This window comes from Calonectris borealis, chromosome 15 (assembly GCF_964195595.1).
Source record: "Calonectris borealis chromosome 15, bCalBor7.hap1.2, whole genome shotgun sequence".
NCBI lineage: Eukaryota > Metazoa > Chordata > Aves > Procellariiformes > Procellariidae > Calonectris > Calonectris borealis.
In genome coordinates this window covers 22,916,473-23,031,108 of record NC_134326.1, presented here as the reverse complement: position 1 = coordinate 23,031,108, position 114,636 = coordinate 22,916,473, and the positions used below count along the sequence as shown (strand labels likewise).

The 114,636-nt window shown below is 46.3% G+C and overlaps 4 protein-coding genes across 12 annotated transcripts; 1 reads left to right on the top strand and 3 right to left on the bottom strand.

Moving 5' to 3' along the window:
• The first annotated feature begins 694 nt into the window (after positions 1-694).
• On the top strand, positions 695-52,795 carry MGAT4B (alpha-1,3-mannosyl-glycoprotein 4-beta-N-acetylglucosaminyltransferase B). Of its 5 annotated transcripts, none has more exons than XM_075164741.1 (15): positions 695-918; positions 36,698-36,877; positions 37,560-37,700; positions 38,723-38,856; positions 41,430-41,476; positions 43,585-43,698; positions 44,134-44,209; positions 44,587-44,701; positions 45,458-45,588; positions 48,375-48,482; positions 49,415-49,608; positions 50,004-50,082; positions 50,537-50,624; positions 51,585-51,697; positions 51,804-52,795. In XM_075164741.1, the coding sequence occupies exons 1-15, from the start codon at positions 822-824 to the stop codon at positions 51,825-51,827; spliced, it is 1,641 nt and encodes a 546-aa protein (XP_075020842.1). In that variant the 5' UTR covers positions 695-821; the 3' UTR covers positions 51,828-52,795. The 5 variants fall into 5 exon arrangements, with proteins under 5 accessions (XP_075020842.1, XP_075020841.1, XP_075020843.1 ...); XM_075164740.1 differs by having other exon boundaries at positions 740-918; positions 51,488-51,697; XM_075164742.1 differs by lacking the exons at positions 51,585-51,697; positions 51,804-52,795 and adding an exon at positions 50,935-51,468 and having other exon boundaries at positions 740-918.
• A 733-nt stretch (positions 52,796-53,528) lies between these two features.
• On the bottom strand, positions 53,529-64,547 carry LTC4S (leukotriene C4 synthase). The gene is made up of 5 exons (XM_075164745.1): positions 61,588-64,547; positions 57,213-57,312; positions 55,305-55,375; positions 54,334-54,415; positions 53,529-54,065 (listed from the first exon to the last, which is right to left on the bottom strand). The coding sequence occupies exons 1-5, from the start codon at positions 61,643-61,645 to the stop codon at positions 53,918-53,920; spliced, it is 459 nt and encodes a 152-aa protein (XP_075020846.1). The 5' UTR covers positions 61,646-64,547; the 3' UTR covers positions 53,529-53,917.
• A 484-nt stretch (positions 64,548-65,031) lies between these two features.
• Positions 65,032-89,458, bottom strand: MAML1 (mastermind like transcriptional coactivator 1). 3 transcript variants are annotated; one of them, XM_075164734.1, is made up of 5 exons: positions 88,929-89,458; positions 77,902-79,314; positions 75,292-75,561; positions 71,306-71,420; positions 65,032-69,164 (listed from the first exon to the last, which is right to left on the bottom strand). In XM_075164734.1, exons 1-5 carry the CDS (start codon positions 89,295-89,297, stop codon positions 68,173-68,175), a joined length of 3,159 nt encoding a protein of 1,052 aa, XP_075020835.1. In that variant the 5' UTR covers positions 89,298-89,458; the 3' UTR covers positions 65,032-68,172. The 3 variants fall into 3 exon arrangements, with proteins under 3 accessions (XP_075020835.1, XP_075020836.1, XP_075020837.1); XM_075164735.1 differs by having other exon boundaries at positions 77,902-79,311; XM_075164736.1 differs by lacking the exon at positions 88,929-89,458 and adding an exon at positions 81,967-83,829.
• An 814-nt stretch (positions 89,459-90,272) lies between these two features.
• On the bottom strand, positions 90,273-111,055 carry CANX (calnexin). Of its 3 annotated transcripts, none has more exons than XM_075164738.1 (15): positions 110,991-111,055; positions 102,842-103,027; positions 102,301-102,374; positions 101,732-101,790; positions 101,334-101,475; positions 99,943-100,024; positions 98,357-98,549; positions 97,248-97,437; positions 96,396-96,509; positions 95,739-95,895; positions 95,191-95,406; positions 94,671-94,790; positions 94,420-94,564; positions 94,189-94,280; positions 90,273-93,599 (listed from the first exon to the last, which is right to left on the bottom strand). In XM_075164738.1, exons 2-15 carry the CDS (start codon positions 103,022-103,024, stop codon positions 93,546-93,548), a joined length of 1,821 nt encoding a protein of 606 aa, XP_075020839.1. In that variant the 5' UTR covers positions 103,025-103,027; positions 110,991-111,055; the 3' UTR covers positions 90,273-93,545. The 3 variants fall into 3 exon arrangements, with proteins under 3 accessions (XP_075020839.1, XP_075020840.1, XP_075020838.1); XM_075164739.1 differs by lacking the exon at positions 110,991-111,055 and adding an exon at positions 110,920-110,988; XM_075164737.1 differs by lacking the exon at positions 110,991-111,055 and adding an exon at positions 105,933-105,997.
• Positions 111,056-114,636: the final 3,581 nt, after the last annotated feature.

Genomic DNA, 114,636 nt, shown 5'->3' with positions numbered 1-114,636 from the left:
CATACGGACCCGGGCGTGTGCGCACGCACACGGGGACGTGGACCCAGACACACACAGACACACACACAGACATATGGACCCGGGCGTGTGCGCACGCACACGGGGACGTGGACCCAGACACACACAGACACACACACAGACATATGGACCCGGGCGTGTGCACGCACACGGGGACGTGGACCCAGACACACACAGACACACACACAGACATACGGACCCGGGCGTGTGCGCACGCACACACACACGTGCATAGACCCATGCAGGCACCCAAGGACATATATGTATCTTTGTATGCACATGTGCATGTGCACAGGTACGCATGTATACATCTACATGAATAAGCCAAGTATATAGGTATGTACATTTATATATGTAACCCATTAACGTGCATCCGTGCACACATGTACACATACACACACGTACATACACACATGTGCAGACACACACATACACACGCACACGCACACGCGCACACACGCGCACACACACGCACACGCACACACGTACGCACGCACGCACGCACGCACGCACCCCCCCCCCCACTCACTCACCCCCCCCGCCCCGCTGCCCGCGGCGGCTCCGCAGTCCCCCGCACGGGGGCGCCCTCCGCCCGCTGCCGCCCCGCCCCTTGGCCCCGCCCCTTAGCGACGCCCCCTTGGCCCCGCCCCGCCCCGCCCCGCCCCGCCCCGCCCGGCGCGGGCGCTGCTTGCGGGCGGGGGGCGCGCCCCGCTCCGCTCCGCTCCGCGCTCGCCGGGGCCCCCGGGGCCGCCGAGGCCGCGCCGCGCCCGGGACATGCGGCCGCCCCCGCCGGCTCGGAGGCGATGAGGCTCCGCAGCGGCACGGCGCTCACGCTGCTGCTCGGCTGCCTCTGCGCCCTGCTTTCGCTCTCCTGGTACGGCGCCTTCGGCGGGCACAAAGGTAAGGGGGCTCGGCCGCCTCCGCCGTGGTAGCCTGGGGCCCGGCAGCCGCCCCGCCGCCGGGGCTGGAGGCGGGGGGGGGCTCCGGGAGCCGGGCCCGGCCGGAGCCCGGGGCCCCGGCGGGATCCGGAGCCAGGGGGGACGCTGCGGGACCCGGGGGATCCTGGCCGGCAGGATCCTGCCGGAGCCTCTGGGATCCGGACCCGGCGGCGTCCCGTGCGCCTCTGGCCCCGCGGTGCCCTTAGCTCCCGCGGGGCCGTGACCCGTGGGACCCCCGGTGCGGGCGAGCCCGCGCCCGGTAGGGCGGGGACTGCCAGGGCCGGGCGTCCCTGCTCGTCCCCGGGGCGCACTGCGGCCTGGGGCGCCCACGGAGGAGCGGGGGGCTGCGGGGCAGCGGGCGGGCTGTCGCCTGGGTCGGGGTGCGTTGGGCTTCACTTCGGTGATGCACGTCTTTGCACCCCCGCGTTTACGGCGACAGCCTTCGTGGGCGGTGGGAACCGGGCAGGGTAGGTCCTCGCGGGGAGGTGACGCCAGCAACTGGGGGAGCCCCGGGGTGGGGGGTCCCCGGGCAAACTGGAGGTGAGGGGAGATCGGAGCAGCTGCCCTCCCCGCGCCACGCTCGGCTCTCGCGGCTCGGTGCTGGGTCCAGTAACTTCGGTGCTCGTGGGACGGGTGCGAGGGCTGCCCGCTTCAGCGCTGGAGCCTCGGTGCTGGTTTTGCACCGGGTAGGCGGCTGCAAAGCAGGGGTGCAGGGCCCCGTCCCCTCGGGGCTGCGGGGGAATCCCGCGCAGGTATTGCAGAGGTGCTCGTTGCTGGTTTTTCCTGACAACACAATAGTTGCTTTTCCCCATCCTCTCGCTCACTGAAGGAGCGCACTGGATTTATCCTGGCCTGGAGGACAATTCCGGTAGTTGCTTCTGAATTGCGTATCTGTCTCGTGTATGGGTGCGCAACCTCTCATGCCCGTGCTAGTCACTCAGCTCTTCCAGTTCCTGCAATTTTAGAGGTCATTAAAGGCAGGCGGTCTGGCTGTCCAGCCCTTGACCCTCTCTTCCCACTCACCGTATAAGCATCTCTCCCTGCTACGGGTGAGAAGCAGCTTTTGCTGAGTGTAATACGTGACTTGACGGCTTTGCAATCCCGTGGCACAATCACAAGGTGCAGCTTGCACGTGGTGCAAGGCCGGCGTCAGGACTGGGGGCTCTGGGGACAGGGCAGGTTATTTTGGATCCGATGGGCAGGATGACACGAGCCCATGTAGGTGCCCGTCCAGCCCAGCCCCTTCCCTGGCAGCAGGGCAGGAGCGCCTGGGATGTGCCGTCTTCTCCTGGCAGCTGCGGGCTCTGACGGGCGGCTGCTTGGGCTCCTCTGCCTCCTTCATCAGCTGAAGGGCTTTCCTGTCGTGCTGCGCCATGGTTTAAATCCCACCAGAGCTGCCTCCCCGCAGAGCTTTGGGTGAGGGGCGTTTGTAACGCAGGGGTACTGCCGGTGGGTCGGTTAGCTTCTGCTGGTGAGAATTTTGAACCGGACAAAATGTTGGCACAACCAGGTGGTGGTGTATGCGCTTTTGGCCAGAAATACTAGATCATGGTAAGTTGTGCAGGGGCAAGGAGGGCTCTGAGAGCTGCTTTCTTGTGGTTACTGCTGAGCAGTTGCTTTGCTCATAGCTCCCTCCTGTAAATGAAGTGAACCCAGCGTGTGGTGCTGCACGGGCTCCGAGCAGTCACTCCTGTTTTCTGAAGCAGGGTGGCCAGCCCCGCTAGGTAGCCTGTGCCGTCCTTTGACTCACTTTTATTTTTTAACAAGTAGCTTTTCCCCATTGCTCATTCAAGTGCCAAAATAATAACCTTGGGTACCACTGTCCCTGTCCTTATCAGTAGGACCCTCCCTGGGACACGCATTTTCCCCTGACAGCAACAGATTGTCACTTGCAAACAGCGATCACTACAAGAAGTCACAAATAACACGGGTCAGGCTCTGTCACCCAGCAGGTTTCCGGCTATTATGGTCATTTACGTATCAGGCTGTTATTTAATACAGAGCTGGAGACGAGAGGTCATTCAGTCCATCTCCTGCCCCTACGCAGGATCAGTGATAACCGACCCCTTCCTGACAGACGTTTATCGTATTCATTCTTAAAAACCTCCGATGACAGAGGTACTTAAGCTACCCGGACAATCTGTTTGACATTTAGCAGCCTTGCCATTAGATTTTTCTTACGATCTGAACAGAAATATCTTTTCCTTCAGTTTGGTTTCATGATTGCTCTTCTTTTTCCATTTATTGGGCACAGGCAGCAAAGTTCCTTCCTTCATTCTTTGCAGGAGCCTGTTAGATATTTGGAAGTTGCTACCGTGTCTCCCCTTAGTCTCTGCTAATATAGATTAAACCACGCTGGTTCCTTTGATCATTCTTTTTAGGTCATGTATTCTTGGTCTGCAGTTGTTCTTGTTACTCTCTTCTGGACCGTCATCCTTCATGAAGAGTGATGCTTAACCTGCGATACAGGACTGAAGTCGCGGCCATATTTTTGCTCAGAAGAATAAGGGATTATTTCAGGTCTTTTACATACAATGGTCCTGTTTATACATCCCAGTGTGTTTGCTTTTCACTTTTGCCACAGATGACTTGTGTTTATTTTTTTTCATCCCATTGACCCTTCCGCCATTCTTCTCCAGAACTTTTCCTGCTTTTCATTCCTCATCGTGTATTTGCCTGGTTAATTTTTCTTAGCAAATCGCATTACCTCACGCTTGTCCTTGTTGAACTGCGTCCTTTTTTTTTTCAGACTGCTTCTTCTAAAGTGTCAGGATTGTTTTGAATTCTGATCTTGCCCTCCCGCATGCTTGCAATCCCTCTCAGCTTGTGTAGCCTTCAAAGGCTATCAGCGTGTTTTATCTGCTATCGGCTGAGTCGTGCATGAAAACACTGAGCACTATCAGGTCTGGAATGGGTTCTCCTGGAACCCGCTTCAGTAAGGTCCTCCCAGTCTGTGCTCAGAGCGCAACGACCAGTTCACCGCTGGTCTTCTCAGCAGTGGTGCACCCACCTTCAGGTGGCTCAGTCCAGCCCCTGCATCCCTAGCTGTGTTATGGGGATGTCCCGTGAGACACTATCAGAGGTCTTTCTGAAATCTTCGTTTCTTCTCCCCTTCCTACAAGTCCTGGCACCCTGTCACAGAAAGAAATATGATAGATTTGATGTGATTTGTTCCTGATAAACAGAGGTTAGCTCTCGCTCAAGTTCTCCTCATCTTCTAAGCTCTTCAACTGAAGTTGAGCTGATTATTCTATAATTTCCTGCATCCTCCTTATCCCCATCCCCTTATTTTTCAAAGACAGGCTTTGCATTTGCAGGTCCTTTGTAACATCAGACATCCCCCATGAGTGACCGGAGACAATTCCCAGTGATCCTGAGCTGCTCATGTCATTGCGTTCTGGGGAAGGCTGACAAGGTGTCCGCATTGCCTCCGATGGGGAATAAAATGATACTAAAACACATGTAAAGCATCGCAGAGCCTGCATGTCTCCCTGCTCTGTGTTGGGAGGACAAAATAATTAGTCAAAAGAAAATAAACCAGGTCAAACCAGCTCTAGAGCTGCTTTTCTGTAACTGATGCAGGGTTTGTTTACCCACTAATGGTGTTTTGGCGTGCTGTGGTTATTAGTAAAGTTTTGACCTCGTGGTCTGCAAAAACAAATGCTGCCTCTTTCCAATTATAAACGAGGTTTGAAATAGTCTGCTGGAGTAGGAAGATAAGGGCAGCCTCAGATAGCACAACCAGTCACACAGGCGGCCAATGTCCAGCATCACGGGGTGGTTCGGAGGTGGACCATGTGCTGTGCATCATGGCGGTGGCTGTCTTGGCCAAAGTTTAATATTCTCTCTTTGCTGATTTTAGGTTTAAGTACGGTTTAACTTTCAAAACCAACAAGAGCTTGGAAGAAGCTCTTCTGTAACCTTCTGTCATGAGGTACACCTGCAGGGTTGAACTGTGGAGGGCGACCTGCAGTCGGAGGATCAAGCCTTTGGGGAGGCACGGGGAGGCTTGGGCATGAGCATGCCCAATGTGGGGAATTCAGGGGGTGTTTTCCTGAGGGCTCAGTAAAAGCGAGAAGCTTTCATGAGTTTAGGTAAGTCACAAGTGCAGATGGGACGAAGGCAAACAATTTAACCTACCTGCAATTAAATTGTTGTGGGTTTTTCTCTCCAATGATGAAAACTGTTCAGTTGTCATCCATAATGTGTGTTCTCATCTTGACTGACCAACCAGCCACGTACCATCTTTCCAGCCCTTCTCTTTGCCCCTTGCAGCATACCCCAGAGCCATAAATGCTGCAGGATATTTGTTTTTTAAGTGTCTGTTTGGTTTTTTTTTTTTTTAATCGAATGGGAAATTCTAAACCTTGTGTGAACCTTTTAGGAGACTCCCGACATGCTGCCCCTTTTGAGCTTGGGACTGCACCTCCTGCGCTGCACCCTGGGCAGCGTAGCTCAGGGTGGGCTCTGTACCCATGCTGCCTGTGCAGGCTTCCCCCAGCAGGTTATTTCCCCCTCAAATTTTAATGAATGATTTATAGTTACCCAGTACCAGCCAGCTCCAGGTTGCCATTGTAAAACCACAAGGGCAGGCACCTCCGTACCTGTAGATTTGCCTGCGAAGTGGGGTTGCTCTTTGCATAGTGGCTTCGCAACCCTTAAGATCAGTTTTGATTGTGCGGCGTTTTGGATGCTCTTCCCATGGGCGTTGTGAAAGTGCTTCAGAAGAGATGTGCACAGCTCCTTGAAGGACTCGCCACTCGCATCCCGGGTGGGTCACTCGGTGCAGGTCTGAGCATGGGGTCTCTCCCTCAACTTGCGAACGTGGTGGGGAGTGGGATGCTGGGGTGTTGGTGGTCGCAGGGCAGCAGCTGCAGCGTGGACGTTGCTCCGGTGCCCATTGCAGCGGGGCAGGCTCAGGCAGCATCTCCGTAAAGAAATACTGTTTGTTCGGTGCCGCACACGGCGGGATGCTCCGCTCGCTCGGGGTGTCCTTTGTGGGAAGCAGACTTTGTCCCGGAGGGACGTTCCTCTGAGCGTGTTTACAAAGCCTTATATAATGCATAAAAGCCATGAACGCTAATCCGCTCTAGAAGCAGCGGAGTCAAAGCTTGTAATTCTGCTAAATATGAGCCGAATCTTGCAGCGTGCAGGGCTCCCCACTGCTTTTTCATTTCTGTTACCTGCACCGGCTTGACTTCAGGTTTTTGTAGTTTCTTTGAGGTCTTGGGCACAGGCTGCAGCCAGACGGGTGCGAGTGAAAGCCCTGGTCTGAGCTGGGGCCATTTCACTGCAACCCTTGGAAGCATTTACCAGGAGGAGAGATGCCGGCAGCAGGCCCAGCGTGTTGAGGAGGTGCTGGCAGGGACCTGGTTGAGGAACCGTAGAGTTTAGAAATCTGTCATTAAAATGCACAGCGAATAAAAAGATGTGTAGGCGCATTTCTGAGAGCCTGTACGTGGCCTGTATGGTGCTCAGCAGACATTGTATGGAATTGGTGGCTGGAATGCAGCAGCTTTTGCAAAATTATCCTGCGTATGATTTGACCAAATTCATCCCAAGAGCGAGGGACACCATGCAATCTGTTGATACGCATTTATCAAAATAAATCTTCCATTATCTGGAGTCACCTGTATTTCTGATTTTATTTCTTTGCAGTTTTTTTAGGTCTTTCAGCGGGGCTCTTGACTTGTACGGCACGTGCGCTTGTCCGTGTCCCGTCGCTGCTCCAACAATAAGAGCAGCGGTTGCGTGGTGGAGCTGAAGTTACTGGAGGTGGACGAGGGCTTCCTCCTAACCGGCACAGTGTTCCCCAGCGTAGGAGACGTGGGTTCGGGTCCTTGCTGTGCCGTATCCCTCCCGGTCTTGGGAAGGTCAGTCGGCTGGTTTCGTGCCTCAGTTCCCGTCTGCTCTCTGGGGACAGCGACATCTCTCGTCACAGGGGTTTGGAGGACACAGCCGCGCTTCTGTGACAGCGGGGCCTGTGTCAGCGCGCGGGAGAGGAGCAGGCAGCGGCGGTTAACACCCCCCCGTTACATCGAGTGCTTCTCTTGCTTTACTTCTGTTACAGAACAAAACCCTCTCTCATTGCGATTCCCTTTGATTCATCTAAAACAAATCGTTGATTTGTGCTTATATCCCGAATGTTCATTGATTATTCACTTAGTGTTTAATGTAAAACACGTCTATAGCTGGCCAGCGAAGTGGGGCTGCCAGTCACCTCTAGGAAGCTTTGAAGCCTGCTGAGCGATGGAGGAACGGCCTTAGCGATAGACTGGGCACGGCATGGCAGGCCGCTGCGGGTGGGCTCGGCTTATCCGCGGTTCTCCCTGTTCGCAACACCCGAACCGGGCACCAACGTACGATTTCTCAGCTCGCGGCGTGAAGGAACAGGCGCAGCGCCCGTCCTGGGGCGCGGGCTCGGCACGGGCACCGCAGGCACCGGCGTGCCGGAGGCCTCGGCAGGGGAGGGCCGAGCCCCCTGCCTGAAAGTGTCTGGGGACGAAGCTGTGTGTTTGGCGAGGTTTTCCATATCATTATCGTGCCAGTTCTGATGCTGACGTTCCGTTTTTCACGAGACAAAGCCCAAGAGATCGGCGGGGCTCGATGGGTGAAGAGGGCTGCCGCGGCGGCAGAAGTCACTGGTCAAATTAAAGGATTATGGAAACTATTAAAATAAACAAAGGGCTTTGGCGGGGGCTGGCGGGTTAACGTTGTTAGGAGGAGCGGCTTTCGGGGAGTGCTGATCAAGCATCTGCTTAACAGCTTCCTGATTCGGGGAGAGGATTGTTGTCTTTGATGAAGGGAAATGCATTTTTTCTGCCTTTTTTACTTGAATTGAAGTGTAGGGGGCTTTTTATTCAGCGATGCCCTTCTTGGGTTTGTTTTTGAGCTCACGTCAGGCTTCTCTTGCAAAGCAAGAAAATCTGGGAGGGGCAGATTTCTGTTTTAAATCATCTCTCTGCGTTAATTGTGGCACTGGCCGCTTCTCCTTCTGTTTTTGTCCCGGTGTCAAGTCACATTCGAGTCTCCAGGATCCATGCATTAGCATGGACGCGTCTCTGACGCACAGAGATGCTCCGTAACTCCATCTTCCCTCCTGCTTGCCCCTGCCTCGACTCCCCTAATATTTAAATGTTCCTGCCATCTTGCGCTACAGGATAAATACTTACCTAAAGGTTAATCTGTATTTTGAGGTGACTAGACACGTTTGTGCGAGATGTTTTCATTTCTGCTTATATTAAAGTGGACAGCAGTAGCATTAAAAAGTAAGTCATTAGACTTCAAAGAAGCTTCTGTGCAAAAATTAATCTCCACCTGCTTTTTATTTTCATTATGAGTTTTGCTGAGTTGCAGTGCCCTTTACTTGTAACTATAATTGTCCCACTGGTGGTTTAGGACTTGTTGGTAGTGGGATGGATGCTGAACTGGGGGAAGAGCACGGCGTTGGCTTGTGTCAGTGCTGCTACCTGGTCCACACCTATTCCTCAGGGGGTTTTTAGACCATCCTGATCACATTTGCAAGACTGCCTTAGAGCACGTAGGTTTTTCTTCTCTCCCTGTGACGGCAAGAGCTTTCTGGAAATACGGTTGAACCTGGAGACCCTTTTTTGTCACTCGCTACTTGTACGTAAGCTGCAATAAATCCGCTGTGTATTGTCACTGCTCCGAGGAGTTTCATGGCTTCAGCAGGAGGCCTGTGGTACCAAAAAAGTTGTGTAGCCTTCAAAAGCCCTTGTAAACAACCAAAGAGAAACTTCCAATACTGAGATACGAGCCACCTAAGGTGTGTGTAATAGCACTGCATGTTTGTGTAGCCTCTTCTAGAGAAAGCAGAGTAGCAACACTAACCCTGCCAGTACCAAGAACTTCATACAGAAGCAGCTGGGGAAGTTTTCTGAGTGAGGACTAAATTGCTGTATTCCTCCCCAAAAGACGGGCGCTTAGGGGAGCGGAGCTGCTGTGCGGTGTCCCCATGGCCTGTCCCCACGCTGGATGTGAAGAGCAAGAGCGATACTTGACCGTATGGGTTGCCTGGTGGGTGGATGGACCTGGACCTCTCTCAGACTCAACCGCTGCCTGTCAAATGAATTACTCATTTAGTGCTGGCGAAAGCGGCGCGGGTCTCCCCTCCCTCCTCTCTGTGCCCAGACTGTGATCTTCTGCTTTAATTTGATCTTCCCTTTCGTGTTTTAACTACTCCTTTTTCGTGCCACCTCTCATTGCGCTCTCTCCGGAGCTGGATTTGGTATCTTTTCTCTTTGTCTTCCATTTCCCTCGGTTTCCTCCCTTCCTTCTTCCTTTGATGTTGCAGCAAATGACCAGGATGGACGTCTGCCCACACGTCTCCCCCTCTCTTAATCTTGCCCAGTTCGAGTTATCCACCGTTTGAGGAACTTAACCAGATGCACACCTAATAGTGTGGCTGCGTTAACTCCGAGCAGTGATTTTGGGTAGAAGCCGGTAAAGGTAGGGCTGCCCGGGAGGAGGAGGTGCTGGCCCTTGCACCGGGTGTCGGGGGCTGCTCCCAGCCCCTGCGGGTCCCAGGAGCGATGGCGAGGCAGGGCGCACCCCCAGCACAAACCCCCCGGGCCGGGGGGGGACGTGCCATGGGGATGCTCGCACGGGCATCGCGCGTGGGCGGCCGGCGCTGCCGGGCGCGAGAGCTCATCCCGCACCTCGCGGGCAGAGCTTAAACTAAATGGAAGGTGAAGCAAGAATCGTGTTTAAAAGCAGATTAATTTGCTGACTTTGGGGAGCGAGAGGCATTTAGAAAAAAAATTGGAAATGCAAATTCCAGCTGAGCACAAACTTCGTCATTTGATGGCTGAAATTCTCTGCTTTATCATGCCAGTGAAGCTGCATAAAACGTGTATTTTCCACGAGCTAAAGAGCTGACCTGGATGGGGGAAGTAAGTACCAAGAATGGTGGATGAGCGTAATTAGGACATGGATTGTGGGTTGGCTCCGTATAGATCAGTTTGTGTTTTGTTAGTGTCTGGTTCCACCCTGTCTGTCTGTTTTATTAGATTAATTTATTACTTTCTGAAAGTGCCTCTCCAGTGAGCTAAAATTTCTATTTACGGGAAGTATTTGGTTACCATGAAAAAGTGTATTTGGCTTGTGTTTGGCAAATATTAACTACTTACTTCTGTTTCTTTTGCAATTTAATTGTCTATTTATCTTGGGTATTGATTGCTGAAGGCCTTGGTAATTATTTGCTGATTCTGGAAATAACGATTTTAAAGGCTTAGATTACTTTTGTAATATTAATCATTACCTTGGTGCGCTTCCCTCAAAGGATGGGATCTCTCTGACGGCTCCAGTTGCAATGTGGACATTTACTGTCTGAAACTATGCCACCGTCTTAAAATAACAAAATCATTACTGGCGTTTTGTTCCCGAAACTAAGCTGATATTTGCAGAGATGCAAACCTGGCAGTCGCAATTAGCTCACAAATTTGCTGTTCCTGTTGGCGGGAGGAGTGGGCGGAGTCAAATAGAAAGATAATTTTATTTACTTTCTGCTTCACTCTTTCCGAATTAATGTCATGCCGAATTGGTCTCCACTCCGGTGCAGGCTGGTGGGGAATGGGCTGCCCCTCTCCAGTGGCGGCGCAGCAGCAATGCAGCTCCGCTCTGCGGCAGACGAGCAATACTCCGAAAGGGCGTTACGCTTGCAAGTAAATGTGCTGCCGTGCAGCGGCACATCTTGCTTTGGGGGAAGGTGAGAAACTGAAAAGTCTCTGTTGGGAGCTGAGTAATTGGCACCTGCTATTATTGTGTCCCTCCTCCCCCTTTTACTAACTTGTTTATAAAGATAACTCTCCTACAGATCTCATTGCGCGGCTGTAAAGCATGATTTTTTAAAAAATACATGCATTCCTATTTGTGTCAGGTCTGAATACCTACCTCCTCCTGTTTCTATGAGGAGGAGGGATAGTTTCTGTGCCGTCCAGGCACCCTTCCTGACTGCGGGCAGACGAGCTGTGTCCTCGCCGTACCTGGAAGGAGATGCAGTTCTCCCACTAACACAAAACCTGGCAGGCGGTTAGAGTGGCTGGGAGGGGAGTTTTGTCGTCTGGTTGTTGTGGGCCTTGAAGCAGGGGGTTGTGTTGGCTGTTTGAATGATGTTAGCTTTACCTCCGTCGGAGCTTGCATAGCGACATATATTACTAGAGAGCATGAAACACGACGGTTAGCATGTGCCCCTGGGATCTCTAGTTGCAGTGAATCCCACTTCCTTCTCTTGCCTCAAGTGATTTGTGTAATTGGTTTGAACAGTTTCATCCTTGTTCTTTTGGTGGTGGATCGTGGTGCAAAAGGAAGCTGGGAGCGTTTTTTGATCCTGCCCTGGGTAATTTGATGATGACTAAGTCTCGTTGAGCTTCATCTCTGTGCAGATGCAGTGGTGCATCTCCTGCAGGAGATGCGGTGGGAAGAGCGTGTCCTCCTCCTCCCAAACGCACGCATGGGGAAGGAAGAGGAGGAGGGGGCAAAATCATGTCTGTGACAATTGTTTTCTGATTCTTTTCATCACCTTATAAAACAAAAGTGATAAAAGGAGCCTCAGAAAAGAGGGCATTGCAGCAAGCCCTGGTAGGGTTGTAATCTCTTTTCTTCGTACAGAGGTATAAAGATAATTCCAGTGGGGATTGAAACAGCTGATGGCAAATAATTCTTGAACAATCCGCTTACGGTGTTCCAGGATGCGAATGAAAACCACTAATGGGATAAAGAAGGATCTAGATAATTATCTCGGCTGCATTAAATCCTGTCCTTTCAGGAGAGTACTCTTGTGTGGACACTAATTTCATGTGTATGAAATGCTAAAGCTGACTAGACATTTTCAGAAGTTAGCCGATTCCAAAATAGCCATCATCGCTTGGTAAGCGTCTATCTTTTATCTACCTGGTTGGCCCTAATAAATCTGATTTCTGGTCTCTGCTGTCCTGTTTCCTTTTTTCCCCCTCCCTGCAGCAGATTAAAGCTGCGACACACATTCTCTCCAGGGCGGATTTGAAACGTCCTTCATTCTTTTCTTTTTTGATTTGGTCTGCTGTTTTGGGAGACTTCCTGGGGTTTTTTTCCCTTTTACAGCTGGTGATGCCGTTGTTTTAAGTCTGACGGAAGAGCTGCTTGCAGTATTAAGGTATGCAAGATACTTTTTAATTTGATCCATTTTTTCCCCCAGCAAGAGCTTTGCCTTGCAGTGCGGGGGACGGCACTGTGCTCCAAAACAAATTCAGTTGCACAGTCAGTTAATGAGGCTCTTGTTGTAGCCTCTTTGCTGCCTTTGTGTTTGAACCTAACGGATGCCCCATGGATGGAGTGGAGGATGGCAGGAAGAGAAAGGAACAGTTCTGTATTGACAGCAACCGTGACATTTGGATGAGGTCGGATCAGTTAACAGCATTGAAAGATCTGTGTTACGGGGTCTCTGTTCTCTACGACCCCGTGGTCAGAGGAAATCTGCTGTTCGGCTGTATGGGCGACAGAAATGCACTTCTAAGAAGCGGCTGGTGCTTCGTTATCCCCCATCAGCTGCAGGCAGCTGCATTCGCCGGCTGTCAGAATCGTTTCTCTCCAGCCTCACACTAAGCGACCGGAGGCACGCCTGAACCGGCTGCAGCATCCTTCGGTGAGCCAGGCTGTGCATCCGACGGCAGGAGCCAGGTCTGGGGACTGCAGCTGAGACAGCTGCCCACGAGCCATCCTCCAGCTGGAAGAGGAGGATGGGCAGTCAGCATCATCCCTTTGCACGCTGGAGGACAGATGCTGGCATGGCTGTCTTGTCGGGGAAGGACTCCATCATTCACCGCGTGGAGAGTGCCCAAATGCCGTTTCTCAGCGGCAGACCTTCTTGAATCACAAGGTTCCCATCTTTTCTTGCTGGCATGGCAGTAGAGTTAAGGTTCAGATGTCTTGTGGAAGTACAGAAGGGCTTCCTTGCTTTTAATGAGAAGTCAAACAAGAAATGCTGTCCTGTCCAAGGTGGACTTGGGTTTCCAGTCTCCTTCATATGGCACAGAGAGGTTACAAGGGCCAGTCTTGCGTTGAATTCCGAGGAGTTGGTATGTCTATTTTTGCTGTGGGATGGAAGTTGCTCTTTACACCAGATTTGCCGTTCACACAACCATGAGCTGTGACTTGCCTGTCCCAACTGGAGGATGTGCTTAGAGGCACATGAAGCTCGGCCCTGCCATACCAGGCATGGATTTGGGACAGGGAGGCTGCAAGAGGGTCTGATATGCCATTAGGCATACCTCGATAAGGCACTTGCTTAGTAGGGCTGTGTGGAGAGAAAAGGGTACGTGGGATCCTTGCTGCCTCTGGAAGGCTCTTTAAGAAATGAATTACATTTAAGAAATGTGGTCACCTTTCATCTTGGTGACATGCTTCTTGAACAGCAGCTCTTAAACTGAATTGCTTACACGGAAGAATCCATATCAAGGTTTCTTCACCTCCTGGTCACAGTTACTAGCCCTGTGGCTGTAGGAGCAGGGGCTGAATTTAACAGAGGTGCCTGATGCAGGCTTTTGCCCTAGAACTGCCGGCATTCTGCAAGAGGATTCTGGTGAGGTCTGGCAGGTGACCCTTAGAAATCAATCGGTTGCTTTGTAAGGCAAGATATCCATTCTATCTCTGAGAACACCAGCCCTCCTACATGCTCTTGACTTCCACAGAAACCTTAATGGGGATTTTTACCTGGTTCTTGATATCACTGCACGCCCTTTGAATGAACCACTCGCTAAGAAATCTCATTACTTGCTCGTCGTTAAAGGTGTCTGGTTAGCTGAGTTGCAGGGGCTAGTTGAAGTCTCCTTTCCTCAACCCTGTGCTGTGATGAAGTGGTACCTGGAGCTGTTGTGCCAAGTGTTACCTCCATAGAGCATAATAAACTATCTCCTGCCATCTCCTGCTCGGGTGAGTTGTACCCAGAGGGAAACGGTGTGTTTTTCTGGACAGCTGCAGAGCTCTCGGTGTGTGCGTCTTGCAAGTCAGTTGAGAAAGGCAGATATTTCACATCTCTTTGGAAATCTGTCAAGACAGTGGCGGATCGCTTAGCCTGAGTGCTGTTGTCTGGGCTGTGGTTCATAACTTCTAAAATGCAGGTCAAGAAGTATTGCTGCGATAGTTAAAGCTCAGGCAAAATGACGACCTATAGCCCTCCACAGCAGCTGTGGGAATGCAAGGAAGCGTTTTACTGCTGGGACTGAAACTTCAAGCAGCCATCTGTTGTTCCAGAGCACTGGTTAATTATTCTTAAAGCCTTCAAACCAAAGGTGGTCATTTCTGGAGCTACCCCTGATGGTGACCCTGTGGTGCCCAGAAGCCCCACCTGAGAGCAGGACCCTCTCTGGTGTGCCCTGAACGTGCTGGGTGCACGGTGAAGCCTTCCACATAGCTTCACCGTGAAAGCCTGGGCTAGGAGAAGTGGGTCCGTGTAGGTGAGGCAGTCACCAATGGCAGAATTGGCCATTTAAAATCCAGGTCTACTCATCAGCACCATTTGCTGACCAAGATTGCTGCAGTGCCGGGGTCGTTTGCACCAGACTTACAGATTTGGCGGAGAGGAGGAAAGGGGAGGATGTTGGCAAGAAAGGGCTCGTGGGTGGGTAAAAGTCGGATTGCCAAACAGCGCAGGAAAGGTCGAGAACTTCTTTTGTCTGCTGGTGTGGTGTAGGGCACAGGTGAGAAGGTGTGGATTTATTTGGACGTGCATTCTTGTTTGGTTTGGCTTCCAGGAGAAGTCCTTATCTCTTCTTCTGCTGCCAGCTGCCTCTGGGTTGCCATCTTTCCCTCTGCTCTGCCTACATTTCTTGCTGTGATTTCGATTATTTACAGTATTTCTTTTCCCCTTAAACTACTCCGCTGCGTGTGCGCTATTTAAGCGGCTGTTGCTTCCCAAGCCCGTTCCACTGGTAGGTGAAGAGACAATCCCTGTGCATACAACTCGTTAAGAGCATTTCAGGGCTCTTCGGTGTGGGCAACTATGTGAATGCAAAATTGCAGTTGGACCTTATCTTACGGAAGGTTTTGATTGCGGCTGGTGAAATAACGATCCGCTAGTTAAGGTAGAGTAAGAGGAGGAAGCTGCCGAGGATAACAAGGGGAGAGGAAGAAGAGTTTTGCAGAGGAGCATGCCCCCTTTTTTTGGGGAAACTTAAGCAGCCTAAAACAAGAGGCATGTTCTCTTCTTGGTTACATCAGTGTGCGTCCGGAAGAACCTCGTTAAAATAATCTAATTTCTTTTTGACACAGGCTGGTGTCACAGAGAGGGGAGTCTTTGGTGGCAGGGAAGCGCAGGCTTACCGGGCTGCTCTGAATTCAGAGCCGAGGCTGGGAGAGGCGGGTTTAGCTGTTCCATTTAGTACTCCCTCATTTTTACCTCTGCAGTATCAAGCTTAGAGAGGAAGCGGAAAATGTTTTTTAAATCCCTTTCCTCATTGCTGCCATGTTCAAACTGAATTAACTGTCTTCCGAAGGAAGCCTGCGCTATAGGAAACATCTGCCATGGTCCAAATTGTGTTTGAGGTCGGAATTAAAATGTATGTAACTGTTCAGCGGTGAGCGATGAATACACAAATCCTGCTCTTTGCCAACAGTTGTTTTGCGAGACATGATTTGTACGCTTCCCGTGTACCTGTGCGGTCACACAAATGTGTTACTGGAATACGAACCAGCACAACGTGTCTCAGAAAATAATGATTATCAGATGAAGCTAGAGTGTCAGATAGTTCCTTATTTTAAGCATACATTTGTTTATTTATTTGTCTTCTACGAACAGTGTTTGTGGAGTGTACTAGTAATTGATGTGAGGATGTAATTGTATTCACGGTGCATCTGTGTCAGGGGCAATATTTATGTGCAACGGCTGCTCTGTGAAATATTTGTTCTCCTCTTGGCTCTGCCATCCAATGAGTTGATGTAAGCTCTCAGGGAAAGTATGAACAATTTTTAGACCTATTCTAGATACAGTCCTTACAGATTTTTTTGATTGAGTAACTGAAAAGAGCGTTTGAAAAGAACAAGTCTCAGGTGTAGACCAACCGGGGGGGGGGGCTTGTGCTTTGCTGTATTTGATGAACTTTCAGTCTGCTGAATTCATAAAAAACGAAAGCTCCTACTTTATGGAGTGTTGTCTGAGGACCGGGACTCTTGCAGTGTATTTGAGTGCCTAGGCTTCCTTCTGGCTTCTTTTGGGTAAAGACTGTTCAAGTTTGGAAAAAATTGTTCAAGTGCTTTAAATTGTGTCCTGTCTTTCAGCGGGAATTGCAGAGATAATTCCAAAATAAACTGAGGAGCGACTAACAAAAGTGAATAAGGCAGAAGTTTGAGCAGGACTCAGTGGTGCATGCTAATGCCATATTTCTGGTGCACGGTGGCAAGTGTTGGTACCACATGTATTTCAGAGGTTAGTTACATGATACTGCCAAATTCCCGATGGATTAATGGACATTTTGGTTCAGACTGACAGCTCCCGAGGCCCCGGAGCAGCAGCTTGAGGGTGGTGGCACAGGACTCCTAGACATGGACGTGGATTGATGAAAAGCAAAGCCCTCCACAAAGTTGGCTGGGTATCGTTCAGCCCATTTCACAGGTGGGAAATCAAGGCACAGGAGGGGTGCCCAACCTGCAAGGTGCATAAATCCCTTTGAAACCCCTCTCTGACCATCCCTCCTGCAGCCCCTCAAAGGCAGCAAACATGTCTACAGAAGGATGCTGGCACATTTGCTGGCAGAGAAATGACATTTATTGGGTTGCTCCAGGAGGTCTATGTTTGTACTGGGATGGAAGGTCTGCGGGGCTCGGGGCAGGGACTTGAGTGCTGCGGTAGCTGCCGGGAGGACAGCCGGAGAAAGCATCCACGTACCTGGGGCTGAGATGCTCCAGCATCTCGCCCCGCTCAGCTCTATGTTCTTCAGCAAGACTCCTGGTGCCAGAAAAATGCATGTGCGGGGAGGCGGAGGGTGCCAGGGCAGCTCCGGGAAAGCAGCAGTTGGCCATTAATTTGCTCTAAGGTTGGGTGGATTGATTCTGCTGCTGTGGAAACCCATGTGGATGAAGGGGCAGGAGGACAGGGGTGGTAGGTCACACCAGAGTCTGCTGTCAGCGCAGAAGAAAGAGGGAGATTTTTATGTTTTGTGGCACCTCTTTTCCTACTTTGGAAAAAGCTTCCTTTTTATGTGCCTGTGTAAATGCTTTATAGCCCGAGTGCTGTGACTTTGAGTAGTTCCTCGGAACTGATGATGAATTTTGACCACGTACAGCCGGTGTCTTCAAGTTGCCGAGGACTCTGCTCTCAGTTTGTGATGTGTTTTTTTACTGCATTTAAATGAGTGATTTTATATAACTTCTGAGTATTGGCAGGCTTACAATCACTTTCTCCCCCCCCCTTTTTTTTTTTGTTTAAGCTTGGTTTTTCTAAGGGCCTGAAGCTATGACCTTCTTCCCAACAGGTTTCAAAATCCTAGAGTCGCTTTAGCCCAGTTGGGCCATGGTATGGAAATCCCAGAGGTGATCTAAAATGCTCCAGGTACTTTTGAAGGTAGCCAGAAGGGCAGAAGAGAGAAGGTCTGTTGGTGGCTCTGCCGGAGGATAGCATGAACTCCTCCGTCAGGCGTGGGTGAATCCGTACAGAAGGCATTATCTTCATAAAGCCCCAGCCACAAGAAATGCTTTAATCGGAGCTTGTGGTTGAGTACGGGACGCCCAGATGTTGGGTTCCTCCCGGGGAGGGATGCGGTGGGGTGGCTGTGGCCAACACCGTTCTCTGTGCCTGGTCAGCAGCTCAGCCGATCCCTCATAAAGTCCTGCCAAGTGCAGAAAATAAATAAGACCAAGGCTGTTTTTTCCTTCTCACACCTCTAGCAAGGATTAGAAGTAACCACAGAAAGAAAATACTAATTTTTTAGATTTTTTTTTTGGCGATGGCTCTGTCCATTTTGGTATTCCTACCTATGGCCAATGCCTCATTCTCTTAATTTCCGTTGCTCCGACTGCTTTGTTTTTCCTTCATTGCAATCAAGATAATGCAGTACAATATTGCACTAAGAATTTCAGCTATTCAATTACCTTTCAGAAGTTGACTTAATTGGCTCTTTAAGTGATAGCTCTCTATTGTGTGCAATCAGCACGACTCAAGGAGGGAGCAGGAAGAGGATAAGGACTTTGTTTCTAATCAATAAATAAAGGTCTTTGAAATAATACTGCTTGCAATTTGTATCACCAGTTAAATTACACAGAAGATGATCGTCTGCGCGTTCCTTGCGGAGCACGGCCATAACTGAGTAATAAGCCTTTGCTATCTGCAGGTATGCGGACTATTTTACTCTATGTTTCCAGCAAATCCAATTCTCCCCTTAGATTCCCCCCCCCCAAATATTAGAGAAAAAAACAAGACAAAACTGCTGCAGAGCCTAGCACAGATGGTTTGGGAGAGTCTAATATGTAATGACTAATCATTTATTTTGCACCTCATAAAGTACGCAAATGAGCATGATACCTGATGATAAATAATTCAAAATGGAGTTGCAAGGCAAGGAGAAATTATAGATGGAATGAATATATGGTAAACCAACTTTAAAAAAAAAGCAATCCCAAAAGCCTACGCTCTTCTTCCAAGCTGTGATCCATAGCAACAGCTGGTTCTTGGTGCAGGTTTGCCTGCAGTGCTTGAATGCAAGGGACTTTGGGCCAGCAGGACTTCTAGAGCTTGCGGTCAGGGTTTGGCCAAAGCTACACATCTCAGGAGCCGCCGCCCTTGCACAGCTCTGTTGCACCTCAGGTCATCACTGAGCTCGTTCCTGCCTTGGTTTAGGCAGCAGGAAAGCTTTGCCAAGCACACCAGGTTTCTTTCAGATTTTTTTCCCCCTCCCTAGTTAGTGGGGTAAAAGAGATTGGCTGCTTCATACTCTCTTTAAAGCTAAAGTTACAAATCATAATTAATGATTTAGTCCTGATTAAAAATATTTTGAATCCAGAAGGGTCTTCTTGAGATTGCAAGACGCACAAGACTGGAATCCACTCTCAGTCCCCTGGTGCCGCCGCTGCCTGGGACAGTTCCAGCTCCTGTCACCACGGTCCCATCCGTGAATCCATCCCCTTCCCAGCCGTGGGGGTAGGTGAGAACTGCAGGTGCAGAACTGAGGAGAGCCACAGGTTTTAACGTTTAAGCATCCAGCACACCCCTCGGTAGGCTGCGTGTCTCTCTGCTCTCCATTTCCAACACCTTCTGCACGCCGAGGGGGTTTCATTTCGTTTGGGGGAGCGACCAAGGGGTGTTCTTTGCAAGGATCGGCTCGCTCAGACCAAGCTGGGATTTAATTGATTAAAGATGCTGCTTCTTCCTTTGCTCCCTACCCCATCCCGGTAAGAGATGGATGACGTCCTTCGGTGCAATGTTCTTGCTGCAGGCAGGAAGACGATGCTGATCTGGATTTATAATCCTGCCCCAAAGGGCAGCGTTAAGACCGTTTTACGTGTCAGCTTGTAGGACTTTTCACGAAACTGTGGAGGTAAATTGAGCTTGCCCTTTTATCAGCTAGAAATGGTGATGCTACAGTCTCCTGGTCCAGCTCAGCGTTAAACATGTCCTTAAATTGCCAGCAATCTTCTCCTGGCAGCCGCCGGCTGGTGTCAGGCGCCTTCGTGCCCAGACACCCCGACAAGGCTGTGTTTGTTAGCGGAGGGTTGGTACGGTCTTGCCTCGGTGGAGAAGTGGAACTGAATGGTCATTTTGTGATGACAGTAATTGCAGCGTCCGTGTAGTTTCACTATCCAAGTGTTTTACTGATGATCCCAAGTGCTGGGTTGATTCCATACTGACTTTGCAGAGCACCGCGGTGCTGGGAAGGTGTGTAGCATCTATTTATAAGATGCAGTAACTGCTGGTTTGCTAGTAATTTTGTCTGTATTGAGTGAGGCAATACAGGGGAAGAAGGGCAAAAGAAACAACTTTTTTGATGTAAATTTACTCTGTGGCTTCTTTTGCTCCTGGGAGGGGCTGTTATGATAAAGCCTGATATATTCTCACATCTGCCTATGAAGAATCTAGGATTTATCTTTCAAATTAAATTTGCTTTGCTGCGCTGCCAGCAGTTTTTTTTTAGTAGCTATTTTTGTGAAATATAACCTGAGAATTTGTATTGGCTTAACACTTAAAATGTAGCCAGGGGAAGACGGAATATTCATCTTTATTGTATTTGTTTCTCCTGTAATGAGACATTACTGTCTGTCGTAAAGGAAGCGGTCCCCGAGCCCAGGGAGCATGCCCAGTTATTTTCTGCTTGCTCCATTAGCTCGTGTGCAGACCTCCCGATTTTTTATGTGCATGTGCTTTTCTACTTGTTTAATCCTGCCAACTGCTCTTCTGGTTGGAAATCCATTTCTATAATGCTGGGTATTACACAAATTTGTTGAGGCTCTTAACGCAGATAACGGGGGGGTGAGGCCGGTTTGCCCAGTCAGGCTGTGCCGACTTTCTGCTTGCCATCAGTCACACAGAGAGCTTTACGCTGCAGCTCACTGAGGGCATAAAATGCATGCAGTAAAGAAAAATAAAGTTTAAGGAACAGCTAGAGTGCTGTAAATATCGCTTGGATTTTGATTTACAAAGTCCAAGCACAGCACAAATCGTATGGTGCTCTGTGCCCTGTGGAAGTCTCTCTTTGTATTCCTTTTCTGAAAAATTTCCATAACTGGTAATCGTGGGATCGTAGCAGAGGGCCCTTCTTAAATAGCTTTTTGGTCACCGCTGCTGTTTACTGTTGCTCTGTACAGCGTGGTAATCGAAGCTCATTCACGGGAATATTCATCACGCACTGCAGCACGGATGCAGGCGTGCTTCGCAGCCCCGGACGTCGGGGTTTGCGCTGTGCGTGGTGCTTTGGGGACCGGAGCTGGGGCGGGTGGGAGGCACCTTCTCTCTCCGGGGCTGCGTGTGATTTGCAGTGTTTGTGTAGCCGTTTCCAGCAGAACTGAGCACATCCCTGCCTGTTGTACTGTTCTGGTTGTTTTAATCTGTTGAATTTATCCATGGCACTTTGCCTGGTGGAGAGCGGTGGGAATGTTGTCAGCGGTGGCAGAGGAGGATGCCAGGCTGCTTTTTTTTCATTATTTGTAGTGAAGCCATACAAAGTCCATCCAGGGCCTTGTGCAAGGGTTTAAGTAGCTCTCAAGCATGCACGTACCCTTTGTTTAAGCAACGGAGTAAGCGACCTGCTCAAAGTTTAGTGTGAGTTTATGTACTTGTGTTAATTTGTGACTTAACTATCCAGTTCTATTAAAAATAAAAGGAACAAAATCATTCTGGCACACTTTGATAGCTACAGCATTTGGAAATTCTTCAGCTTCTCTCTCTTCTCTTTCCTGATTTTTCCCAAGAATAGTTGCAACACTTTTCTTTTTTAGGACTTTGCCCTAATAATTACATCTGTGAAGATCTGCTGGGATGGGTTATCCCACAAGCAGGATTATGCCCTTAAATGGAAAATAAGCTGCTGCAACAGCCAAAGTTTGGGAAAAAATATTATTGTGGGAAAACTAAGTTGCTGGATGTATTATTCCATGTTATGGAGCTGCACAGTCAGGAAACGCTTGTAAGTGCAGAGAGGAAATGCTTGTGTCTTCTAAATGCTTGTTGCATTCTTTTTTTAATTGTTGTTAAAATAGGAAAACATACCTCTAATAAAATAGCAGCTAATACACCCTCTGTAAAATGGACGGGAGGCGTGAGAAAACATTCGAGGGAGATGGGGAGGCCAGTCTTGCTTTATGAACTCTTTAAATTATTTGCTGGCTCATGCTCCCTCCCTTTCCCCCCCCAAGCCGGTGGTGGTGCAGGTCCTCTGCAGGCTGCCCGGACGGTTCCCGGCCGCACTGCTTCTCGGCCAACGATTTGGGCTAAATAATCCAATTAAGCTTTGCAGCTTATATAACTCTCTTGGCTTGAGGCAGCAGCCGGACTGACGGGGATACAAAACACATCTGGAAATAGTGTACTAAACATACTACCGCGGCCGGAGCCAAAACGATTTGGACAAATTTGCTCATACGCACAAGATGTCCTTTGAACAGCAAGACGTGTGCGTACGGTCTCCTTGCTGAAGAAGTCGAAGTTAGAAAATGCTCCTATCCATAAATCGTTGCCCTGGCTGGGAAACTTAACTGGCTTTTCTCCTCTCCCTTCGCCTGCGGAAGATCTTCCTCCAGCTCCGGAGGATCAGCCAGTCCCCGTAGTGCGCTGATCATACATAACACGTATGTTTATGTATTTCAAAGGTGGAAAGGACCTCCAGCATCCTCTAGTCTGACTTCTTATCTGATACCCGTCATAGGAGTTGCTTTTTATTTAGACTGAAATGTAACTTGGTGTGTAACTGGAGCATTGCTCCGAAGAAACAATCAAGGTTTTTTCTGAGAATTCATTATAACCCTGGTAATTTATGCTAATGGTTAATCACACTTACTATTAAATATGGGCATTTTACGTCAGCTTGAGGGTTGGGGAGAAAGAAGAGCTCAGCGATTCTGTATGTCAAGTGGTGTGCCCAGCACAAGCTTAGAAAAAAAACAGTGCACGTTTTAGCACTCTCAGATGTCTGTTCTCCTGTTGATATCCATTACTCTCAGTAGGGAAGTTATGGGCATTAGCAGCAGAATGAATTTCCCTTCATGTGCAGTGACATGCTCTTACAGCTTTATTTTATAGTCTACTGTCTGATGTTAAAGTAAAGAATTTATTTGTCTTTGCAGGTGTGCAAGGCTGGTTTAGCACTCGCGTCCTGCCCGTTCCTGGGGGCTTCCACGGCTGCCTGCCCGACACCTTCCAAATCTGTGCTGGGGAAAAGGGGTGTAGAAATGCAACCCCCCGAAATCTGATAGACCACACTCACACGGAGCTGCTGGGCTTGGCCTTGGGAAAACATGTACAGGGAATTAGCTACAGTCAGCGTGCGCAGGCCGGGTTGTCAGAGGAGTGGTGCCAGAGCTGCAGGGATGCCGAAGGTGGTTTGGCAGAGGGTGCATCTCCGTCCCGAGAGGGGATGTCGCTGGGGCACAGCAATGCCAAAGCAGTGCTCTGTGGCATCCTGACCCCAGTTTGGCTTTTGAAGTGGTTTGGCCACGTCTGGGCAGTGCCTAAGGATGGGCACCCGGGCAAACCCCGCAGCGCTGGGAAGGGGGTGCGGAGTGCCGGGCGGCTCTGCTTGGGGCTGCCCCGGTCTGCGCCAGCATAGGGCTAATGAACACTCAACCCACGCTGGCAGGATCCCTTCGGTATCTTTGCACTAGCAGGGCTTACTCTGGTTTGTAATGGAAACCTTAATATATTTCTTCCAGTGTACTGATTTATAAGGCTGTCAGAATGCCCCTGCTCTCACCAGGCTTTGGACATGGCCATGGGAGTCTTCTGCAAGTATCTTTGTAGTCATAAATACCTATATACGGAGTCGTGATCTTACAGTTTATGCATTTTGGTTTTTTCCCATCATCATAAAACTAAACCATGAGTTCCCCAAACGAGGCTGTGTATCTTGAACCACTCCTCCCGACCCGTGGCAGCGTTGGGGCTCACCTGTCTGTGTTGCTCCTGTTCAGACGTGGGTTTGCTGGAGATGACGACACAGCTCTGCCGCCACTTCTTCCACATTGCTACTGTATTTGACAGGCTGACTGCCCTCTCTTGATGTTTTATCCCTAAAGAAGGAGGAAATTGGATTAGCTTTTTCACAGCAGCGCACAGCGGTGACCCTGGGTAACACAGCTGATCTACGCACGGGAAGCTTTGGAAGCTGGGTACGAGGGTAAGTTATTAACAGGGGACTCGCCCAGGGTGATTTGTTTTATGGACGTCTCATAAAGGCACTCCAAAGGATGAACCGATCATTAAACATTTCTTCATGTGCTCAGATGACAGCTTTTAGTTCTCGAAGAGGTGCTGAGCCGCCCGGGTGGCTGGTGAGAGACCATTTCCAAAGCGGTGTTGGGATGCACGGGTGTACCTGAAGCACCCAAGTACAGAAACAGCCTCCCCAGGCACTGCGCTCCAACAGTAAACCTCTTTGTGCAGAGGGAACAGGGGCTCGAGTTGAGCTCTAAACACTCGTGCTGCGAGTTTTAAGGGCGGTTTCCATCGGGGTGAGTCATGTTGCTTGTTTTCCTCGTGCCGTGCCGAGCCGCGCTCCCTCGCGGTGGGGTTTTCCTGGGTTTTGAGCTCCTGGCACCCCTGGGACAGCCGGACTGCAGCGAGCGGGTCAGGCCCTGCACTCTGTCCCTCCCACTGGTGCAGTCTGCTGTGATTTCGCACGGTTTAACTCCCTCCGTACGAGCTGTGGCTTTGCTCGGCTGTGCTTGGGGTTCATCTTGTGCAAAGCCCCTCTCCCTTCGGTGCCTTTGTGAGCAGCCGTGGCCCCTCCGGAGCAATGTCTTCCCCTCGCACCTCCCCAGGTTTAAAAATGTCTGAGCTCCTGGTTTGAGCATCTCAGCAAATCCTCCGGTTCCGGCGTAAAACCGACCGATGGATTGATTCCATCCCGAGGAGCGGCTGGGGCGGCGGGGCGCTGCCGGGGGAGCCGTGCTGGGTGCTGCAGCGCTGGGCTCTCCGGCAGCCCGATTCAGCGTCGTCCCGCGCATGCTCCTGTGAGGACGTCTGGCTGCGCTGGTGCTTTCTGGGCCGCGTAAGATACAACCGTTTTGTTGTGGAAGACTCTCTCTGTGGGCTCTGACACCGATTGCTGGGCGCAGCTGGTGGGTTCCTGCGGGGAGACGGGGGCTCTTCTCCTTGCAGCGGGCAGCCCGTCCATCTTGCGTTCTCCTTGCAGCACCTCAATATGCCAAATTGAATCTTTCTGTAATGTAGCTTCCCCCTGGGTGGAAAGTCTGGAAAACTGAGCCACAGCAGCCCACATAGCAATTAGCATTACCTTATATATGCCACCAGTAAAGGTAACGGTGTGTGAAATACTGAAAACCCAAATGCATTTAAATAGACATGTTCTAAGGAAATGAGAGGCATGAATGGCGCATCTGCTCGCAGGGAGCATGAAGTGTCCTCTGCCAGGACTAAACAGCACTTTAGGAATAGTTGTGAAATTAAGCATAAATACCATGGTCTTGCTATGGGAAGCATACCTATTTCTGGAGGTGTTAAGCAGCATACAGTAAGATTCAGTGCAGTGTCTTTAAGCCATTAGGTAAACCTGACATTGCAAGAAAGCAAAACCTGTAAGGATGTGGTTTCGCAAGCCATTTAAACTGCTCTCCATTTGGGCTGTTGTCCAAAAGGGCATCCTAGCTCCCATGCGCTTCCTTTTTAGCACCGGCTCGGTCGCAGGATGGTCTGGCTGGAAACCAGGCCCAGCTGGCTTGAGATTGCCGAGAGCCACTCGTGACACCCTGGCGGAGCTCGGCACGGGGCAGCGGGAGATGCCGGTAACGTTTCAGAGCAGCAGCTTGTTGAGAAGCTTTCAGGCATCATTTAATAAGCAACCAAAGGTCTTAGCAGTAGGGCACCTGCATCGTCATCCTCCTCCTCCCCCAGCTGTTTGTCTTCTACCCTTGCAGTGTCCTGCAACCTCCACCTGGTGCTGTGCCGTCGCCAGCATCTGCGTCGCCTCGCAGCGGAGCCGATCTGGAGTAACGCTGCTGCTGCAGCTGCTGCTGCTGCTGCTGCTGGCACGGGGCTGGCAGGCAGCTCCGCAGCTGAACCGTTGTCGGATGTGGCACCGGGGCCCCCCAGCTCTGGGTTAGTTCCTGCGTTTTTGAGTAGGGAAAAGTTAAATTACCACAGGTGTTGCTGGCAAGTCGGGAACTCCATCTTTCTGTACTTCAGTGATGTACTTTCTGCAAGGGGAAGAGAGAAGGGGTTTTTTTACACTCTAAAGCTGGCTGGTGTGGTTTTGTGGGGGGGGTATCGGCATTATTTGATAACCCTTTCTCATGTTTTCTTGGCTGCTGAATGAGAAAAGGGAGAAGCGGGTCTTCCTCCTCTTTTAGCGGTATGTTTTTCTTCCCAGGAATTATCCTAGCATATAAAATGAAACAAGAGCCCTCAGATAGCATCGACGCTCGTAGTTGGTCTAAGTGTGCTATTTAATGGCAATGTCTTGTTTTTTCTCTGGAGAGAAGAAAATGTACCCCATTAAGTGCTCACGTTACAAGCCTGCGCCCTGGGGGATAAATATTTCAAATATTAATGCTGAGTAATTTTTAAAAGGTTCTGTATGCATTTTATTTTAAGCATTCTGCAAATTATTTAAGACTACTGAAACAAAATGCAATTCAGATCAGCTCATCCTGTGATCAGTATGTGGTGATTTAAAAATCTGCTCCTACCCACCAGCCCAGTCGTGCATCTGATCGGGCATTGGTGCAATAGGGAAACTGTAATTTGTTTGCTGCTGCGGATCTGTAGGTAGACAAGATGTACAATTTACATAGACAGTGGAGTGAAGGGAACGCTCTAAATATCCTTTCACTCTAATACAGTCGCATGCAAATGAGTTACTCTTTTGGAAAAAGAAGTCAAACCTGACTTGCATTGAAGTCCCTGGCTATTAACATCAGCGGAGCCAGGGACTCCAGCCAGAACTTCTGTGATTTCCTTGATATCCCTCTGACTTAGTACATCGCTCTAACTTTTCCATATGTGTTCTCTGATTTATAACACAGCAATACTTTCTTTTGCTGTTGTAAAATTCTTTCATACGCTCAGCCATGCCAAAAGCTTCATATGTTATTGATTAAACAAATTCCCCCTGTTCCAGGATTTCGGCTGTTCTGAGTCTGGTGGTAACTTTAGTGGAATGATGACTGCGATGGTCGATCGTACAAGGAGATGGGGAAATACAACATCCCGGCACTTATTGCTGCTAATCAATAAGCTATCCTTCAATTTGCAAAGTGGAACTGCTTTTTCACCTGCCATGTCCCGAGATGGGCTGAGCTCGTCCATCAGCTGCAAAGTGCCGGTGGCTCATGGTCATTTGTGGGGGGGATGATGATGATGATGGATTTTAGTAATGTTGGGAGGAGGATTGACAAGAATTTCATTTCGACTCCTTCACAGGCAATTAGCAGCAGCTACTGCTAGAGAAAGGGCGTGATGATTGACACAATGACCTTTGCAAAGAGCAGCCTCCCTTCTTGGAGGGATTCCTTTCGGATGGAGTTGCGAACCGCTAGCACAGGGTGGGATGCGTGGGTGCTTTGGGGTTTGGTGGAACAAGGTCTCTGTTTCACTATTAGCATAATTAGGTTGTAATAAAAAGGGCTTTCCTGTTAGACTGTGAGGCATTTGCTCTGCTTCGGGATTTTCTGCTTCTTCAAAGCTCCAGCGCTGGGCCTTGCCAGCACCCACGGGAACGCAGTCCTGCGTGCTCCAGACATCAGCTGTTTCTTCGGGGTTGTTTCGGTTCATGAGATTTTACTCACTAGCTTCGGTACTCGTTGTGAGAACAAGGCAACAGGGAGAGAAATCCAGTCTGGAGGTTGGCAAGTGGTGAGAGCCAAGCAAATCCGATTTGGGTTTTTATTGCATGGGACGGTTTGCAATCCAGCGTGAAGCTGATGGCCACAGGTGGCAAGTAAAACAACCCATGGCGTGGCCAGCACCGAGACCCCGGTGCCTGGACCTTGACGATTCGCGGACGAGGCTGCTGCAGGTTCCTGCAAGTGCATTTTCAATACAGGAGAGCAACATGCTTCCCGCTGCGAGTCTGTTCCCGCTGCCCTTAGGCGCATCCCAGAGCATTTTCCCTGCCCATGCCATGGAAGGACAGTGCATTAGGCAAATGCATCTTCTTTTAAACCACGCACAGGTTTGCTCAGTCAGGACTGACCACGTCTATAAATTCCCAGCCTTTCCCGTTCGCCTTTTTCCCCCTTTCTTTCCACTCCTCGCCCAGGTTTGCCTGTGTGATGTCCTTCCTTAAAAATCCTGTAGAGCTGCAATTATTTCAAGGTTTAATGACCCATGATTTCTGTAGTACTTTATTTTGTTCACTTTCAGCATGTTTTTATTCCCCAATCAAATAGGAGTATTTAAAAAAATCACCAAGAACAGGGCCTTCGCTTTCCATTGGAGAAAAAAATGCTTCGAAAGCTGTATTTGTGCTACACAGGTAAATAATTAGATGGCTAATGAATTAGCTTTGCTTTGAAGAAGAAAGCTGCAGTGATCCTAATTAAGTTGTGAGGAGAGACACAGAAATTTGGGGTCTTTCTCCCAAATAACACGAGAAAAAGGGACTGCCAACCCGGACGAGGCCAGGGACCACCGGTGGGGTGGTGATTTTCCCCATCTTGGTCTCAGCCCCATCTCATGGTGCCTCTGTGCTTGCAGCACCATCCAGCTCTTCTGCGTTGTTTAAATTCCTCATTTCAGTGTTTTTCCATGGCAGTGAATTCAGAGAAATAATACACTTTTTCTGTGCAACACATTTCCTTTTATCAGTTTCAAATTAATATTTGAATTGAATGGTTACTTACTTCTATATTTTGAGACAAGGAGAATGGAAGTCTGTAATATATTTTCATTATATCACTCTATTTTATATGCTTTTCATCATAAGCCCTATTATTATGCCTATCCTAAGATGAATAATCTCATATTTTTTTTCTTTCCTCACAGAGCAGGTTTTTTTTTTCCAGTCCTTTGATCGTTTTCATCACCCTCTTCTAAAGCCCCTTTTAAGACTGTAATAATACTCTTTTTCAGATGAGGTGAAAACTATTCTGGGATTAGGCAGCATCATTTTAATAATGTTATAATCTTTGTACTATTATGCCCGATCCCGTTCACTAAGCAGACTAACACCTTGTTTGCATCCCTCTCCATCCCCCTTTTTTCCCTGGATTGCTGCTGCTTGCAGAGCAGCATCAAGACACACTGATGCTCTGGTCTTTTTCCTAGTTAATATTGTTAATTAAGAACCATGTGAAAAATACCTTGATTCCCCCCCAATTAATTTGCATCTATCAGCTTTGGCATTAATTTGCCATTTTGTTGCCTTTTCTCCGGTCATTTGCTTCTTTTCTGGCTTTGACGAACTTGTCTCTGTGTCAGCTCTGTATTTGGCTACTTCACAAATTCATCTCCTTCTCCAGATCCTCACTAAATCTATTAGACGGTGGGTTTAATACCAATCTGTATGGCTTCCTCTTGATAGGTAACCTTTTGCTGTGATGAAAATTCACTATTTAATTCCGTCTTCTTTCTCTTTAGATCAATGGCCATATTTGCCCTCTTCCCTTTTCCTCCTTAGCTGTGTTGCAGCAAAATGAATTGCCATCTGATTTCTCCGTCTTGTTAAATCCCGTGAACAGGTTGAAAAAAAAACGAGGAAAAATCAGAAGGCTAGCTCCTTTTGCAGAAGCTGATGGTGGTTTATACCTGCCGGGGATTTCCTCGCCCGCCAAGTGCTTTCGTTTGCGGCTCAGGGGATTCGCAATGATCTCGGAGCTGTTTGTATCGTTCAGTGGTTCACCCACGGAGCTGGGCTGCAGAAGGAGATCCCAAACCTGCTCTGCAGGTACCCGAGAGCTGTCTGACGGCTTCTGCTGCCTCCTCTGCCCTGATCCGAGACACTTTAGGCATAGGTGATGGGCATCACTGTTTGCTTTCTTAATTTCTGAGTTTCTACATCCTTTGGAGCCTGCATCCCTCCTTCAACTCCCTGGGGAGCTTTTTGGGTCTGGGCACAGGCACCCCTGCGACTTGCTTTCCTCCTTGGAAGGGGAATTATAATGTTCACCATCCGTGTTGTGGTTCATCGTCTCCATAATGGGAAATCTACTCATCCCCATCCCTGCAAACTTCCTACTTAGGACTTTAAAAGAAGAAAAAAAGCTTATTTTTGGAAGGATCTGTGTGAATGTTGTCTGAACTGGATCTCAAATGCAAACAGTTGCTCCTACTTTGAAATATGAAGGTGCAGGGGATATGTATTTTCCTCTCTCCTTCTGAGGACATATGTGCTGAGACAACATTAAACTCCAGCAAGGAGTCGTGCAACGGGAATATGATCAAAACCTACTGCTGCAAAAAGAAGAAATGGTGACTTAAGGGTGCCCGTGCTCCCTGGGTAGAGACCGTCAGTGGAAAATGCATTGCATTTCTATCTCATTACATGGAGCTGTCGAAGGTTGAAATGCTGTTAAATATACCACAGGCTCTTACTAGATGGCTATATTAAAAAAAACCACACACACACACAACAGATTGCAGCCAGTGGAAGCGCTTTCTTTATTTGAGGATCATTTTTTCAGACAGGCTGACTTTTAATAAGCCTCTTGGCGCTGGCTGATGTGTTAGCTCAGCACGACGGTGGGATGCTCAACCCGGGGGCAATGCGAGAGCCTCCACAGTGCTGGGCTGAGCGGCTGGGTGGGCGCTGGCTGCGAAGGGTCGCTCCTGCTGCTGTCGCCTACCTGGGCAGCGTGGAGGTATGGAGGTTGGGTACTGGTTTTTGTAACATGCCATAGACCCTGATGCTGAAGAACGGTGCTGCCTGTGCTCAGGATGGTGCTTGAGCATAGGCTCTAAGTTGGGGCGTAGCGATGGCGCCGAGATGTGCATTGGGGTGGTGGTGGCATCGAAATACATTATTTGGCCCCGATTCAGGATATAACACACCCTTGGTAGTGATTGAACTGAAACAAAGTGTAAATAAAGGGCAGAGGATGAACACAAGGAACTAAACCACAGCTGCTATTTTTGGTGGCTGCTTTGGCCGCCCGTGGCTGTTCTGGCGACTCCGGGGCTCGTCCCATCAGCGCCAGCGCCACCGTAACACGGCCCCTCTGCTTTGAGCTGGGAAAGCCACGTGCCGCCTCCTTCCTTCCCTGTCCCTGCCCTGCCTGCCGCTCTCCGCACCTACAGCTGTTTTCCCGGTAATAATGAGCTTTCTAGTGGTTCTAAAGACTCTACTTTCCGTGTTACTTTCTGTCTTGCTGTTAACCACAAATTATATTCTTTACAAAAAAAAGTTTAAAGAAACTTATAATGAAGAAACTCGAGGTGTATTTTATAAGCAGCGGCTAGAAAATGTCTGTTTTGGCTCAGTATCCAGGTGGTTTGGGACACAGCGGAGCTGTAAATGTCGCATAATGTTTGCTGAATAAAGCATCCGTGTTTGCTGTGTGGTGATGGCACTGCTGAAATGCTCTTTCTTTCCTTGGGGACAAATCAGCCCCCAGCAGGGTAGCGGCAACTGCTGGAGCCTTTCGGGAGGTCCACCCCAGCAGGTAACGTCCGCTCCCTGAAATCTGGCCTTTGTTGCTTGGCATGTCTTGGTGCTCAGTTCCTTAAGGCAAACCAAGTTCTCGGTGGCTGCATATATCCTAAGCTGCCCAAACATTTATGATTTTAACAGACGAGTGCAAGACTGGGAACAATGGTCAGCTGGGTCATGGCGGGGAGACATGTATCTCTCATCTTGCTCACCTTACAGGAGCACGGTTAGTGTTTCTTTAGATTTGAAGGAAAAGACCTGCTGAATCTTCATCCTGCCTGGCAAGGGCAGTGACTTCTGGGGAGTATTTTGGATGCTGAACGATCCTCTCTTTTTCTTTCTGCTACTTAAGGCAATGTTTTTACTGTCACAACTTACCTGTAGCTCCACGTAGCACAGCAGAGTCGCTTCCCTGCGGCTTTTTGGGGGATGCTTTGGGGTTTTGTTTATGGTGAGTCTCTAAAGCTGGTCTCTTCCGTCTACAGCCAGATGAGCAAAGGGCAGTATTTTGCTTTTAATGGTATAAAATGTTTATTGTAGAGTTATTGCTGATCCTTGTGTACCTGTGCAAAGTGTCTAACATCTGTGTGCTGTGCTAGCCATCAGATTTCCATGTAAAGCAGGACTAACCTTTTTCGCATCTCAGGAGCTGAATTGAATTCACCAATAAGGCACAGTAACTCCTTATATCCATTTTAATGGTCTGGTGAAATTCTGTTAGCAAAATACCTAATGAATGTTGCGATTCAATCAGGGCAATCTAGAGTGTAATGTGTGGAGCGGCGCCAGCATTATATAAATCATTAAACATCAAAACGTAAAAAAAAAATCCCTAATCATCATCTAACTCCAGGAGCGCCTGTACGTGGCTGGGGACGACGCCGGGCGTGGGCAGCACAGGCGCCTGGCTGGGACGGGGACGGAGGCGAGCTGGGGTGGGATGGCTCGCCAGCTTGGTTCCCCGTGCTTCCCTGGTTGCATTCTTGGACAACATAGATGCTGTAGCACGGGGAGGGGGTTGTTTGTGTCCTCTGGAGTCCCCCCAGGCCCTTGCAAGTCCCAGAGGGGGAACGGTTATTAATTAAAGGGGTGCTTTAAATAAAATGAAGGAGAATAGTCATTGCAGAGAAATTTTCTGTAGGCAGTTTAGTTTTCTGCTCCAACTCCGTTTGCGTTGTGAACTGGGGACTACACTTTTTTTCAGCTCTTTTGCCCCTGGGAACTCTTGCAGCAGACCGGTCAAAAGGTGCAGTTGTGCACTTGGAGCCAAGATTTTATAAAGATAAACAGTTTAGAGGTTTGGGGGTTGTTCTTAGTTTTTAAACAAAGTCTCTTGAAAGTCTTCCTAATGAGAAGCAAATCCAGCTAGCAAAGACTTTGCATTTGCTTTTGAAAAGATTGAGTTGGAGGGAAATCTCTGGCTTTGGCCATGGGTCCGCTCTGCTGGGAGAAGTTATCTGCGGAGAACAAAACCAAAAGTAATTGGTCCTGAAATACGGACATGTTTAAAATGCACCGCAGGCTCCCTGGGAGGTTGGAGTGCGATTTGAAAGACTAATGCAGAATACAGAATTATAACATTCCTGACTGTATATGTAGAGATATATATATGGATGCCCGTGAGAGATTTCAGGGCGGGGGTTTTATCAGCACTGGTCTGATTTTGTGCCCGTCTGCTGGTTTAGGATCAGATCAGGTATCTTGCTTTCACTCAAAAACTAAAAATGGGTAAGCAGAGTGGACGCAGATGTCCCAGCCCTCACCTCTGCTAGCAAACATGGTTTGCGCTTAATAGTCACTTAAATAAGAACGAAGGCACAGAATTCTCCATCATGGAGAAATACTTTTTATTGAATGGACGCTCTCTTGGATGGATGAAAACCTTTGGGAAGGCTGCAGGAGATCAGCTCTGCAGAGCCCATGTAAGGCTCCTGGGGAGCAGCCCGTGTGCCCATCCGCTGCATGCCGCTGCATCCCGGCTGCCGGGAAAGGAGCCCGTTCCAGCCGTCCCTGCCTACTGCTTCACCAGCAGTTCGTGTTGTTGCTCAGCAAATCCAGCGCAGGGTTCTCAGCTGGAGCCCCCCAGCTAAAAAAATGAAGCCTGGCAGCTGCGGCTGGGCATAGCCGGAGCGAGAGAAAGGAGCAGAGGGGGGAGCCGATGGTCGGCGAGCGATGCTCAGCCGGCCGCTTCCTACGGCCGCTGTGCCTCCGCCGCAGGCTGCTCCCCCCTCCAAGGGTACACGGCCCCCAGAGCACCGGGATGGGCAGATGGCGGCCGGCGCTCAGCTGTGCCCAGCGCTGCCTTCTCTGGCCTGCAGAGAGCCGGCTTGTACGAAGCTGCTCGATGTACGCTCGGAGCCTTACAGCCAGCCTGTTCCTAAAGACGGCTTGCAAAAGACCGTTGAGTGCAAATGTCAGGCATGGCAAGGTGAGAACTGGGTTATTTGCAGGGCACTGGACATGCACAATGTGTGCTGCAAGTGCTGCAAGGTTGAGAGGTTTTTGGTCTCCCAGGTCTGTCCTGCTGACTGTCACCTAACACCAACTTTCTTTCTTTATTAAACCAGTGTATTTTAAGCCCGAAGCAATGTGTTATCTCTCAAGAAAAAGTAAGCTGAGGTTTTTTTTTAATATAGATATAGCTGGGAGTTTTTGTCCTGCAGTGCTTGAATCTGGAGATATTTTAAGAGCTCTGCTGTCTTGTGCTGGGAGGGAATACAATAAATATGTAGATAGGGAGTGCTGCTGCTTTGAAAGGCAAGTAAAGGGTCTGTGCTGAACTGATACTAGCTGAAAAATTTGTTCAGCCTAATTAGCAGCAAATCACTTCTGTGTCCAACCTTGCTTGTAGAGATGGGAGCCAATTTTCCCCCCCCTTATCCTCTGCTGCCCTTCCTGGCTTTTCAGAACCTTCCCTAGCTGAGCAGCTGAGGGTTTTTGCGAGGATGGCGGCTCTGCATCCATGTGTCACTGCAGACCAAGGAGTGCAAAATGGCATTACTGTAAATTCATGGGAAACTGTACACCCATCTTGGCCTTTGTCTCGGACTGTTCAAGCTGTCACCGGAACCGGTCACGATCGATCAGCTTTTAAATTTCATGAAATTTTAATTAAGGAATGGAAAGCCTACGAAGACATCATAGGACAAGAGCACTGGAAACAAATACAATTTCACTTCCAACCATTAGCCAGAAAAGCAGCAAATGGTTGACTGCACATCACCATTGCAGTCTAATGAAAAGTACAGCTCTTGGCTTCGGCGGGCAGGTCATTAGTGACTGAATAATCAGTGACATTTCCCTTCTAAATCTGACACAAACGAAGTGCAGTGCTCTGGAAAAAGCCGTTAAGTGCAAAGCCTTGCCTTTACACTGCTCCAGGTATTGCAGAACAAGAGCTGATGGCAGCCTTCACCTGTGATTTGGCTTTGATCGCATCCACAGGATAGCAACCCCCCGGTATGCCGAGAGGCCAACGCTTCCAGCCTTGCACAAGCATGGTTCCTGCCATCCTTTCGTGCAAAAAAGGGGAGCAAGACTTGCTCCTTGCTGGTGTTCACAGATGCCGCTGGTAAAAGATACAAGTAGGAAAACCTATAATCTAGAGTACTGGGAAGCTGAAAGGTATATTCTTATGCCTGAGACGTACCAGGAGGTAAAGGTCTAGCTCATCGTGGAGTCAATTTAAAGCCTGACATCTCCTGTGAATTCCTATGGCAGCTCCCAAAGTGTTAACCTGTTTTTCTGCAAATTTTTAAATGTTTTCTTGATGGGAGTGGAAAACGAGCGGAACCGCACAGGAAAAAGGAAGGACTGGTCTTGTTTATGTCTGTCCCTCGACTTTCTCTGAATAACGTGTTGTCAGATGGACGGAGTAATCAAATGGGTGTAACTTCCTCTGCTCCCTCCCCACGTGCCAGTGGCTTTGAAAATAATGCTGAAAGGTCAATAGGAGCCAGACTGCCTCGGGGGGGTCCCTTGTGTCGAAGCAGTGAGCCTTTAAGAAGGTTTTTTTTGGGGAAGAGACCCCGCGGGGGAAACTTTTCCTAGGCAAAAGCATTGATGGGAGCTGGGCTGGGAAGCACTGTTGTCTTGGAAACTCTGTGCTTTGGAGCTGGGTATGTCTGATCTTCAAAATTCCTTTTTCTTTATGGACCCCAAATTAGAAGTTGTCGATGCAGTCAGTGTATCTTTTTTCAATGGCTCTGATTTATATTTAGCCCTGTGTTGGGAAGCTCCAGTGCAGTATTTTTGGTCGTTAGCTCTCCTGGTCGTGTTTGGGCTAAGGGTCTACTACTATTCAGTGGATAAATCTGTTTTGGGTGCAGTCCTGGGAGTTATAGCCTTACTGAAAACACATGAATGACCACAGATAAAAGTGTATTTTTAATGAGTAGTTTCATTAACAATGGAGTAAAAAACGGCTCAGGAAAGTTCATTAATGGCTAACCAATTCCACTCCCAGCTATTGTATAATTAGTTCTGGCTGAAGGCTCTCAATAGTTTTATTGCTTAAAAAGGGTATGGTGATAAGATGATGTTTCAGAATAAAAAGCTTTATTACCCTATCAAAAGTTTCTTTTTTATATAGTACATTTATGATGCATTCTTAATGTGCGCATCCAAACACTTGGATTTATATAAGCATCCAGGCAGCTATTGCCGTGTGATATTCTTTATCCTGCCTTCTTTCGGAGAGCTGAGATTCCCCAAATCCTTTTTGGCCATTAGAATTTGCGACTCTCTTCCGAAGCTGGAGGAGATGCTGTGCCTGCCCTCGTCTCGCTGCAGAGCGGCATCCCCCTTGCCAGCATCTCGCTTTCATCACTCGGGGTCATCTGGGAGATGCCCCATGCTGTCTGGAGAAGGCCTCCGAGATGCTGTCCGCAGGTTCTCCTGAATTACCCGCTCGAATGGCCTTCAATGTGTGCTCTTAAAACTCTTTCCTTTGTGTACCGTAAGGAAACCAAAGCAAGGAGCAATGCAATTAAAAATATGGTATTCCTTGGGTTTGTCGTGGCTTTACAGGCCATCACCACCAGTGCTTTCAGTTCTTTTTCACTTGACTCTGGTTCCCCACTGCTGGCTCCAGCGGTCGCCATCTCACGCGCTCAAACTTCTGGAGCTGCAAAGGGATGCAGAATATTGCTCATAAAATTAATGCCAACAGCTGACTCCCCTTTTCCAAGTATATAGTGAAGAAGAACTACCATGCAACTTATCTTTTGCTGCATGCTTTGGTTGCAGAGAACGAGGTTGTATTTCTATATGACCTGGAAACCCAAGTTAAAGAGAAAAATGGAAGGAGCTTTTTAATTGTAGTTCTGCAACCTAAACTGCCCTCTCTCCAACACAACCGATGGGTGCGTGCTGGACCACAGCTCCCTAAATCCATGTTTTAAGGATTGTGGAGGTAGGGGAGGTATGAGTGATGGGCATTGCTTTTGCGACTTGAAACCCTTCAGAGCGCAGAGGAGAAAGCTTCTCTCTCTTTTCCATCCTCAGGTGACGTTGTGGACATCTACCAGCGGGAGTTTCTCGCCCTCCGCGACCGACTGCACGCAGCCGAGCAGGAGAGCCTGAAGCGCTCGAAGGAGCTCAACCTGGTCCTGGAGGAGATCAAGAGAGCGATCTCGGAGAAGCAGGCCCTGCGGGATATAAACCGGACCTGGAGCAGCTTATCTGGTGAATAAACAGAGAAGTTGAGGATCTCAGGCTGTTTTGAAGCTGTTGCTAATGAGGAGGTAGAGAGGTGTGCGTGCGTGTGCGTGTGTGCAGGGCTGCGGACAGGACGTGCCCTTCTCTCCCGCGGCGCGAGCAAATTGTGGAGTTCAGAGGGACTTGGGAACTCTTCAACTCCTGTTTAATTAGAGGTGCATATGCATCATTAAACACTGAGATTTGCCTCTGCCGCGGATATTTGCCAATTTGCTTGCTTACAAGCTTTTTTTTCCTTGCAAGTCATACATGCCGTTTCCTATGGCTATATTGAATCCATATGGAAAATGGGTATCCAAAAGGGGGGGGAAGGAGTTAGGTTGGCTGAGCACCACTCGCCAATTTATTTGTTCTTTTTTTTTTAAGTTGCTCAGTTGAAGAAAATTGGATCCCTACAGAAAGATCCGATTTGACCTTCATTTTACTTTCATTCTCCCTCCCTCCTTCCCAAATATTTTGGGACTTCTTTAAGGCCCTCATGGCTGCTGCTGAACTTTAATTGGGTTTGTGGTAGCGTGTTAAAGGTTGGCCTGATTTTTTATAACCCAGCAGTAGTCTCGGGTGGCCAGGCTGCTCTAGAAAGGCTTTTTGCCTTGCAGTCTCTTCCTACCTACCGTTCCTTGCAATTGATTCCCTTTTCCTTTTTAAGACGAAACCAAGTTAAAACTGTGGAATATCACCAACAAGAATGTGCTGCACCTTCCCACCATCTTCCATCATTTGCCACATTTGCTGTCAAAGGAGAACAGTCTGCAGCCAGCCGTGCATGTGGGACAGGGGCGCACTGGAGGTAAATGGGAATTAGTGCTGCTTCTGGTGCTCTTCCTCACCCTAGTGCCTCTGCCTCCCCTTTCCTCCGGGCCTGGCTGTGGTGCGGAGATGAGCAGGACTGGAGGAACGGCTGCATGCATCATGCAAGCTTCCTTGGTATCGTGACATGCGGGGTGGGTAAGCCATGTCACGTCTGCAAGTCTACGGGGTCTGTGCTCTTGACTGGCACTAAAATGTTCTCAATGCTTCTGCCAGATGTTTTTGCTGCTTTCCATCTCCAGAGTGCTCTAGACTTTGCCTAGAAGGTGGTCAGATGAAAGCACAGTTTGCAGGGTGCTTCATGGAGACTCTAACTAGTCTTAGAGACAAATCCCATCTGGAGTAGGACTTTGGGTACTAGCCAACTTGATTTATTGTTGTGGTTGTTGATTTTTTGGTTTCCCTCTTTATAAATGCATCTGCAATATTAATACAAGTCTATGGACTTCTGAGATTACTGTGGACATGGTTTAGTGGTGGATTTGGCAGTGTTAGATTTACGGTTTGACTCGATGATCTTAAAGGTCTTTTCCAACCTAAATGATTCTACAATTCCCCCCTGCTCCCAAATCCCAACCCAAAGCCAAAGACCTGACTTACCCCTCTGAAACTGAGGTGCTTCTGGTCATGGGAGGGGTTTGAAGTACAAGGGTGGTCTTGAAGTTGACATTCACAGGCTGAAAAGGCCCCTAGGAGGGGAAGGGGGTTTGGGTGTTTCCTTAGGCATTGGTCTTTCAGGGAGAAAAGGAGGAGTCTATCTGACTGCCATGGGCGCCCTGCCAGCCTGGCACACTGGGGTGCTGCTGGTCGGTACTGGGCTGGGGGACAGGAGTATGGGAACCCTACGTAGCCCAGGAACCCACCAACTTGCTGATCACTGCTGGTTTTTAATGACCTAGCATGGCACCGAGCAGGTGAACCGTGAGGTGGTCATGGGAGCGCAGTGAAGTGTCTTGTCCCAGCACACCCCCCTCTCTAAAATCTCTCCTTGGCTCTGAGCAGTGTCCGTTGTGATGGGAATCCCCAGCGTGAAGCGGGAGGTGCATTCCTACCTCACCGACACCCTCAACTCCCTCATCTCAGAGCTCACTCAGCAGGAGAAGGAGGACTCCGTCATCGTCGTCCTCATCGCCGAGGTAAGACAGAGCTTTGCCCGTTTATCCCGTTTCCCTGTTATCCCGTTTCCCTGGCCCCCATCCCGCTGCCTGCCAAACTCGGTGCCAAACAGGACGGCTGCCCACCTGGAGGCCAGCTCTGCCGCTTGCCGGGGCAGATAAGCCCAGCTTTGGGCTGCCGTCCGACCAGGATCGTTAGGTGCGTCCTGCCCAAAATGAAACACCGACTGGGCCAGGGAGGTCAGGGTGCGAGCAGGCAAACATGAGCAGCTGCCAGCGCAGCACGTGCATTTATCTTTCTGGTCCGAATCGTGATGGCTCTGCAGGGTGCTTGAGTGGTTGTTCCCAAAATGTGCTGGAGCAGCCCCGTGGCCACACCTGGGGGAGCTCTCAGACCCGCTCCTGGAGCAGCTTCGTTTCTCCGCGTACCCGTAAGACCTCACTAACCCCCTCTCCAAACCCAAGAGCCCGCTGATTTGGGGCTGAGACTAATATGATGCTTCTTCGTACTGGTGTCTGGAGCCTAGAATCAGTTGCTGAATCCAGGGACTAAAAAGCCTTGCTATGTTAATCCACAAGAGCTGCTTTTATCTATGGGTTTAGATGGTTATTTTTTTCCATGGCTTTCCCCTCAGGATTATTTTCTTGAGCTTGAAGTGCATTTGTCTTAATTTCCAGAAATCCGGTGAGAAAGATAAGCCTCAGTGGCATGTCACTGGGAGCAGAACAAAGATAAATGTCTGGGTTTGCTGCCTGTTTACTCATAATTTGACATTTTGAGTAGCATTTGGCTTTTGGGTCCCTGGCTGGTATTTCATACAAGGCGAAGGTGTGCACAGCTGGGTGCAGCTCAAGGTGCCTGGGGTAAGGTTCAGTCCTGGCTGTCGTTTCCCTTTGAGCCGGGGCAGGTTTGGTGGCTGTTTTCACAGCGGGTGAGTTAAAGCATGAGAGGTTTTAAGTAACTTGACCAAAACCATCTTCTATTTAGGACTGCAGTAATATTTTTTTTTTAGTGGACTTGAAAACAGGGTGCACGCTGTGATGGCAGCACCTGACTTTCCGTGTGTACCTGTGACGAGGGAAGTGAACAACAAAGAAATCAATTCTGATACCATGAAGTGCAGGAGCACACGTGCCATAGCCCAGTTACAGCGACGGTGTTGTTGCGGATCACCACTGTCACTGTTCTTTCTCGCTGACACAATGTCCTCCTTCCACGCAAGTGTCAGCCACCGCTGTGCCTGCTCTGCCTCTTCCCAGACAAAGTGTTCCCTGATGCACCTGCACTTGGCTTTGCTTGTTGGGGCTCCTCTTTAAAGAGTAAATAGCGGAGAGGTGGTATGAACCTGGAGCGGCCGCTGGGTAATTTAGAGACTCAGAACAACGAGTGGGGCAACTGAATGTCCTTTTTGGGATGGGGGCTTCTCATTTCCGAGTGCCACCACTAACCACTGTGGCTGTCATCCACGGCGGCCGGGCTGCCTGGGAGAGCGGGGGGCTCCTCAGCTGGCAGAGGGGAGCTGGCCGGCTCGGCTGTCACAAACCTGCCGCTTTGGTGGCAGCCGGGCGCTTGGAGCGGAGCTGCGTGTTTGCTCCCAAAGCCAGGAGCATCTTTCCTGCCTTTGTTTTTCCCGTTCCTGTTTTCTCGGCAGCGCCGGGGTAAGAAGTCAGTCCAGCACTGGGAGGCTGAGCCCTGTTTGGGAAAGGGACCTTTTTCCTCTCGAGAAAACCTCCCTTGTCGCCGTTCCAGCGTGGAAGCGCTGTCCTCAGCTTGTGACATACATCCCTGGCGTCTCACTTCTCACCTCCGCCCGGCGCCGAGCGCAGCGGCAGCCGGTCCCGGCTTCTGTGATGCTGCGTCAGCAGATCTGCCCGGGACGCGCAGTCCCGTCATCCGTACAACCTCCCAAAACACTACCACCACCAGGAAGCAGGCGCGGTTTTTGGTCCTGGGTCTCCAGCCCTTTGTTCTTGGATTTTGTTTTCCCAGTCACTGTGCAGATGGTTTCTGTCCAGTGCCTGTCCCTGTGTTTGCCCTTACCTCGCCTGCAGGTAGCAGCGTGCGGCGCTGCTGACCTTTGCCTCCCAACTGTTACAGGTTGCCAGGTTGATTGTGGGAACAAACTGTTGTTTTAGGAAGAAAAGCGTCGAAATGAACCTGAAATGAAAAATGCACGCTTATAAATAAACGTCTCTTTTTCACAAAGGGGGTGGAGATCCTTTTCTGCCAAGAGTATTTGCTTGGGTGAAAGCCAGCATGTATAGAGAAAAAAAAAAATAGCTCAGAAGTTAATACTTTGTGCAAACGCTTGGCGCTGGCAGGGGCAGAAGTGCCAGGAGAGCACGTGGAGATGATGTGCAGGGTCTTGAGTCCTTTGGGGTGGTTTTTGGTGTGTGATGCCTTTGGTTAACACTGGCCCCAAAGGAGGGCTCCTAGGAGTCCGTCAGCGTGGAGAGAGCAGTTAAACTGGATAAAAGGAGTCATGAAGATGGTGCTGACAGTACCCCCAGGGTGTGTTGAAGGTGATTTCTGAGCCATGGGGGACAACAGGCTGAGGCTGAAGGATCTAACACTGCTTATCCTTTGTTTTCAGACGGATCTGCAGTACACAGCCGGAGTGGCAGAAAATATCAAAAACTTGTAAGCACTTCCGAATGACTACGGCGGTACGGTCTGTGCCTGTAGCGAGGCCAGGGAACAGCTTCGTTAAGGAGAAAATACACACTTCTCTGCTTTCCTTTTGTATTTTTTTGGTTGTTTGGGTTTTTTGCTATTCTTACACTCTGGGCTGTCTTTGCTATTGCTGCTTCCACTTTCTGCTTCTTCTAAAATGCATCCCATATGTAGCTTCCAGTAGGCTGCTTTGTGCTCGCAGTATTTAACACATGCGGTCATGCCGTTCCATTTTGCTCTTTCTGTCCTGTGGCGTTGCGAGAAGATGAATTATGTAGATTTGCAGTGATCCTGGCAATTGTTTCTGTGTCTAGTGCAGCCCTCTACCTGCTCTCCCGAGTCAGAGCAACTGGGCAGTGTGGTAAGCACACCCAAGTGCTCCTGCCTTATTTTGCTCTAAAATCCGTGATCCATTTTTCTTTCCGCTCCAGCCTGTTTGTTTTTCCCTTGTTCTAGGCGCTAGTTACATTTGTCTCTCACGCTAGCTGCTATTTATGTCCCAGAGTCTTAGTGGCTTTTGCAGCTTCGTCTGTGGCTGCTTAGGCAGAAGCCAGTGATGGATTATTAACCGTGAGCCGGTCCAGGCGTTAACAGCGTCAGAGTTGGAAGGCAAAAGAAAAAGATGGTGAGAGAAGAGGCTGTGACTCCCGTCCAGCTCCTGCGATTGCGAGTTTCCAAAGGATCACAGTCGCCATAAGAAGGAAACGCAAAAGGGCAGCACATCCTCCCGGCGCCCCGCGTCCCCGAGCCAATGATGGGAGAGGGGCTGGGACGTGTGCGGGGAGGGTTGTGCTCCCGGGCACTTGCAGGAGAGCTGAAACAGAGCCCTCCATCTTGCTGTGCAGGAGCTGGCAGAGCTCCCCTCCTTCTGCCTGCTGGCAGGAGGATGCACTTATCGGGGGATAATGGGCTGATTGTCCCATGGATCCTGATGAAATTACTGGGCGCTGCTGCGGAGAGTGCTTCTGCATAGAAGGCCTGAAACTTTAATTGACTTAATGATTTGATTTCTCGCTGTCCCCCTCTCCAGTGCCTCCTGCCCTTCCCCGATTCACTGAAATTATTTTTCTTCCAAATTGAATTGAGGTGGTGTGGAGCCAGGGCAGGCTGAGCTCATATCGCAGGAGGGAGAAAGCTGCTGCTGCTTCGGTACGGGTTTTGTCAGCTCAGTGAGAAGCTTCTGTTTCACTGCTGCCTGAGGAAGGGAAGATTTGAAAATGTTAGCTGAAAATCTTGCCAGTCCCAAGGAGGGAATAAGGAAGGGAAAAATAAGTGAGAAGTTTTTGGCAACCTCACTGCTTTGTCTCCCTCTGCCCCATCTCCCGTCCTCCAGGCTCTGCACAAACAAAGGAAATCAGCCTTGCACCAAATGTTCTCAAAAAGGCAGTATAAAAATAACTGGTTTTCCCGCTTATCTCTCACAGTTACGGTAATCTCTGGGTATTGCTTGCAAGGCTGTTGTAGGTACCTATTTTTCAGATGGGTGACATTTTTTTCTGTTTGCATTTGACTCTTTAAAGGGTTCTTAACCACATTACAGGGAAAATAGATGCTGATTTTACCAGCGTAAGGGAACTAGGTAGAATTCCTGCTGGCTGTCCTAACTACAGCACAGCAGAGTTTTAACTTGTCAGAAATGCATAAAATAATCTCTGCAAAATGGCTTTTAATTACTGATGCATTTGGAAAATCTCTAAATGCCAGTAAAGCCAGCAAGTCCTTTCTGTGGTGCGCCAGTCTGCAGGTCCGTTTAATCCTGTAGAGAGTACGTGGTGCTAGCAGCTGGTCTTTAAAGCCGACCCGTGTGTGCATGCGGCGGGGAGAGCTGGGGGGGAGCACGCGAACGTGGGGCTATCAGAGACCGTGGGAGGCAGAGAGCAGCTTTAAAACTCCGTGGCAGTCCCTGCTGACGTCCTTTGGGGAGGCTTGGAAGTGCACTAGCTGCTGGGGAATTTTTATCTTAGAGGCTGTATTTTTTGTTTGGTTCTGCGGCTCAGTGTTTACCCAGCAATTTGGTCTATGAAATGGTGTGTCAGACATGGAGGTATCTGTTTACTGCTGCTTTTCTCCCTCAGATTCCCAAAGGAAATACACTCAGGTCTCCTGGAGGTAATTTCCCCGTCTCCGCATTTCTATCCTGATTTCTCCCACCTGCGGGAATCCTTTGGGGACCCCAGGGAAAGAGTCAGGTAAGAATCAATGAGCTTAAAAACAAGCAAGCCCTGAATTAAGTAACTCCAGCGCCTCCCCGCTGACTCCAGCAGGGAAGGCTCTTCTGCAGGGCCAGGCGAGGCCCTTAAACACGCTTTATGCAGGAGCTGGGGGGACCTGGTGTGGAGGGGTGTGAACTGGCGCCAGCTTTGCAGGGCTTGCCGTGTTCTGCGGTGTTTCCATCACCAAGCAAGGGGGTCATTTTAAGCCAGATGATGTTCATTTTGGAAGCCCCTGAGTTTTCCAGTAACTCTTAGCTGACCAGTTTGAGACCAAAAGAGAGAGGCCGTATGCCATCCCCTCCTCCCAGAGCTGTGTCACCTTCCCGGCTTAAACCCAGCCTCGGCTGGGTCCCCCGAGCAGTCCGGTATCCCAGGAGAGATGGGCGCTACCATCGTGTTTGTCTCTTGCAGGTGGAGGACAAAGCAGAACCTCGACTACTGCTTTTTAATGATGTATGCCCAGTCCAAAGGCATATATTACGTGCAGGTGGGTTTGGTGCTGGGGTTGGAGGGGAGATGGGTGTACCTGTGAGTTCACTGTGGCTCGTACCCAGCTGAGAGAGGGCAAAGAGCATGTCCAGTTGTGTGATGCAGCAGCGTGGGAGCGGGTTTTAACGAGATAGGTTCAAAAGCTAAGTTTCTAAGATGCTTTAGACTTGGAGACCTCCCGCCTAGGGAGGGCAGGAATCATCATTTCATTTACCTGTTCGATTGGGTGAGAAAAATCTGCTTGGAGCATCCTCCAAAAAAAGCTACGTCTGTGCCAAAGCTGTCCTCCAGTCTACGGCGTGATTGCTCTGCACAGAGGGGCTCTTACTGGAACCTGGGTGGGTCATTGGCACTGAGTGTCCTTTCCTCTTGCAGCTGGAGGATGACATCGTGGCCAAACCAAACTATCTCAGCACGATGAAGAACTTTGCCTTGCAGCAGCCCTCCGAGGAGTGGATGATCCTGGAGTTTTCTCAGCTGGGGTTTATTGGTAACATTCTCCCCTGCTCACCCCAGTCCCGCAGGCACAGGCACAAGTGCCTGCTGGTTCTTGCAAGCACGTAGCTCTTGGTCCAACGAGTTGTCTGCACGAGATGGTGAAATACTTGGGCTTGATCCCTCCCTATTTTTGCAATGACCCTTGTGTTTGCACAGGGGAGAAAGATCCTCACAGCTGGTACTGCTGATACTCGCTTTTAGTAAAAATAAACCTGGTTGGTGGCCCAGCCGACAGCCGAACAGCTTAGCTGTGACCAGTAGCTTTTAGGCTGGATGGGATCTGGAGTTGCCTAAGAGTGTGCAAAAGGAAGTTTACATCAGCACAGAACTATTTTGGGAACGGCAGGACATGGTTGCAGTAGCAGCTTGATCTGTTATTTTGGATACTGGTTCGACTGGCTTAAAACTTGTCGTTTTCGGGGCAGGAAATGGTCTGTCCTGCAGCTGGCTGAATGTTTTTCATCCTTATTTCTCCCTGCTGAATGGGAGAGTTTTAGACCTTTTGGTACTGTTGTGACCTGTGAGACACTAGTGCTTTCTGATTCTGCGATGAATATTAAATCCGGAACTGTGTTAGCAATGCCAGCAGTACTGGTACATAAAACAGAGCTGCATGCTATTTCCTTTACGTAGAGAGATGGACACATCCAACCTCCACAGCCCAGTCTCCCAAGTTTTTTCTTCCCAGCTCTGATTCTTGACTGTTTCAAACTGTAGCTGTTCTCTCTTCTCTTTCTTTGTGCTGTAGGAAAAATGTTCAAGTCTTTGGATCTGAGCTTGATCGTGGAGTTCATCCTGATGTTCTATAAGGACAAACCCATTGACTGGCTGCTGGATCACATCCTTTGGGTGAAAGTCTGCAACCCTGAGAAAGACGCAGTACGTAAACAACCCCTGTTGAAGGGAAACCTTCTGTTGTGTGGGGGCAAATGTACGCTTGGTCTGTGTCTCCAGAGGATCTTTTCTGTGAGCTCTGGTGCTAACTGACTTTGCACCGAACCGTGCCGTCCCTGTGCAGTGTGCCACGGGGTGTCCTTGTAGATTGTGTGAGCAAAGACCTGGGATTTCATGCTTTTGTAGTCTGCAGCTGCCGGGAAAGGCATTATTTCTGCGTCTGAGCACTAACAGGGTATTCCTCCTCCAGTCCTCGAGGAGAGTAGCCGTTCCCCATTCTTCTGCGTTGTTTTTCATTCTTCTCTCCCTGAAGCTGTTCCCCGCTCGCTGACTGTAACCCCAGAATAACCCTTTGGCTCTGGGCTCGTGTGCCATACCCGCCTGGAGCACACATGCAGGCTGCCCAGAGAGCTCACCCCAGATGACCCAAGAGCAAGCCTGCCGTGCGTAGCGTGCCAAAATGAAGCCAGAGCACGCAAAGCTCTTGTCAGGGTTTCTAGGAGGGTGCAGAGAGGTGAAATGGACTGTGTTTTCATGCTGCCATCTCGTTTGCGGAGCCATGGCTGCACGAAGCCTTGCAGAGAGCAGCACAGAAGCCCCCGGGCCCTGCGGAGGTTGTGTTTGAACTCCCATCGGCAGCAGCAGCGAGGGGCTAAAGCGAGTGGGAAGGGCAGAGGAGGAGTGTGTGTGACAGCAAATGTAAGATGAGCTCACCACCAGATACTCTCCTGTCTCCTCTCTGAACATATTGTATTTACTCAAACGCTCGTTCGCCCTCCTCCCCCAGCAGAGAATGAGCAGCGGAGTCCCTGTGCGGAGCGTGAAGCCAGCCGCTGAGGACAGACCTCATGGCCACAACTACTTTGTGGTGGCAAATGCCAGAGCAAGTGGTCACTCCGGGGATAAATATTGTATTTATGTGTTGGGGGGGCAGGGCATCCTCAGGGCTCTGCAGAATTGGGGCAAGGTTGTGGTTTAATTTGGCGTGATCCCTCGCAGAGGCCGTGACGTCGGCTCCAGTCCCCCCTGTGCAGCAGGACCAGTCTCAGATGATGTCCGTCGTGTCCTCCTGGCAGTTCAAACCGTGTGCTCAGGTGTGACAGAGCAGTCCCCAGGCCTGCCCAGCAGCCCCCAGGGTCCTCACAGCCGTGGGCGAAGCCAGGGTGGCGGGGTGCTGGGATGGGGGTGGGAACGACGCTGCTGTCTGTGGCCCTGCCTTCAAAATCTTCAGCTTGAGCATTGATTAAATGCAGATCCTGCTGTGCAGGATCATCTTCTCCTTGGCTCATCTTCACTCATCTTCTCCTACCTGGCGGAGCCAAGGTTTTCCCAGGGGAAACTGCAAACCTCTTAAATGTGTTGCCTTTTTAAAAATTAACCTACTTTCCGTGTGGATTTCTGGCTCCTTTCCCCCACTGTTTGCATGATTAACTCTGCACAGCGCCCTTTCAAACATGACTTTCCCTTGTAAATCCCACTGTGCAGAATCAAATTGGTAGCGGGGAGGATTTGTCTTTTTGATTGAAAGTTTGTTTGACCTGAGCTTTTGGTAAGTGCTTTGCCAGCTCTGGATATATTCCGCTCTTTCTTTTTTAACTAATTTTAGATTTACCTGGGGTAGAGCTGTGTGAAAGGATGACCTTCTTACCACCAACTGAGCCATTCCCCCTCCTGGCTCGACTGAGACAATGCTGCTTTCAGCAAATGCTTCTTTAGCAGAAGGGGAAAAGGGGAGAAAGAGAAATCAGGAGATGCTGTAGCTCCCTCCGTTCCCCTTCTTCCTCCTTTCCCCATCCAGAGTGAGATCAGGCCTGATGGGGTTGCATCTGGGGTTGCTGGCAATGTGTAGGGTCTCTCCCGTTAGCATGGCTAGTTTTAATTTTCTAATGTAACATGAGCTGGATTAGGGAATTATCTCCTACGCAGCTCGCAGGGGTCATGCCTGGAATTTCCCAGCTCCCGGCACAGTGGCGGTGGCCCGTGTGGGCAGCCCGTCGTGGGGGCTCGGTGTGGCTGGCTTTCCCCGCTGCGCCCTGCCTGGTGCCAGGCAGCCGGTGACGGAGCGCCCGGCAGCGGGATTTCTGCCGGGGTTGCTCTTGGGTGGGAGGTTGTGAGAGCAGATGGTGGTAGGGATGTGCGTGTGTTTCTTTTCTTGGAAAAAGCAAAATTTGGAAAACAAATGCCCTCTCCCTCCGGTTTTTAACCCTGTATTTTTGTCCTGCTCCCCCAAACTGAGAGAAATGAACTATTTTTAAAATGTGAGTTCTAGTCTCCGTGCTCTCAGTGTTTTTCCCCTTTGTCCTTTATTCCTTCTCCATTGTCCCTCTCCCTCCACCCCATGGAAAATCACTGGCTGGATCAGCGTTGCATCTCCAAGTTTATTTACATGGTGGGATGGGTGTGAAACAGTCAAACAGCTCGGACAATGGCACGTGCCATACGTCCACCTAACAAAATCTGCCAGCAAACTGGAAACTCTGCCTGTCTGAGAAGAGCCGGCAATTGCTCCCTGCTCGCTCAGGCTCTGAATTATCCCAGGCCTGGCTGCCCAGCAGAGCCCGGTGGGAGACCGGCCGAGAGTCACGGTCAGGTTCTTCCAGAGTGTGGTTAAAAGCCCTCTTGCCAAATTAAAGCCAAAATAACACAGAAGGGCATCGAGATGGAGGGGCAGGGACGTTTGTCACTCCTCGTGCCCCTGTCCGTTCCTCTCGCGGGGCACAGTTGACCGTGGAGGTTTGAGCATGGGGCACTGCAGGATTGTCTCATTTCAGAAACACTGTGACAGGCAGAAGGCAAACCTGAGGATCCGCTTCAAGCCCTCGCTCTTCCAGCACGTGGGAACCCACTCCTCCTTGGCTGGGAAGATACAGAAGCTGAAGGTGGGTACCAGCTGCCTGTCCAAGCCACAGATAGCTTTCTGCCAGGCCTGGCCCGCAGGCACACGGGAACCGGCTGCTTTTGGGATGGGGACATCAGTGACAGCAACTGCTGGGATGGTGGCAGCTGGATTTCTGTGCAGTGCTTGTGTTTTATTCTGAATTACAGTGAGCTCACGTAGCTCCTACTTCTCAGCATGGCAGTGACATGTACCAAGACTCACTGCAAGCTTTCAACCCTTGGTACTGGTCCTGGCCGCCCATCCTGAGTGCCAAACCATGATCCGGGCAAGTGATTTCGAAGCATCTACTGAAAAACTGACTTCCTTCCCACCCCCCTCCTTATTCCTGGGATTTGCTGATAGGCGAACTAGAGCTTGCTGTGTAAGAGTTTAAATTGTTTGAGTGTATTTAAACATCAACAAAATCAAGCTTCCCACAGCTGTATGTGCAGGACCCACAGAAATGCATCCCTGGGCTCTGCTCAGCCCTGTGTCTGTCCGATCCCCAGGTAAATGGGTGGTGTAATCCAGTTTGTAACGCAGTGCAGTGCCTGTCAGGCCGTGTAATCCAGCCATTTTGTGCCAGCATCAACCTCCCGGCCACCTTGTCCTCAGGTGCAAGGACTGTTTGCAGAGCTCCTGGGGCAGGGACACGCGTTCGGGGACACTTGGACAATGAAAGGCTCTTTGGTGCTGATCAGAGTGCAGAGCAGTGGTGCTTCTCTGTGCTGCCTCTCCTGAAGTTGTGTCCTGGGATCCAGCTGCGCATTGCCCTGTCAGGTGCCTTCCCCAGATCACTTCCATCCCTCATCCTTCTGTGCTGTGCAAATCGAGAGCTTTTAATTTGCGGTGCATTGTTGCTGGGACCCCTGTTCCTCGGGGGTGAGAGCAGCTCATGACCCTTTTCTGCCCTTTTGCTTTGTTCCCACCAAGGACAAGGACTTTGGCAAGCAAGCCCTGCGGAAGGAGCACGTCAACCCTCCTGCGGAGGTGAGCACCAGCCTGAAAACCTACCAGCACTTCACCTTGGAGAAGGCTTACCTGCGGGAGGACTTCTTCTGGGCCTTCACTCCCACTGCTGGAGACTTCATCAGATTCAGATTCTTCAAACCGCTCCGCATTGAAAGGCAAGTGCTTGGGGGGGTCGGCAGGGAGGGACGTGGGGACAGCCTGGAGCATGTGGAGACACTTTCCTTTTGCTCTTCTGGCTCATGTTGAATTTCTTGCCCGACTCCTGCTTGGCTGCCCAGGAGGAGGGAGCGGTGCTCTTCCAGGGGGAGGATAACTTGACCCTTTTTTGGGGAGCCGTTGGAGTTTGCCAGAGCCCTTTGCTTTCCTGCGCTTGTGAGCAATCCATGACTTGGCTAATCTGGCGCAGAAGGTCTCCTTCCAAACTATGTGCCCGTGGGCTTTTTGGGAAGGTGTCTGTTAGGTTGAGCTGTTTGATGGTTCAGCTAGGGTGAAAGCCACCATGTCCCCCCTCACTCAGTGTGGATTTCCATGGCTTTGCTCTCCGTCACAGGTTCTTCTTCCGCAGCGGAAACATCGAGCACCCAGAAGACAAACTCTTCAATACGACTGTGGAGGTTTTGCCGTTTGACGTAAGTGTTTTATTGAGAATTGAGACGGGGGCGGAGTGGGAAGCAAAACAGGTTTGAGAGAAGGGAACTGCTTAAAGCCGTCAGGAAAATCTTTACAAGGCTCAAGTGCCTTTGAGGGGTGCTGGCTGGGAGCCAGGGGGTCACGCCTGGTGTGGTACCACCTCAGGAGCAGGGATGCTGCGCTGAGCAGTCGCTATGGGAGACATCCATGCCTGCAGAGGGGATGCTCAGATGGATGGGATGGCTGCAGAGGAGGGGATGGAGCCAGGATGGTGCAGTGGAAGCAGCAGCAAATGTCCTCTTTTTTTTGGAGCATGAGGCTCCAGGGTGCCAGGCGGGGGGACGAGACACCAAGGGCTGCTGGTGAGGGCAGCTCCACGGTTGCTGCTGTTGCTTGGGGCTTTTGGGTGGCTCTTGCCACTGGCCTTGTGCAGAGCTCCTCTCCTTCCCGCAGAGCCTGCAGTCGGATAAGGAAGCCTTGCAGGAGGGAAGAGGCGCAGCCATCAAATACCGCAGGACGCCGGATGGCTACATCCAGATAGGTACAGCAGGGTGGTAAACTGCCTATATCCTCCCCTGCAAGTGAATCGAGATCCTTAGTGCTGTTTGCTTGGCAAGGAGTAATTTCTGCTTGCCAGGAGCCAGGTTGGAACAGGATTTAATGGTCACTGTCTCCTCTCCTCCACTGCCCTCCCTCCCCTCTTAGACTAGGTGTCCTCTTCAGGTAGTTTTCAGTCCTACATTTCTGCCTGTCCCTGCTCAGAGCTGGGACCAAATTATTCAGATTATCCATTTGCCGAACCTAGTCTTAAAAACCTCCACTGTGGGCGATTTCATGCTGTCCCTCCACAGCCTGTCTCGGTACTCGGACCACTTGCGGCTTGGACTTTGTCTCCTGCCACCTGAGGTTGTTTTAGTGCTTGTCCTGCCCTTGGACAAGAACGAGTGATTGCAGCCTACAGGGACCCACTGGTGTGTGGTAAAGCCCTGGCGTCCCTGCTACGACTTCTTTTTTTTTTAAATAGACAAAAAAAAGAAAAATTCCCTGGCACGCATAGCTTTTTGCCATTTTAGCATTCCTCTGCATGCTGTCTGGTTTCTCCCAGTTGCATTTTCCAAAAGAATCACACCCAAAAATGGGACGCAGCAACAGGCTGAGACTTTGCTAGCGCTGTGGATGTGAGGCTTGCCTCCCTGGCGTGATCCTGAACCGACAGTTGGCTCTCACAGGACAGGGCTGCCCTCAGGCCACTCTGCCCCCCTTTCGCACGGCGATGTGTGGCCAAATACTCCCCGTTTTGTTTTGTTTAGCTGATTTTCTGTTCCCCTCAGTGTAGCATTTTGCACTGTATTGACGTCCACGCTGCTGGTTTCAGGCCGTCTCTCTCTCTCTCATGTCGGGCAGCTGCGGGCAAGGGGCTGCCGCGGCTGCTCGTGGTCCCCTCGGGGGGGCTGGCTGCCAGGGGCCTGTCCCCGCGTCACCCACGTGCTCTCCCCGCCAGGCTCCTTCTCCAAGGGCGTTGCGGAGGGCGAGGTGGACCCGTCCTTCGGGCCGCTGGAGGCCATCAGGCTGTCCATCCAGACCGACTCCCCAGTGTGGATCATCCTGAGCGAGGTAAGCCGGGCTTCGTCGGCAGCGGGACGGCTCTGCCCAGCGCGGGCGTGGGGCTCCCCGCCGCCTGCCCCGGCTTCCCTCTGAGCCCGGCCCTCCCTCCTTTCAGATTTTTATCAAAAAAGCGGAGTGACGCGGGCGTGAGTAGGGGTGGACACACGCGTGGATCCCCGGTCCTGCTCCCCGCCCTCCCGCTCCCTGCTCCCCGCGGCGCCTCGCCCGGGCGCATGGACAGCCACACCGGCGAGGCGCGGGCCCGGCTGCCGGGAGGCGGCACACGCCGACAGGCCTCGGCAAGCCGGCTGCCACGCCGGCACCACCATCCCTAGCCGGTGCTGCGGGGCCAGGACGTCGTCTGCTCCGGAAGAAGAGCAAAAAGCAAAAACCAATATCCCGTGCAGAGGGCTGGCTTTGCCCCCCTCGGCAGGGCGCGGGCGCTCCCTCGGCCGTCTCGGGCGCGTGGCTGCGGTCTGGGGCCGGGATGAGCTTCAGCAAGCGTGGGGACTGAAAGGGCAGGGCAATGACTGGCTGCATCTGGGGCGGGGGGACGGGGCCACGTTGAGCCCTGCCGGCCGACCCCGCAGGCGAGCCGGGACGGAGAGGGCCAGGGACCGAGGTCTGCCTCGCCTTCGCCCAGGCAATGGTCCTGGCCACAGCTGAGGATTAAGCGAGGGTGAAGACCGACCCTCCTTTGGCGGAGGAGGAATGAATCCGAAGGGGTTGGAGCTATGAGTATGGCAGGGAAAATAAAAAAAAAACCACCACACTGTGCCTGCCAGCATTGAACACAGCCCCTTAACTCACGGTGAAGTCTCCAGTGTCTTCATGCCTTGAGATTGAGTGCAGAAACCATCTTTTTAAATAACTATTTCAGTTATTGGTTGGTGTGAATTTTTTGGGGGAAGAAAAAAAAAAAGTAGCCCAGTTCAAAAATAGTAGGGATTAGTGTAAATCCCAATGTCTCTTCAGCTATACACTGGAATGCATTATACTACTTTAATGTGCTGTATTTTTTATTATTGGATACATTTGATTTTTCAAGTACATCTCTATATATAAATATATAAAATAATGTGCACTGTAATAAAAGCTAAATTTAAACCCTTGGTGCGGCGGTGAGAGTCACTCGCGGCAGGGAGGCCCGTGCTCCGGCTCTGCCTGCCCGTTCCCCTCCCCGGGACAAGTGGGCGTCCCTGGGGGCCAGGGACCAGCTGAATCCCCTACGCCCGGCATGGAGTCATTCCTCAGCGCTCACCGAAACCCAGTTCTCCCAAAGCGTTGCTCGTGCTGGGGGAAGCATTTAGAGCAGCCCCGTGGGAGACTGGTTATTTTTTGCCCCAGCACCACAGGAACCTTCACCAGTTATTAAAAAAAGAAAGGTTGGTTGGGTCTTTCCTCGGCAGGGAGCAAGGAAGGACTTGGGCACCCATACACGCCGGGGGTGCAATTGTGGAACAGTTGTCTTTCTTACAAAATATGTTGCTTTTTTTATACCCATGTACAGCTTAGCAAGGAGCTGCCTGCTTGATGCCTGCTTTAGTTACCTGCGAACCCCGAGTTTGCAGCGGAGGTTGAAATCCAGAGAAAGGGCAAAGTTCTACTGGTGGGTCAGTGATAAGCTAAGTCAACATCATTCAAGTCGATGCCAAACACAGACATTAGCATTTGGACTAGACTCAGGCTTTTTTCCCAAAATTTGGATAAAGTTTTAGACAAGTTTACCTATTCTTTCAAGTTAGTTTTAATGGCAGCAGCTTTTCCCATGCAACCCAGTCCCCTAACCCTCGGATGTTCTCACACCCAGTTCCAAAGCATCTTTGACAATCACAGGTGATTTCTACTGAGAAAAGGAATTTATTTTTTTGTATATCCATGGTGTGATCCTCCAACATAGAACATTACAGCAGTAAGGAGGAGGGACGATAGCGTACGGGTAGACCCGTGGACCACAAGGTAAAGCCAAAGGCATTAGAGGTTTTTCGAGCAAACAGCGCCACAAAACCGGGCAGCGAAGCCCATCGGCACGGGCCGAGGCCGGGCAGTATTTGCTTTCTGTAAGGGAAATGGTCTCTGAAGAGCGAAGCTTCGCGAGCAGAGGAGCGCCAGCATCCGCCTCGCTTCAAAGGTGGGCCCAGAGCTGGGGAGACAGTCACCAACCCCGCCGCACGAGTCCCTCCCCTCCGCCGAGGGCGAGCAGTGGTTTTGGGAGCGCCGCAGCCCCGCTCACCAGGCGCTGAGCAGCTGGAGGGGCCGTGCCAGCGCTGCCATCCATGGGGAGGAGCGGGGCAGCAGGAAGTGTGCCAGGAGCCCGGCCACCGCCAGCCCCAGCAGCAGCCAGAGCAGCCGGGCGCTGGTGTACAGCGGCCCCAGTCTGCGTGGGGAGAAAACCTGGTCAGACACCGCCGGGCGAGCCGGGGCACAAAGCGTGCTGGCCGGGGCTTGGCGTCCCCATCCTCCTCCGAGACTGTGCTGGGGAAGAGCCAGTGGGGCCACGAGTGGGGGCAGGAGGGGAGGAGAAGGGGGTGATGCAAACCTGCCTTCAGTCCCACCCACAGGGAGGAAACCTGCCCCAGGGGACGCATCCTGCACCCAGCCTCCCCGGGTTGGTTTGGGGTGCCCACAGCCCCCCAGGTACTAACCGTCCCTGCGCAGCCACGGTGTATCCCTGGAAATACTTGAAGCGGGTGTAGAGGTACAGCAGCCCACACGCCGCAGCCACACCTGCGGGGGAGAGGGGAGCCGAGTCCTGATGGGGCCTCGGTCCCCAGACACTGCCGGAGCTGCAGCCCAGCTCGGTCACCCACGCCCCCGCTTCCCCCTGCAGCTGGGGGCACGGCCACGGGAACCAAGCGCGGAGAAACTTGGCTTTAAAGCACTGTGGGAGTTTAAATGCGTTTTCTTCCTTCCCTTTTTGTGAGGGATGAACCTCTCTACCCCCCGAAGTTGCCCTGGGACTTGGGGTTGCAACACTCCCGCCCGTGGTCCCTCCTCGCATTTTCCCCGTGGCGGCAGCCAAATCCCCTAAACCTGCTTGGTACGGGACGGACAGTGGATGACTAGTTGTTTGGGTTATGGTTTCTAGTTCTGACATAGCGGTTTGGGCACCGTGTTGCAGCCCAGCTTCAGCCTGCACCTTCCCCGGCGCGGCGGGAAGCAGCAGCCTCCGAAGCAGAGAGCTACGCTGCTGCCGGCCCTGCCGCCGCCCTGGCACCACGCGCCAGCCGGGCCTTATCTGAGAGAAGCAGCCCGGGGCGAGAGCTGGGTGCTGGCGGAGGAGCGCGGGCTGCCGGTGCCACCAAACCTCTCCTCCGGGCCGGAGACCGGCCGGGCTGCTACCAGCAGCTTCATGCAGCTGGGGTTGGGGTGCTCCACGGTCCCGCCGGCCGAAGGGGAACGTTGCTTTCCCTGAGTAACAGCCTCACGGGTACAGCGAGGACGTGCCTGAGTCGCAACGGGATTTAAATCGGGTTCTTTTGGTTTAGAATAGACTAGACTAGGCTATTTCAGTTGGAAGGGAACTGCAAGGATCATCTTGTCCAACTGCCTGACCAACTCGGGGCTGACCGTGTGGCGCATGTGGTTTGGGTTGGGGTTCCCCCATCCCCCTTACCTTGATGGAAGAAGATTCCAGCAACCCAGAGGAGCGAGACGAAGATCGGGAAGTACTCTGAGCAATTTGCCCTGGTGAGAACCAGAGATGAGCATTAAAACCCCATCCTCACACCCAGAGCCCGGTTAACCAAGGCCAGAGGTGAGCTAGAAACACGAGTCAGAGCAAACAAAGGGCCGGCGGGAGGCGTTGCTCTGCTGTGCAGGGGAGAAAGGGCCTTTTCTGCGACCAAGGACGCCCAGTATCTGTGTTTTGGAGAAGAAAAGTACCCAAAGCCGCACAGCATTCACCTCATCCGCATTCACATGGACGCTGCAACCACGAGCCCTGGCCGAGATGGGGATTTGCCTTTGCTGGACCCTCGGCCCCGCGCACAGAGCCTTCACAGACATCTAGAGGAGCTACAGCTTAAAAGCTGCGAGGGGAGAGGTTCCTTGACATTATTTAAGGAGCGTTCTCTTCCCCTTGGGGGAGCACAGCTCAAATATGGGTGTCGTGCAAGTCATGCTCCAAGAAGGAGCCTTCTCCCAGATTTAATTCAGCAGAAGGTGATCAGATCTCCAGCCAGGTTTTCCTCCTTCCTTTTAGTGACAAAAATACAGATTTTCTGCAAGAAAGGACAGTGGGAGCTGTGCTATTAAAGACAATGGTTTTGTTTCTCGATTTCTCCGACATTTTACTGTTCCCTAAGCAATTTAATCTTAAATTTGGCCAAAAATTTACCAAGCCTTGGGGAACGGAGCCAGATTGGGAGCTGGAAAAAGTCTGAAGAACCTTATGCTGCAAATGAAGTTTGAGCCTCAGCGAGGGGAGGCTGCCAGGTTTCCACGAGTGAATAATAAATCAATACCTTTCTTCCCCTCTTTTTTTTTTTTTTAATATATCAAAAAAAATTATCCATTTGTATCCTTTTGTACAGGGAAAAGAATAAAGGGAGGAAGAAGCCCACAATGAAGAAATCCCTTCTCAAACTCAAGTTCCCTGAGGTCGCCTCCTCTGCAGAACATAGCGGAGGGCTTCCCGGTACGCCGCAGCCCCCAGCACGACTCGGTTAACGCACAGCCCAGTATTTAATTAAAAGCCTCATCAACAGCTACCCAGCTAGCAAAGGCTGATGCCTCCCATACAGGCTAACCTTTCACTGCATCGCAAAAGGACTGAAGCGGGTGTTTTTGTCACTCCACAAGTGTTTCTTGCATGCTGGCAAAGAAATGCAGCTGCTTTGTTCAGGATTTAGTGCCGTGCTCGAGCTACCCTTCAAACCAGCTCCGGCCAATTCCTTTCAATTGCTTATGAAACAGCACAACTGAGATAAAAGATGGAATCTGGTGCTTGCTGGAAGCCGAAGGGGTCTGTGAACGTTTCCAGTTTAGCTCCAGCATTGCTCTCTCCATAGGAACAGAGCAAAAAGAAACAGCCCTTGGCATGGGCCCGCGAGTGCCGACTTTCACAGTACAATGGCTTAAAAAAAGAAAAAATAAAAACGTCCTTGTAACTGGTTCTGCCAGCAAGGCCTTTTGCTTCAATTCAACAGCAAAAAAACTTACAAGCAAATATTAGGTTATTAATGTAGCTTCAGCTGCTCTCACAATTTGGAGCCAACATTAATGATTATAATGCATTAATGCTCAGCACCTCTGCCATACAGCCACTAATTTGTATTTTGGCTGCCTCTCACGATGCCAGAAGGAGAATTATCATGGATGGACAGAAACACTCCAGCCAGAGCAAAGTGCTCCAAATCAAAACTCAGACCTCTGCACGCAAAGCATTAAAAAAAAAAAAAATCTACTATCAGCAGCAGTAAGTGAAAAGGTGACTTGAGGGTGACTTCAGTCTTTCCTGGTAGTGACACTTGACTCAAGTCATATCTAGATTGAGTCATCACAAAAAAAATCAAAATCTTACTGAGCTCTGAAGATTCGCTCAAATTCAGGGTGACCTGTTGTCTCGGGAGGGGAGATCTTGTACTTCCGTCGGGCATAGATCACCTGCAGCGCAAAATAGGCTGAAAAAAGAACAACACAGGAACGGTAACAGTCCAGCAGCGTTTTATTTAGCCAAGTTTCTCTAGCTTGGAATCAAGCAAGCGGTTAGAGGAAAAGCGCTGATACTGTCTAGGTTCATAGTCAAGTGCTGCCACACATTACCTGGAATAAATGTGCTATTTATTTCAGGCTCGTACTTTAAATTCAGATTTGGTTATCCTAGCGAGCACGTGTACCGCAGAGCCGACGTGCTGGCTGGCGCTTTGCATAGCCTGACGCCCAGCACGCAGCGGCAGAGCCCTTGGTGCTGCTCCCCAAGAGATCAAACACACCAGGAAGGCCAGCAATGCACATTAAAACCTTGCTGAGACCACATCCCGTCACAGAATTGAGATTCTTTTTTTAATCTTGCGCTCTGTATTTAAAGCATTAGTAGACCCTCAGTCAGTCTGATGGGAATAACGTGTAACACCTCCCACTATACCCAGCGGGCACAAAGCTTTTCTACAAGGACAGCACCATGTCACAGAGCAGCATCCAAACTGTGAAGCACTGGGATATCATTAAGTCAATTAGAGATGCTCGTAATCATGGCAATACAAGGAAATGGGGAAGGGGGCGATTATTTCTTCCACTTCATTCCTGCAGGGTAGCCCCAAGGCTCGAGCAGTTCAAGGAGCAGGCATGCTGCCAATGACTGCCTGTGCCGAGTTTGGGCCGAGGTGCTAACTCTGGGTCTGCTACACCACTCCTTTGAACATTTGTGAGGGACATGGCAAGTCACTTCTTAATGCTGAAAACTTGTTAACATGAAGATTTGGACCGTTTCACTATTTGATGAAAGTTTTTACTCCCACAGGTGATTGCTGATGTTTCCAGTATTTATCTTTTGGGTGCACTACTATATTGTTGCCTTTATGGAAAAAGAGCATTTTCATATAAGAGAAAACTAAGTTACAAAAACAATTACTTTGGTGGCTGTGGCAGTGTGCTGCAAAGCGAGTCACTTGGATTAGCAAGTTCCTAACATAGCAAGGTTTCCAGAGCATCGAAGGGAGGGACAAGGAGCCAGGCTGCAAGGACTGCTTTGTGGACTGTCTTATTCTAACAAGATAAAAGCAGAACAGCCGGAGAGAGAAGGAAAGTAGGGACAGATGTTGCGAGATTAAAGACAAGACAGAACCACGCGTGCGTGCAGAAAAGCATTAAAAAATATGTAGAAGAAAAGGGAATTAGAAATGTAAATAATTGATGCTATGTGACCTGTGCATTACACAACATATTGTCCATTTAAATACCCAGAGGTTCATTTAAGAAAACACCCATGTGTTCTAGTGTCTTCCACACTGTGTGCAGTGACCCAGCTCTAAATGAGAGGTGCTGGGAGAGAAGGGTGGGGAGGAAGAAGTTTGCCTTTCCCCTCCCAGTTCCTGTGTAGCACGCTGATTCTGGTCAAGGGTGAGGATATCGTTCTGCCTCCGAGACGCGGCAGGATGCACACGGCATCTGTGGAAGCAGACAGCTAGGTCTGCGCTAGCGCACAGCTGGCCATTCAGCGGCAGCTGGCAGAGCTCTGGGAAAAAGATGATGAAAGATCCTGTTACCTCCTCTTCACATCAGATAAGCACATCCCTCCTACAACTATTGAATGCTCTCAGGGTCTCACCCCAGCCACCTCTCAAGAAATGGACCGAGCTAAAGTTACTGCATCATGCACAGCTCTGGCTTGTGGCATAAGCCTGACTGTGCTGGGCAACCGTCTTCATCCTGCTTGGTGCCATCTGCACCCTTCCTGATGTAGCAGTCTTGTGACTGACGAACACGGTAAGAACAATTTCAGACCCAACCTCTCCATCAACTCTATGCTTAACATCTTGCTTGTATACAGGGGCAAAGATTCAGACAAGTCCTGCAACACATCCCGTATGCTTAGGGATGGATAATGTATAAAACAACCTCCCAAGAGGAGCAAGAGCCTTTTGGAGGACGGCTAGCTGTCCTCCAAACCTGGTGTATGGGTGAAGCGTTAAGGATGAAGAATCACCCTCCAAAAGCACTTCTCAGAATGAGGTGTCGAAAAAACCCACACTGCACAAGACTTCTCAGCGTGGACTTTTAGGGAAAAGAGTTCAATCTACTCTGCAGAACCTTTCAAACTAGTTTTTTGTGATTCATATCTCGAGGTTGAACTCCTGTGTGGATTCCCACGTGGCTTACAGGGGCTGAGCTCTCCGTGCACTTTGCTCCTCAGTGGAAGTATCAGCCAGACCTTCATTCCCTATTTGATTATGTCCACAAACTTGTCAAACCATATTATAGCTGATACCTACCACATTTGAATGAACCTGGCAAACAAGCTCTGTGGGGACTGACAGACAGTGACATTGCATAAGCTTTATTTCCTTTGAAGCCATAATAAAAAGCGGAACAAAAAAAAAACACCAACCACGCAAAACCCCCCAAACAACTGTGGTAGCATTGTGCTGCTCTCTGGTACAGCATTCAACACAGGGCAGGGGCATGTATCCACAGAGCACGAAGCTCAGAGCTTTGCTAAACTGAGCATAACTAAATTAAAAAGGGGAAAGTTACTTGAAAGAATGCAGAAACTGTGGGCTCCCAGAAAATTAAGAAGAAAATAAAAATAAAAATCAACCAACCCTTTACTAAGCTCAGCCATTAAATTACATCTCCCACATGATGGAAGAGTATTTTACGTACAGCGCACGTCGGTGTTTCAGTGCTCTGCCTTCTCAGAACGAATCTCAGTCCTGTAACTCGCATACAGAATGCCCTTTCCCAAATATGCAAGAAAAGCTACTGCACAGCTCTGAGTCCAGGTGACATTAGCACACACGTTTCTTACCAGTAGAAAGGAAACACGTAGTATTTTGTAATTGCTCCTTGGCTTCTCACGCAGAGACAACAAAACGAGGTTACTTTGTCTGATCTAACGTAGATGAGAGGGTGCCAATGCTTGCGATTTATCTGCTGGCTTCACACCTATGTATGGTTTGCATAGCATGAAAGTAAAATGCCTGAGGCTGCAACCTTTAAAAAATACTTGAAGTTCTCATAAACAAAATATATTTGAGACAAAACTGCTATCTAGGAATTTGCTACTGAGGGTTTCCCAATGGAAAAGGCTTAGCAACATTTCCGTAACTCAATTTCAAGTTTTCTTCATGTCTTCTCTTTGCACACTGAACACTCCTCCATCCCCACTTAGTTTAATAACAAAAAAATTTGTAAGACAAAAGTATCTTCCATTTGTAGTTGCTGATATTTCTCTGTAAATTGTTACTGATAATTCAGAAATTTTGAACTCTATTCTTCAAGTAGCATCTTTGTCTTTTAAATAATATTATACTCAGAGATCTACCACCTGACGGCTAAAAATACATCAGATGTACTGCTCAGAGATTCACACCCATTTGTAAGCAAAGAGGTGCGATAGTCCTACAGTGAATTAATTCAGTAATAACCCCCCCCCCACAAACCTTCCCTCAGAACTGTGAAGGTTTCAATAAAATGGGGGCTCTGTCCCCACCCCGGGCAGGGGCAGCGTCCCCTTCTGCGACCCTCCCGAAGCCCAGAGCGCCCACAATTAAACACAAGAGGTGGACAGAGCTTGGCAACACTACTGCTTCCTTCGAGGTGGTGTGAACCAAAGGCATCTATTTAAATTACGAGAAGTCGCCGAGTTTCTTTGAAGATGTCTGCGTCCACTTCTGACCAGAAGGGCTTGCATTAGCTTCCACATTACTCTGTGCTGTCAACTCACCTTGTCATCTGCCCCATGCAGCTAAGCTATATGAATGGAACACACAACGATATTGGTGACAGAGGAGAAATACATGCATTTATGATGCTCTTTTCTATATACATACGATGTATGTTTGTACACTGACCTCTTCATCAGTGTATTTATTAGCCTGCCTTATTTTGGCTACCTCCAGCCACTCTAAGTTACAAATGACCTGCTAACATTCAATCACAGAAAATATTTTACTTTAAAGACATTCTATTGTTGAAATTGTTTTAAGTTTAAAAGTAAAACTTGAAATTTCATTTCCTTCTAGGATGCTGGCTTTGAGGTTTGCGGATCATTTTATCCCTATTAAACAATGAGGATGTCACTTCCACCATGAATGGCCAAACATTGGCATCGTCTTACCATGTTGGAAAACAGAACTTTCACTCCACAGAGACTCCAAGCAAAGTACAGGAACCAAGTTCCAAAAGTTGAATATAATTAGCTTAACACTACCTAGCACTACATAACGGACATTTACCTTGCTCCAGGACTCCCAAAACTGTGACAGTGGCCAGCAGGTCTATCTGGTTTCTCATGTTGCTGACTGTGGACCCAAAGCCCAGCCAGGTGCGACGAGTACCGCTGCTCCCCCACCCTGCCACTACTGCACGCTCTGCCAGGCAGCCTTCTTATTGCTCCGCAGCAACACGTGTTTCCTCCACCACACGTTAACTCTCCCCACGCCACACAATTTTCCAAAACAGCCAGCCATCAGAAAATGTCTATTCGAGACAAGTGCCTTCTGCTGAACTACAGAACAGCAAAGTTTTGCATGCGCAAACTGAGAAATTCTTGCAGTTGTATTTACAGATTTTGTACCATGATTGAATTATATATTGCCGGCAATTGAAAGATGATGGGAATTTTTCCAGCCCATTTATCGGTAGTTTTAATCAGCTCTAAAGCATCTAAATCATGTGCGAGGTTGTAAAAATTAACAAGCATTTACAAATTAATGACGTGACCTTCTGCTCTTACTCCAGGTAGTGGAGTTGACCGCATGAAAGATTTCTAGACTTCAGCTGGCATAACTTAATTCTGTTAACTGGATTCTGAATTTTGAAAAAGCATTCAGATATTTTATCCTATTAATTAATACTGTAAGTTTACTAAATAAGAGTACGGTCCTTTTCTAGTGCTTGGTCACTTTTTGTAGTTTTCTGGTGTTTTTAAAATTCTGCAGTACAAACCTTTTCCTGGCTATCATACAAAATAAAAGTTCTCAGTTCAGAATGGACAGCAGCATAGGATGTAGAAACACGTGGACCCTCAGAGATGTTACACTGACATCAGAATTATAACTGTGAAATGTAAAGTTTGAAAAACAGCAGTATTTTAGCCCTGAATAACTTTTCTCCCCAGTCCACAAAAGCAAAATATGCATCAGTTCAAGAAGTTATAAAGTTGCTCCAAAACACAGGATATGGATAAAAGACTAGTGACTTTAAAGATTTTAAAACCAAAAAGGAGAAAAAAAGGTATCATTCATTATCAACTAAGGTTAATTTTGGCACGGAGAGTAGAAAGGATATGGTTGAGCTATTGCATTTTTGCAGTGTCACACGCAAAACCTCAGCACAGAATTTGTGCACAATACCAACAAGAAGTGACCAGACCTACAGTCCCTCCCGAGTGGGACACAGCAAGTTCATTCTTCTGGTTTGGATCTTCGTCACCTCAAAACCCCATGGTGACAGCTTATCAAATTGAACACTTCATTCAAATGTACAATTGTACATTTTTTTGTAAAACATGCATGTAGAATAGCAAAACTGCTCCCTTTCTCTGCAAAACACTCATAGGACATGACTTTTGACACTCCAGGCTGCTAGCAGACCCAGACTGAAATAGAAATAAAACAATTAACCTTAACAGAATCTATTGGTGACCCAAGATTTCATCTGGGGTGTCTAATGTAGAAGTCAGAGAGGAAACGTCACCAGCAGTCTACTTCTGCTTACACCATTTCAACAAACAATTCAGGCTTTAGAGAACACTTCCCATACAGAGCTACATCAGCCTCAGGAAAAACACCAACATCAAGCCAGGGGAAAAAAAAAGAAACCACACAAACCCAAACAGTTTCTGAGCAGAGGTTGGTCACAAGCTGCCACCGATTCCTTAAAACCTTTGGAAAAACGTGCATGTGCACATCACTTCAGCGGGGGACAGTTGGGAAATTTCTGTTTTACTCAACACTAAATACAATGCAGCACTTTTAATGGGACAATAAAGCAAAAGTTAATGAAGTAATAACTTCACAGTTCCCCACAGGCTAGAAGCAGCTCATCCTGGCGTTGTTATTTACTATCACATTTGGTTCTTTCTAAGCTTCTGAAGTTACAGGTCCCCTCCTCCCCCCAAACACAACTCAAAAGTTGTCGAGCAGGAATACACTGAAAATACACTCAGGTATGTCAGGATGCACTTCGTGAGGAAATCTGAAGGCTCTGAGCTGGGGCCTTAAACACAATAGCTAAGACAACACCAACTTCAATGCTTGGAGAATGATCCTTCAATGTCTGAAGCTGATTAAAATTCTTATTACATAGGGGGATGCTTGAAATTACAGTCACAGGTAAATTGAATACAGCCTTAGCAAGAAACGCATGAGTCACACTTTGCAAATTCTTCTTTATCGCTACTGCTAAATCTGTGGTTGGAGAGATCCGAGATGCTAGTTTAGAACTTATGACTAGATATCATCAGTTAAAAGGCGTACTTGACAAACAGGAAATACTACACAAATAACTGAATTCTTGGGTCTGCTGCAAGTGGTATGATTCACCAAGAGAACTGCTTTGAAATGTTCAATTCGGAGTAATTCATCAAGTAATAACATGTTAACAAGAACATATTAACATCAAACACACAGCACTAAAGCTAGGCTCCTTTGGGCGCCGATGGAGCCACAGATCATTGCTTCACTTCTCTTCTAACCAACATCCATTCAGTGCCCATCTGAAGAGGCACAACAATCCAGCAGGGTCTGAAAGACCTATTTGGCCGTTATTTTGCACAGCCTCTTCAACCCACCAGCTTAGGCACCTTACCAGCTTTATGCCAAAACCTTCATGCAACTTGCTACCAGTGTTTTGTTCCTTGTTCAGAAACATTAGCTCATGCTTGCAGTACGTGTTCCTCATTTCTCAGTTTGCTTTTTTTGTGCAATCTGCCTACGTCAAACAACCAACAATCTTTGTCTTTTTACAAGTCTCAAGGAACCCAATTTGAACCTCTTTTGAGGTTTGATGTTATTTTGGGGGAATCTGAGCATATTTTTGGAACTCTACAATTTGCACCTGTGAGGTCTCGGTAGTTACTAACATCTTTTTCACTAGTACCAACCACCTCTGCAGTCATATTTCCTAGCTTAAGGCCTACAACTGCATTAAAAAAAAAAAGTCCAGAAGCAGCAGGTGTAGCATAAGGCCTTGTTTTCAAAGGAAAGTTTTCTAAGGCCTCTTTATCCAGTTCTGGCCTGTTTAAATGGACTTTCTGAAACCGTAAGGATTGGTAAGGCACAGCAGAAGAATCTGAGCCTTAGTAACAGGCTGACCAAAATTGTGTGTTGGGATGAAGGGAACCACCTCACTAGGAACAACGCTGAGCTCTGCTCAGCTCACACAAATGTATGAAGTCACACCATGTATGTTTAATACACTAGCAAAATATTTATTTTATAATGATAAAACAGGAGTGAAGGATTTCTTTTTGGTGTGCACCAGTAACTGTAGTAAAAGAATAAGGGGATTAATGGACTCTTTATACATTTCAATGACAAAAATTCATAAAGGTTAGCATCAAATTCAACTGTTCTCCATTTACAAGCATAAAACTTACCATAATACCCCCAAACACATATATAAAGAATTATAGTTTTAAAATCTATAAAAAGTAAAAAATATACAGTCAGAAGATCTAACTCTTATTCAAATCTTTAATATAAAATTGTAAACATTTATTTACACAAAGGAAATGTGTATAACAAAACTTTGAGCACCCTTTTCAATTGAATCGTGGTTTTTGGAAGGCAGTGGATGTTGCACAGTGACACTCTCACCTTTCCCACCCAACCAAAACCGCAGTTTATAAATAAAGCCATGGGCGGCTGGCTAGGTACAGTTCAGGGGAGCTACATCTTATTGCTCTGAAGCTGCAGCAAATGGAAAGCCCAAGTGCATATACAGACAGCTACATGTTAAAGGGCATAAAGGCAAAGCCCGGCCCTACCCATGCACCTATGTACATCTAAACGGTATTTTCATTTCCATTGAACTGTTTCAACTTTGTTACAGTGATACCGTATTTCCAACGGTCTGATCGCAGTGTGTGGACAGGGACCAAAACCAGACGCGAGGGCTGTTTTTTCTACGAGGTTACATGCTGTTTGGATCCTGTTCACATGTGAAGACCAATGGGCATTATAAGCCAGTTTGCCTAGAATCTTAATTTTAGTTCAACAGTACCACGAAAAGGCCCTGTCATCAAATCTAGATACCTTCCTGAACAAACCCTCTGGTCAAGCAGGGCAATATCCACCTTAGCTTCCAGAAACAGTGGAGGAAAGAGTACATCTGCATTTTCCTGGACATTTAGCTGGATTGCCTTTTTGGTAGTAATAATGCAAACAGCAGATGTTCTTTTCCTCCAATTAAAAAATCACAACTGGATGGATTGTATTTTTACTTATTCAGAACAAAGCCTGTGTGCAAAATCTACTGGAAAATGTAGCAGATTTCACCACAATCTAAACAGGGAAGAAAGAAAAGCTGAACCTACTACCCTGTTACTTCTCTCAAGTGTTTGTAAGGGGGAGAAAAAACTAGTGACACTGAAGGATGTCACTTGAAATTATGAGGTCCCAAGCACCCCCAACAGGAAGGGAAGGCACACTGGTGCAAAGTTAACCCTTAAAAATAAAAATACAGCAAACACTCCTTCCCCTGCCACTGCTAGTTTATATCTATACTCTTCTAATGACACTTACCTTGGACCAGTTTTTGGTTTAACTTAATAGTAAACCAAACTCACTAGCTCTTTTCTTAGATTGACAGTATAAGAAAAGTTAGCATCAGTTATTTGCATCTCAACTACTTATTCTAGAAAATATCAGAAGTGTCAACAACCAAAGTCACTAACACCTTCGTCTTCCCATCCAAAGACAATCTTTATGTTACCCTTTCAAAAGCTCTACGAGGGATTAAGTCTGCTTCAGTGAAGTTTTATCCACTATTCAACAGTGGAATCCACTGATCAATGCACATCTTTCACCAACAGTTCAACATGATGCAATATAAAATCTGTTCAACAGAGCGTAATTCATCCACGCTAGGCAAGTGTGCCAGACAAACCATGTTCCATGCATATTTGGAAAGGGTTAAAGTATTAGTGTTAAAAAGCAGTTTTTAAAAGTGCAAATTGTCTCATAAAGGAGCTGCAGATACAGTAAAATATTTTCCTTCTTTGAAATCAATGTTATCCTTCACTACCCTTCACCCACTCTGGAAAAAACCCTCTTTCACGCATCTCTGCAGTGCAGAAAACTCCGGAAGCCGCCAGTCTGTGTTGAAGGAAATTGCTTTTAAATCACAATGCTGGGTTTGGTTCGAAAGTTTAAAGTTTTCCAAAAAAGTGGATTTAAAAGGGAAGAGGTATTTGTGCATTTAAAACAAAAGCTTTCAACTTTATTTTCATTTTAAAATAAAGGTTAAGGCAAGGTGGTTTGTTGGTGGATAGGGGATTTTTTTGGTAGAAAGTAAGGACTTTGGAACACTGACTGTTCCCATTGTGGTTTTTGTCCTTTCTGGGACTGACCCCAACACACGGATAAGAGGTCTCCTTGGGCTGAGCTGAAGAACCAGCATCTGCTTCAAGGGATATTAAAGTAGTAAATCCACCAGTCCATAGAAAGATTATCAAACTCGTAACCCAGTATTAAAAGAAAAGTATTTAAAGGGGGAGACTTCCCATATTGGAGCAACCCTGATACAAGTACTCTCCCAGGCTGCCTGTGCTATTATTGCTGATAAGAACTTTTCACCTCTCAGCCAAATTCTTTTTTCCTCATTTTTATCCTGAAGTGACAAAGTCTTGTGCTCATTGCGTCACTGCTAACTTTGGGGAATGAACTGATCTCAAAAGTTAGTTTTACTTCTTATAACAAAGAAAACTACATGAGCTGTCATGAAGCAAAGCCTTCATTTAAATACAACTACCTTTGGAAATAAGTTATGAAGAAACAGGTGCAAAGTAAATGGCTTTACAATTCATGTTAAACCTACTACAGTTTAAAAGTTCTCCCATAAGAAATTCCCCCTTTAAACACAGCAAGGTATAAGCCAAGAACTGTGCCTCTCTACAACAGAGTGCAAACTGCAGCTTAAAAGACTACAATCTATTAAGACGACTACCTAGACTAACTGGCCAGGTTTTAATACTTTCTTTCATCTATCACCAGCATCTAGAAATATTTACTGTGAAATATCACTTGCTTATTGAGAGTACAGGCACATGCTTCAGCAACGGGGAAAAGAAACAATTCAAAACATTTTGCAAGCGTACTCAGGTGCATACAGCCTCTTCTCAAATAAAAAGTCAGAAGTTTGATGGACAGTACTATAACAGCATGTTAAGCTATGAACAAATGATGATTGCAAGTAATAGCTGCAGGAGACTAAGCCCTAAACACAATTTGTGCAACTATTTGCTTTCTTTCTGCACTATCTCTGTGGAATTTTGTTTTATTTTTAAATAATTAAAAAATTTAATTTTGGAACACTGCAAGTGAAATTTCTGAAAGGCTGGCTAGGACGCGCACAATTTTTTTTGACCTGTTCAAGCGTGCGACTCCTTAGAGACACCAAAATAAAGCACACTGTTCCTGCAGAGCTGCTTGGTGTGCCATTACCATGTATCAACACTCATTGAGAAGCAGCTCCAGTCCCTTTCCCAACCATTCACCTCTAATGCCTGCAAGTCTCCTCAATGCCACAGGTTTTTTGGTCCAAGTTTTGTTTATATTTCATGAAACAATTAAAAAAGTAGAACCCCCACCCCCATTTTAATGGGTTCCTAACAACTCATCCAAATCATTCATCCACTCCTCTGAAGTCCTGTTTTTCAGCAAAGAGTCTATCAGATCTGTGTCACCAGTTAAGTTCTGAAGTCCGTTATTGCCCGACTGGCCGCTGTAGGCAAAAGGTAGCTCTTGACTGGTTGTCCTCACAGGGTACCCTTGACTACAGTGCAGATTACCTCTGTTGGGCATTTGCTGATTTGGATTCTGGCTGAAAGCATTCAGATCTGGAACAGTCTGGTTCATGCCAGGCAAGACTTGCTGTGAGGGTACCTGCTGTTGCGTAGGTGGGTTTGTCCGCTGCTGTGCACCTAAAGATGACGACAACATCTGCCCAGAGACGGCAGCATTCATAGAGGTCATCGGTCTGCTGGTGCTTAGGCTTACCTGAGGCATTCCTTGGGCAAACTGTTGGTTGGCCATCTTTAGATGAGTTTGCTGCATGTGGAAAGAGGAGCTGGCAGTAAATGGTCCTAAGCCACTGTTTGCTTGTGTCTGGTTGTTAATATTAGGGATACCTTGGTGTTGCCAAGATGGATTTTGAGCCCCCATAGCAGCTGGTACTCTCGCCATCTGTGGCTTAGATAAGGTTGGATTCAGTGCACCTTTATTGTGCTGCTGAGAAATACTTGAGTTTGCTAAGCTATTCTGCCCATACCCAGCAGGAACTGCGGCGCCCTGGCCCAAGCTGCCTTGTCTCTGCATCGGTGGCTGTCCATTGGCACTTTGTGTTGCATGCTGGGGAACCATCTGTGTCATACCCGACGCCAAGTTGTACAATCCCCCTCGCTGAATGTTTTGCATATTGGTATACTGAGTCACCCCCCGATCCTGCTGACTGGAGCCCGACTGCAGTGGAGGAACAGAACTGTGTCCAGGTCCCATCTGAATCATGTTCTGGGTCTGAGGAAACATCCGTGGACTACTGGAGCTGGACTGTCCTAAATTACTGACCCCAGGCATGGCTGAAGATGACCCTGAAAGACACAGAAATATTTTGTACATTAAATACCTCGGTTCAACCAGAGCCAAGCTAGACTTGTAGACACTATAATCCAGAACGGAGGTGCAGCTGCATTCGTATAAACCAGCCTATGCAACCAACACACAGACAGCAGTACTTTAATTAAAGAGTGTCCATTGTTGCTCTATTTAGCACCTCCACCTTGATCTCAAACACAGATATGCCAATGTCCTGAGGAATCTGAATACCACTTCTAAGAGTTCAGCATCATCAATTTTAAAAAAATTGGACTTTTAAGGCAGGACTCCGATATTTCTTTGTGAACAAAGGTATACACACATGCTTTGACGTGCATGCACAATTTGCTAGGCTGTTAAAAAATACCACTTACTGCGCACACACATTGTCAGTTGTTCCATGCATACACTGTGCATACACATACATCTCTTATTGTACAACTGTAGGGTTTCCAGTCCTGTGTTTTCCCAATTTCAGAAATTTTTGGTCAAATATCTTTTGGATTTCCACAACGAAATATTCGCTATGTTAATATGCAATGCTGATAACCCAGCAAGATGATTTGCAAAAATAAGTCTTCTCAGCAAACCAAAAGAATCCTTTGTTCTTGTAAATTCTGAGAAAAAAAGTTTCTTCCTGTAAAAGAAACAGCCCCCTACTTAAAGCAAAAAAAAAAAAGAATAGAAAAGCACTGTGAAGTGTAATGCATATAGTCCCCCCCCACTTCTTACAGTCGACCAACGGAAACCTACCTACACTAGACTAGTACTTTCTCTACCTTCAAACCAAGAAGTAAGCTGCAGAATTTCTTCTTATTTTAAGGTAGCTGAGGAATATTGGCTCTCCATTATTATGAAATCAATTTTTATTCAAACATAATTTTATTCAAATATATTCAAATAGCATTCCAATTATATTGAATTAATTATCAACAAAGCACACCATAAAAACACCAATGTTACGGGGGGATGGATGGGTGGGGGAAGAGTCTTACTGGAACACTACAGTGAAGAGGACGTACACATACCAGGATTTAAGATGCAACAAATAGTTACAATCAAAACAAATAGTTTTAATGATACTGATGTTCATTATAGCAAAACATACTCTATTTCTAACAGGTGTACTACTGTATTTCTGTAGAAGAGTGGCAGGAGAAAAAAATGCTTCAGTGCAATATTTGAAGGATGCTACCGATCACTGTGTTAACACACAATCCTTTTCTACTGGTATCAAGTTTTTTCAGTTCAGGAACAAAACCCAGTCATAGCTCTACCAGACACTGCACAGTCATGAACACTGTCAGAAAGAGGGAATCACATTTCTATTTGCACCTTTTCCCCTTCAGTATTTATATCTGTGGGAACATAGAGAGTAAGGAAACAAAATGAAGGGAATAAGCACTTTTTTTGTACTCTAGGTTTATGAAAAAAGACACATGGCTTCTTGATGCCCTGTTAAGTAAGGATTTTTCAGGAAAGGAGATAAGTTTTTACTGTTCTCTAGTTCTTCCACATTCATGAAGCTATTCCAGCTTAACAGTAACAACACCTTTTATTTATCAGTGTTAATACACTGAAGACATACCAAGCTGCTTCTCCTACAAAAAAAACCACGACACTAACATGTAATGAAGAGAATTCAAGCTGCATTCCCTTCTAAAGGTAGCAGGGATAAAAATATTAGAGAATTTTAAACTCATCCTAGTAAATGAGAGAAATAATACATCACTTATTTTTCTTTAATGAGGGCTTGTGATAGATACAAGCAGTAGTGATGTTAGGCTTCAGAAAAAAAACCTGAATCCTAATATATGAAAGTTAAGGAGAATTTACAAACTGTCAAGGGAAATAGTAGTACAAAAAGGCCTTTAGAACAATGAAGGTACTTAAGAATTTTACCCATTTCCAAAGCAATATTAAGAATCAGAAGCTCAAGCTGTCCCAGATATCTGGGACAGGCAAAGCTGTTTATTTGCAACTGAATCAGAGTATAGGTCTAAAAGTTTTAAGCCACAGTGACATGGAAAGATGTTGTAATAAATTAATTAAAAGCTGTTCAACCCAGGAAATTTGAAGACTTGTTTTTTACTCCTGATTTTTTTCTGTCATTATTTCAACTGCCATGTTGACTTACCTGTGAACTGTCCAACCTGTTGCTGGTACAGATTCTGCGGTTGATCCTGATACTGGGGAGGTGGTCGAGTCAGATGCCGCTGCAGCTGTTGCTCTTGCTGCTGCCGCTGTTTCTCCTAGGAAAGGTCCAATGCAAGACACTTAGAAAACAAGTCAAGCTTTTTCCAAGGGTGACTATCTTGGATAAAAACAAGCTATCTGCATACTTTTATGGCAGAGCTGGTAATTAAAGGGGCTTCTGCAGCCTTAAGGTCACTTCAGACCTTTGTTCTCAAGGTTCAAACGCAGTCAGTTTAACCTGAAGCGACATGACTAGGAACTCAGAGACAACAGCACACATTACAGAAGTTATTGCAATGCATGTCTGAGGCCTTTAAAACATTGAAAATCTAAGATGTTAGTCTTTTAATCAATAACATAATCAACTGGCATTTTTAGCAATACTGTAAAGACACCAAGAGATACAAAAAGAGCAAAAGTGAGTGTGTATAAAAAAATTCACACACACTTTTTTGCTCTTTACCCCCAAGTCAATTTATTTTAGACCTCTCTTTAGAAATTAAATAAAAGTAAAAGTCATAAATATCAACAATGTTACACAGAAAAGGAAAAACTCAACATGTAAATATTTTCTAGCCCTTGTTTTCAAAATAAAAAAAACTATACACAAACCCTTATATACCACAGGTTTTCCTACAAGATTATGCAAAACTGAAGAACTAAAAGAAGCTATACGAGTTGTTACCACTGTTCAAAACCATTTTCTTAACAATGCACCAATCAATTGAAACAAACCCTACAAATTATTCAAAATAACCTTGCCTCTTTAAAAGCACATTCAACCCGTACCTACTTTATGATAAAAACATTTGAAAAGTAAAGTAAGCAAATTTTCTGTTAGGAAACTTTTGGGGAAAATGAAATTTAAAGCCTTGAGGGGAATGTCGAGAGTGTATGCACATGCACTAACAGTACACTCGGAGATCCCAACAGTGTAAACAGCCAACAAGTTGCTTTTACAATATGAAACATATCAGACATAGGATTTCTGGCTCTTCTTCCACAGATATCTTCAGCTGGACTGAAATTCTGAGATAACTAAGCAGCAACACAATGCACAACTACCTACTTATCTAAAGTTGCACAGGGCACAGAAGGGGACAGAAATTCCTTTCCAAGAGTACTGGGGTAAAGACACAAGCAGTAAGCCTTTAAAGAAGAGACTAGAAGGTAACAAATAGGCAGATACACATTACTGCCATCCTTTTGAAATATCTACAACTAAGAAGCTGTTGAGACATGCAGAGGAATGAAGAGGGCAGGCTGCTTGACAGAAAGGACCTGCTACTCGCAGGACCAGTCAAACCTGAAAGAGGCTGACCACAGAAGCCAAGGAGAGATGCCATAGTTCTGAGAGAAACTAAGAGCTGCAGAACCTGGCTCAGGGGAAAAAAAAAAAAAGAGATGTAGAATAGCAAATGCAAAGAAACAAAAGCTTTAGCGTGGCAGGGAATGGCACTGAAGCTACCCGAAACTATAATTCTCCTGCAAATTAGAGTTCAACTGATTCAGAAACCTTTTTGTAAAACTACATCCAGTATCATGTGTATCCAAATAAATAAATATCAAATTAGAATGCTAACAAGATCTAGCTTGACTGGGCAGCACGAGGCCAAGAAATGTGGCAAATGCAATATCCAAGTCTGTTCAGCTCCAAAGCAAAGCTGCTCCTTATTTGGGATCAGAGTCCCAGTATCACTATACAGAGATGCAAGATGCAGAAGTTAGTTGTAGTTACCGTAACTTGAACAGGAATGAAATATTTTCATAATACTGATATTTACTACAGCAACATGTGCTGGCTAAGCAGCAGCAAATAAGTAGGAAAAAAAAAATATTTCAACGCTGTTTGAGATACGCTACTTATCACCCTGTTAATACACCACCCCACTGTTCAGAGAGGTCTGACGTGTTAGGTCCATTACTTAGCTAAGGAAACCTACTGAGCCACAGCCCTAAGAGCTCTAATAATAGCCATTCACCAGCGGTGCAAAAGTACAAGCAGGATGCCAACACCCCGCATTTCCTTTCTCCCTATCTTCTTTCAAAGAGTACCTGTTTGTTAACATTTTGGGAGAATAACGATTAGTAATTTTTGCCATTTGATATTAATATACAAGGCATCAAAAACTGAATAATTTACTAAAAAGTATTGGATTTATTTATATAAGTTTATAGATCACAGAAATCATACAGAAAATATTTTATTGAAGATTTGGGCATTCCTTGTCTTCAGTCTTTAATAGTATTTTTATCAACATAATCAGTATTTCCACCACAATATTCCCTTAGCCCAAATTGTATTTTTACCCAAGTATCGCATATCTTTACCAATGTTCAAACAATTTTCTTTAAAACGTTGCCAAGCACATCCTTACATTTTTATCTACACTGCGTCAAGAACTGAAGGGGCTTTTCTGTCACCTCAATCTAGTCCTCAATTTTAAATCTCTAAGCGATCAAAAAGCCATTAGCTAGGACTTAGCACAGCCAGAGCTCCACAATACTGCAGATTTTACTACTACCCTCTTCCCCTCAAAATGTGCTCCCCAACGAAGATTTCACATTTTCAGTTCAGAGAAGGCTGTATTCAATTTCCTTCTTTCTTAAATAAAGCTTCTGATGGACAGTTGCTGCAGTAAAGGTTAAGGTGTCCACACACATACACAACCATTACCTGACCTTCTCTCACCATCTCTATTTTCCAAACTATCATCACAGTGAAAAGCCCAACAGGGTAACAACTCCCAACTTTAAAGGTGAAAACATTGAGATTTATCACCTTTCAACAGTGCTGAAAATCAAGGAAATTACATATTCCCAACTGTTACTAGTTGAAGGACTCCAGAGCATTTAATTTTTTTTTTTTTTAGTTCTCAGGGATAAATGCAGTTCACTTTTTATTTCATTAAACCACTGGCTCTTTTTTTTCCCCCTCCCATTATCCTCAAAGACAACGCTTCCCATGGCTCTTCCCTTCCCCTCTCCCCCATTATCTTCAAAGACAAAACTTTTCAGCAGTACAGATCACTACACTTTTTCCAGAAGATCTGAATACCAGGTTCTCCCTGGGTCTCACAAACCTTCTCTGAAAATTCATCTTCCCCTTCCTCCATACCAGATACTGATAATTTCTCTGTATGTGCAGTGCCAGTGCCTGGAACATGCCTGCATGGACTTTTAAAAATGAAAAAAAAGCACGAATGACGGGAATAAGGCCCTTTGGGCTGATTCCCAGCTGAAAGACTTGCAGAAGTTTTAAAGCTTAGAAAGGTTCACGCAAGGAGCCCGTTTCCCTGACAGAGGCTAAAACAGTTTTCTGCAGTCTGATGGACAGCAGAGTTACATTCTTCTGGCAGGGTGAGATGCAAGTTGGATACAGATGTCTAATTATTTTCCCCAAATAAACACGTGAAAGATGCTTTGAAATTTGAAACATGAGCTGCTGTGGATCTCACAGGGAAGAAAGGCAGAAGGCACGATGAGCTTAGAGTCCCTTGCTCATTGCTTCCATTTTTAAAGCTCTACAGAACACATCAACAGTCTCCCAACCTTCTCTTTTATTTTTGCTCTGATTTCATTTGCCTTTCTTCTTTCACAAAGAATTACACCATCGCTGGTATGATACTGTCTCTCCATGAAGGTACTGTTTTGCATTTTCACACTACTCAATTCTACCTGTTTTCTTCTTTTCATTCACCACAGTGCCTTGTAACAACAGAAAAAATAAGCCTCGGCAAGCAAGCGCTACGTGTTTGGATTACTTTTACAGAAACATAAAACAGCAATTATACTTATGATACCAAAATGCCTTGCAGTTTACATTCCTTATTTTGTAAGGTGATAACTATTCGATAGGATCTCAAACGCTCTTTCAGTCCAAAGCAAACCAGTGCAAAGAAAAAAAAGACTGCTGGCCCTCCTCACCTGCTCAGCCAGAAGATGTTGCTGTCTCTGCTCCATTAGGAATTGCTGCTTCTGTTGCTCCATGAGCAAGTGCTTTTGTTGCTGCTCCCTCTGCTTCTGCTGGTCCATCAGCATTTGGTGTTGCTTCATCACTGCTGCTTGCTGCTGATTGCTGAGATAAGGTGGGTTGCTGTGGTTACCTGCCATGGAGACGTTGGGAGCCTGGGCACCCACGCCAGGGCCCGGGACAGAAACGGGAACACGAGGAACGTTAGGAGAAGGGTTTTGATCCTGCAGAACAGAGGAGAAGTGACATGAGTTACAGAAAGAGGTTAGCCCTCCAGAATTTAGAAACTGTATGTAGTCACACAGATGAGGAAAGGCACTTTCATGGTGATGGCCACGATTTGTATTATTTTTAGCATTTTACAGGATAAGGAAGAGAGACTTTATAAACAAAGTCTACACAGGGAGGGGAATCATAACACATCTCAGAAAAACAGAAATTGTCAATTATTGATTATTTGTACATTTACACTATTTAATAAAAATTAGATCAGTTCCTTATATTTTGCCATCTTTATGCAATAGCTTCTTCACTTGTGAACCTTCTAACAGAAACAGCAAAGTGTGATACAGTTTCCAGTTCAGCTAATTAAAGCAGCCAAAACCCCATTTATAAAGTGCCAGACACAGAAGTGACAGTTCGCAGTTAAGGTCGGAAGCTCCATGACGTTCAGGAACGGTCTCAAAGCACTTCCCAAAGTCCTGCTCAAACAGGCGAGTACAGCTCTGTGTGCTCCTGCTCAGCCAGAGGAACGGCACCAGTTACAAACAGCAATTCAAACACAACAGCTTCAGTTAACTTTGGTGGCAGCTTTTCAAATGCTAAGTTTTACATTTTCATTATACGAAACATTTATTTAAATCCCGCCTCTTCTGTCAACATTTAATTCAACAAGTGTTTATGCCTCCCCTCCTAAAGTTGCTTTTTTTAGTATCGGAGTATTTACTATTTGCAGGTGAAGGGGAAGGCGGCTATCACTGATCAAAATGAGTCGTAACATATTTTTCCAGCAATCCAACATCACCATATTCCACAGAGAAAAACACTACTGCGGATAAGTCTGTTACTAATTTTTCGTAAGTCTGCTTTTTTTGGAGATTGGAACTTGGGATAGGCAAAAATAACATGGAACGATCATCGTTCAAGATCTGATACTATCCTCTTGGTACCGGCAAATCCATCTGAAATTTGACAATTTTTATCACTTTTAAGCACAGTTCAGCCTCATCTCAAATTACGCAAACAAATACTACTTTCACATTTAGAATTCAGCTAATGGGTTCGCCTCTTGGTGCTCACTCTCTGCAGTTTCTTAAGAAATCATGAGCCAAATATAGATAATGCTGTAATAAGTTGTTCTATATGTAAGCTTTTGAGAAATTCTCCAGAAGCATTTATCAGTATTTCTGTTAATTCAGTGCAAGCATGGCAGTGTAGATGCAAGGTCACCCTCATGTTTTTCAGTGAGGGGAGATGTGACATGCACAATCATCTCTACCCTTCCCCTTCTTCTTCCATCAAAATGTCGTTAGATTGTTACTTCTGCTAGCTTTTAAAAAGATTAATTTTTTTTGTGCCTTATGAAGCACACATTTATCTCAGATTTTTATTTGTATCTCAGTGTGGTCTTTATCACAGACTAATCACATCTTTTTCACATTTTTTTTGTTTTGTCGAGGGAACATATTACTACAGTTGGATCTCCAACAGCTTTTGCTAGAGGAGCTTTAATCCTCGTAACAAAGACCTTTTTTCTCAACAAGCCCTCTAGTATGTGCACTGCAGGCGCATGTTACAGAATCCCAATGAGTCTATACCTCTATCCACTATATAAATTTCCACCTGCAGCATACCTGTAGTATCAGTTATATATAAGGCAAAGAAGCACCATCTGGAATTTTCCTTTACAGGAAAATCTGAAGCATATTGCTTCAAGCAGACAAATATTACTATTACTCATTCTTACAGATATATTTCTGTCCTATACCATGCTTCCCCAATCCCCAGAGACTTAACCAATAACAAATTCTTAGATTTGAAAAGCCCTAAGGAACACCCAAGAAATCAGGAATGCAGCCCCCACTTCCAATTCTCTTCAAAAAAGCAGCAACCGAAGGCATATCTTTTTATAGTAAGGCAATCCTGACACAAGTAGGGACTAAAAAGAAGGTAAAGAAATCAAAGCTTCTTTGAGAACACTGTTTAACACTACAGTTTTACATGAGTTATTTTAGGCAAAAGTTTACAAAGCATCTATTTATCTTTGTAAGTAGAAGCTTCTATGAAGCATGACATAATTTGTTGCCCACAAAGTATATTAAGCTGGAAATTACACATTACCACATGACCTACAACCAAGTATTAAAAACCGTCCCCAGTGGAAAAGAGAGTTCTTGATTCTTGTCTTAGCTTATTCCATATTATCATTTTCTTCTTTAAAATCACGCGGCAACTGTTTTGAAACAATACCAAGTAACCTGTACTCTAGCCTTACCTATGCAACACCCTCTTGCAAAACCTTAAATCTGCTGCCAAACAAAGGTAACAAAAACCAGAACATTCACCTGACTGTGCGGTAGTCGGTAGGCAATGTTTCCAGACTTGGGTTTCAACAGGATCATCCCATTTTGGTCGTCGCTCACGTGAGACAGCGGAGGCTGCTGGCGCTGTTGTATGTATGCCAACATGGGAGTCTTGTTCTGACCAGGTACTGCAACCCCCTGTTCGCATTCTGCTTTGTAATGTGAAAGAGGTTTGGTGTTCCCGTAGTCCAGCATAGAGCCTTGACTATTCACAGGGTTCTGGTTTAAGCTGTTTTGCTGATGACCCAAAATGTTCACATGGTAATTGCCTCCAGCTCTCGGTGAGCTTTTATTTCCCATATTAGGCATCATGAGTTTCTGATTATTGAAGTCTGGCTGGTAAACTGATGGGCTGGTGGGATTGTCCATGGGATATGGGACAGCCAGTGGACTATGAGAAGGCCCAGACTGTTGCCATGTAGAAATCTGATTTGTTTGGTGGACTTGTGAAGCTTGCTGCTGGTTCTGCAACATCTGGTCTCTCTTCTGCTTGGCAGCAATTTGCTGAAGTTGGTGAGCAGAAGACATTTCTTTGGCACTTCCTGCACCCTTCCCAGGTAACAACACATTGGAGAGAGGCCTCTGGACATTCTGAGAGTGGTTTGATGCCTGCATCATGGGCTGATTAGGATTTTCAGTCATTGACTGACTGGAAGGCTGAAACATAGCCTGAGAACTACCAACCGCTGGAGAAGCGGCACTTACAGGTACAGAAGCAGCACCAATAAATGCTGAACCTGATGAAGTAGATCTCACCTGAGGAGATCCCATCTGTTCCTGTTCAAAGGGTGCTGGGGAAAACTCAGTCTTTATGTTAATATCTTGTGGCAATGGAGTCTGTGCAGCTGAATTTGAAGAATCTGCATCTTTTTTCTCTTCAAAGTCTTCATTAAAGAGATCCTTCATGTCTTCATCTGGCACTGATCTATTAAGCTCTTCAATAAGTTCCTTCCATTCTTGCTCATTAAGATTAAGATCAGGCATCAAGTTATTCTGAGATATAGAACCCCCTGCTCCAGCAATCATACATGGAAGATCATCCACGGGCTCCTGCTTCAGCTCTTTGTTCAAACTCAGAGGAAATGAGTCATCGGTATCACCCCCTCCATTCATTTGCAGGCTGGAATCTGGAAGACACTTCTTGCTGATGCCATCTAGCCCCATCGGATGTTTTCCATTAAGTTGTAAGGTATCTCCGCTGCCAGATTTCTTGTCAAGATGATGGAGTGGAGACACAGGGGGCATTCCATTGGAAGAACCACTCACTCCGCCAAGACCATCATCACGACGCAGCTTCTTGGACACAGAAAATACATCACCATAGCCATTCTGCTGGTCTCCATTCTGAGGGGAAGCAGCACTATCAAGCTTTCTTTTCACAGTCTCATGGAGCTGCTGAAAAGAAGGAAGGTTTTAGTTATTTATTATGTTTCATAGATTAGGATTTTTATTTCTTACCAGAACATTGTCTAGCTCTGAATAAAACATTTTAGGAAAAAAAGATTAAAAAAAAGGTTACATCTTTGCTTTGATAAGATTTGTTTTACAAGTCATTACATGACATGACTTCCTTACTATAATATCTTAGGGTAAACTTTCAAAAATATATACTATATCAAACAGAGCCCCCTCCTTCAAACAAAACCAAAAGCTGCCATATACTTTGAAAACAACAAAAAGTTGAGAAATGGCTGTGAATGGGAATATATTATGATTTTTCCTATTCAAAATGAAAAAATATTGAAGAATGTTAAGATTCAAATTTTAGCTGAGAATAAAAACCTGTATTTTATTTGGCCCATGCACATACAGTATAATTGTTCTGTAAGACTGCTTTATAAAGCAGTCTCACATTTAAATATTTGGAGAAAAAGAGAACCACTCCTCTTGTGATTATAATTTTTGGAGAAGAACTATGTATATAAATTTTGTACACAATCACATTTTTGGCACTAAAGCAAAACCAGTTTGTCACTAAGCGAGTACTGTTTCACACATATGTAAAATGCAATTCAGAGTTCAGTCAATTCTAGCACAGCAGAGTAAGTTTATTCCTTTCCGCCTTTCTCGTATTTGCCAGCTGCTCCTCTCTGCACTACGGCCACCGGAGCCCCAACCAGCTCAACAGTTGGCTTCTCGTAGCTAGTGAATGCACATATTCTTTTTCTTGTAGTGCCACCTAGAAGCAACCAGAGGGTACAGCAACAGTTTTAGAACCAGAGTTTCAGAGCCTTTGTTCAACTTCTCTTTCCTGGCTGCATTCTTTCAAATACAAAGTTCTTTCCATTGACCTCAAAAACATCTGAAAACAGAATTCATGCACACAAAGATGACTATAAACTTTTCCTTCCCTCAGGTGCATTCTGTAAAAAAAGTTGTGCTTTGCTCGTGCTGGAATGCTACACCAACACAGACAAACCCGTAGAGCAGAGACACTGCTCGAACAGAGCAGCGCGCTTCAAGAGGGGAAGCTCCCCTCAGCTCCCCTGACCTGTACGAGATACCTTTGTACATCTCGGCAGGACACAGGAGGAGAATCCCCGCAAAAAGCCACCCGTCTGAAGCGTGGTTCACTGAACAACAATTCTCTCAGATGACAGAAAAGCAGCTCATTAAACAAACCTCAAGACAAGTATGCTGATTTTAATATTACTCGCAGTCTCCACAATGCAGTCCACTAACCCTTGGGGAAAACTGTCTCATCCAAGAACAGGGGAAACCTCAAGATCTCACCACTCAAGCAAGAGGTTGTATGTAGAGCCAGCATAAACCATCAGAAGAATTTCACAGCACTTGCCTGGGCAACAGCATTCTTTGATTGAAGGGCAGAAGGACTGGTTCACAGTTAATTGTTGTGATTTTTTTTTTAAACAGGCTACAGTTAGCTGATCTTTGGAAAAAACACTATTTGTTTAATGCTTGCATAGGTGGCAGCAAAACTTATTTTTATCTGAGGGATAGACTGCAGCTTCCCAGGAGACTATGATCTTCTAGATGGTTCATGGAAGCAGCAGAGTAGAGAGATCAGCAGAAGGCCTAGTAGGACGAGGCGAGGTATACATTTGGAGAGGAGACTGGAACTTGAATTCTCTAATTTTGAACATTAGGTCTACAGCTTAGAGTAGCAGATCTAGAGTGAATTTTTCAAATACCAACTTGAAAGAATAATGGAAATTTACTTCTTTGTAAAAAGGCAAAAGAGCACAAAGCAAGGAAGCCTCAATTCAATCGCAACCTTTAGCTTTCAGCAAGTTTCCCGTTGTTTACTTAATACTCCAACCGGGAAAACCGAAGCTCAAGGTGGATGAGTAACTTGCCTAAGGTCATATGATGAGTCAATCACTCAAAGTTTGGGAATGGATCCTCCTTAATTCTAAGTCATTAGGGACAAACACACTCCCTGAAAACTGACATACAAGTAATAACTTAATGTTTGTACACTGAACATATTCTTCTCATAGTTGAAGCAAATTTCTATATTAAAACAGAATATATGCCCATTGGGGTCACTGCTGTAATTATAGTTCATATAGACAACTCATGGCAACTCGGATTTTGGTAGCACTATAGCTATAATTGCACACAGCTCTTCACAGGCTGCAAAACCCACCTGGGTTGCTGGACAAATATTCCAGAAGTTAATCTGTCCTAAGGTCTTTGCTACTGCACTACACCATTTGCAACACATGCAGCTACCTAGTCTAAAATTAAACCATCCATGCTTATAAGCTACACTTACTGTAGTCTAGAAAAAGATACAGACCCCTGATATCCATCACAAGCTCCTTCTGTCAATAAAAACACACAGGAGCTTTCATATCTATATGGGTTTTAACAGTCATAACGCTCAGGTATCTGATTCTTGGTGATATCTTGACTTTAGTTGCTCTAGACAAAGTTTCACCTAGAACTATATTCCTTTGTCAAAAAAGGTTATTAAAGAAAAAACAAGTTTAATAAATTTACTAATGAAGTAAAATTTGGGGTGACCGCTTCCGGCCTTGCTTCCCCTCAGCTAAATCTAAGATTATTTGAAAGATATCCTACCTGTACACGACAGCCAATAGACATGCAGGAAAGAAGAAAATCTGCTTATCTTCTATCCGTATCAGAAAAGATTGAGCCCAGTTCATAACCAGGACACTTAACTTCTGAGTTTTAGAAGCTATTCACCAACTGTACTTGCATCCTAGTTCACTTTTCACATGAAAAAGAATCAAAAGCGTACTTGGATATTGTGGCAGTAAGTCTACAGTGAGATTTATGCTACTGTAGTTAGCTATCTACAATACAGCCAGCTAACCAGCTTAAAACTAACCTAGTAACAGTGTTCCATCTTCTACCTCCTTTCCTCTCTCAAGAAGAGACAGTGCTATAAAAACTTGTGGGGGCCAAAAGTTACAGGTTCCTTCTCCTCTGTCATTAGAAATATATCCTGATACCCTCTATTTACTCACGTTTAATTTTGAATAACAGAACCTGAAATTCTCACACCAAATACATTCATATAACTACTCTGCAAATAATGCAGCTTTCCCTTGTGAAATTCCTTTCTTATATGCATTTCTTACACACTATCTCACCTCTTGATTTCCTAACAGAAAAAGAAGTATTGAACTAAATTCTTCCCCAATTTGTCTGTGTCTATCCAAATAATCTGGTTTTGGGGGAAAAAATAACACAGAGCATGTGAGATACAAGTCAGACTGCAAGCTATCTACATATCAAGCTGCTCCAACAGAGTTCTCAGGGCAAGAAAAACCTGTTCTCTTCTGCCAAAACTCAAAAAAAAGAAACACTGACAAAGTGAAGCATAGCTTGCTACTCACTAAGAAAATCCCTTTAGCTTTAATTTTATTGTCCACTGTCATTCTGTAAGGCACAGTGGCCCTCTGGTATGCTGTCCATGGTTTCCTCAGCAGAATCAATCCATTTTATTTATAACACAGGAGCCAATCCTTTCCATTGTCACAAGCTCGGATACAGAAATGTATTCCCATTTTCTCAGCCTACTCAACTTTCCAACAAAAGATGAACCTCCAAGATCTCTGCTATTTAGCTTTGCCTAGAAGTATTACCCCAAAAGCATTTGTCTAAAGTATTTAAACCAATACAGGAACAGTGCAAAGAAAGGAATGTAAGCGGGCCTCAGTCCTGTGGCCCAAGACAGGACATAAAGTTTCTCAAAGAGCCACAGGCTGCAGCTCCTCCACATCACATCAGAGCTGCATTTTATTCACGTGAGCAAAACAGACAGTCCTCAACATGGTAATAAATACACTTACTTGGCAGGAGCACACATGCAAGTCGGGCCATAACTGTGGATTCTGCATGTGAGGAACACAAACTGATAAAACCCAGGTGTCCAACACACACAGCCTCTGAGCATGTAATTCACAGTACATACACTCTGTACTTGACTAGGACACAGGACCACAATGCCGGAGATGGATGCGTGCCCAGTCAAATGACAAGGCTTCCATCAGAAAACAGACACCACACAAATAATTTTGATAAGCTATATTCAATCTCTGTCTTAAACCGACCAGTTTTACCACAATGATGCTCAGCCATACAGTGGTCTTAGTGCAGGGGCAAGTTGGCAGGCTTCATAAAAGCTGCCCACAAACTACCACGGAAGCCCAACAAGAAGAAATTGGAAAAGCTTCAAAACTTCATCTCCAGCTGTTGGCACTGGCAGAGTTCAAAACGTCAGAGTCCAGTGCAGCGCTCTCTTACTGCCTTGGTGGGAAAGGGGCATGAATCACTGATGAAAACAGTGGCACAAAGTTCTTCTGTTTTTTGTTGTTTGGGTAAAAGAGGAGAAGATTACCCCAGGAATCAAAACATCAGTGTGAAACACTCAATACCTGAAACTAGTTTTAGATCATAATCTGAAATCAATGACATTTCAATGTGTTAGAACTTAACAAGTGCATGAAAGTTTAGTTCACGCTGTTTGCTTGAAAGCAAGAAATCCTTCATAATGCAGAATTTTTAAACTGAGGACAGTCAACTAAACTGCTTTTGTAAAAATCCAGTAATTTGTTATACTTTGAGTCCTGTAACCAAAGACAGTAAATACATATATATATAAAATAGAAACTGCATGCATGTTTCATTTTTTCTGAAAAAATACCTAGGGAACACAGCAGAAACAAAACTTTAAAAAAATCTGATTCTTACACTGCGCCTTTTAGGCTCCATAGAATGTTCTTGTTTAGTTTTTTAAAACATCTGTTACAGAGATTAAAATACTCTTACAGGATTCAATAGAGCTTTAATTTTTTGTATTTTATTTGGAATACGTTTACCATTTCAGTCTCAGAATTAAGTTATGTCTACAACGATTTGTCATGAAATACCAGCAAGAGAAATATAATGCTGGTCATTTTCAAAGAAGAAATGCTGTATTACTCTAGAAACATAATAAAAATCTAGTTTCGATACACCTCCGAGCTAGATGCCAGCATTCACCTAGAAGGGGAAACCAAAACAGAATATATCCGTTTTTCTGCCACGGAAGTGGTAGTATTGCAGCACAGATAGGCTCCCATGAACCAGAGCTGACAGTAGGTCTTCTACAGACATAGATTCTCCTCTCCTGCCTGGCCAAGGAGAGAAGCAACAAAGATGACAACATTTTAAGCTGGAACAATGATGCAAATGTAAGAAATTGTTATGTATGAATTTTGGATAGAAAACGCAACACTTCGACTACACGACAAGAACTCCCCATTTACTGTGCATCTACACACAGCTTCCAAAGTTGCACTCCCGCTGCAAGGAAAGCATTTTATTACCCAATGCGTTCCTGCATTCCACTGTGTTGTCAGAACCAAACTGCTGGACCAATTTTAATTTTGACTTTCACTTTAATTCCAGAAGACTCTTGTATTTGGGTGACTGCCTGCTGGAGTGAAGAAGGACTGTGGATATGCACGTCTATAAATATCCCAAGCCTGCATTAGTCACAAGGGGCAGCTTCTGCTACAGGAATTGTTCTGCTGAATCAAAAAAACCCGCTGTGCCTTCAGCTGCTGTGCCGGATCCTCCACCTCACTTGAACTTAACAGCAGCAGCAGATCAGTCACTCCCAGATCCTTACAATTTAGGAAGCATCACTGCATATCTAACTAATCCAGTAAGGGAAATGTTTCAAACATACAACAATACCTCACATAGAATTAAAAGGAGACAAAGAAAAACCTGTCTGAGTTGTTGGGCAACAAACTATCAGACTTGTCAGCAAAAACAAACAATGGTGGCAAGACTACACTGCACTATAGTTATGTATAAATAATGTGGAAATAATTTGCTATTTTTGTGGTAAAACATAATTTCACAATTTAACACCCCTATACCACAGCTTCCACAAAAATGAGGTCTCCTGAATTGTTAGTGTACCAGCCTGAGCTTTGTTAGTGGAATGCTATTAGTGCTTGCCAGTAAAATCCAGGCAATCTATTCCCTTTAATTTATTACTTTAGGTCTTTTCAACCAAGAAACTTTGCATTGCTCTCTTTATACTTAAATTTCTTTTTAAAATTTTTACTTGGTGCCTTTGCTTAAATTAGAACTTACCTATTATTAATGTAAAAACTTCTATCGCTCCCAAATAAATGCTGGTCTGCTCTTCAGCTTTAACACAAAGCATTCCCAAGACAGGCCACCAACCAGGCCTTCTCTGCCCATTCCAGAAATAGTTTGTGGTTTTGTGGCAGTCCTAGACAAAGCAAGCCATCTACACAACAACTGCTCTCAGGTGGGGAAAAAAAGCAGTAAGAAACAGGGAGCAGGTCTCTTTCCAAGAGACCACACCATAAAACAAGGAGTGGAGGTGAAAATCCAGGTCTTGCCGTTCTCATTCCTGTGTCAAGGAAACACTTTCTGTTCAGCTCAGTGATACGTTATGTTATAATCTATCAGACAAACACAAGGAAGCCAACCTTTCTACTGCAGAGAATATAAACAACGTATTAGAATGAATCAGAACCTCGCAAAGAGAAAAGAATGTGCTAGGGGACAAGTCCTTTCTCCTCCCAACTTCCCTGTTTCTCAAAAATGTCAGATTAACACAAGGGACAATACATTATCCAAACACCAAGCATCTTCCACTTTGAACATAGTCTTAATAATGCCATCTTAAACAACAGAATTATGAAGTAAATTTCAACATCTGAATTTTCCATTAAATAACAATCTCAAAATTAAAAAAAATAGGAAGCTAATATGTTTTTCATCTTTTTCCTCAAATGAAGGACAGGCCTACATGGTGCAAAAATCATCCAGGGCGTTTCTGTATCAATACTTCATTCTCTTGGCTTCTGTGGCTCAAATTTTAGAGCTGCTTAGTAAGAAAACAAAGGATGAATCTGCCCCTTACTTCTGCTTGTAAACAAGATCCATCCAGCTTCAGGATCTAAAACAGAAAAAAGACTAATGGAAGAGAAAATACCTGATTTTGGCCACTTAAAAAAATCATACAAGACATTAAGAAGGGAGTGGCGGTGCCATCCTGTTCCCCATGGCTATTCTGAATTCGCAGAAGATGCTCTGAAGTACAGCATCTGGGAGTGCGGACATCGTCCACTGTCCGCACTTGTGGCAGTGCAGCTTCACGTCCTTCTACCACCAGTCCTCAAATGCTAGATCACAAACCTTTACATTTACATCAGCTGCTTTCTCTTTCAATGATCAAAATAAATGCTTTATTAACTTTCAACACAAAGTACCAGTTTCCAAGAGAAGATTCGTACGCAGCTTCATGGAAAACTCTGGATCATAACAGCAATGATAGCTGATATAATGCATGTTTCACTGATCTAGCAGCATTCTTTTGAAAGGAATGTGGCCAGGATATTTTAAAACAAGATAATTTTGGTGTTCATCCAAACTTTATTGAATATTGTAAACCAAACCCACGTCCTTCCCGTACAAAGCACAAGCTTGGTCTTGATAACAGCTACATGATTGCTAGAGGTAAAATACCAACCTAGAGAGGTACCTTTTACGCCAAAGGAATGAAATTAGCAGCAGAGGTTTTCTGTTGTTGTTTTTTTTCAAAACTTGAATTACTAAGCAAACCAACTTTATACCCTAGTAACGAGGTGATGAATCAGCAGCTGCAATTAAGCTTACAGTCATGTATCCTAGGAAGGAAACAGCAGGCCAGCACGAGGAAGAGTCATTCATACACTAAACCCCTCTTCTGTTGTGTAAATTGGCCACTGGCAGCAGCTTCCTGTACAAGAAGGGCTTCCCCAGATGTGCAGGGTATTTCAGAACCTCACTGCTGTTGAGAGTCCTCATTATAATGGATGCTAATTAGATCAAATCCACATCCAAAGCAATTTAAAAGAAATAACACCAATGAATCAAAGACGTCTTTCTTTTAGAAGGTCAATATGAAGACGTGTGGTGGCAGTTTAAGCGACAGGATTTGACATGCTAAAGAGCTCTGTGTGTAACAAAAATAGGCATTATTAATGGATAGAGCCCCATATGCAAAAAGCCTTAGAGCCCAGACAGGAAATAAATAGAAATCCCACCAAGTCTTTAGATAATAAAAATACAAGTTTGGGTCATTTTTGTTCTGACACAAGTTTACATTCAAGATCAGTCTACTAAACAGCAGCTACCTGGGAAGTTTTACAGAGTCCCCATCAGGAATGCACAAGGCTTCCTCTCTTCCTCAAAGACTCTTCTTTAACAACCATCTGAAGTGCTCTAACTGTGTCACAAGTACCTTAGTCTTCAGAAAAGTCAGTATGTCCTAGATTCTCATATGTGTATTAGCAAGAATAGAAACAATCCAGCTCCATACCAATTTCAGTTCAATCTTGTAAATACTACAAACTGCACACATGCTGCCTGGTGCTAGCTACATTAAAGCTGACACGGATGTGCCCGGTGTTTCACTATTTCACATCATGTCCAGTCATACCCAAGTAAACTCTATCACGATTCCATTTTAAAAACGGTAACTAAATGAGGTTCAAGACAGCAGAGGATCACATCCTCCTTTCCTTCCAATCTGATCAAACACACATACCATCTCAAAAACATGATTTAATCTATGTTAACCTGGAAATGTCTCACGTTAATCCAGTATCCCCTTTTAAAGCCACTCAGAACAGTACCGTACCATTTTCATGCAGGGCACCATTTAGAAATACCTGGTTTTAAAAAAGACAGGTATTGAGACAGGCAACCTTTAAGAGGGTATCCTACTAACCTACATTACTGACACATTAGTACACAGCAGTATATTTAAAGGGCTCAGAATAAGTTAAGCAATAGCTATCTTGATATACAAACAGGGCTGTATGAATATATCCTGACAACCAGAAATGCTAGAGAAGCCAGAGAAACATTAAGATTTTGAGCCAAGCCAGTTTTTAATGGGTGGAGTGGGATTCCCATAGTGTTCACACCCACTAGAGTGAGTGGCAAATAAGCAGCTGCCTTTCCACGAAATTCTTTCCAAGATGTACCAGAATTAATAGACGCATTATTTGTCTAAACAATTCCCCCGCAGTAATAAGCATATCCTTATCAAGCGACTCCACTAAACCCTGACAGCCTACATTAAAGACACAGGCAAGGAAGCAAGCAAAAAATCCAAAGCCACCGCAGTATTAACGCTCCCCGAGAGTTTCTGCAGGGACATTTTGGGTGAATTAGCCAGAAACAGTTCACAGAACGCTACTCTGAACGACCGTAACCCTCGCAGGCGGCCACCCCCTATTCCTCCCCCAGCAGGCAGCAGTCTTTATGTGCTCTTCCAGCGCGCAAAGGCGACAGGAGAGAAAATACAACAGCCCTTATCAGCTGCGAAGTTGTAAGCCTAGCGGAGGCGAGCACTCCGCCAGGCGACGGCAGCCTCAGCCCTCCCGCCACACCAGCCGCGAGGGCTCCTTCTCCCCCCCCGGTGCCCGCTCCAGAGGAGGCTGCGGTGCCAGCCGGCACAACCACGCCGACCGCCGGCTGCCTCCGCGGCCCCTTACCGCGATCAAGGTGCTGCTGCGGCCGTGCTGCTCGCCGCTCGCCGCCTCGGCGTCCAGGCCGTTGGCTCCGGTCCTGTCGGCGCTCCCCGCGACGGCGGCGGCCGGCGGAGGGGGCGCGGGCGGCGGCGGCGCCGGGGGCGGCTGCCGGTGCTTGCCGGCCCGCTTGGCCTTGGCCTGCAGGCAGCGCTGGTGCAGGGCGAAGGTTTGCTGGCGCTCCAGCTCCAGGCGCTCCGGGGACACGGCCTGGTAGCGGGACTCGCAGGCGCTGTGGTGCCGCCGGCAGAGCTCGATGCGCCGGCGGAGCCGCTCCATCACCGCGCTGTGCCGCGGCACCACGAACTCCGCCATGGGGCAGGGGGGCAGCACCATGGGCCGGAGAGCGAGGGGGGCGGCCGCCGCCGTTCACCGGCTCCTCACACCGGCCCCCGCCATGGCGGGGGCTCCCCCCCTCGGGCCTTCCCCGGCCTCCGCCGCTACCGCCCCTCCCGCGGGCCTTACCTGGGCCCCCCGCCGGGCTCGCCCCCGCCCCGGTTCCTCCCCCCCGGCCCGGCCCGGCGCCCGCTCGGCTCCCCCCGCCCCACTTCCTCCTTCTCCCCCGAGGCCGGTGCCGCTCCGCTCCCCCCCTCTCCCTCAGCCGTGCCCGGTGGCCGCTGCCCACCCCCTCCGGGGCCCGGCCGGAGCCCGCTCCGTTCCCCCCCGGCGCAGCGCGGCCCAGCGGCCGCCGCTCTCAGGCGCGGGCCGGCCCGAACCCCCGACTCCCCATTGTTATCCGCGCCGCCGCCATCTTGAAATTGTTTTTCCCCGCAAGAGCCGAGTTGAGAATAAATAGGCGGAGCTTCCTGGGTGGCGGGCTACGTCACGTCGCGTAGAGCGTCTCGAGCCGTGAGGGACATCCCTCCGAGCCAATAGGAAGGCGCGGAAGCGCGAGTTAGGCAGCAGAGGCGTGGGCGGGCAGGGCGCCTATCTGGAGGCGGCCTTCGGCGCGTTTAAAAGGCACGGGCAGAGAGGGGGCGGCGCGGCGGGGGCGCAGCCATTCAGGCGCGCCGGGAGGCGGAGCCAGAAGTGATTGACAGGGAGGGGTGGGCCGCGGCGGCGGCAACGGGAGCCCCCGGCCCGCCCGCCCCTGCAGCACGGCACCTCTGCTTTTGGGTCAAAACGTGAGCTTTGCAGCAGCTGGCTGCGGAGCGGTGGAAAACAGCCCTGCAGCGAGCGGTCACGGAGCCACCTCTTCTCCGTCCCTTGCTGATGGCCTGGTTCCCAGGCCAGACCTGCTCCCTTCGCTGCAAGTCAACCAGAAGCGATGAAGACTTAGGCAGTTGTGCTAATTAGACAAAGAAAGCCAAACAGATTTAAGTCTCTTTATTAATTAGTTTTTACATTTTGTTTTTTCAAGTTGCATCTACAGGTACCTTTTTGAAATGGACAGGTCTTTTCTGTAAATGAAATCAGAGTCCTCTTCAGCAACACTAAAAAAAAAAAACCCAAAAAACCGCACAAAACCCTTTTTGAAACCATGAGGCCATACTGGTACTAACTGGGGAAGAGCTGGGGATGGAAAGAGCGGTCACAAGCCCCGCAGACGTAACCACAGCCTAAGAGGAGCACTGCTTTTGAGGAAGGAGTAAGGGAAGAGCGCAAGACCACCACGGAGAGATACGGTCTACTAGGAATTAGCACTTGCAGGAACCCCTCCTCAACCTTACAACAGACATTCACAATGCATTTTATAGGCGACAGCCTCCAGCTGTGATAATTCGCTATTAGCCAGACCCAGAAAGGCTAGATCACATCTAGTGACACTTCTGAACCAGTTAGTTCTGGTTAGCTGCATCTTTATCAACTCCCCTTACTGGGCACCAGCTCTGGGAGAAAAACCATTTTCAGCATTTCTAGAGGCTCGTGTTTCAGACTCTGCCTGCCCCTACTCCCCCAGGGTTCTGTTTTGACCACCTCAGCCTAGCCCAGTCAGTCAAGCAGAGCAGCCTTTTGGGAGGCGGCCGCTCTGGGGTGCGTGGGCATAAAAGGCCCAAATACACCTTCCAGCATTGCGAACAGTTCCAGACCTAGTCCAGAGGTTACAACCAGGTAGAGCTTCAGTACTTCGAAAAACACAGCTAAGCTTTAAAAGTACTCAGGATAAGCAGATAGCTAATTTTTCCTCAAAGGCTTTAAAATTAAGAGTGATTCTGAAGTTAAACTGAGCCACCCAAGTCAGAGAAAGCAGGATGAAAGTAACTTTGGAGTTGTCTATCCATTTTGGAAAGTCTTCATTTATTGTAGTGATTATTCAAGAAGCATACACTATGGTATCAAAAAAAGCCGTAACATGCAGACAGGAGACCTTTTCAGGAGATTTAGCAGAAGCAAATGTAGATTTACAATTAGCTTTAATATAATACTATTTAAAAGCTGATAGCAGATCTTAAGTTCACTTTTGATGCTTTGAAAGAACAGGTATGCACATGAATTGTTTGGGAATTTAAGGCAATTTGCATATCAAGATAAAAAAACATTAGATTAATAGATTTTTATGTTGTGCTCAAAATGTTAGCTGAATTGAAACCATTTACATATACTTCATCTCAAAGGACTGAGAGTCATAAATAGCAGCTGCTCCTTGATAAAAATACAGTCCTGAGAACAAGCTAGTAGCAATGCTTAAGCTATGACATCTTCCATGTCAGAGTATAAGCTATTTTTGCAATAAGGAGCAGCATTTACCAGGTGTTCAACAGGCAAAGGCATTCTAAACATGCAATAGCTCCCAACAGAAGTCTGAAATTACTTCCAGTATCTTGCTTACAACAGTTTATTTGCACACTGCAGAAAGATCAAGAAATCCTGCTATGCATTTGTGATCACTAATATTTCAAACACAACAACCAAGGGATACAACATAAGGACAGGCAGCAAAAGGTGTTTTATAAAAAACCCGAAAAACCAAGAGTCTTTTAGTAATTGGTTAGACTGTTGGCAAGGTAATTGGAACACTCTTCCCTCCCCAACCCCTGGGAATTATTCCCCACACTATACTTATGCTATGACCAAACAACACTGGAGTGTTTAAATTCAGTGCAAGAAGAGTAATTTCAAGACATATAATTTCACTCTAAACAAAGGCAAAAGTTTATCTATATAGACATCCAAACGCCAACATATTTGGTACAGTGTAATGAAGTTACATAGATTTCACCCTCAGAGGTATGCTCTTGTAGTGATCACCTGCATTCCACAAAAAAAAAGTGTTTGAAACAGTATAATATGGTAGACTCAACGCTTTAAAAAAATTTATTCAGCTGGAAGTGGAACTCCCTAACATTCACAATATAATTTAGGATGCATTTGTTACATGAAGAGCAGATAAAAGACTTAAACAGTTTCACATACCAGTTAAGATATTCCACATGCTCCTTCCCCACCCTACAATACTGACATCTTGGTTGGTTGTCTTGGGGTTTTTTGTTTGTTTTGGTTTTTTTTTTTGTTGTTGTTGTTTTTTTTCTCTCTCCCTTAACAAATACTCAGTTCAGCTTGTCTACCTGACTACCTCCCCCATTTCTACAGGAGTAGACATACAGTGATAACAGTGAGAGGATATGGGACACTGTCCTATCCAGTGTTTGGACCCTGGAAAGGAGCAGGCCTAGCTATAAAAACAGAGTTTGACGATGAGCTGAACATGAAGCACTTCAGCAACTGAGGCAAAGCTGCACTCAGAAAAAGCTGTATAGTCACAGAGAAAGGAAAGCATCAGTGGCTGAACAGAGGGGAAAGGGCGAAGTAGTCTAACACCACCCCCCCAACAACCCATTAGCTTTACAAAAAGAGTTCAAGAACTAACAAAATCCATTATCTGCAAGGTCCGCAGGATTAAATGCCACATTAAGATGACCCACTCCAAATCCTAGATCATTTGTCAACACTTAACAGGGCTTTAGCCATGCATAGTATGCATATTCTATAGACTGACTAACCCCCTCCTTCCACCCCTTCTTCCTCTTTCTCCTCCCCCCACAAGAATGAAGTTGATTGATTAGAGATTTTCACTACTGGTTTCCCCATACATCCTCCCCAGTTTTCTTCTTTTGAGGGCAGAGGGGTTGTCAAATATATTGACAACTTTTCTTTAAACAATTATCAAATTTTAAGGGATATAAAGACATTGGTGCATTTAGGAATTTACATATTTGTAAAAAAAACTAGTTACAAAACTGCATTTTTTTCACCTAGCACTTTCAAGATTCATTGTTATTTTTCACTAATATATATATTAAATTAAGCCAAGGTTTGAGACCGGAAAAGTTCTACCAATCTACTTAAAAACAGAAAAGAATATTTAAAACCAAAAATGAAAAGGTTAGTTATGTTACATTCCAAAATCCACAGCCCATTATATTAAATGCATTCTTTCTACAGGAATGATGTTCTTTAAAACAGATGATTGCAAATATTTTACTGCTAGACACTATTACATTGGATAGTGTATTACTGGAACCTGTGGATGGTGAAATCTTGAGGTTTGTCCAAGTTTCAATGTAAGGTGTCCAAGGTCCTCTCCCAGAACCATGTTTGAAAAAAAAAAAAAAAAGATCACAGATCAAGTTCTTATGACTTTTTTCAATCTTTCCTTGGCTTTCTGTTTCTGGGTGATCTATTCACAGTTTCCTCCTCCTGCAAGAAAGTAATTTCTGTAAGCATCAAGGAAATAAAATCTAAGAATACCCTTAAAAGCCATTTTGAGCAAACCTACAAGGAATAATCTACTTTCACTTCTACGTTAGCATTTAATTTTTGAAAGGTCCTACTGATGTTACTACCCTCCCCTTCTATTCATGGTGGATGTACACTATTTGCTGAGAGTACTCAACAGCTGCTGCTGCTGTGAGAATCCCTTTAACTTCAAGCAACACTCCACCCATTTTTAAGTCAGCCATTATGTCAGTGTGGAGCACTTAAGAGGTCACATCCTGACTGCACACAAAGCTGAATAAGCCTTTTGCCTCAGGAAGATGCATTCCACACAATCCCACTCCTCTCACAATGCAGGGTCTATGGCAGTGCCTTTAGCAAGGTGCCCAGCTCTGCTGAAGTTGGCCACAGCAATTCCTATTCTGCAGGGCAATGAAGTTTTCCAAAGTTCTGACACTGGGAGGGAGTATCACATGAGCCAGGTTTACTTTTAAACACTTTAGTAAGGCTTGTTCTACATGACTTAAGGAAAAAATACACAAGACTTCCCTCAAAGATTAAGCACTCTTACCTCTGATGCAGGTTTCCTCTCCTCTTCCTCCTCCTCTTCCTCCTCCTCTTGACTAGCACCTCCTATATCAGCATCACTTTTCTGCTTCTCTTCTAAGAGAAATTAAAAAAAAAATCTCATTCTCATTAAGACTTACCATCACTTCACTGTTGGCTTTACTCTGTGTCTGCCAATCCTACTGCCTATCAGAGAGAAAATGCAAACCAATTCAAGATTATCTAGTTTACCTACCTAGCTTTTCCTCATTTGCTTCCTCCTCCTCCTCCTCCTCTTCTTCTTCCTTGCCTCCTTTGTCTTTTTCTTCCTCTTTCTCCTCATCCATTACATCAGGCTGAGGAGCATCGGTCTTTTTGTACTCTGCAGCACTTGGCTGTTTCTAAAAAAAAATTGTCAAAACCAGCCAATTATTTGTGACTTTAAGGTACATTTTGCTGGATCTCTTTTTAAACATTGTACCACTTATTATCGGAGGAAATGCATACCTTCCCAGAACAGCAGAAAAGGACAACAAGGAACACTGGCAAAGCCACAGTGAGGATGTAGACTACCCAAAGCCAAGGACGCTCTTCAGCAGCTGCCATCATCTGGCCCACAACACCAGGCTGTAAGATAAAAAGAACTGTCAAATTTCATCCCATACAGCAAGTTGTAGCTGTGAAGTTTAAGCTATAGAATTTTCAAATAGGTTTTTTGCAACTTTGAACATTATATATCATACCTCAAAAAAATTAAAGCTAACCTGCACAAGTACTTTTTCCACAGTTTACAAATGAAGAATTAGGCTAAAGTTAACAGTCCAATTGTCAGAGCAAAAACCTCACTCATTGCTACTTATAGCAACCATTACCATATTATAATTAGGAATTGAGGTTCCAAACGAGTTTATCATAACCCCTAGCCTTGGTACATATAGCTATATATTGTTAAAGACTGTGGGAGAGCACAGCAGCAATGCTGCTACTGTTCCAGTCAGAAACACACAATTAAACCTTTAATTCTCACCTCTGCAGCACCATCGGCTGCCTTTTTCAGTCCCCATCCATCACTGGCCCAGTCATCAGCCACAGCTCTTTCAGTACAGATGATAAAGTTGTCAAAAAAGATGTCAGAAGTCATTGACCATAGCTCAAGTCCCACAGCACTGAAGGGAGTCATCTTGAAAGGTTCCAAGTCTTCAAAGAAATCTGGGTTTGGGATCTTCCTAGGTTTCCATATACCCTAGGAAAGACAAAAGACATTCAAGCCTCACCCGCTGTAACACAATTTTTAGTTGTCAGCCCATTTTGAACTGAAAGACCAATCCATTGCACTTAATTACAATGTCTATGGCTGCAACTTGTCAGGTTTTAGGAATCAATTTTCATCTGTGCTACAAAGAAGTGAAGCCAAGTAAGAAAGCACTTTGAATCTGTCCACTTGAAACACAGTACAATATATGACAGTATTTGTATTCTTAATTACACCTGCTGAATCTAAAGACTCTAAGTCATTCTGCTTTTTGTAAGAGAAATGCTGCATTGGCCAGCAGTTTAAGCAATGAAAACACCAACCTGATAGTTCACATTATCAATCATAGGAGGCTTCCATTTGCCTTTGTAGTTTGGATTGTCAATCATTGGTCGCTGCCAGGTACCACAGCCAGGGGCTGTCTCACATTTAGGATTTGCAATCTGAGGTGCCTCCCATTCACCATCCATATCCTCATCCCTGAAAAGGGAAATTCAGTTTTTAAGTCCGCCCCTTGTCTTTATACAGAGCAAGACTTAGACAATGTCTGATTTCTGGGAAAGTTAAAATTCCTACCATAAAATGGAGATACTGAAACTTTGTATGGCACTGGTGTGTAGGTAAAGACACTGCAGAAGGAATGAAGATTTCAGGAAGTAGCTTGGAAGCACAGAAGCTCAATAAAAGCCAGTCCCTGAGCACAGCCTCCCCCGACAGCCCTTCCAAGTATGGTATAACTGCAAGATGACCATCCCTGCCCTGTTCAGCTTACAATCATAGAACAGTGAAAAGTGCACAGGTGAACGCAAGAACACAAGACTCCTCAGACCAACTCTGCCTTCTGCTTTTGCAGCAAGATAGCCCAAATCAACGACTTTGTTAGCAAGCAACATGAATGAACTAGCTATTCGTATACTTGTAAAAGCCAGTACCAAAGCAATGAAATATTTGCTGTGATTTGCAACAGGCAGTAAACGTACCAATCTTCAGGCTTCTCAGCATCAGGGTCTGCTACATATTCTGGCTCATCATCCAGCCAGCCCTCTGGTTTCACAGCATTTTCATCTGCAACCTTTGCAGGAGCATCCTCATCCCTTGATAACAGAATATTATGTATTAACACACGCAACACATTGAAGTTCTTAACCCCGAAGCATGATTCTACAGACTCTGAACAAACCCACTGATCTAGACTACCAGCCAGTTTCACTTCTAATAGGGCAAGCATAACCCTGTGATTTCAGAAAGGAATTGCCTTGCCATCTGTTACCTATACATGTGCCTCATGGCACAGTCATGGCGCCAACTGTAAGGTAATACTACTTATTTTTTAAAATCAACCTAGAAAGGGCGTATTACAGCAAGTCCCATATTTTAGTGGTCGCTGCAAACATGCATTTGAGCTTGAATTTCGAGTCCATGGTTCACATAGCATAAGCTTAAAGACAGAAACCCAGTATCAGTTTCCAATTTAGGATGTCAGATATTTCAGTCACTTGTAACTATGCATGACACAAACAACTACAAACATCTTACAGTTATACCTTCTGCAGCTCGTCTTTTGATCTCATCAGGGATGAAAGCATCAGCTAGCATAGCGTTTCAGTACAAACTTCATCTGCGGCCAGCACAGTAACAGGAGCACTAAACAGTAATTCCCAGAGTACATGGATCCTATCTGCCTTTGTCTACCAAACTACTGCCTAAACTGATTGTGTTTTGATTACAAGGGTGACTCAAAACCTTCTATAAGTCATCTGAGAAAGACTTTTTGATCAGGATCAAATTATCAGGCCAAGGCTTCCCTCAGCTCCACCCCTCCAACAGCTTACCAGTCATCTGGTTTAACAGCATCTGGGTCTGGGATTTTTGGTCTCTCATCCCAGTCCTCAGGCTTCTGGTCATTTGGGTCCTCAATCTCTCGGGGTGGATTCACGGGAGGAGACATATCATTTAGCAAATTCCCACTGTTGACAACCGTTTGATCAACCAGTATTTCAAAACTATTATCAGGATTCAAGACTGTTAAGGAAAAAAGTTGATGTAGCCATTACATATACGATACAAAGCATGCTTCATAAAGCATCACTCATTCCCACTGTACAACAACTTCAGCAATCCAAGCTTCCACCTACCCAGCAATTGTTTTAAAGAATTAAGAACCTTTCTCCTTATGCCAAAGTATAACTAGTGATGATGTACCACATCTCACCTTGTGAGAAAGACTCATTGCAAGAGTCCTCCTTTAAATATGCTAAAAGCACAAGAAGCTTGTAGAGTGATTTACTAGTTAATACAGTAAGTTGACTTTGGCACAGTAAGTATTGCTTTAGTAGTAAGAACATATGTATTCACATTCTGCTCAAGAATAAGACTCCCTACTACTGACTCACAGGATTTTAATCTCACTCCTTTATCCATTGCTGCCTCTGTAGTAGGAAAGGCTAGCGAGATCCTCCGACTACTCCCTGAAAGATTTTAGTCATAGCTAATAGACCAGACCAGCCACTGTACTTCAAGAACCACTGAGTTTGTCTATGGTACTATGAAAGCAGCAAGAAAAAAGACTATCCCTCTAAATCTAAAGCCTAGTATACCCCAAATTACTAGGGGGCAGCATTCAAGCAGTTTATAAATGTTGATAATTATTTTGGATATACTTAGCATATGAAGTTACTCATGACTGCTCTGAAATGAGTTCTCCTTTAACTATTAAGTTCAAGGTCTCATGACCCTTCTTACATGAATCAAGACTTCTTGCAAGGAAGAAATAACCCTTTGTATAAGAACATTAGTTTTTGTGTTCAGAGCTTTCAAGTGATTTTTAGTTGTATGGTGTGTTGACACAAATATTCAGTTGTTCATCTAGCTCATTTTATGAGCTTTTGATTCAGTACACATAGTAGTAGTTATTAACATGCATAGTTAACAGTCACCGTACTCAGAGTATAAAGATGGGTTTTCTTATCAGTAAAGTAAGTCTTCAGGTCTGCATCTGGACGCTTTGCATGCTTCTCCTCATATTTGCCAGTCTTTGGGTTTTTGTGCCGGAAGATGAAGTGCAATTTATAGTCCTCTCCACATTTGTCAGGGCCAAACATGATTGTATATGGAGTTTTGTCATGGAACTGATCCTTTAAAAACAATGCAAAACTTCATACCATTATTTTGAAACACAACATAAGTCACTGCCTGGCCTAAGAACTCCCAATTCATCAGAAATTATTCTGCAACTTGGATATCAAGCCAGTGAAGTACCCACACTTTGTAGAATCAATACAAGCCTCTAGAGAAAACACCAGAATTATCCCAGCTACTTGATTCTGCACCTTTAGTCTCTACTTCCCAGATGGAAAACACCTATTCAAGTGTTATCAAAAAGATCAGTGTAAGTTACAACCGCAATGTGTAAGTATAACTCTACATTACAATAAAGATTTTTAAAAGCTATCAATACGGAAATACCAGTTACTGGTAATAATGAACAACTAGCTAGTCCAGTGAATTTCTTTCACACAAAACAATAAGCAGCATTATTAAAAGTAAGGCCAAGTTGTATTTAGTTTACACACTTATAAACTGGTGTACTGTCTCAATCCGAGAGCTAACTGGATATAATAATCTCACCTTTGAGCATTGCAAGCAAGTCTATTTGTTCTTGCTAATGTTATCTTAAAATTCAATGCACGTGTGGAACTGGTTAGACAGCCAAATAGTCTTTTGGGTGTCTTTTTTTTAATAATTTGGAATCTGTATTAATAATACAACTCCAATGAGACTGCGGAAGGAAAGGAGAAGGATGGGTAACAAGTCATAAAAAGTACTTCCTATAAAGTCTAGGAAGATGACTAAAGAAAACCCATAGGCTACACAAGCCTATGGAAGGTGACCCAGCAGTTAAGCTTTGTCTGAATAGGCTAAACCACTTTAGGTAAGTGTATCGAGAGGAGAGAAAGTTATTCTTAATCCTTAGGAGTTGTAGCATGGTCTCTTCCACTGACCACACTTTTAAGGGTTGTTTATGAAGCAAATGGTTCTATATAGCTAGTGCAGCTGAACATATAAGGTTGTATCCAGTCCAACCACTGAAGACTTTTTTTTTAAATATACCCAGTAACTCACAAGTGGGTTCACATGTCAAAGACAAAGCAATAAATGCAAGGTATATTTTTAGTTACTTGCATTGGTCTGTTTTAGAAGATGGAACATGGTGTCTACTTGTCCAGGCAACAGCTTCCTGAGGAGCTCCTCATACACTGGCTACTCTCATAAGATACCTCCTCTTTGGTCCTAGAACCTAGGGAAATCTGAAATATTCCAGACTTTAGCAAAGGTCTAGAACTGCTCAGCTACTATAAAACTCCAGAGTTTTCACTCAAGAGGCCAGAAACTGCTAAGTGCAAAGTACTTTGGAGATCAGGCCCTAAATATGCCCCACTGCCTTTATTGAAGAGGTTTCTTCAGGAAGAAGCAAAATGAAAAAAGTTTTGTTTCACAGCTAATACTCAAAGTAGCAGCATTACTCACCAGGTTCAATTCAGGGGTTTTTGAAAGCAATTTCACATAGGCCCCGCCACACTCTATTCCATTTTGGAAGTTTACTTCATACCTTATTTTAGTTTTGGACAGAGAAGGGGAGAACATGTTATACATGAGGAAAAATTATTTCTGTAATACACAATTACAATTTTCAAGTACAAATTAAGAGTAAGAGTGTTTTGTTGTTGTTTCCTTTAAATCACATGTCCAGTGAATATTAAAAATACACACTAAAAATACACACAGACTCTAAGGACTAAGCAAATATTCATAAGGACCTGAGAAACAAGAAAAATTGAGGATTTAGAAGACTTAACCTGAAAGAAAAGATTAAAGGAGTTGAGTGCTGGTCTAGAAGATTATGATCTAGAAGTAAAGAGAAGGAAGAAAAAGCTTACCAGTATATAAGACACTGCAACAGAGATTAAGGTAAGCCAATTATTTTCTTCACAACTACTATGGCAGACAACTCAATTTGCAAGACTACCAAAGCGACAACTACTGGATCCTAGGAGAATCCCCTTTAGGGTTATAAGCATACAACAGTATATTTAAGGATGCCAAGGCGTCTGAAAAGGCAAACCATCTCTGTCAGGAATAGGCTAAGTATGCTTGATCCTCTCTCAATGCCAGCAGCTGGAGTGGATGACCACTGGGATTTATTTTTAGCCTTGTATTTTGAGCCAAAACTAAAGAGTCTTGCAAAGCAAAGTGACCAATTCATTATCTTGTGCAAACACGAATTAGCTTACTCTTTGTTTAAAACTGATAAAGTAGGTAATGATCCAGAATTCAACTGTTCTCACTGAATGATTTTTTCCCTTCTTGCTAGTCTAACATACGTGCAAGCAGATTCTGCTACATCAGTCATGGCCAAACAGAGCTAGGCAAGCTGTTCATCTTTCACGACAGATGAGCTAAGACAAAGGAAGGAGGAAATGAGTGCATCTTCACCACTCTGCCCACTCCACCTTGGAAACAGGGGGCAATTTACTGCATAAGGAAGTGCACTGACCTACATACAGACCAGCTTTTCTCCAAAAGGACAAGGACTTTCACAATTAGCAGTACAAAAGTCAGTTGCCTGACCTTGTTACTACAATTAAATCAAGTGAATTGAAGTCCCGAAACAGGTTACCAAGTCTAGTTTTCATAGACTTCTTTCCTTTTCAGGCTTCAGAGGGACCCATGCTGTCCCTAACTTCCCACTTTGGGAATATGGGTTGCTATTTTACTCTTACTTAAGCAGTATAATAATAGGTTGCAGTATCTTGTGTCATCTAGACCCCCAGTCAACAAAAGCTCAGTTATGGAATTAACCTCACCCTGCTATCATGTCTCCCTTGGAATAACAGAACATTAAGTTATCCTTTACTTACTGTATAATAAGGGGTTTGGTATCAAATACAAAAGGCTTTGAAAGTCTGGATGAAATGGCATGATGCTTGGCTCGGGTTACCAACACAAGCCCTTTGTCTCCTGGAAGCTTAGTGTCCTTCATGTCTTGGACTTCCCATTTACCTGGAGAGAAATTAACCAATGTCAAGCCAGTCTTTGTTTAGCCCAACAGGGTATCTTATTAGCATAACATCTTCACTAAAAATTATTTTAAAACCTCCAAGTTTATATTCTTAGCCAGGTATATAAACACTCGTCCCATTTTCTTCAGTGAATATAATTTTAACTGGGAAACAGAAAACAAAGGCTTGCACCTCTTCTTCAGGTATGACGAAAGACATCAGAAACATCTATCACCCAAAACCTGGGTTGGACTCACCATCATATTTGGCAATCTCATCATCCGTATCATCTTTTTTTGCTCTGGAAAGGATCCATCTAGAAGACAGACATCCAATGATCGAAAAACCATACTTTTTTTCCCAGTAAAAATCCTGCCCTTAAGATAAGGTAACCCTTGCTGTCCTACGACTTCACCCCAGTGTCTTGATCCCCTGAGGAGTTCTACCCCCAAGCCTGCAAAGTTTTCTGCATTTGCCACTTCCCACCCCACTCCCAAAGTAGGATCATGGCCTGTGTCTTGCTCTTGTAAAAAAATAGAAGTTGTACCTCACCATCCTCACATTACCTGAAGAAAGTGAAAAGTCAGATGAGGATTAAAACATTACACATGTATGGCTCACCTCCCCCTTGTTACTAGAACTTAAGGAAATACTAATTTAGCTCAGCACTTTAACAGCCAGCCCCATATAGTCACTGGTGTATTCCTCACCAACCACTGCCCTTTGATTCAATTTTGAATAACACAGGCTCCAGTAAGAGTTTCATTGCCTTTCACCAAAATTTTTATTATTTGCTGTATTGAATCATCCTTCAGATTATACTCACCCATCCAGCGTTCCTTTATCAAAGGACTCTGCAAAATACACCTCGCCGGTTGGGACTGGGGCCCTGTAAGTAACCTATTGGAGAAGAGAGGCATTTATGCACCTTTCAAGGCACATTCTCTACTCTAAAGAAGTACAGGCATATACAGCTCATATTCCCCCTCTACACTCAAGTACAGCTTACCTGGAACACTCTGGCAGCATAAATACAGAAGTTACATAAATATTGCTGCTTGTGCCAAGCCATTGTGCTCTTGTCTGCAACTAAAACTGAAGTATGTATCTAGCTGTAAACATTAGCAAAAAACTCCTGATAATCACATCACAGATTTCAAGGGTGGATCTAAGTTTTCAGGAAGAACGTGGGGACATGAGAATAGGAACAAAGCAGCCAGGCTTAATTGCAAGCCCTACTCCCAGATAAGATTTTAGTAACATCACAACGTATTAAATGTTAGCAAAGTAAGGACAACTCTCATCAGACTTACATTCACCACAACACAAGTGATAATTCAGTTTTTAAAAGAAGTTCCATGCCAAACCTTTGGAGTTGGAGGAGTGCTCATTTCAGGCTTTGACTCTTCTACCTCCTCAATGCCATCGTCCAAGTCATCCTCAATATCAACTACATCATCACCATCATTGTCATCATCCATATCATGTGCCTGGACAGCAAGAGTCCCAAGAGCGAGCAGGGTCACATACAGTAGCCATTTCAGCTCCATGATCTGAGTAAGTAGGACAAGGCAAAGAGGTCAAGCCAGTGCTGCACACAGAGCTAAGCACTACTTCCTGGTACAAAACTGGGCATCCAAGACAACAGGTGAAGTGCCTAGTCATACCACTGAAAGAAAAGTGCAAACTTATCTGTTCAGCTCTTATTTACTGCATCTGGCCAGTTGAGACAGCTCTAAAAGCTGGAGAGGAATACAACATAAAGCTAAAGTATTTAATACAAAACAGATGTTAGCCGAGTGGAGGACCATGTGTGCAAGTTCTGCAGATCATGCTGCAGAAGCGTCTTAATTTTGCTCTTACACTGCCACAGTCCATGAGCAGAACAGCAGACACATATACACAACACCACAACCTATAGGTTGCTTTTTTGTTAAGCAAAAGCTCAAACAGAAAACTTGTTTCTTACTTTTGAAAGACTTTAAATGCATCATGCAGAAACTGAAATTTCCATTCAGTTCAGGAATTTAAATACAATTAGCTAGCTCTTTCAAACAGAGAGTAATCTATGGAATAATCAATCCTCTATTTCCTCTTCAATATTTTTTTGTCCTGGCATTTTCATTCATCAGTCCCCTTCCCCAGGTTTTATTCTGGAATTACTGCCAGTCATCGATACTACTGGCAGATGCCTATAAGCAGTTGAGGTTACTGAGGCAGACCCAGGAGAAAATTTCTTACTATTTAATAGACAGTTGATTTGATTCCCCTCTTTCGATCTCGATGACCAAAGAAGAAGAATTATCCATTAATAGAGGCTTTATAGAATTAAACTAATTTATAAGGTGCCCAGCACATTGTCAAACCTAAAATATGGTAGGCCTTGGCAAGCTGTAGCTCAAAAGATCTTGTAAGTAAAATGGGTTTCAATTTGACTTTCTTGCTAGAAAAACTACAAGATACCACACCTTTAGGTTGATACAGAAGGCAACACTCCTAGCATGCTACTCATAGTTTTACCTGCCAAAAAAACCTCCATGAAAACAACCTGTGCCTTGCTCACCTTTTCTCCTTTGAATCACATTCCAAATTTTTCTTCCAAAACCAGAGTTGTAACTGAGACTAATACTTTTTTGAAAGCAAGTATAAAACCAAACACCTGCTCCTTCCCTTAGACTCCTGCCTCAGGCTGTAGCCCTGTAGACTTACAAACATAACTCAAGCAGAGTTAGTAGTGCCTGTAGGGGCATAAGATCATGCTAGAAAACAAACTTTCAACTTTCCAAAGCATGTTTAGGCAACTAAAAGAATTTACAGTCTTAAGGGCTTATCAGCAGTATCCAACACTCCAAAACTACACCGCATACCAGATCTACTGTTCTTAGATTATTCTTTAACTTACTTCTAATGACAGAAGGCATGTTTTATAACTACAGCAAAACTGTATTTTAAAGGCTTGTGCTGAGGTCATGTCCAGTTTGTCACTACAGCAACATGCAATTGCAGCCAGTTTTCTAACAATAGTGATGGCCTTGAGGATTACGGTCTAAATGCATGCTCACAACCCTCCCCCTCGCAGTTCAGGCAACTGTCCCGAAACACCTCTGTGCCAAAAGGACACCATTCACAGCATGAACAGCTGACAAAAACTTTCAAGTGTTGTTACATATGAGCAAAGCTCGTTTGCTTAATGCAGCCAGCGTACAGCCAAAATTGAAAAGCTTCAGACCTCATAGCAGCTCATAGCTCTTATTACTAATGTGGGAACAACAATACAAAACCAAGGATTGAAAACTGTCAAGCAAACATTGGTACCTTTGGAACTTCAAGTTCCTCTTGCACAGATAGCATGCTTTCTAAATAACTCATGCCCACCAGCATAAAAACAGTACAGAAAACAAGAGCCTGAAACTTCATTGTAAAAAGTGATCTTTAGAGCTCTGGATGTGTCCTGAAGCAGCTACAGATGAGATGGCACAAGGACACCTTTCCAAGGGAAGGGCTGAATTTTGTCTTACTTTACCATCAAATATATTTTTAACAGAGTTAAATTCAGGAAGATCTTACCCCAAGTTTTATAACTGCTTTCAAATTATATCATGCAGATAGAATGACCCCTTCATGATTTGGAAAGTGATATGAGGAAATTAATCTTAAAAATATAGCAAGGTTAAAAATAAGCCAATTCCATCCTCTCCTTCTAAGAGGAAGGAGTTTCTGCATACTTCCTCCCAAGCCTGTGCAAAGGATATTAACAATTTAGCATGCAAGTAATCCCTTAAGTAATCTCACCACTAGCCAACCAGCAATAAAGTTTTGGTGAAAGAATTAAATCATTCCCCCTAACTTTCATGCCAGTACTGACTCCATATGTAATAATTACCTACTTCACAATCCCATCCCAACTACAACCTTTCAGAAATATTTGTCAGCAGCAAATGGACTTTGGTAAATGCCAGCACGTAAGTGGCAAAGCTGCATAGCCTCATATTGCAGGCAAGGTTGCTCCAGAAATTCTTCTGTCAAAGCATCCTAGTAAAACCAGACAATTCTGTCAAAGCATCCTAGTAAAACCAGACAATTCTACCGGTGACCCGTACAGCAGGGGCAGAAGCTATGCTGCTCCGCACATGTGTGCTCCTGATACAACCATAGGTATCTACCTGTAGGTCTACGTTTATCAGTTAATGCTCCGTCTGGATTTGAGGCCTCACTGAACCTCATTTCAAGATAGAAGTATTATCTGTTCAAGTTCCCAAGCAAGTTTTTTTTTTTTCCCCCTCCCAAAAAAAAGAAAGCTAAAAGCACGAAGAGAAACTAATCCAGTTTCACGTCTTTGCCTCTTTATAATCATTGGCAAGCAGTATGCACAAGTTTATATCCCTTCAGAAAGCTGTTTAGGACACCTCCTACGTATTAAATCAGTCCCAAACTCAACATAAGCTACCAGCCACACACCTTGAGTACAGACTGGTAGCATCTCCTGCAACTGCCAGTTGTCATGCCAAGCTCCTTATTCTGTTAATCTGTAACAATATATAAACTAATTAAATTATAAGAAACAAAAGACAGTATGTTCTCAGAAGAGCAATTTAAGTGAAGCACACATTTTTGATATTTAAAAGGCTACTTCTATCCATAGTGGATGTACTGCTACAGGAGAAAATTTCAACTTCACTTCACACAATCCTTAGGGACACAATATAAACGTGATTATGCCCTAGTAAATTAGGTTATTCCTAAATAGAAGACAGAAAGGCAGGGGAGGTGGAGAGAGAAGAAACTCGGGTTTTATAGAAAACAGGCATAAACCAATTTTTCAGTGGAGCTTTAAGTTGCTATCAACTACAGGTGTTCAATTAGTCACCTAAAATGTAGTCGAACCTTCAGACGCACAGCCACCTCCTCTATTATGATCAGATTTCTCCCTTGAAGAAGTGTCCAACTTCCAAGCAATTATCATCATCAGCCATTTTTAACTCTGCCTGCACTTCCCTTCTTTAGGCTTAACTGTGTAATATTTCTGAAGGTTAGTGTATTTCTGATCATGCAACTGCCAAAAGCCTTTAACAAAGGAACCCTTTTATAATAGGCAAGAGCTTCTGACGTCTCCATTCTACTTCAGTGCAACCCTCATTTTCATCATAACAGCATTTCAAGTCAAAGATGACTAAAACTTCATTTACCTTTTTTTTTAAATAAGGTCTTTAGACACTTATAAATATTGGCACACCACTTGGATCAAAGGGAAAACTACTGCAGTTTAATACCAAAGTACTAACTAGGAAGAGAGCTCAGGACTGCCAGGGCTAACAGATCACTTGTTCTGTCTGTGTGTCCATCCACAGCCAGCTTCTACACTAGAGAATTTATAGCTGACATTTAAGCACTGTTCACCTGCTTTGCAAAAGGCCAAAGCATTTTCCCCTGGAATTTACAGGAGCTATAGCAGAGCACTGAAAACAGACACCTGGAACAGCTGCACAAAGTAAAAACTAAACCAAATTGGGGTGAGATTCAGAGACAGGATCAGCTTCTTGCCATAGAGGGGCCAAGTGATTGCTACCTTTGGATTTCAAGAAAGCCATGCAGCTTCAGAGATTTATTTTTATTTAGAACTCCCCTTTCACTGGGCATAAAGAGGAAAATTCTTCTTAGTTATTGGCATGACACTCTGGAAACACCACAGAGTTGCCACCACTCTCTAACATACATTTCCTGGGGAAGGACAGACACCAGAAGGGCCCACACAAAGGATGTTTAAGTTCTTTGCTATCACACTTCCAGAACATACTATTTAGAAAGTAACTTCCCTGTCAGGTCAAACAGAGCCTGCAAAACCAGTTTAATCATCTCCTCAGTTACTGATCTATTTGAGTGGTTCATCAAGCCAGTTCTTAACACTGCATATTTCAGGATGTATAACTACAGTTGAATTGCTACTGGCTATCCAGTTTACTACTTACTTTTTTTAGAATTAACAGTCAGATGAAATGGGTCTTATTAAAAATAAGTCACTTACTATGACCTACACTTCAGCAATTTAACTGGAAGAGCATCAGTGGTTTCTGTTTCAGCAGCATCCGAAGTGACAGTTGAATGACTTAAATATAGGAAGAGCAAAATTTGCTAGCAAAGTCCTGTGTTCCAAATACTGGATTTCAGTATAGTATTTACAGTGGAAGCACAATGCAGCCTCATGCAAGGCAAGAATTATGGAAGAAAAATTTAAAGGCACAAAAGTAAAGAAATTCATCACAACACAAAAATAATGCAAGGAGACACGAACAGAAAGGCTGAGACACAGGTACTCATTTTGCCTCTCAAATGACATTTTTATGGTTTCTGAGCAAAGGCTTGCCTACCCTACTTAGTAGTCCACTAGTTTCTTAAAGTCAGACTACTGGGTGGCAGAGGAAACCTCTTCTACATCTCACAATCCCTCCACCTTCCACACCCTGGCTCCTCTGCGGTGCCAGGGTAACTGTTTACACAGCCTCACGATGAACTAGCAGCTGGTTTAAGATGGCTTGAAGTCCTTCTGCCATGTTATTTTAACCCTGAATCAATACCTCAGTCCAATCCAGCACGCAAAGGCAGAAAGAGTTGTAGCAGGACAAGTGAAAGTACTGTGAGATAAAGTAAGTAGCCAAGGATAAAGGAAATTAAGCTGTTGGCAGCAGAGTCAGCTTAATGCTGTAGTTTCATGTGCAGTTCCTGTCATCCATGCTCATCTAAGACAGCCCTGTCTTTAGGCAGATTTGGGACATCTACCCTCTATGGCAAGGCTGAACAACTGTGTGGCCAAACACTATAATTTCAGCAATCAGTACGTTACCTCACCACCACTCTAAGAGGAATGTAACAAAATTATATTCATATATATGCAGCAATTCATATGATGCAGACAACACTTTTCCCCTTAAAGGCTTAGTTTTACAGCTAGACAACTTCCAGCATTGTGAAGATTCGGCCTTTAACATCATAACTCAATGAACAGCAGACAAGGCTAAACCGAAACAGCCTTGCTTCCAACAGGCCAGAGGCAGGAGCTCTGTGGGGGGGTGCTTCGCCCATCCCCCTTCCCCCCCCCCCTTTTTTTTTTTTTTTAAAAAAAGAAGGGGATGGCTAAGATACACTGCTACATAAGATTTGAGGAAAGTCTCCTGGAAAGGATTAGCCAAACCTCACCTGGAGAGCTTGACAGCCCCACAGAAAAAGCTGCCTTCTGTTTGGGTTGTAAGGAGCACAAACCAGGCAAGAGATTAGGTGTGAAAGGTGACAGCAACAAAGCCTGTTTTTAATAAGCATTTCAAACATGGCAGTTTCTAAAAATAATGTACAACAGTGCAGATACAGTAAGGGAGAAAACACCATGTACCGTTTGCCAGCAAAGAGATAATTCCTGCAGAACTGGAAGTCCTTGGAGGGCAAAGACAGAACTGCAAGGCTTTTTGACCATAAAACAGATGGGCTGCTAGGAAAATTACATCAGGCGGGGGGAGATCTGGAGATGCCCCAAGATCTTTCAGACCATCATGCCTAGAAATCAATTCAAGTTTGCCCTGCTACAGAACTGATTCCAGCAAGAATAGGCTGCCACCACAATCACTACTAGAGGCAGAAAAATGAAAGGCCAGAAAAGGAAGTAAAAGGCAGGGCTAAGTACAAGTCACAGTGTATTCTCAGTAAAGGATTTATTCATTTACTTAGGGGGAAGTGCTGCAGCACAGCAAATGAGAGGGTAATCCAACGGAAGCTGCAAGCTTTCTTACTGCTTTGCATTAGGCTTCCCGTTCCAGGAGGGCAGCTGATACCAGGAAGCAGTTTACATCTTATACACAGATTGTGATGTTGTCTGTAAATTGTACAGTATTCCTTCATATTTTTTTTTTTAAACTAGAAATACTGAGACTTAGCATAAACACAAAGTTTAACTCAAAGCTTTTCCTAGTTTCATCAAGTGCTTTGGATAAGCCCATGCAATATGGCCAAATCAACAATAAGGAGGTTTTTGAAGTCATTTCAAGTGCATCAGAGTGATCCTAGAGTAACATATTTTAACCTGTATTTAATCAGTATTTTATCTGTATTATCTCATACATTATTATAGTTCTGCTATCTCCTTGCAATATTTTAGCAACAACCCAAAGCACAGTGGGTAAAATGTCCCATAAAGCCTGTGTGTTAGCTATACTTATTTGACAACATTAAGTAAACATACTGCATTTAGAAATACATTACATTCCTAAAGACTAGTTTTCAGATATCTCACATACTCTAAATAAGTTCCAGAAAGAGTTTTCCACAACGCTCTACAAAAGCGCTGCAGCGTTAATTACGTTAACATTAATAATAATATAGTCTGGACCTTTACTATTACTACTACTACTATTAATACATGTCTGCTTCCCTTCACAACCAGATCACCTGCAGCATTTCTCTCCCTACAGCCTAGAAAGTTCTTAACCACAAAACTGCATGTGAAAGTTCACTCTTCAGAATCAGTACAGACAAGAAAGCAGTAGGCCATGCATGCTTGAACTCAGAGGTGTGGGGTTTTTTGTTTTAAAAGCACACAATACAATCCTCAGCCAAAAATGAGAACTAAGATGTCATTTATATACTATTTTGAAGACACCCAAACCCAAATGATACTCAGGCAGTAAAAATCAAAGCGTGCGTTTTAAGTTCCTCAAATTATCAGACCTCGCTGCTGCAGCCTCCTCGTCTGTACCTCACCTTTGGCCTCCCTCGCCGTTGGTTACCACATCCTCCCCCCACCTGCTGGGCCTCCCGCTCTGCGCCCTGAGCTCCCCCTTTCCAGAGGCTTCCACGTCCCCTCGCACAGCCCGAACCAGGCCACACGCTATGCCCCGCGCCCGCCGCCCCTTCCTGCTCAGGGGAGCGTCCTCAGGTAGCTCAGGACTACTTCGACACGCTACCGCCGACGTTGGGACAAGGCGGCGGATAAAACCCAAACCACACGCCGACGCCGCCAGCCCACGTCCACCCCCGACCCCCGCTCCCCGTCCCGCCCCGTCGGGGGGACAACCAACTGCCCCACCGCCCCGCTCCAGCCGCGGCCCCGCCACAAGCCGCTCCCCAGCCCGGAGGTCCCAGAACTTACCAGAAGCCCCGCCGCTCCCCGCCAGGCCTCTCGGGGGCCCACGGGGAGCGCCCCGCCCGCCGCCCTCGCCCCGGCTCCCGGGGAACCCGCCGCCCTCCCCGCCCCACGGCGCGCGCACGGGCCCCCACCGCCCACCACACCCGAGGCCCAGCAGCATCCCGCCGCCCCGCGCCCCCCGGCAGGCCCGGCTCCCCCGGACTGCCCCGCCAATCCCCCGGCATGCCCCGCGCCCCGCTCCCCCACCCCACTGGTCGCGGAGCTGCCCCGGCCGTGGCGGGGCGGTGGGGTGGGGGGGGAAGGAGGGGCCGCACTCACCGCGCCGCGCCGCAGCCCCGCGCGCCCCCGTCCGCCGCCGCCCCCAGCCTCCCCTCCCCGGCGGCCCTCACCTCCGTCACGTGCCCGGGCGCCCAGCGCCGCCGCCCGCCTATCTACCGCGCGCCAGCCCCGCCCCCGGCCCACCTCGCTCCGCCTCTCCCATTGGCGGAGAGCGCGCCCGCCCGCCCACCCCGCCGCCAGGCCGGCGTCTCGATTGGCTGGCGATGCAGCCGCTCAACGGCCTGCCCGCCTCAAAACACGCCCCAACGGCGCTGCCCTTCGTGGAGCGCTGTAATTGGTTGGTGGAGTTGCAGGAAGTGTTGGGTGATTGGCTCGTTGAGGGGAGGCCGTTGAAATGTGGGCGGGGACCCAACGGCTCTGGGTCTAGGGGCGCTGCGGAGGCCGACAGTGCGATGCGGCGCCGGGCCGCGCGGCGGGGGGGGCTGAGCAGCGCCCGGCCGCCGCCTGCTGCCTCACGTCCCCCCTCCCCCCGCCGCCTGCTGCCTCACGGCCCCTCCGCCGCGGCGACGGTAGCGGCCCGGTCGTGGGGAGCGGCTGAGGGGGGCCCTCGCCCCGCTGCTGCCGCAGGCCCGGAGGCGAGACCCCAGCGGCCGCGCTTGCCTCACCTTGCGCGGCGGAGGAGCCCTGGTCTGCCTGGAGATTCCGGGGGTCTGTCCGGGGCGGCTGCTGCCAGTCCCAGTCCCTGAGCACCGTGACATTAAACAGCAAATTCGCTTTTGCCGCTGTCTTTTCTGCCCCTAGCTCCTTGGAAAGGGTTTTCAGGTTTTCCTGCCTATTCAGAAAATTCAGCATATCTAGTATTCTTTGCTCAAGCTCAAGTTTTAAGAAAACTGTGAAATTTGACACATGCCCCAACGTGTTTAGAACATGGCAGCAGTAGTGAGGCAGCCTCTTCTTTAAAGGCCTTGTTTAATATCAGAAGCTTTAAGCTGTGCTATATTTCCAAAATTAACATCATGTGTTTCTGTAGAGGTGAAATACTGTGTACGTGCTCAACACATCCAAACACGTGCAGCAGCACAGGGAAATGCAGAAATAACTGTCCCTGCTGCGCTGACTGGCAAGGGGAGGCCGGAGGAGGTAACTGGTTTGCACGGGAGCACACCAGTAACTGGCAGAGCAAGATTGAACTTCAGGAGTCCCTGTCTCCTGCTGCGTACCTACGGCAGTGTGGGGTGGCAGCGAACGAGGCCCTGTGATGGGGAAAGCGGAGTCGTTACCCTATCAGTAACACCACTTCTAAGTTGTATCTGAGCTGCTCCAGCTGAGAACAGTTAAATGGAAAGCTGTGTCTGAACCACCCAGTTTAAAGCAAGCTCCTGTGTGGTCTGTGGGCTGCAGCCTGTTCCAGCACATCGGAGGTATTCTGTAGGAACACCAAATTCAATATTGCTACGAGGGGCGGGAAGCAGGAAGAAAGAAGAGGGGGGGTTTTGTAAACATAAATCTGTTTTGAGTTGATGCAATGAGTCAGCAACGTAAGTCTCCCCACAGAGAAAATTCTACCGCGTTAGGACAATGCAAGCAGGGCCCCGGCGCTCAGAAATAAGGCTCAGCATAAATGAAATCAGCAAATCCCTGTTTACACTGAAGTTTGGGATCAAACGCTCACATTTTTCCAGAAAACCACCAAGCTGGCTCCTAAACCTCCCTGTTCACTGAGCTACTCCCTGAGCTACTGAACAGAAGATGCAGACAGGCAGCACAGGAGATACCAAGTGCTTTAAATAAGAAACTAAAAACACCACGGAGGAATACTTTAAAGGGTAACAAAGCAGTATAATTTAGCAGGCTCCCTCCCAAGTCTAGGCAAACTCCATTTTTTCACGAAATATCTTTCAAACTTCTCTTTTGAAACAGGTTATTAACTCCAACATAACTCGCAGGACAGCACGATACTACTGCTGCAATCACACGAGCACCAGGAAGTCACATATACGCACACATGCCTGTCACACATGCCTCCCCTTTCTCTCCCACCCTTTCCCAAAAAAGACGACATTCCTTCCTTTTACAACCTGCTGAATCATGGCACAGGCAGGCAGCCCTGAAGCCTGCTCCTGCCTCTGCTGCTTTGTCATCGAGGGGAACAGAGCAGTGTCAGTTAAAAAAAGCAAAAAAGAAGCTGCTAAAAGCATATCCTACGGTGTGATTTTCGAGATGTTTGAACTTAGATAAAAGGAATACAAAATCAACACAAGAGAGAGAGATAATCCAGAAAGAAAAAAAAAAAAAGAAGGATAAAGGGAAGAGAAGAAACATGCACAGAGATTTAACTGCTTTGGTAGCCAAGAAGGTATTTTTAGACCAGACTATGGAGTGCCAGGGCAGGGGCGATGAAAGAAAGAGGGATGGCAGATACCGCACAGCAAACATGACATCGTCAAGGAAAACCATTTAGGTGTGTTCAGGCTTTGCCGCAGATTTGCCTCATTCTACTGATAAACACTCGGGGAGCATGCTGTTCTCTGATTTTGGCAGTAAATTTGGAAAGACATAAACGGGCAATGTGGTGAGGCTGGCAGAGCCTGCATATGCAGAACTTAGAGGTGAGAGGCAATCCTCAGTTTACAAGTGAACCACAGCTTTGAATAATTGTATTTTTAGGAACTTTTCTTGCCGTGACTGTTACCAGACAGAGAAACCTCCTGCGCTTTCAGCTGGTACTTTCCATTCTTAATTCCCTCTAACCTCCATCACCGAAGAATTCCTCCTTCCTAATCCCCGCAGGGCATCGCCACATCGCTAGTGCTCTCCTTGCTTTTCAAACATCAGGAGTAGATCTTTTCAGACTCATTCTCCTCTGGAAAACTGGCAAGAAGTGAGTGGAAAATCAAGGAGGTCAGAGTTGCGGGACATTAGTGACACCACGCTGACAGATAGCAGGCAGTCAAGGCAGATGACCAGCGGGAGAACTTGCTCTTTCAAACTTTGAACTGCAGGAGGGAAGACAAGGTCACATCTCTGTACGGGGCAATGTCCATGCGCCCTGGCATGCTTTTCATGGAAAACACATTTCTTTACAATGACATCTCAGGAGAGCACGCCTGAGAAAAGGACGGGAAAAGATACACTGACATTATCAAGGGGGGGGGACTAAGTGTCTAAAGGAAATAGTAAAGTCCTGCCATCTTCAAAGCTAATAAACGTGAATGTAAGAAGTGTTATAAATTAATTGTAATAAGAGCTGGCAGATAAGTAGAAAAAGGAAAAAGCAACAAAGAACCAGAAGCAGAGCACTAGCAGATGGATGGGAGGAGAGCGGGAGGCACGGTACCGAGGTGGAGGAGGATAACCCATCCATCTGATATCATTCACACAAGCTAGGAAGTGCCCCTGGGAACAGGAACTTTACAGAAAACGTCTGGGACCCAGAAGCACCGAGACAGGACAATAGGTGCAAGTTTGGTCTGGACATAAGCTAGGGAAATCCTGATGGTTTCCATGGGTTGTACACAGCTTTTGTGGCTCCCTTAGGCATTGCACCAGTTTGCTTGGCACCATTTTGTTCCCACCGTGCCCCTTTCCACCAGTTCTTTCACAGACCAGATGTAGGTTTGCTTGGGAGTGGCCCTCAAATATCCTCAGAATTGTGTCCTCCCTGAAGGTCTCACACTTGAAGCATTTTTATCTGAACATGGCTGCAACGCATGCAGCAGGAGTTACTCCCTCACTAGGGAAATGCAGGTTACCCTT

Coding starts and splice junctions, on each gene's coding strand:
- MGAT4B (XM_075164740.1), top strand. CDS start 822: ATGAGGCTCCGCAGCGGCACGGCGCTCACGCTGCTGCTCGGCTGCCTC. Junction 36,878..37,559: donor GACCTGGAGCAGCTTATCTG/GTGAATAAACAG, acceptor TTCCTTTTTAAG/ACGAAACCAAGTTAAAACTG. Junction 51,698..51,803: donor TGTGGATCATCCTGAGCGAG/GTAAGCCGGGCT, acceptor CCCTCCTTTCAG/ATTTTTATCAAAAAAGCGGA.
- LTC4S (XM_075164745.1), bottom strand. CDS start 61,645: ATGAGAAACCAGATAGACCTGCTGGCCACTGTCACAGTTTTGGGAGTC. Junction 57,313..61,587: donor TTTGGGAGTCCTGGAGCAAG/GTAAATGTCCGT, acceptor TTCTTTTTTCAG/CCTATTTTGCGCTGCAGGTG. Junction 54,416..55,304: donor TGGAATCTTCTTCCATCAAG/GTAAGGGGGATG, acceptor TCTCCCCCGCAG/GTGTGGCTGCGGCGTGTGGG.
- MAML1 (XM_075164734.1), bottom strand. CDS start 89,297: ATGGTGCTGCCCCCCTGCCCCATGGCGGAGTTCGTGGTGCCGCGGCAC. Junction 75,562..77,901: donor ACCGACTACCGCACAGTCAG/GTGAATGTTCTG, acceptor TCTGTTCTGCAG/GATCAAAACCCTTCTCCTAA. Junction 69,165..71,305: donor ACAGGTTGGACAGTTCACAG/GTAAGTCAACAT, acceptor TGTGTCTTTCAG/GGTCATCTTCAGCCATGCCT.
- CANX (XM_075164737.1), bottom strand. CDS start 105,977: ATGACAACTGGCAGTTGCAGGAGATGCTACCAGTCTGTACTCAAG. Junction 102,375..102,841: donor GCACTCCTCCAACTCCAAAG/GTTTGGCATGGA, acceptor CTTCTCCAATAG/GTTACTTACAGGGCCCCAGT. Junction 95,407..95,738: donor TTGATAATGTGAACTATCAG/GTTGGTGTTTTC, acceptor TGTCTTTCCTAG/GGTATATGGAAACCTAGGAA.